At 39.9% G+C, this 114,669-nt stretch overlaps 1 protein-coding gene across 7 annotated transcripts; it reads left to right on the top strand.

Annotated features, from left to right (window-relative positions):
* The first annotated feature begins 1,069 nt into the window (after window positions 1–1,069).
* On the top strand, window positions 1,070–83,696 carry CEP120 (centrosomal protein 120). 7 transcript variants are annotated; one of them, XM_043547564.1, is made up of 20 exons: window positions 1,070–1,214; window positions 15,070–15,226; window positions 17,279–17,393; window positions 19,959–20,100; window positions 23,472–23,620; window positions 27,842–28,039; window positions 29,809–30,036; window positions 30,293–30,509; window positions 35,945–36,122; window positions 37,368–37,517; window positions 38,457–38,639; window positions 47,305–47,401; window positions 47,490–47,639; window positions 49,699–49,788; window positions 50,190–50,282; window positions 54,885–55,046; window positions 63,367–63,489; window positions 66,999–67,097; window positions 80,393–80,538; window positions 81,201–83,696. In XM_043547564.1, the coding sequence occupies exons 2-20, from the start codon at window positions 15,099–15,101 to the stop codon at window positions 81,436–81,438; spliced, it is 2,886 nt and encodes a 961-aa protein (XP_043403499.1). In that variant the 5' UTR covers window positions 1,070–1,214; window positions 15,070–15,098; the 3' UTR covers window positions 81,439–83,696. The 7 variants fall into 7 exon arrangements, 6 of the variants coding, with proteins under 6 accessions (XP_043403499.1, XP_043403498.1, XP_007060929.2 ...); XM_043547563.1 differs by lacking the exon at window positions 1,070–1,214 and adding an exon at window positions 1,545–1,604; XM_007060867.4 differs by lacking the exon at window positions 1,070–1,214 and adding an exon at window positions 11,171–11,663.
* Window positions 83,697–114,669: the final 30,973 nt, after the last annotated feature.

The following is a 114,669-nucleotide window of genomic DNA, read 5'->3' as shown; positions in this document are numbered from 1 at the left end:
CAGTCAAGACAGACTCTTATTTTCAGTTCTTTGCTCAAGAATAGTATTTATACCCTGTCACATACAAACTGTATATAAAGTACAGTTTAATATGTTATTGAAGTTCTCTATATTTTATGAAGAAATAGAACAAAACATCTGATTACTTCTTATAACTGTAAACAACCCATGGCTGATCAAAGGAACTAAAGTTGTCCTCCAATTTTTTTTATCAGCAGCTCTATTCATAAGCACCAGAGGACAGAGCAATTTACAATGATCTGTGTAAGGCTATTTAAGTTTAGGGGAGACCAATCTTACTAGGCAAAGTGATCTGTACAAATTAAAGGCACCTGAGGCAGGTTTAAATAAGAGCTAAGCAGACAATAGTCAGTTAATAGCTATGCAGTGGTGATTTACTAGGTCATTCTGAAACAAATAAAGTCAATCTTGGAGCTGAAAATAGTGGGGCACAATGTAAAATTAAAAGTATCAGCATTCAATGTAGATTTTTAAATGCTAATATCAATGGCTTGTATTCTGAATTAAACTGTGTATGCTTTCAAAGCAGAAAGGGATATAAGGCTAACTACAAAAAAACGAGATGTGAGTGGAGACAGACTAATTCAGCCCTGTTTAAAATCATAACAAAGTTACCTATTATTAAGTAAGATCATGAAGATTATTATCTTCTATCCTGTTTCAACTCCTCCATGCCATTCCTAATTGTAAATTAAAGTTGTCAACAGGGTATCCACGTAGCTAATTCACCATTTTTTGAGACATCAGCTATTGGCCACTGCAGGGGCACAACGCTGCAGCTGGTGGATCAATTATCTCATCTGCTATGACAAAAGCAATGTTCCTAATTTGTGCAAACTAGTAAGTGTGGTCTGTAAGGAAAGGGTAAGTTGACTATAGAATTAAATAGCATTAACAATTTTTGTTGCCAAGTTAAGGTTGCTTGTGCCCTTCCAGAACATCAAGTTCAACAAAACTCAAATTTCTGAAACAGAAAATACAAAGCTAAGGTAAATGCCCATGCAACCTTAACTCTGCACATGCCCACAAACCCCTAGAGCTGGCAATAGCCACTTGGAATTATCTTTATGCACTCCAGGTGCATTCAGTGTGTTATGTGTAGCTGTGTTGAATGGTGGAGAAACAAGTGTTTTGAAGCAGTTTTGAAAAGTTGTGTTTGTGATATGAGGAGATCTGGATAGGAGTCCTCCCAGGTATGTGATCAATGGAAAGAAGTTAATCAAAAGAAAGAAGTGTTTTCAAAATAAAGAGGTTCTAATCTGCATCATTTCAATACAGATTTAGGTAGGTTGTCAGTAGCAGGGCAATGGATTCTTCTTGCTACAGATATTCTCAGTAGTGAGGTTGTGTTGGGGATTTAATGATGGCTAAGGGAAAGTGTAGGTTTAGGTGGTATCCTGTGTGCAAGTGTGAAGTATTATATAAGGGTATGAAGTGGTTGTTAAATCTTATAAGTGTGGTAAGCTGTAGAAGGATTGTGCTCAGTGTTTAAGTGTGGGACAGATACAGGAAGCACCTGTCCGTTACAGTGAAAAGGCAGTGTGAGAGTATGGGTGTTATGGGGCATCACTCAAAGAGGACAGGTATATGGGTTTTAAAATTATATGGCTCTTTTACCTTAACTCTATTTCCTGGCTATCAGAAGTGTGTTTGCGCTGAACTTGCTATCGCTGTCTTCACCGACAACCTTAACTCTGCGTTAATAAAGAGCTTATTCAGGGATTTTTGCCATTTGATTTACTAGTGTTTTATGGGTTTGTTTTAAACAGAGAAATGTTTGTTGGTAGGAGTTAGTAGCCATTTAGACAGTTCATACCTAGGTTTGCAGTTGATATGCTACTGTGGCTAGGTAATAATGAAAAGACACAGCATTCACATGCTGCTTTTCATCAGCCACAGAGCAGTGAGGTGACTTGCCCAAGGTCACCCAGCAGGCCAGTGGCAGAGCTAGGAATAGTCCCACTCCAATGGTCTTTCTGTAGGTCATATGGTTGCTCCTCCCTCCCGCTCCCCTTGTACATTTTGTTATATTGGAATGGGGACAATGGTCGTGCTTTGAAGTGTTAGTAGCTGCATATTGCAAACAGGGCCGGTGAGAGAAATCTCATCCATGCTCTAGGTCCCCAAACCTTGACAGTTCTATTCCATGATGTGTAAGACTGGTGTGTATTATCTCCTCTACCCCTTTCCCCACTATTCCCTCAAATATGCAGCCCTCCTGCCAATTCTTTCAGTTCTCCTCTCTTCCTGTCCCATAAAGCCATTTGTTGGCACTGCAGCTTTAATAATTAAGAGGCAGCTCCTTGCTGTCTTTTGCCCTGTGCTGCTGTGTATACATATCACAGGCAGCAGTTTACAGGAGGGGCACACACTACCTTGGTTATGGTTATGTAGTCTGAGCTGGGCCCCTCACTCCCACTGCCCATCCCCAGCTGGGACTCCTGCTTCTGCTTCAGCCAGGTTCCCTAGCCATGCCCCAGGTCTACCCAGTCCGCTGCTCCTCAAAACTGGGCCCCTCCCACACACTCTCTGGTAGTTTCCCCCACCCCACCAGGGGCAATGTGTATCTTAAATATTTATTTTCTGGCTTTCCGATGTTTATATTTGTGTTACCTTCAGTCCACTCCCCACCCCCAATCCAAGCTCTCATAGAGGGATGGGGGCACAGACACCCCAAGAGGAGGAGGGGCCCCCAGAACAAATGGCAGGGAGAGGGGATCAGACTGCTGCAAAAGGGTAGGGCTCCCGCATATCCCAAAGCGCACACTACAGGGAAGAATAATTGACACCCCCCTCTCCAAAATCCCCAACTTCCTTTGCTACACTTCACATTTTCCAACACCTCCCATCCTCTTTCCTCCCACTCTCTCTAATCCCTGCTCCTTCCCCCTTACCTGAGCCTCCAACCCCTCTTCCCTTCCTACTACCCATTCCTATTAATCCTTTTCGCCATAAAACCCCCATCCCTTGCTCTGTGCCCAGAGTCCAAACCCAAACCCATCTCTCCATAATTCCACCTACTCTTGCACCCCCCAATCACACCATGCCTCCCAGCAAGCACTTGTATGTATAATTTATCTTCTTTTCAAAAATAGTTTCAGTGCCATCTGAATATTCTGCTGTACTCAGATTACATTTCTCACAAATAAATAAATACACCAAAAAAATAAAACCCACAACCTACAATCAACTAACCAAAAATCCTTGACAAAGGCAGATTTTCCCTAAAGTGTACAGTTCATTCTCAGATTTCTGCTCAGGGTTGGTTTCCAACTTTAAAGAATGTGTAAACTTAATGAAATGCTGTTTTTCTTCTTGGGGCTGTATCTCAGGAACCCATTGCTCAAATCACCCCCACACTCTATTGCTAAGCCTATTCTACGCTCCCGTGAGGCATAGGAAATTTCAAGACAATGTGTGCAAGCAAATGGATTTTAGTGCATGTGTAGAAGTCATCCTTTAAACAGGACGGACTTTCCAACCTCAGTTAGTTAGAGTTCCTGCTTGTCTATAATATTGTATGAAATTAGAAGGAGGAGGGGCTCTATGCATCGAGCAGTAGCATAGCAGGCTCAGAGAGGTGTGAGGTGGTCCATTCATCTTAATGAGATGTTCTCAGATGGAAGAGAATACCCCATGGCAACGCATATAACCTGAAACAGCAGCTCTGAGATACGTTAATGCTCTAGTCATGTCAGTGGGTGTTCCCATCCTCCCTACCCACTGCTGGAGAGGCTGTGATATGTATTAAGCATGCCAATTCTCAGCTCCTTACTCTAGTGTCATCAGTGTGTTCTTGGCGTATGCTCTGAGCATGCACCATCCTAAGCTCCCAATCCTAAAAGACACAGCTTCCCCTGATATTGACTCACATGTGGGAAGTGGGTGCACAGATGATCTCAGACCCCCTTGGAGGGACATAGCACCCAAGATCCCAGTTTGGAGAGGGGCTCAGACACCCCTAGAAAGACAAGCCCCCCTAGAACCTGGCTCACATGAGCAGGGCCTGGATGGGGGTCAGATCCCCACAGATGGGGAGAGGTCTGCTAGACTCTGGCGCGCGCACAGAAGGGGAGAATGTGGGGCTGACCAGCATCCCTGCCCCTATTCTCCCCCGGTCCCACTGCCACTTTCACCCATGTCTTTTTTTCCAGCGTCCATCTGCATACTCTTAGAGCCACCCAGGTCTTGTGATCTAGAGGTAGTTTTCCAAATAGTTACCCTTTCTCTACGCACATGTGCAGTGTAATCCATTAGGTGCATGATTAGGCATATGAGCCATAGGGTTTGTGCACACTTACAGCACTACAGCAGTGCAGATGTAAGTGTAGACAAGCCTTGCTGCAGCGCTTAGTGAAGAGGATACTTACGCCAACGGGAGGTGGTAGCGATGTTGATAGGAGAATCATTGCCGTCAACATAGCAATGTCTATACCAGGAGTTAGGCTGGTATAACTGCATCTGTATAACACACTTCTGAGTGACATAGTTATACCAACGTAAGTTTGTAATGTAGACCAGGGATCAGAGTTGCTTGGTGCACACCTAACCGGAGAAGCAAACTCTTTTTCAAATAGTGTTTTACTTTAATTTCCCCCAAAGTGCTGCTGGGTGCCATACACTGTGGTGGGGTAGCCCTGCAGCATCTGATGACCTGGCGCAATGATCTGAGCCCCGGTTTAGTCTCTATCTGTGAGCAAAAAACCATTGCTAGAATGTGTCAACTCTAAGAAAAGTTGTGTTTTGGAGGGGGGCTGTATCTTTGGAACCCCTGGGTCAAATGGCCCCAAATTTGGACCACCAACCATACCCCATGTCCAACTGAATCACACACAATTTCAATATAATCCAAGTAACAGTGCAATTTTTACAGCACTTTGAAGAGTCAAGCTACAAACAGAAAAGGCTTCTCAACCTTAACTATAGCAGAGATGAATGAACTTGGGGATGATAGAAGGACCATCGCCTCTATTATTAAAAAAATAAAAATAAAAATCCCAAACTCCCCACTCCACTGAACACACTTCTCTTCCTGAGGAGAGAATGAGAGAACAAATATGTGTCAGATGTTAGTCACATTGCTTAGTGCACTATGGGAAGGTGCTTAGATACTACAGTGATAGGCCTGGTACAAGAACCTAGATAGAAAAGAACAGAGGAACAGAATGAACTAAAATGTAATTATAGAAGGAACTGCAGTGTTCCTTTAGGGGTTAAGTTAGGTTACAGGAGTGCATAAGGGAAAAACATGATGCAACGACACCACTAGTGGAGAAGCAATTGAAAATGTTTATTGAAGTGAAGGAAGAAGAGATGGTGAATTAAGTAATGAACCTTGTAAAATGAGGGATAAATTAGGGCACAGGTGCAAAATTAGAATGTGAGAGATCAGTGAAAACAGAAATTGCAGGGGAATGTTAATGGTTAGAGAGAGCTACTGTAGCTGAACAATTTCTAGGATTGGAAGGAAAAACGAGTGAATTTGGACTAGTCTTTAACAATACCAGTCAGTCATAATTTCCATATTTATGCCATAATTAGTCTAGCAATAGAATGTATGAAGTGCATTAAGTAATCAACAGAAAATTAAATATAATTAATGTTTACTATTTATAATATATATTTTAAAGCATTTTTTCCCTTTGACTCCTTGATGAGTTAAGGTAGAAGTAAGACGTGGGGTAGTGGATGGGCTATTTACTACATGCAAATTTCACTATAAAATGATAGATGGATATTGAATCTCGTGTAATTCTAATCCCATTACTAAATGAGGGATTTTGTGTTTAATTTGTAGAGCATGTGCATTAACAAGAATTAAATCAATGAAGTGGAAAGATTTCAATGCCTAGGTGGTTATGTGGTGACTTCAGTAGTCACACACACAAACCAATGATTGTAATGGGGTAGAGGTTGACTACTTATTGAAGAAAACACTGTGGCTATTCTTAGTGATTGTAATGACCTACATTTGGTTCAGTCTGAATTATATCTCAGTTTATTTAGAATTTGAGGTTTTGTTTTCATTTTCACACACCTTTATTTATTTCACTCAGTCAACGAAAACAAATATGCTGCACTGAAACATTTTAAAATATGAATCATACTGTCATTTGCTTTACATTATGTTAATTTAGTCCCCTTTCAGCTCCCCTGTTCCTGTTAAAGTCTTAAGGCCATTAGATTGTTCCATCCTGGTAACCTTTCAGCCACAAAGATGAAAAATGTGCAGAAATTTAACCGTATGAATTTTCATTCCTAGAGTAAATGATTTCCTTTACCAAAACACTTGCTTGGGGTGTGGAGGGGAAACCATTATAAAGACTGGCCAAAGAAGAAAATCAGACCAGATCAATGTGGGTGAAGTGGGGTGGATATCACAATTCTCAGGTTACTGACTGGAAACTCCTGGTGTCTGGCCTCTGGTTAAACCCATAAGGGGGCACTCCAATGCACACAAACAGGACTCCCCTATACTAAATTAAGCTAAATAATCTGCCTTCATTTAAAGGCGGAGGAGGGCAAAGTCCTTCTTGGCATAGTCTCAGATTCACCACCATGGGGCCAGTCAAGCCTGTTCCACTGTCGGTAGATCAGTAGGCATGGGAATCAGTGAGTGGCCTTGTGGTGGGGAGGGCAGCTTCCCTGAAGCTCTCTGGGGGCTTCTCTGGGACTGGGAGCTGTAGAGCTACAGTCTACTGTCCCCCCAGAGCTGTCCAGATGTCTGGAACTTCCTGCTTTTAAACCCTTATTCCATCCTTGACATGATGGGAGGGGGAGGGAAGGCAGGAGGGAATCAGCCTTGTCCACAGTAGCTCTTTAACCCCTTTGTCACTGGTGGGGGTTTATACACTCTGTCACGATGGAAGAAAGTAAAAAGAGGTCAATGTAAGAATGAGAGAAAGCGAGAGGTTGTGAATATTAGAGAGAGAAGACCATGGAAGAATATGATTGGCAGGAACAAGGTTAGAAGTTGAAGGGGGAAACATGATGAAATACAGAAGTTGAACACTGTTGAGGAAGAGGAAAACCTAAATGTGTGTAAAAACAATGAGGCGTCCTTGTGGCACCTTAGAGACTAACACACTTATTGTTAGTCTCTAAGGTGCCACAAGGACTCCTTGTTGTTTTTTGCTGATACAGACTAACACGGCTACCACTCTGAAACCTAAATCTGTGTGATGCTTCCCAGAGTTGTGAAGCATCTTGCTACCACCTCCCTGCTTTGTCTGCATATGCCAGAGATCAGATTCCTAACTCCACCAGCCACAGGCAACATAAGTATTCTCCTCTCAGCATATGAAGGCTCTGCCATCCCTTTGCGGGTTACAATAGATACAGTCCACCCCTGAGTGCTCCAGGCATCCCCGTGGAGTGCCCAGCCACTGATCCACTGGACATTCACAGAATTCTCATACCCTGTGCTCCCAAAAGAGCAGTACACCCCAGCTTTTACTGTTACACCCTTGATCACTGCTCCACTTAAAGCACAGCACTTACATTTGTTTATAGCAAAAACAAGAATATGTTTATTGAACAAAGCTTAAACATACTAGTGATAGCAAGTAGAAATATTGGAAACCAACAGAAATACTGGAAACCAAAATAGAAATATTTGCTTACCCAAAGTTCTTCTTACAGCATTTTCCCACCAACATTGCTGAGACCCTCCTTTCATGTGCCCAAGCCCATTGGCTGCTTGTCTCCCCAGATGAAAGATGCCAGGGTGTGTCTCTGCCCCTCTACATGTACTAGACTAGTAGTCTATTCTTCACTTTTAAGCAGGGTTCCTCCCCCGCGCCTCATCTCTTCCTGTGAATTTCTTCTTGTGAAGTCTCCACAATATCTTCATTAGCAATTGACTAAGTATGCAAATAGACTTCCATTGTAAGACACAAAATACACAGTGGCCAGCCAGTGCCTCCTGTCTGCTGTAACCTGCATGTAAATACAGTACCAGATACATGGGGTCCCTGTACCCTCTGCCAGTTGACACAAGAAGTCCTTGGGTCACAATGGGACTAAATCTAATTACATTTTTGGGACAAACAACCTACTCACTTTGATTTCTAGAATAAATGCTATTGCAATCCTTATTTTTAATTCTGTATAGCCTTACAGATGGCTGGACCCAACTGTTTTGGGGTAATTGCCCTTGAGAAGGCATTCTTCCCCAGCAATTGCTCTAAGGGGAATCAGCTTTCAACTATAGCTAAGGTCCAGAGGAGAATGCTGTGAAGATATGCTGAATAAGCACATCTCCTAGGCACTGTGGCCATGTTCCCTCTGTAGCCATCAACTTTTCAATTGGCTGCCTCCAGGCTCTATCAAAGCTGCAGGCAAAGCATGTGCCCATAGCCTGGTTTCCAGTGGCTTCCAATGACAGAAAACTGAGAATGACTAAAGTGGTGGATGTGAAGGTGACTTAGTGTGATGTGGAATGTGGCTTATTCAGGAGAGAAAGGTATAACAAGAAGCAATGGCTGGAAGATAAAGCCAGACAAATTGAAATTAGGCACCATTTTTTAACAGTGATGGTGACTGGAAGCACTGGAACAAGCTACCAAGGGAAATTGTGTGTTCTCCATGTCTTGATTTCTTCAAATTAAGACTGGATGTCTTTCTGAAACATATGCTTTAGTCAAACCTGTTATTAGGTTCAGTGCTATAATGAAAGTCAGACTAGATGATCTAAGGGTCCCTTCTGGTCTTAAAATCTATTAAATCTAGCATACTTTGGATGCTGTAAAAATAATCTTCTTTAGGATTATCACTTATGTCTTGCTCTCCATTATTTATTCTGCATTTATGTTAGAGGTCCGTCATGCTTTTTTTTCTTATCAACCACAGCCATGCCGCATGCATGATACAACTATATGTGTATTCAGTGTTTGTTGTAGCTTTGTTGGTCCCAGGATATTAGAGAGACAAGGTGGGTGAGGTAAAGTATTTTATTGGACCAACTATATGTGTGCAGATAGCTGCTCTTCATTATCGTAGTGAAAAAATTCACTGAACCCACAACTTTGTTTCAGCTCTGACTTCAGTGGGGCACAATATAATACCTACTGCAGTTGCTTTTACATAGTCAATGTTTGTCAACTGTTTTCACAGATATCTTCTATTCTACGTTTAAAGGGAAAACTGTGATATTTCAGATACCACTGTGTGGCAACTGTTGGCTGGACAACACTTTTTTAATGGTGACTTGTCTATACGTACATTTTTAAAAAAAAGCTTTTGGCTATTTTTTCTTGACCTGCTGTGTTCAGATGGTATGGAGTGTATGTCAGAGATCTGCATACACAACTATTTTGCAGTCAATTTTCATTTTCTGCATTTTTGATCCAACTGTATAGTTACTTAAAATCAGGATTAAAAATGAACAAATTAACAAAAATGTCAAGCACATAAAAACTTGCAGCAAATTAAAGGCTGGATCCACTTGCTATTTAAGTTATTCGAAGAACTTCTATGGTCTTTGGACATATTTCTGCATTTTGGTATACAGATTGGGTCTCAGGAGTATCATCTATGCTATTTGGAGCAAAAGGGTGAAAAATAGTGAACTGAGGCTATTTAATTTTGAGACTCAAGATATTTCAGTTTTGTTCCTGGCAAAAACAATTTTTACACTATATTGTGGCTCACAGCTTGTGTAGCACTAGCATTATTTGCATGTTTTTTAAATAGTTGCTCATAGCACTTCAATGCCAAGTAAGTAAATACTAGGAATAAGTTACTAGATAAAGAACAAAAGTTTTTCACCTGTTCTGTTTATATTTTTCACAGTTATTACATCCATAATATTTTATTAACAAATATAAATAAAAGGATATACATGGAATTTTACAAATAGAAATGTAATTACTTTGAAATTTAAGTTACTTTTCTTAAGGAAGTCTTCAACAGTCTGGAGACTCTAAAACCACGTTTTGTTCCATCACAGTAAGAGCTTGTCTACATGTGGACATTTACCAGCATAACTATAGAGCAGTGGTTCCCAAACTTTAACAGCCCGCGAACCCCTTTCACTAAATTGTGAAATCTTGTGAACCTCCTCCTAAAAATGAATATTTCCAGGGAATTTAAGTTTAAATTTCCTCCACACTCCATGGGACTCCTGCTGCTGGACCCCGTTGACTTCTCCGGTCAACTGAGCTCCACTGAGCTTGGGCTGCAGGTCCTGCTGACTGCCAGGGCTTGGGCTGCCAGTCCCAACTGCCTGGCCCCGCTCTCCCTGGGGCTCGAGCTGCCAGCCCCACGTGGATCACTGGGGTTTGGGCGGCTGGCTCCCCCGCTGACAGGGCAGGGCTCGGGCTGCCAGCCCCAGCTGCCCAGGCCCACCCTCCCTGGGCCTCAGGCTGTCTGCCCTGCAACCAGTTCCCACCTGCTGCCTCCAATGCCCAGGGTCCTCTGGCCTCCATTAGTGAAATTTTTCTGGCGAATCCCCTGTAATGTTCTGCGAACCCCAGTTTGGGAACCACTGCTACAGGATATAAAGGTACCACTCTCATTATACTGGTATAGCACCATGCGTGGCCACTCTGAGGTTATGTCTACACTACTGGGACTATACCTATGTTGCCATAACTATGGCAGCATAAGCTGAGTGTACCCTGTAGAGACAGAAGGGGTTTTCCCATTGCTGTAGGAATTCCTTCTCCTGGAGCAGCAGCGGCTAGGCTGATAGAAACAGTTTTCTGTTGACCTTCTTGCTACAGTGGGAGTTAGGTCAATTTAGCTATGGCACTCAGCACTCCTGAGTGCAGTAGTTATGTCAACTTTAATTGCAATTGTAGATCGCACATTCTAACGTAGCAATCCCTTTCCCTGCTTCAGTTTACACCACCTTCAGTGCAACGTAACAGGCCCAGGATTGTGGTAGCTGGGTTAGATTTGTATGCAAATGAGGCTGCCGATAACACTACCTGCAAACCCCCTCTCTGGACATTTCCCTCGCACCCCAGCCCTGTGGCACCGCTGGGAGGATGGAGAACATAACAGCACGACCCCTTATTTCTCTTGCTTTTGCACGCCCCCATCTAGAGCGCTGGGGTGTCGTTCTCCCGCCTCAGCCACAGGTGGCGCTGCTCCACACACTCCACTTCCTCCCACCCCAAATGCCGCTGCGAACGCTGCGCTGCAGGTTGGCTGGCAGTGATCCCAGACCGGAAGCGGCGCTCTCTCCTCTTCCACCCTAGTCTCTCTGTTTCTTTGTCCGCCAGGCTGCCCGGTGCCGCTTGGTTGCTAGGCGGAAGTGGAGCGGCGTAGGCAGCGGTTTGGTTTAAAGAGCGTCCGTGGCGGCAAAGGGCGGCGGGTGGCGGCACCGCGAGCGGAGCTGGGCGCGGCAGATCCTGCTCTCCAGCGGTGGCGGCTTTCTGCTCTGTCCCCGCAGAGGTTGAGACGCTGCATATGGGGACCCCTCCCCCCCGCCAGGGCCCGAGACTCCACTCCCCGTAAACCCCTGTCAACCCGGACCGGGACACCGCTCGCCCCGCCTCAGGTTCCGTTCCCCCAGCAGGGCCAGGGACCCCCCAGGCTGCCAGCCTTAGCCCGGATCCCCAGTTTCCCATACAGCCCCAAAGCAGACATGGTCTCCAGATCCGACCAGCTTCTGATCGTTGTCTCCATCCTGGAAGGTAAAGTATTGAGCCCGCCACTGTCCTCTGAGCGCAGAGCTGGCTCTTGCTCCGTGCACGATGGTCTCCTGGCATTAACATCTTTGCACTTTTTCATTTCCCCTTTCTGGGTTTTTTTTTTTTTTGTGGACTATGTAAATTTTGCTAAAATACCATGATGATGGATTTAGTAATCCCTGTAAATAACATGCCAGGATGTAGGACAGAATTACCTTTAAGTAACGTCTGTGGGCTTGCCTTACAACTGATGTATTTTTTGTCTGATTTTTTTTCTCGTTATTGCCAGCAGGAGAGTACTTCGTAAGGAATATACAAGAAGAGTTTGAGAACTGAAGTTACATTACTCCTTAAAGGCACAGTCTCCATCTTAAAATCTGAATGAATGAGCAAACTTTGATTAGTTTTGTTGAAAGCTCTGTGGACCAAATTCAGCTCTGATTTAAGTGAGCGTTCAGTGAGCAGCTGACTGACATTATTGGCAAGATGTAGGGCCTATATATCTTAAGGAGTCCCCGAGCCACTACCTTCCACGGGGAAGGTGAAGCAGGGGCTGGGGTAACAACTGTGCAGTCTTTTAAGAACTTCTCCCCCTTCCCCTTTTTTTTTCTGCTTGCTTGTCCTGGATGTTGTATCTAATTCAGGGTATATGCAAATAACAGTACTCCTTCTAAGGTATTGGAGAGTAGAAGTATTCAACTTTTGCGTGTCTCATTTGTTTTATGGTGGTGCTCTCTCTTTCTCCAATCTTAAATGGCAGAAAATATTGAAAGAAAACATTCATTCATGTAATACCACGAGAATAGACGGTGTAAAAATCAATTCTAGGGTGTTAGATTAATCCCTGATTCTGGTTTACTTGAGGGAAAGTGAGTTTTTGGCTACGTATAAGTTAGAATTGAAACAGTAAAAGGGAAATAACATTTTCAATGTTGTAGCTACCCGTTTGTATGATTACTTTAACAGAAATTGGGTGAGGAGGAACTCATTTTCAATGTTGTTATAATATTTGATAGCAGTTTGTGTATGATCAGTTTAACGGTTCTGTTTGCACAATGCTTGCACATATAAATAAACAAGGAATGGAGAAGGGGACTTTTTAAAACAAAAGAAGGAGCGGGGAGAGAAACCCAAACAGGGTGACTGCAAAGTTTTTTGTATATTTTACAGATGTGACTCAGACAGATATAATTCCTGAAACGCTTGATATACTCGTGGCACTCAACTCTAGTCAGCTTTTTAAAAAGTTTGTATGCCCCTTTATTTGCCGTAGCCTAATGATCTATATCTTAATTTTTTTAACACAATCATAATCAAATAAGGTTTGATATCTGGACTGACCAAAGCCTATAGAAACACAATTTCTTAAAAATATAAAGACAAAAGCTATCAGCAGTTATACCCCTCTTATTGAAGGGGTTGTATTTTATCTTAACCATGTGAAAGAAGCTGCAAAGTTTAGGTGTTGTAATAAATTCCGTGCAGACCTTATTACAGGTTTGGGGCCTAGTACACCACCCTGTTGCACTCATGTTCCTTACAGTTGGATCCACACCTCATTTATCTACACAAAATGACTTTACTTGGGAGAGAGCTTTCTTCTGAAAATCGTCTGAGTTTGGACATAAGCTTTGTAATAGTAATTTACAGTTTTCTGTTAACTTTCAGAAATTTTGGTAGGTGGGGAAAGGATGGTTAAATAAATATCTTGGGATTTTTCATGCTTCAGTTATAGATTGTCCTAAATGAATGTTTCTGTGCTGTATCTGAAAATATCTGATTATTTCTGTATTTCCAGGCACTTCTATGTGTCTTTCTGTGTTTTCAGCATTAGATTCTCAATGAATGACTTTGGGAAGATTTTTCCAGAAATTGTTCTGAATGTTATTTCTAGAGTACCCAGCACTACAGATTATAATTTGAAAGAATTGATCTCAAATTTTGAGACATAACTACAGTAAAGACAAAATACATGTTGTTTTACATTCACAGTCATAAGGAGAAAAACTCTGTATTGTTTCTTTAAAATGAGAAATCTATTAGGCCAGAAGAATGTTGATTCAGACTGCTTTCTTATCTCTCTTGTCTCAGGAGTCATGCTATGTAGTAACTAATTAAAGGAGGCAAGAGAGGCATGCTGGTCTAAATTTTCAAAAAAGGATGATTGGTGGTACCCAATTTAAGACACCTTCAGGAAGCCTACTTTTCATAAAATGCTGAGCATCCACCTGTTTAAGAGTCCCAAGTAGTACTTTCAAAATAACTTGTCACATTTGAAAATGTAGGCTGTCTTTTATGAAGTGTTCAGAATTTTAGGATGTGTATAAATATTTGAGATATTAATAATGTTCCTTCTCCAGGTATATATTAAAATTTGGTTAGACTGATTACTCTTTATGGACCAATAGCTTTCAAAATTCAGCTTATACATACTTTTGGAGGTTCTTCTAGATTTTTACATTCCAAAAATACAACTCAAACATTTTTTAGAGGTAATGCTTCTGGGCTGAAAATTGGCATACCAAATTCAGATAGATGCTAGTCAAATCCCTAAATAAAGTATTGTGAAAATTTTTTGGGGGGTGGGGGGATTGCACAGTGTCTATCTGGCTGAGTGTTTTTAATACCGTGCTGTTATGAGCACCTAAATCACAAAATTAACAAACTGTCACAGGACTCCATCTTCATTTCCTCTACCCCTCATTGTTTTAAAAAAATAATAACCTCACACCAGGTTAGTGAAAAGCTTAATGACAGCTTGTAATGAACCACTTAAAAATCTGCACCAGCAATATACCTGCTGTGTATCTGACTGTCTGTCCAGCTTTGATTGCAAGCTCTTTATGGCAGGCAGTGAATTATTCTTGCTTATGACAGTACTAGGACACTGGTGTACAACAAATAATATAAAAATTTAACCCTGGCTCTTGAGATAAAGTTAGGAAACATTGCATATTATACCCATTTAAACAACCCAATGAACTTCCAGAACTAAAGGAAAAAAATCAAAATATCATACTAAGTGCCTGATCCCATACACATGGGAGAGTAAAGTTACTCATGTGAGTAGTTCCATTATATTCAATAAAACTACTCACTAGTAAAGTTACTGACATTCATGTTTGCAAGATTGGGACCTAATAGAAAATTATTTATCATGTATATTTACTCAGGACACTTTCCTACCTTTTCTGAGTTGAAGTCCACTCTCCACTTCTTTGAAATAACAGAAAGGAATGATACTTTTTTAAAATTAAGATGTGGAAAGTATATTAATACATTTTAGAACAACTTCAAGAAGAATGATAAGGAAATTTATTTGTACAGTTCCTGTTTTTTGACAAAAACACAAGTTCTTCTGTGTTTTTAGCAGAGCTGCCTGATAGTTGTGCCTTTGTATTTTTTCCAGGACGCCATTTTCCCAAACGTGCAAAGCATATGCTTGTGGTAGAAGCGAAGTTTGATGGTGAACAGCTAGCTACGGATCCTGTGGATCATTCAGACCAGCCAGAGTTTGCCACCGAATTGGCTTGGGAGCTTGATAGGAAAGCCCTTCACCAGCACAGGTTACATTATAAAATTGTCAATGTTGTCATTATTTATATCTTTACACCCAGTGAAAGCTGTGTGTTTGGCTTCTAAAAATTTTAGATGACAGTAGTACTGGGTCTCTTTTATGGCCTGCTGCCATCATAGATTTTCCCTTCTAGTGAGAGAACGGTATGGTAAATCTCAAATCAATGAAGGCTACACTCAGAAAGACCTCAAGACTTCAGGAATATGCTGCTCCAACAGTTTCACTTTTGTTTCTACTACCTGTCCCTCCCTTCTCACATTTATCTGCAGACTTCTTCTCCTTGTCCAGATCTATTCCACCCCCAAAAATCTTCTGTTCATTGAACTTTTTGAAACTTTGCACTTTTAGAGAGAGGTAAGGGATTGACTCTGTGTGCAAAATTGTGTACACAGGGACAATAGGGTTGAGGTCTGTTATTTCTCACCTCTATATATATATTTATTTATTTAAAAACATTTTTGCTATTAACAAGCATGTTATCTCTGGAGACACATATCCACAGTTTGAGGTCTGCAAAACTAAGCAACTCTGATGGTATCTTCTAGACTGAGCACTGAGTCCCATTGGGTGGGTAGATAGAAAGATTAGCCTAAATAATCTACACAGAAGCCCCTGAAACCCCATAAGATTGGGTCCCTAATCCATGAACTCTTGAAACTCATTTACAAAACTTTTCTTAAACATTACGTGAATATATTGTCTCATACCATAGAATTAGAATTTATAATCCCTATTCTATGATGAGATACATTATAACACAAAGATATCTTTAGTTAAACTGCTTTTTAAGGGAAAAGAATCTATCAAAAAATCTGGTTCATTTTACTTTATTTTTTAAAAATAATTGATTTTTATCCACCCTGGGTAGTGCAATATATACAATTGCTATATACAATTACAGTATATATTGAAAGTTTTCCACCATGGCATTGCTGCTACAGCACAAATGATAAATGGTAGTGTGAGTGACACTGAAGGAGTCTAAAACTCATGTATGAGTTTTATTTTTTAAAAAAATCTTACAGTAGAAGAGCATTATGCTACAATACCTACAGTGGACTCCAAATTATCCTGTATACAGTGGAATGTATTACTAGAAAACTTAATCCTACACCATATTAAATGCAAAAAAACCCCTATTACAGTTCTGAGTTATGGTTTCTGCAGCAACTATCACTTAGCCTAATTTAGCATATATAATATCGTATCTGGCGTCAACTTTATGCCTTAATATTAATGCTCAATGTAACAGACTCACCACACTTAGTTACTTTGCATTTTCAATAGTGGTACCACCATCATCAGAGAAATTTTTTCACACTTGCTACTGACAAGTGCATGACCATCCCTGCCCAAATATATTGATGCACAAACCACTAGGGGGCATTATCTGTGCAGCCATAGCCATCTTTATTTTGATGGTTGTATATGGGGGGAATAATTTCAAATGTTTTGAGGCCATTGTTTTTAATGATGTAGCTAAATTTACATTCTGAAGACATACTTGAAAATAGTTCAAAGGATGTAATCAAGTAGTGAACGCAACAGTCTGTTTTTATTTATACCTTTTTAATCACTGAATTAACACTGAAGTGAAATTCCGATTGAAATAAGTGGTGCTGCTTATTTTGTGTATCAGTTTAATACTATACGTCCAACTGTTAGCATAAGATTTAAAAAAACATGGTGATGAATGTTACATGTCTGAGAGTAGAATCTGAACCTGCCTCTCTTTCTGGTGAGGAACAGTTTCATGTAATACCACTATATCTTTTCCATGATTGCTTGGACTTTAGGAGGGTCTAGTGAACTAATTTTTTAAAAATGGGTTTATTTACCTCCTTATCATTTATAACAGTGTTAGATTGTAGAAGTTTAATAGTATATTCAGTTTGTACTGATGTAAACCAGTTAAAAAGTTGCTATATTTTCAGATTTATTTTTATACTGTCATCTTTCCGTGCTGTGACATTTTTCATCAGTTAAGTCTGATTACAGGGATTGTTGGTACAAATTGGATTTCATTGTGGTATTCTTCCAGGCTACAGCGTACACCTATCAAACTCCAGTGTTTTGCTTTGGATCCTGTATCTTCAACTAAGGAGAATATAGGCTATATTGTACTTGATTTAAGAGCTGCTCAAGAAAAGAAACAGGTATGTTATTTGTTATGAGGAGATGTTAATAACTGACAGTTTGATAGTACTTATATTTTCCATTTTTGTAGGTTCAGAAGTAGTTCTCAAAAGGAACTTGCAGAGCTCTCCAATCCTATTTGAAGGAATGTTGGCTCATCAGAACATGTAGTTCAAAACCTTTTCAAAAGAGATTTTAATAGCATGTGTGAAGTACAAATATTTTGTATACATTTTATTAACATGATGAAATGTAAAATGCATCTGACTTTTTAAGTTGGTCATTAGAGATTACTGTGATATGGCCAAGCATGTGTGAAGGTTCTTTTGCCTTCCTGAATTTTAAAGATTTTGAGAATTGCAATATTGACATTGATGTATTTTATATTTCATATGAAATAATTCTCTGTAAGCTGTCTTTAATAATCAGACTAATTTTGGGTTTTTATTTCTGTCTGTAATTGAGTAGTTCTTCTTTGCTGAAACAACCAAATTTGCATTCTTTATTTAAAAAAATAAAAATCCCTCAGATTATGGCAATGAAATAATACTACAGGGAGAAACTCTCAAAGAATGATTAAAATGAGTGAGAGACTGAGAGCTGAATCTGTTTAGTTTATCAAAAATGATGAGTGAGAGGTGACATGATTACAGTGTTAAAATACCTTCTCAGGGAGAAAATATTGGGTATTAAAGGACAAACGTGTAACAAGAACCAATGGCTAGCCAATAAGTTTTAACTAGACATAAGATACACAAAGTGGGTGAGATAATATCTTTTGTTGGCCCAATTTCTCTTGCTGAGAGAGACAGCTTCAGGGTTGCCTTGAAGAAGAGCTCTGTAAAAGCATGTCTCTCTCAGCAACAGAAGTTGATCCAACAAAAGATGTTATGTCACCCACCTGGTCTCTCTACTATCCTGGGACCAATACAATAACTCTGACAGAAATAAGTACATTTTTAACAGTGTAGAATTGGAACAGACTACCAAGGGAAGTAGCAGATTCTCCATCTCTTGATATCTTCAAATCAGTCCTGGATGCATTTTTGGAAATTATGCTTTAGCCAAATGTGTAAAATATAGTGCTCAATACAATGAAATTTTAATGTCCATGATATACAGGTGGTCAGGCTAGATGATCTAGTGGTCCTTACTGGCCTTAAACTCTATGTATAAACTACACCATGGCTGGTCATACAATAGCCTGGATTCCCTAGAGCCATTTTAGCAGGGTTGAAAAAACTCACTCTTCTCAAGATAGCTTGTGTTCCATACAATTTTTCCATGTGAGGGTCTGTTAGATGAGATCTTAGAAAAACAAGATTTTTCTCTATTCTGATTAAAGATTCTATGGTGGTTTTAGCCTGTTATCTTGTTGAGTATGCCCAGGCATTGGAAGGAATATGTGCAGTTTTTTCCTCTAGGAGTCTAGCCTAAAATATGGCCAGCTAATTAATATGTCTTCAAATATGTCAGTCTGTGTCTTGATCCAGTTTTTTAGTTATATTAAGCTAATTGGATTGGAAAAAACACACCACCTTTGTGTATCAAGACAGGACTTATGAGTCTCACAAAACACCTGTGAGTTAGGGTGCCATCTATTATACAAAGAGAGGTAATGATTTGCACAAGGTTATGCAGGTAACTAGGGAAAAACTAGGAATAGACTTCGGATATCTTGACTCCTTCTCCCTCTGCTGTAGTCATTAAGCCACAGTTGCCTACTTCAGAGGAGACCAAGAGAAAAATGTTAAAAAGGAAAAAATAAAGCAAAAGGCTGATGTATGGCAGTTTTTAGAGAGCTATTTTATTGGTGAATGGCAGGCACTTCTGAGTAAACCTTGCTCAAGAATGCTTGGGATGGGGCATGTACAAAAGTGGCAGTTCACCCCAGGCGCCCTGCTTGAGAGGGCTCCCAAACCAGTGGAATTTGAGCACATAGCATTGTGACCTGGCACACAGGGTCATAGTGCCACTTAGGTTTGGCCCGGCTACTCCTCTGTCATGATGGAAGGGTCGTTGGGGAAAATTTGAGTGAGCAGTGATCCCATGTGCCAGGTCACGACATATAGAGCAGGGAACCATGCCCAGCCTTGTGGGACAGGAGGCGCCTCTGCAGAGCGAGTGGGGCAAGCTAGCTCCCTGCCATCCTACCCCAGATCTCAGGTGGGGAGGGAGAGATTCAGTTTCAGATTTTGCCCCGGGGTCCCCTAAAACTGTGATCTTGCTGTAATTTGTGGTTTCGCTCCATCTTAGCCTTTGGAAGTGCATGGGAAGCAGCCTATCGGGGCATTGTTGTTAGACATCTTGACTGTTAGGCAGAAAGGTTTGGTCCACATCAATCTACCTAAGAAATTTGGTATAACAAAATTTCTCCTATTACGGTAGAATGTGACAGAGAATCAGTCTGATATTTTGAAAATAAGCACTGAAGCACATCTTACATCTTTTGGCAATTAGGCTGTAGCAGAGTTATTTCATCCTGTAACCACATTATATGCCTTTGCCATTCTCTTCTTCTTTTTGGAACATACTTTATCCATATATATATATATATATATATAATTTTTTTTTTAATTCTGCAGGCACCAAAATGGTATCCTTTGCTCAGCAACAAATATACTAAATTTAAATCTGAGATACAGATAAGTCTAGTGTTGGAAACTGATACAAAAGCACCAGTGGATGGCTTTAAAGCAAAAGAAGCACCTCCTAGAGAAGGGAAAGGTTAGTAGCATAATAAACACTTTAGTTACATTTTATTCAGAAAAGTTGTGTTTTTCTGTCTGAAGAGCATACAGTTGATTGCAAATGATTGTTTTGGGACACAAGTGCATTTTACTTTAATAGTATTTTTATACAAAATATTTACAACCTATTACAGTGCATATAGTACATATAAATGTAAGCATTGAGTGCAAGGGTTATTTTATAATGGCTATCCAATCATATCAGGATCCAATAAAGCGGGTGTGCTTGTTTGCTTATTGTAATAGGATGGGTGTGAGGTTTCTGTCTTTTAAAAACAAACAAGCTGCTTATTTCTTTGACAGAATGTAGTTTTGATAGTTTGTACTTAAGATCATAAAGTACTGAAATCAAGTAGTCCAGAAAAGAGGTAGTAGAAAACAGGGGTAAGAGCTGATCAGGGCACGCAGGAAAATAAAATACAGATACAGGGATGGATTTTTAAAGCAGAAGGTGCAAACTTTATTAATGTTTAGTTTGACGGGAGAGAGCTGTTCTCCTGCTCCAAAACCAGTGTGACACACAGACCCCTTGGCAAAGGATCCTCTTTCTTTGTAAATATCTCTTGCACCAGATCTGACAAACTCACTAGTTATCTATAGAGAGTAACATGTAATATATCTCCAAACGCTGATAACTTGTCAAGAGTCATAATCATTGTGAAATATATGCATGGGTAATGTTTAAGGAATAATATACTGAAAGTATGCTTGATGGACTTGGAGTAGAAATTGGTCACAAGAAGACAATGTCTTGGTGATGGCCCATATGGGCAAGGGGGAGTTGTCACTCTGCCTTGATTGGCCAATGATGCAGTAGAAGGGCTAGGTTGTTTAGCCCTGCATAATATGAAGGCTACCTCTACACTACACAGCTTTTAGCAACATGGCTGTATCGCCACAGCCATGCCACTAAAAGTTGCGCAGTGTAGCTGCTGTTTGTCGGCTCTCCTGCCGACAACAAAAGACTTCTGCCTCCAATGAGTGGTGTTCACGTTGTTGGCAGGCGAGTGCTCCTGCTGACAACGCTGTTCACGCTGGCACTTGTTGCAGCAAAAAGTTTGTCTTTTAGGGTGGTTTTTTTTTTTGTTTGGGTGTTTTTTTTTGTCGTTCAATTGCCAGTGTAGACATAGCCTAAAACTTTTGAATGGGAAACCAGGAGAGGCAACAAGAAACAATCAAAACCACTTAAAAGTAAAAAAGAAACTTTACAGCTCGGCAGGGTTTCGCCCTATCTGTGAATAGAAACCAAACACACTTTTCAGGATAATATAGTGTGGGGAAGGACACTGCATCCATTCATTGAGGAAACCCCTCATAAACATTTGGATCCTGGTTCTAGAGAAAACAGCCAGTTCTGCAACAGACTGAGTTTTGGTGGGAGGGGAGGAAAATCGACTTTCTTAGATAAGAAAGGTATCTATTGATAAGTGTAGATCCAGGTTCATGCTTCATCCTTCTTTCTTTTTTTTTTTTTTTTTAAATTGTAACCATTTTTTTTCACCACTTTTTTTTTTTTTTATTTCTAGTTCGGTCTTTATTGTTTGAAAACTACTTTTGTTTTATTATAATTGCTCACAAGCTCTGTGTGGTTTACAGGAGCAGTGGTTTAAGGTAAAACTGGGGTGCGTCTTTGGGTGCAGAGGGTCTGGAATATCTATGAGTAGCCAGGGGCTGGATATCACAGGGGAATGATTCAGGAATTGGGATACACCTATTGTTAATCTGAAAGGGGAAGCTAGGGCTGGCATAGCCCAGACCTGAGTGGCTGAAATGTGGTGTTAGGGAACTGACACCCCTGCCTTCAGAAGAGGGAGTCTCATATGGTAGCTGGGGAACAAGGTGACTGTCAGTCCTGGGTTCCCTGAGAACTGTCACAACAAGACAGTTCAATGCAGTGTTAAATGGCATCACGTTAAATAACCTATATTCAGGGTTGGCTCCCTTCAGCCTAACTCACTCCTCTAAATTCTTTCACCCTTCCCTGGAAGGAGGAATAAGGGCATATGTGAAAGGTTACCTAAGTTTGTGAAGACTCAAGGTCTTCCCTGTTTCCTGTAGGCTAATAGGCACCACCAGGTATCTCCTACGTCTCCTACTCAAGTTTGTCTCTGGGATATTGAGCTCTCACCCACAAATTGTGACAAATTATGGGCTTTACTTAAGATGAAAATTTCATCTTTTAATTCTTCACTCCTTATTAACTTAAAATCGGGCCTCCATGATGCTGTGAGGAAGATGGAAAAACTATCGGACATTCTGCTCTTATTTCCCCAAAGGAAAATTTTCCTTCCTGACCCCAAAAAACAGTGATCTGATCAGACTACAAATCTTGGAAACACCAGTCAAATTGGGAGGATGGGGCATTTACCTCAGCAGAATGGCTGCTGCTTGTCCTTTAGATCTTTAAATATAGAAAAGAGGTGGCACAATGAAAGAATCATTTCTCTTTTCCTTCAAAGCCAGTTGGTCAGGAAGGAGAGATGGAGAAACCCCGTTTTATTCCTCTTCCCCGCACCACCCTGTCCAGGCATGACCTCCACTTGTGTTCTGGGTGGAGGCACTGGGAAATAATAGAAGGGCCCGGTCCTTCTCTCTCTTCTCAAGACCACAGTAGGGTGAAGGGCTACAGATCTAAAGAGGAACTGTGGTGCAGGAGGAGAACCTGGAGTGGCTGGGGAAGGAGACTCCGACTAGGAGCCAGGAGGGAAGTGGGCACTGGATATCAATGAAGATGGAGAATATAGTGGGCGGGGGGGCAACTGGAGGCTGTGTATGTAGAGGGGTGAGACTAGGGTTTGCTTGGAGAAGAAGACTAGAATTCAAATGAGGAACTTGGAGTGGAGACAGACTAGCTAGGTGAGAGAATGGGAGTGGTCTGGAAGAGCCAGGAACAGGAAGGAGATGGGGAGGAGACAGGGACAATTTGGAGGAAATGGCAGAAGGAGTCATGCTTGGGGGTTGGGGTGGGGAATGGGCATGTGAATAGGTGTCTGCTAGAGCACACTCCCCTCCAGAGCCTAGGATTTCCAAGTCATCCGAGTCTCTCAATTGCTTTACCCACTGGTAAAATATTCTGGTCCACATAGAAGATGCCAGTCTGATACATGATTAGTTACGTTGTTAGCTCAAGCAGTTGGTGTCTGTGTGATGGATCTAAAGGTTCCAACTCTGCTGGTGGCCCAGGTGGATAGCAGTCTGATGCTCCATGATGTAATTTTGGGGAGGGGTGTTTTTCAGTTGTGTGGGGTTTTTTTGGTTTGGTTTGGTTTTTTTTAGAACAGATGAAATACACAAATCTGGAAATCTAGAAGAACATAACAATATAAATTCAATTCTCTTCTCTTAAAGTACCTGCTCTGCTTTCTGGGCTAGATCCTAAAAGTATTTTAGCAGTCCTGAATGAGGAAGAAGGCTATCATCAAATTGGACCACCAGAATATTGCAGAGAATACTTTGTTTTGTCTGTGACTATAGCATTTGCCACGCAGCTGGAACAGGTAATGATTATTCACCTTTAAGACCATTATGCCAATAAAACTTTATAGTATGTGAAAAAGTAATGGTTTTGCTATTGTTTTCCCATTTCTTGTATTTCCTGTATTTATCTTTTAAATCTTCTTCTGGTGAAAGAATAGTATTCATTTTGGGCTAGATTTAAAGTTTATTTTGAAAAATTATGCATTACTTTATACTTGGTAACAATAATTTTATTATGTGGACAGTGTAAGATTTAGGATGTCAAACCATTCATTTATTGTCTTCAAGCATTTGGGTTTGTTAGTGATGAGATAGGTACATTAAAAGTACGTTGTCGTCACTCAGCAACCTTAACTGATTTCTAAAATAGTGGGTTTTGGTTTTTTATTTGGAAATTGCCAAGTTGTTGGGTTTTTAAATTTTTTTTCTTTGTGTAATTAAATTTAGAATTACAAGCAATCAAATCAACCTAATCATGGAACTGTAGTTGCAAGTTTAAATGTGGAGAAATTCTCCCTTCTCCCTAATAAAATGTTACACACTTACTTAGCTGAAGCTTGAAAACTTTTGGTCCTTCATCTTCAAAAACGGAGATCTCTGCCATTTGAGCTGAAGGAAGCTCTGTTTTCTGTAGAAATACCCCTGAGTTCCTTCTAAGATGCAGCCAGCCCAGAAAGGATAACATGCTCTCTTTAACACAGTAAATGGGCTCAAAACTATCCAAACAATAACTTTAAATGCAACCTATTTCTTCAAATATAGACATAAATAAATTTAGAGAGATTTAACAAATGGAAAATGTGGAGGGTTCACAACAAGCTGCTTTTTGAATTACAAGGCACAAATAATTGCTAAACATAAGTAATACTTTCAAAGTCAGCATAGTTTTTTAAATCATCTGTAACTCACGTTATTTGAACTTTCTTCAAACCTTACAGAAATAGTCTTCTTTTCCTTAAGTAAATTTGGCAATTTTCCATGCCAAAATCATAGGGAAACAAAATTAGAGCTTTATAATGGAAACTGGTTGCAATCATAGGACCAGATTTTGCTACTTTTACATTGAGTACCTTATTTGAAGGTGGTATTGTTATGCTTTATAAGAAGCATACAGGATCTATTTCAGGGGAAAAGGCAACACACTGTTTATTGGAGATGCAACAATTAGCGTGCACACACGCACTCTGTCTCTCTGTCCCACCAGTCGATGTTATAGTTACCAGTCCGGAGCAACCAAGTGGCCAGCTAGGTTGATCGCTGGTAGGGAGGAGCCGGGTTGTGTTGGTCGCGACATGATGCTCCAGGGAAGTCTTGGCAGGATGAACCCAAAATTTCATGGCAAAGCACCCTGTTTATACAGTGATCTTCCTTCATTGGGACCAATGAGTTTTGCACAGTCACGCTGCAATCAATTGCCATTTGATGAGTGCTTGTTTTCTTAAATTGCTCTTTCTTTCTTCACTTCACTTCACTTCACTTCACTTCACTTCACTTCACTTCACTTCACTGGTCTCTTGGGGAGATACCCCATGCTGGTTTTGATCACAGCTATCTTGTCCCGATAAGTGCTTGCCTCATCTTTAGGGTCATCAATCTGCCCTCCTTTGACATCTCAATAGGGGCATGTTGCAATCTTCTGGCGCCTTTACATCTGTCCTCCCTAGAACATCTGGTCTGGTGATGGTCATCACACTTATCTTCTAATACACATGTTCCTCATTCACACACAAAGCAGGATTGATTTACAGAGAACATTTGAACAGGAACATCAAATTGCAATGCAGGAGAAAACAATCATTGCATTCTTTTACTTATTTCAAAATACTAATTTTAAACCTACAACAATAAACCTTCTAAAGGTCTATTACTGCCTTGAAATCCGCTTCAGACACAAGGTTCTGGCAGATGCATCTTTACCAATGGCACATGAGGCCATTCCTTTCTGCTTTCAGAAAGGGTGGCTGGCAGAATACAATCAAATCGTATCCTACATCAATACATTTAATACATGCTACATTATTATTCTTTATCTTTCATTCTAAATGATATGAAATACAACCATAAAATCCTAATACTACAGTATGATCTAGTCGCTGGGGCACTGAAATGGGAATCAGGAGACCTGGGTTCTATTTCCATCTCTACCATTGACTTGTGTGACTTTGGGCAAGTCATTACACATCTGTCTTTCTGACCTCCCTTGTTTGATTGTTTCCAAAGTGCTGAGAATCTTGACTCTCTTACTATGTGTTTGTACAGTTTCTATTGTGTTTGGGGCCTTGATTTAAGTTGGGTCCTCTAGGCACGAATGTGTAATACGAATTAGGACTGTCAAGTGATTAAAAAAATTAATCACGATTAATTGCTCTGTTAAACAATAATAGAATACCATTTATTTAAGTATTGATGTTTTCTACATTTTCAAATATACTAATTTCAGTTATAACACAGAATACAAAGTGTACAGTGTTCACTTTATATTTTCTATTACAAATATTTGCACTGTAAAAAACAAAAGAGCATTTCTCAATTCACCTAATATGCAAGTACTGTAGTGGATTCTCTTTATCATAAAAGTTGAACTTACAAATGTAGAAATTATGAGTGTAAAAAAAAAAACAAAAACCTGCATTCAAAACTCTAAAACAATGCAGAACTTTAGAGCCTACAAATCCACTCAGTCCTATTTCTTCAGCCAGTCACTCAGACAAACAAGTTTGTTTACAATTGCAGGAGATAATGCTGCCAGCTTCTTGTTCACAATGTCACCTCCAGTGAGAACAGGTGTTCGCACGGCACTACTGTAGCCAGCATCGCAAGATATTTACGTGCCAGATGTGCTAAAGATTTGTATGTTAATGCTTCAACCACCATTCTAGAGGACGTGCATCCATACTTACGACAGGTTCTGCTCGATAACAATCCAAAGCAGTGCAGACTGATGCATGTTCATTTTCATCATCTGAGTCAGATGCCACCAGCAGAAGGTTGATTTTTCTTTTTTGGTAGTTTCCACATCGGAGTGTTGCTCTTTTAAGACTTCTGAAAGCATGCTCCACACCTCATCCCTCTCAGACATTGGAAGGCACTTCAGATTCTTAACTCTTGGGTCGAGTGTTGTAGCGATCTTTAGAAATCTCACGTACCTTCTTTACGTTTTGTCAAATCTGTAGTGTTCTTAAAATGAACGTGTGCCGAATCATCATTCGAGACTACTATAACATGAAATATATGGGAGAATGTGGGTAAAATAGAGCTGGAGATACACAATTCTTCCCCCAAGGAGTTCAGTCACAAATTTTAATGAATGCATTTTTTTTTTTTTAATAAGCTTCATCCGCATGGAACCATGTCGTTTGGAATGGTGGCTGAAGCATGAAGGAGCATATAAATCTTTAGCGCATCTGGCATGTAAATACCTTGCAATGTCAGCTACAAAAGTTCCATGCAAACTCCTGTTCTCACTTTCTGGTGACCTTGTAAATAAGAAGAGGGCAGCATTATCTCTTGTAAATGTAAACAAACTTCTTTGTCTTAGCGATTGGCTGAACGAGAAGTAGGACTGAGTGGATTTATAGTTTTGCATTGTTTTATTTTTGAGTGCAGTTATGTAACAAAAAATCTACATTTGTAAGTTCCTCTATCACAATGAAGAGATTGCATTACAGTACGTGTGTGAGGTGAACTGAAATACTGTTTCTTTTGTTAATTGTTTTTACAATGCAAATATTTGTAAAAAATATAAAGTGAGCACTGTACACTTTGTATTCTGTATTGAAATAAATATATTTTAAAATGTAGAAAAATATCCAAAAATATTTAATAAATTTCAATTGATATTCTACTAACAGTGTGATTTTACATATGCAATTAATCACTATTAATTTTTTTGAGCTAATCGTGTGAGTTAACTGTGATTAATTGACAGCCCCAAAACAAATTAAAGCTACCCCACAAGTAGTCCCATTGAAGTCTTTCAGATTGCATCTGGAGTAAAGTACCACTTAGCATGAGGAAGAGTGGCAGAATCTGGCCATTAATATGGAAATACTGACTCTCCATGTATACATATATTTTAAAACATTTTTGCAGTCTGGGATTTAGGTTAGTTTGGTCTTCTGGAGTTTGAGACAGTTTTAGCTACAGTATTTATAACTCTAACCAGATGCTTGAAGGCAGCTGTAATTATTTGTGTTTAAAAAATATATATATATTAATTGATTTTTCTTCCCCACACTTAGTTAATTCCTAGTACAATGAAACTTCCAGAACGACAGCCTGAGTTTTTCTTTTATTATTCGTTACTGGGAAATGATGTAACAAATGAACCCTTCACTGATTTAATCAATCCAAACTTTGAGCCAGAGAGAGCATCCGTTCGAATACGCAGTACTGTTGAAGTCCTTCAAGTTTATTTTTCTGCACAGCCAAAAATACAGGTAAATAGTTTCTTCTCGCCTATGGTAACCTATATTAAGTATAATTCTGTTCAGATCTAAACTTGCCAGTCTAGAACTTAAATGAAGTAGACTTCGAAATCAATAATGTTATATAGATTGCTAATCTTTTGTCTTGTTATTTTTAAGCTTATTGCGTAATATTTAAAAACCCCTCTTAGAGCTTTATTCTGCTCCCGTCAAAGTCAATAGAAAAATTGGCAAATGGAAGTAGGAGTGGTCCTAAGTGAGACAATTGATTAGAGAGTCACATAGCAGACATAACACATTTTGTCCTTTTTAGTAGTCTGTTCTTTAAATGTGAAGCGTAGAGCTGATTTTATAGGTTTTTTTCCTGTTGTACATCTTCTCTACTGAACTATACAGTATTTTTTTTTAGTTTTATATTTTAAACCATTTTAATTGGTTTAAATAATATTACTCTGTACCTAAAATTATTTCGGATTGTTGCATTTCACAATTGAATAGTATTTGGTTTACAAAGAGTCTTTAAATTTATATTTCTGTAGATAAGACTGTGCTGAGCTGGCATATTAGAATTTAACCTTGATGACTTCCTGCCTTGGAAAAAAAAAAAAGCCAGACATACAAAATACTTCGTATCTTTTTTCTTTATCATTTTAAAAGAACTAATGCTTATTGTAAAAACTTTGAAATAAGCATAGTGGGCTGGATCCTCATCTGGTCTGTATTGGTGTCACTCCATTGGTATGAATGGAACAATTCATCTGCTTAAAGTTAAGCACATACTTGTGTGCTTTGCTGAATGGATGTCAGAGTGCTTTGCACCATTCAAGGCCTTCATCATTTGCTACAAAGGCATATTTATTGTTAAGGAAGATCAGATTTATTGATAGGGTTTAACAAAGACAAGAAAGAATAGCTGCTGTTTTTTCCAGGGAAACTTTTGTTTGGTGTATACATTAAAAAGGAGCTCATGTTGTGAGACTAGATATGCTTATATGCACTTCTTAGGACCAGACTTTACTCGGGTGTGCAAAGCAGCAAAGTCGTCTTGAAATCAACAAGAGTTGTGTGCACATATTTGAGCACAGAATAATAACCCTAAGCCAGGAATTAAAGAGCACTAGACTTCCCCTGGTAGTTCATAAAGTCTTTATTGTTAGGATGATACTTGAAGTATGTGGATGCATCCACGTACTTCAACATACCTTTTTGCCTTTGTATATGGCTATGTCTACACAACGCAGCTTTTAGTGACACAGCTGTGCTGCTACAGCCGTACTGCTAAAAGGCGCACACTGTAGCCACTGTTCGTTGGCTCTCCTGCCAACAAAAAACTTCCACCTCCATCTCCTGCCGACAAAGCGCTGTTCATGCTGGCACTTGTCATCGGCAAACCTTTTGTCTTTCGGGGGTGTGGGGTTTTATTTGTTTTGTTGTTTGTTTGGTTTTTTTTAACACCTCTGAATGACACAAGTTATATCTTTCACTTGCCAGTGTAGACATAGCGTATGGCACTGTGGTGTAGATAATTGTGTATCTTGGCTATCTACTACAGTGCCTGCTCTGAGAGAACCCTTGCCCAGGTTGATACAGAGATTTTAGGGTCTATTTACACCACTCCAGCCCTTTACTCAGCGTAAAGAGACTGGAGGGGGCTGGATCTCACTCTTAATCTTTTTTTTTCTTCACTCCTTTTTAGAAAGAGGTTCAGTTTCAGACATTGGCAGTGGGAGATATAAATACATATCTCAAAGTTATTTTCTGAGCACTTCTTTTTATAATAGATCCATCTTTGCTGTGGGGACCAGTCTCTTGGAAGCACTGAAATACCACTAACTGGATTGCTGAAGAAAGGAAATGTGGAGATTGATCAGCACCCTGTGGCAGTTGAAGGGGCATTCAGCCTTGTCCCACCAAATAGAGCCAAGCAAAAATTGCCACCATTGGCCTTAGATATGGCTCCTACTGTTGGGATATCAGTAACCCTACAAAAGGAAGGCATAAATACCCAGGTACAATCCACTCATTTAGATTGTGATTCAGCTACTGTTCTAAAAGATAAAAAATAAGTGACTTTGTTGAATCAGATTTTACATTTTAAATCATGAAAAGAAAAGCCTGAAAGAACAAGCTACAGTATATTTGTTACTCTTTTTACAGCTCCATCTCTGTTTTCCATGCCATAAGAGTAATCTTAAATTCTGTAAATATAGTACAGAGTTTTTCAGTGCGAACTATGATTAATAAGAAAATTTGTATTTTGTTCAGTCATTGATCCACTTAGACCTTCAGACTGAGCCAGAACACTCGCAGAAAAGAGTTTTGTCTCCCACACGGGATAAAACAAAGAGCCCAGAGCAAAGATCTCAGAGCGCCCCTTCTGCCCCACTTCAGAATGGCCATTCTCCTCCCACAAAAGATGAAGCAACAGAGAGCGAAGTAGAAAGTCTTCAATATGACAGGGGCACAAAACTAAACAAAAAAGGTAGGTGATTTATAATTATGAATATTGATCGGCATAAACCAACTATTCTTAAATGTTTTCATAGCACAACACACAGATTACCTCCTGGACTCATCCTCTCCCATTTGTGATTGTATAAAAATATTGCTAGAGCATGCCGGGGTGTAATCAGGAAGGCCAAGGCACGATTGGAGTTGCAGCTAGCAAGGGATGTGAAGGGTAACAAGAAGGGTTTCTACAGGTATGTTAGCAACGAGAAGAAGGTCAGGGGACGTGTGGGACCCTTACTGAATGAGGGAGGCAACATAGTGACAGATGATGTAGAAAAAGCGGAAGTACTCAATGCTTTTTTTTTTTTTTTTTTGCCTCGGCCTTCACAGACAAGGTCAGCTCCCAGACTTCTGCACTGGGCAACACAGTATGAGGAGGCGGTGAGCAGCCCTCAGTGGTGAAAGAACAGGTTAAGGACTGTTTAGAAAAGCTGGACATGCACAAGTCCATGGGTCCAGATCTAAAGCATCCAAGGGTGCTTAGGGAGTTGGCTGATGTGATTGCAGAGCCATTGGCCATTATCTTTGAAAATTTGTGGTGATCAGGGGAGGTCCCAGACAATTGGAAAAAGGCAAATATAGTGCCCATATTGAAGAAAGAGAACCCAGGGAACTGCAGACCAGTGAGCCTCACGTCAGTCCCTGAAAAAATCATGGAGCAGGTCCTCAAGGAATCAATGCTGGAGGAGAGGAAGGTGGATCAGGAACAGTCAACATGGATTCAACAAGGGCAAGTCATGCCTGACCAACCTGATTGCCTTCTATGATGAGATTACTGGCTCTGTGGATATGGGGGAAGTGGTGGATGTGACACATCTTGACTTTAGCAAAGCTTTTGATACGGTCTCCCACAGTATTCTTGCCAGCAAGTTAAAGAAGTATGGATTAGATGAATGGACTATAAGGTGGATAGAAAGCTGGCTAGATTGTCAGGCTCAATGGGTGGTGATCAATGGCTTGATGTCTAGTTGGCAGCCGGTATCAAGCGGAGTGCCCCAGGGGTTGGTCCTGGGGCAGGTTTTGTTCAACATCTTTATTAATGATCTGGATGATGGGATGAATTGCACTCTCAGCAAGTTCGCAGATGACACTAAGCTGGGTAGATGGGGGAGAGGTAGATATGCTGGAGGGTAGGGATAGGGTCCAGAGGGACCTAAACAAAGTAGAGGATTGGGCCAAAAGAAATCTGATGAGGTTCAACAAGGACAAGTGCAGAGTCCTTCACTTAGGAAGGAAGAATCCAATGCACTGCTACAGACTAGGGACCGAGTGGCTAAGCAGCAGTTCTGCAGAAAAGGACCTGGGGATTACAGTGGATGAGAAGCTGGATATGAGTCAACAGTGTGCCCTTGTTGCCAAGAAGGCCAACGGCATATTGGGCTGTATTAATAGGAGCATTGCTAGCAGATCAAGGGAAATGACTATTCCCCTCTATTCGGCACTGGTGAGGCCCCACCTGGAGTATTGTGTCCAGTTTTGGTCCCCCCACTACAAAAGGGATGTGGACAAATTGGAGAGAACCCAGTGGAGGGCAATGAAAATGATTAGTGGGCTGGGGCACATGACTTACAAGGAGAGGCTGAGGGAACTGGGGTTATTTAGTCTGCAGAAGAGAAGAGTGAGGGGGGATTTGATAGCAGCCTTCAACTAACTGAACGGGGGTTCCAAAGAGAATGGAGCTAGGCTTTTTCTCAGTGGTGGCAGATGACAGAACAAGAAGCAATGGTCTCAAGTTGCAGTGGGGGAGGTCTAGGTTGGATATTAAGAAACACTGTTTCACTAGGAGGGTGGTGAAGCACTGGAATGGGTTACCTAAGGAAGTGGTGGAATCTCCATCCTTAGAGGTTTTTAAGGCCTGGCTTGACAAACCCCTGGCTGGGATGATTTAGTTAGTGTTGGCTCTGCTTTGAGCAGGGAATTAGACTAGATGACCTTCTGAGGTCTCTTCCAACCCGAATATTCTATGATTCTATATCCTTGTGGCAAATAAGAATTGCTTATGTGGAAAAAAAATATTAGAGTAGTTAATGTATTGTAGCTGCCTTTTTAATGTGTGTTAGCAGCTGAAAATAAGTAGAAGAGCCAGCCCCAAGTAACCAGTGCACTGTAGACCACTAGTGGTCCATGGACAGCAGTTAGACCAGCAATGCCACAAATATCTAAAGACCTTTCTCTGAATTTGGGAATTGATGGATTAGAGATTTTAGATAAAAATCTTTTAAGATACTCTCTTGAATTTGTTTGAAGAGTAGGTGAAAAGGTCTGATGTGAAAAAATACATTAAATGGGGAAGGAGAGGAAGAGCGTAGGATATTTAACCCTGAAGTTCTATTAAGAGGGATTAGATTTAATTGATTTTTGCTAAATATTGACCATTATGGAAGCCCCAGTCTTGGTTCCTTGGCTAAGGTTGAGTTGAATTTTCCCATTTTCTACTGTGTGTGGAGGGAGTGGGAAGAAGAAGAAAAACCTATTGTCTTTTAAAAATCAGTTTTCTTGTCATCAGTAACTACAATCATTATTGTACACTAATCATAACTGTGTGGTTATTGCATCCAGTCACTGCAGGGTAGAATGAAGGTGGATTGGGTGCCTTAATTATGCATTTCTATACTTGAATATATCTAGATTTCTTTTGAGTTAATCTTAACTCTGAATTACCTGGGTTTGCAATGCTTGATTTTGAGGTAATTCAACATCCCTGCAATTTGTTTTACTCTTAAGTTACTGATGTGTACTCATCCTTAACTCTGGTTTTACATAGTTTTTATCAGGGAATCAACGAGAATGAATTGAGTTATTTTACTAGATAAAATAACCTAAACTACATCGGACAAAACAAATGAAGGGGGAAAAAAATACATTTTTTAATAGGTACGGTTCTTGATTTTTATTTTCTCACTCACTAACTCACATCACTTTTCCCCAGTCCCTGGTGCAAAATAATAAGACCTTATTGTAACAAAACAATATGGACATTTGCTTTTATACGTGTTCTAAAGCTGGTTGGAATTCTTTGAAATTTGGACAAAAATGGAAACACAATGTTCATGACTCTTTTTTTTTTTTTTGACCAGCTCAGTGAGTAATTACTTTCCCAATTGTAGGCCACTTGGTGTCTGAGAACACATCTATGACTATAAATGTACATTAATTTGTCTGTAGATTATCTGGACAATACCAAGTACCACAAACATAAAGCATTTTTGATATTGCCCAAACAGTCAGCGATAGCATAAAAACATAGACAAAGGAGTCCCAACAAGGGTGTGGGTGGGGTGATCCAACAGGGATATTTGTATTTAATAAAATAAAAATCAAAGAACAAAGCCCAGAAGAGATAGTGACACTGTCTGTTGACTATTATTAAAGAGTCCAAAGAGGCATATTAGTCAAGCAATATGATTGGCGAAACATCCCAAGACAGTGGAATCAACAAGGACTCAAGTTTATTTGCTAAATGGCTTCTTGTTGCTTGGCTTTCTGGGAATGGTCCTATACTATACTACAGGGGGGAAACTCTGGGTCTCGATTCTGCTCCCTTTATTCAGGCAATAGCCCTTTAATCGTTAATAGAGTTTCTCTAAGAAAAGTGAGCAGGATTGGGCCCTTAATGTGAAACATAAAAGGGGAAAAAATCATGAGCACAGGAGTCAATCTATAGTTATGAGGGAAACTGCAGGGTTGTATTTGCTGGCTGGTGTTTTTTTTGTTTTTTATAATAGACATTTTTGCGAGGGTGGAAGTAGTTTATTCCTAAGTCATTTCACAATTATCTTTCAGAGCTGATGGTTGAATCTTGCAAAGAAGTTAACAAACAAGAGTGAAGGGCTAACAGTTTTCAAATCTCAGAGCAGAGCAAAGTCACCTTTACAGTCAGAGCTGCAAAATTCATGTAATGCTCACTAATGTTCAGTCACAGAAAACTCTAATCAATGCAACTCTGTTTAAAAACTGAAAATAGACATATTTGTTTCCATATACCCCTGAAAATGTCAACTTTTTTGCTTAGATTCATTCTTTAAAATTGTAAGTTGCTACAGATTTGTAATGTGTGTCATGACCTCTGATTCCTGTCCGGTAATTTTGGCTACATAATGCAATTAATGAATCTTTTCAATAAAGGGTAAAATACTAGATTTTTTTTTTAACTGCCCTCAAACTGTTTTCAGTGGATCCCTCTATATATTGAATAGCATACTTTGAAAGCCATCATATTTAGCTTTCTCCTGTACCTTTTTTATATTGCTACTTTTAATGCTATAAAACACCAGCTAGCAGAAGATGGATGAGTTTTTCTTTATTTTACCTCTTTATTAGTATGAGACCCATCTTCAAAAATCTGACAGAAAATTGCACCAGATTTGAAAGACCAAAAGCAGAAGAACCAGTGTTTTAAGGATATGCTGTAGTAACAAATTAAAATTAGTTTCAATTATAAAAGATAACCCTGTCGCTATCTTAGATCATAAAATAGGTTGAGGAGTGAATAAACATATCTTTTGAGATTTGAAGAAGCCATGCCTTGGTAGTCTCATTCATCAAACCCACAACTTGACCTGCTGTCAGCTCCCTGGAGAAGCATTTGGAAAGGTAGCATGTAGATGGTAGGGCACTGGACTGGAACTCAGGAGGCCTGGCTGGCCAGCTGCTGGATCTTGGGCAAGACACACAATCTTTCTGTGCCTCAGTTTTCCCACCTGTAAAATTGAAATAAAACTTCTCTGAAGTGCTTTGAGATCTGAGGATGAAAAGTTCTATATAAGAGAGAGGCATTATTACTTAATCTAAGAACTTTCATTTCACACCCAGGACAAGCCTGGGAGTTTGCTTCTTTCCAAGTAAAGGATCTACCCAGACTATTTATCTGATACTTCATCCCTTCAAGGAAAGCTTTTACAATCTGTCCAACTGTTTTCCTTGGTAATTTGCATGTGGCTAACATGCTATTTTATTGTACATACTTACTAAACTCTTAATAGTGTTTCTTTACAAGTTTTGATGCTCCCTAAAATCTCAGCATCGAGTTCTAAAATTAGTGCCAAAAGACCCTCTTCTTTACCTGTTTTGTCAAATTGAATATACTTACCAGTGCTATAAGTAATGAATGCCCATTTTAAAGTGGATGGTAAAGTAGCCTCCCGTTTGATATACTTTCTCATACACAGTGTAAAGCTATGATCATATGGGATTTTATCTTTCCAAATGGTTTTCTCTACTTGAAAAGTAGTAACTTAAAAATTGGAATGCCATTTCTCGCATCTAATGTAATTTAGATTGTAGAGTGTTTCAGAGTGGCAACCTGTCTATTCCCATTTAAAGTGCCAGGCATGTCATTGTATCGTGTATAAATAATGTTATTTTGGACAAAATGGAGGATAAAACACCTTGTATTTGTATTTTCAGCCTTGAATGCTCTAGCACCTGTTTCTCAGTCCCACCCCGGAGCTGCGTCCAATGCTTCTGAGTCTGCTTCGGGGCAAAAAATTGCAGTTCCAGCAGCATCGCATCATTTTTGCTTTTCAATAGATTTACAAAGTATTCACAATCTAGAGGTTGGGTTTCCAGTCAATTGCATTTTAAGGTATGAATATTTTAGCTGATGACCTTACCGTAAGAAAGGGTATTGGGTTTTGTTTTGTTTTTTGTTTTTGTCCCTCTTCCACCCCCATTTTAAAAAACTACACACGGTTTGGAATATTGGTAGCACAGGCAATCTGATGCCTTCTCAAGTAGCAGCCTTTCAGTGGTGGGCAAAACACTTTGAAGAGTTAGGGTTGCTCATAACAAATGAAAGTTGAGAGAGTTCTAGTAGTGTATAAAACATAGTATGTACTTATATTGGATTTTCCTATTGTGCCTATCACTTGAAAATTTCAGACCATGTGATATAGACTGTCACTCAACCCTAAGAAAAGAAAGGAAGATTGTTTGTTTCTTAGGTTCAAGTCATTTTTAGGCTCGAGTGGGATCTTCTGGATTGTAAGGGAACACACCTTCCCACCTAATTTCTAAATGGAAGAAGAGGTAGAGAAAATGCACTCCAGTACAGCAGATCTCAAATTGTCGTCATGCATCACATGTGAGCATTTCTTTTAGTAGTTAAGACAAAGAATATTTTTTTCCTATTTAGTATATTCCAAAATAATTGTGCTGACGACAGAGATGATTTTTCTTCAAAGACCCAAAGAGCAAACAAATATTCTAACTAACAAGTTGATATGCATTATCAGTTACATTTTCAGTGAAGGTCTAAACTAACTTTTTAAACAGCAGTATTTACATTTATCAGCAGCAGGAGCTTAAGCAGCTTTTTCAAATACAGATCTGGAATGGAGTAGAAATCTAAATTTCTTATTGGCTTGTGGGGTTTTTTTGTTTGTTTAAGGGCTTATTGTTTTCAGGGTTTAAATGTAATTGTTTGTAGCTAACATCCAATTTAAATACTTGTTGATATCTGCAATCTAAGTCAGATATGAAAATTCCTTTTCCCCCACACCCTTATAGAAACTAGATGCTATAGAAGGCTAAAATGTTAAATATAACTTTCATAGTCCTGAAGATTAGCAATAACTATAAAGGGCACTTGTGTTCAAATGACAATAAACTTTGGCTCTGACTCTGCTGTTAACATAAATGGGAGCTGCTGAACATCAAGGGCCAAATTCTGATGTTGGATATGCTTGTACAACTGACATTTGCACATGCATATTCCAAAAGTAGAATTTGGTCCTAACCTTCTCGCGTCATCAACTGATGATGATTTTCCAGACTTTCTTGCCTACAAGAATATGACGAGTTCAATTTGCCTTTTCTATTTTCTCATTAGGTACTCATATCCATTTTTTGGTAGTGCAGCACCTATTATGACAAACCCTCCTGTAGAAGTGAGAAAAAACATGGAAGTTTTTCTACCCCAGTCCTATTGTGCATTTGATTTTGCAACTATGCCTCATCAGCTTCAGGACACCTTCTTCAGGTAGCACTTGTATTTTTATCTTATTACACGAAGCATTATTTAACTGTTTTTTTAATATAGAAAATATTTGTAAATCCTAAGCTTTTTAATTTAGTGTCTTAGAATAATTTGTGTAAAAGAGAAATCCAGCAGTTAGTAACCAAGAATACCTAAGATATTTTTCTGGCCCTTTGAGGCTGTATAGTCTAGCATATAAAGATCAGATTGTTCAAACTTTACTCATATTTGTGAACATTTACTTAAACAGGAAATGTGGTGATATCAATTGGAGCATCTGTTTGGGTAAATTCTTATCAAAGTAAAGGCTACATGATGTAGCCTGGAAAAAAAACAGTTTTGCTTTCGCAGAATCATAGTAAGTTTTCTAGGTGTGTAACCTACGCTAGCTGGACTTGGAGTCTGGCAATCAAACTAGCCATAACCTGTGAAACATAGTTGCTGTAAGGAAAAAAAAAAAAAGAAATTGTTTGTAGTGGAATGTTTCCCCACTACATTGCTCCCTTTTTGTAGGCATGTGAATAGAGTGGAGAATAGCTTTCACACATACTCCCACCATAAAGCCTAAAACAAAGTGGCATTTTGGAAAGAAGGGTAGAGGAGAGAGGTTTTGTAGATGCAGTAAATAAATCATGATTGGTATTTTCAGAAATGGAAAAGACCTATAAGATCATCCAATCCATCACCATGTCAGTGCAGGATTGTTCTCTGTATAGAAACTGGAACAGGGTAGCGATCTAGCCAAAGTGACGGAATGAAGGAGAAGATGCAGAGTTGTGAGTCAGCCTTTTTCCTGTGGGAATGAAAGGTATCAAGGGTATATTTATGCTGTAGTAAGAATGAGCTAGATTGGTTTGGGAAGTTATTTCTTGCTTTTCCATGTAGGTGAATGTTATCTTTTTGTCTGGCCTACTGATACTAAAATACTCTTCTGTATTTCAGGTTACCACTGCTGGTTGAATTGTGGCACAAAGATAAAATGACTAAAGACATACTTCTGGGAGTTGCCAGGCTGCAGCTTTCAAATGTTTTGGGCTTGGAAAAAACCCGATTCTTGGGTACTAATGGTGAACAGTGTTGGCGTCAGACCTGTAGTGAAACAGTTGGTGTTATGGCAGCACAAGGGTAAAACCTTTTTAAAAAAAAAATATATATATATATTTATATATAGTTTGCATTACAGCATGTCTTACTTTTTTAATTTTATTTGTTTAATATTTTCTTCTGATAAAAGAATTCCTTCCTCCCTCTATTTACCCCTTATCCTACTTTGAAAACCTTTTACTCTTAACTTACATTTAAATCATTAGGTCAGATGCTTGAAAGGGATAGAACTTTACATTCATTGAATTTTATGAATAACTGTAATACATACTGTCATGGTATTTGGGTTTGATTTTTTTCCCATGTTTTAACAACTTTACAGAATTTCTATATAGGAAAAATGTACCTACTATAACTTGATATTCAAAGTGCTGTAGAAACTTAAAGTATTGCTGAAATTTCTGGTAAAATTTGAAAATAGGTAAGAAATGTATGACTGTCCAAAGAAATATTCAGTTGAGCTGCTCTTTGAAGGGATTCTATCATCCTTGTAGGTCAGATTGGGCCCCCAACTTACATTTTTGTAAAACCAAGCCCTAGTCTACACTACAAGTTTAGGTCGAATTTAGCAGCATTAGATCGATTTAACCCTGCACCCTTCCACACAACGAAGCCATTTTTGTCTACTTAATGGGCTCTTAAAATCCACATCTGTACTCTTCCCTGATGAGGGGATTAGCACTGAAATCTACATTGCCAGGTCAAATTTGGGTTAGCGTGAACGCAATTCGACGGTATTGGCCTCCGGGAGCTATCCGAGAGTGCTCCATTGTGACCACTGTGGACAGCACTCTCAACTTGGCTGCACTGCCCAGGTAGACAGGAAAAGCCCTGCAAACTTTTGAATTTCATTTCCTGTTTGGCCAGTGTGGCAAGCTGATCTGCACAAGTGACCGTGCAGACATCATCAGCAGAGGTGACCATGGAGTCCCAGAATTGCAAAAGAGCTCCAGCATGGACCGAACAGGAGCTCCTGGATCTGATCGCTGTATGGGGAGACAAATCTGTGCTATCAGAACTCCATTCCAAAAGATGAAATGCCAAAATATTTGAAAAAATCTCCAAGGGTATGAAGGACAGAGGCTATCACAGGGACCCGCAGCAGTGCCCCGTGAAACTTAAGGAGCTTTGGCATGCCTACCAAAAAACCCAAGAGGCAAACGCCCGCTCGGGGTCAGAGCCCCAGACATGCCGCTTCTGTGATGAGCTGCCTGCAATTCTAGGGGGTGCCCCTACCACTGCCCCACCCCTGTATGTGGACTCCTGCAAGGGGGAAGTCTCACGCCAACAGGGATGAGGATTTTGGGGATGAGGAAGATGATAGCGCACACCAGGCAAGTGGAGAAACCGTTCTCCCCAACAGCCAGGAACTGTTTATCACCCTGGATCCAATACCCTCCCAAGCCGGGCTCCTGAAGGCGGAGAAGGCAGCTCTGGTGAGTGTACCTTTGTAAATATAATAACCGTTTAAAAGCAAGCGTGTTTAATGATTACTTTGCCCTGAAGACTTGGGATGCATTCGCGGCCAGTACAGCTACTGGAAAAATCTGTTAGCATGTCTGGGGATGGGGCGGAAGTTCTCCAGGGACATCTCAATGAAGCTGTCCTGGAGGTACTCCCAAAGCTTTTGCAAAAGGTTTCTGGGGAGGGCAGCCTTATTGCGTCCTCAATGGTAGGACACTTTTTACCACGGCAGGCCAGTAGCTTGTAGTCTGGAATCATTGCATAAGAAAGCATGGCAGCATGTGGTCCAGGTGTTTGCTGGCATTCAAGCAACATCCATTCTTTATCTCTCTGTGTTATCCTCGGGAGAGTGATATCACTCATGGTGAACTGGTTGAAATAGGGGAATTTTATTCAAGGGACATCAGAGGTGGCTGTTCCTGCTGGGCTGTTTGCCTGTGGCTGAAAAGAAATTATCCCCACTGTTAGCCATGCGGTGGGGGGAGGGGTGAAGCGATCATCCCAGAGAATTGATTGAGTGTGTGTGTGTCTGTGTGTGTGTGTGTGTGGGAGGGGGGTTAGTTGGGTTTGTGCTGCATGTTAACCCAAAAACATCAGCCCCTCCTTTTAAATGGCCAATGTGTCTTTTTCAGTTTTACTCTCCCTTTTTTTCCTCCCACAGCTGCAAATGTTTCAACGCTGTGTCTAGCATCTCCATCCCAGAGGCTAGTGCAGATAAGAAGGCGAAAAAACACACTAGCGATGAAATGTTCTCTGAGCTCATGCAGTCCACCCAAACTGACAGAGCCCAGCAGAATGTGTGGAGGCAGACAATGGCAGAGTCCAGGAAAGCACAAAACGAACACGAGGACAGATGGCTGGAGCAACAGGAGAGGTGGTGGCAGCATGATGAAAGGAGGCAGGATGCAATGCTGAGGCTACTGGAGGATCAAACTGATATGCTCCAGCGTATGGTGGAGCTGCAGGAAAGGCACAGACTGCCACTGCAGCCCCTGTGTAATCAACCGCCCTCCTCCCCAAGTTCCATAGTCTCCTCACCCAGATGCCCAAGAATGCGGGCGGCGGGAGAGTCTCCGGGCACCCAACCACTCCACCCTAGAGGACTGCCCAAGCAACAGAAGGCTGGCATTCAATAAGTTTTGAAGTGCAGTGTGGCCTTGTCCTTCCCTCCTCCACCACCCCTCCCGGGCTACCTTGGCAGTTATCCCCCTATTTGTGTGATGAATTAATGAAGAATGCATGAATTTGAAACAACAATGACTTAATTGCCTCTGCAAGTGGTGATCAAAGCAGGGGAGGGCGGTTGGCTTATAGGGAAGTAGAGTGAACCAAGGGAGCGGGTTTTCATCAAGGAGAAAGAAACAGAACTGTCACACCATAGCTTGGTCAGCCATGAAACTGGTTTTCAAAGCTTCTCTGATGTGCAGCATGCCCTGCTGTGCTCTTGTAACCGCCCTGGTGTCTGGCTGCACGTAATCTGCTGCCAGGCGATTTGCCTCAACTTCCCACCCTGCCATAAACGTCTCCCCTTACTCTCACAGATATTGTGGAGCACACAGCAAGCAGTAATAACAATGGGAATATTGGTTTCGCTGAGGTCTAACCGGGTCAGTAAACTGCGCCAGCTTTTAAATGTCCAAATGCACATTCTACCACCATTCTGCACTTACTCAGCCTATAGTTGAACAGCTCGTGACTACTGTCCAGGCTGCCTGTGTATGGCTTCATGAGCCATGGCATTAAGGGTAGGTTGGTTCCCCAAGGATAACTATAGGCATTTCAACATCCCCAACAGTTATTTTCTGGTCTGGAAAGTAAGTCCATTGCTGCAGCTGTTCATACAGACCAGAGTTCCTGAAGATGCAAACATCATGTACCTTTCCCAGCCATCCCACGTTGATGTTGGTGAAAAGTCCCTTGTGATCCACCAGTGCTTGCAGCACCGTTGAAAAGCACCCTTTTGCTTTATGTACTGGCTGCCTTGGTGGTCCGGTCCCAAGATAGGGATATGGGTTCCATCTATGGCCCCACCACAGTTAGGGAATCCCATTGCAGCAAAGCCATCCACTATGACCTGCACATTTTCCAGAATCACTACCCATGATAGCAGCAGCTCAGTGATTGCATTGGCTACTTGGATCACGGGAACCCCCACAGTAGATTTGCCCACTCCAAATTGATTCCCAGCTGACCGGTAGCTGTCTGGCGTTGCAAGCTTCCAGAGGGCTATCGCCACTCGCTTGTGAACTGTGAGGGCTGCTCTCATCTTGGTGGTATTGCGCTTCAGGGCAGGGGAAAGCAAGTCAAAGTTCCATGAAAGTGCCTTTACGCATGCGAAAGTTTCGCAGCCACTGGGAATCATCCCAGACCCGCAACACTATGCGGTCACACCAGTCTGTGCTTGTTTCATGGGCCCAGAATCTGCATTCCATGGCACGAGCCAGCCCCATTGCCACCAGGATGTCCAAATTGCTGGGGCCCGTGCTTTGAGAGAAGTCTGTGTCCATTATCTTCATCACTCTCGTCACCGCACTGCCATCGCCGCCGCCTCCTGCTTTTGCAGGTTCTGATTCTGCACATACTGCATGATAATGTGCGAGGTGTTTACAATGCTCATAACTGCCATGGTGATCTGAGCAGGCTCCATCCTTGCCGTGATATGGCATCTGCAGGAGTGCAGAGTGGCAGCATAAGCAGTCATTCAGTGACAGTGGTTTGCAGACCTACTGCACCGTCTGCTGCCAGGACCCAGCAGTTGAGTGGGCTGCATGCTTGCCGTGTTCTGGGGAGACGAGAGCAGCCGAGCAGTGTTGCAGCGGAAGCGGCCCTGCGAGACCAGCAGGAGAGCAGAGTGGCAGTGGAAGCAGTGGCTGACGACCTGCGAGGTGGATTCATGAGAGTAGGAGAGCAGAGTTGAAGCGGGAGCCCATGAGAGACAACATGGAGAAATTCGCTATTGAGACAAGAGCAGGAGAGTAGAGTGGCAGCAGAAGCGGTGGTTCAATGACAACAGTTAACAGTCCTACTGCACTGTCTGCTGAAAGCAGTGTGGCGCCCACATGAAAAAAAGGCGCAAAACGATTTTCTGCTGTTGTTTTCACAGAGGGAGGGGCGACTGACGACATGTACCCAAAATCACCTGCAACAGTGTTTTTTGCCCCAGCAGGCACTGGGAGCTTAACCCAGAATTCCAATGGGCAGCGGAGACTGCGGGAACTGTGGGATAACTACCCACAGTGCAACGCTCCAAAAGTAGACGCTAGCCTTGGTACTGTGGATGCACTCCTCCGACTTAATGCGCTTAGTGGGAACCCACACAATCGACTGTATAAAATTGCTTTCTAAAAATCGACTTCTATAAATTCAACCTAATTTCGTAGTGTAGATATACCCCAAGATTTCACAAAACTGATTGGAAAGCCAATATAAATATTTCTTGTAATTTGTATATAAATAAACATTCCCTTCTGGTGCTGTACAAATGATAGTACTAGAGTATGAGAAACTGAAACTTAAATTGACTGACTGTCATTTTCCAAGTTAAGAAATGCAAAGATAATCAGAACAAATAGTGAAAAGTAAATTTAGATTTATCTTTTTTTAATAAATCTGAAGTGGTGTTAGTAACATGTAAGGACATTTTTGAAAATAAAAATATTTTAGGACAGTGTCCCTATTAATATCTGTAGACTATAAATATATTGAGAATCATGGACAGTTTCTCAGTATTGCATTAAGTCAAATTTTTCTTTTGCCTGGGAAACAGGCAGTTGGACAACAGTAACTTCAGGCACCATTAAGAGAGTGACAGAGCTGAAAATTCCCACTAATTATTTGTTTGGACAAGTTATGTTTTAAAAATGTTGTGGCTTTTACCTCCTGGAAATAACGTAGCCTATAGCTGGATGTAGTTTTTTCAGATCCAGCTGTAAACACAGCTGCATCCTCCTTCCATGCAAGTTATTAGGTCTGGGTCTGTTCTTAGCTGACAAAACATAGGGTGTAATTGTTTGTTGGCTTTTTTCTCTTTCCCTACTTTTGTTTGTTTGTTTGTTTTTAAATTAGGATAAATACATCTTGGATTGCTCTTTTCGTTTTGGAACATATTATTCTTTTAAAACTTCCCAGCTTGAGGCTGCCCAAAATGAATGTCACTTCCTCAGTATGAAACTTCAGAGTTAGTATGATCAAAGCTTACAAACCTTTATATGTTTGTAATCTTGGGTGACTACAGAGAAGGAGTAGTAAAGTAAAACCCATTCATTAAGGCCTTCATTCAGGAAAGCGCTTAAGCCTATGCTTAACTTTAAATATGTGCTTAAATCCCATTGACTTCAATGCAAGTTAGCTATATGCTTGAGTGCTTTCCTGAATCAGAGTGCACGAGGTTTCATTTAGGTGTCCTAAATCAGTATTGTGATCTATAAGAAACTCAGCAGGAGTTTGTTGGACAGTGTCCTTTAGAGGACTTTCTAATAGTACAATAACTTATTAGAAATTCTCACATTTAGGGGCCTCAACCTTTACACATTATATAAAGTCCCAGTGAAATCAACGGGAGTTAATGCCATTAACTTCAATAAGGCAAGGATTTCACCCCTAGTTTGTAAATGTAAACGTATGTGTAGCTTTTTGCAGGATCATGGTCTAAATTATGACTTCCTTTATAGAATCAAATGGACTTTTCCACAAGAGTGAAAATTTCTGTTCAAAATGAAACACATGGCAGTATTGTACAAAACTTAATCACTAATAGATGACACTTTCAAAAATGCAATTAGCATGTATTTTTACTGTGCAGTGAATTTTAGATACACTCTCGTTTGACATAAAGTATTCATTATAGTACTACATGTTAATTTGATCATGTTCAAAGAGACAATTTACCTTAACATCTCATCTTTTTATGTAAACTACTTACATTTAATATAACCTAGCAAAATAAAAATATTTTTGAATTTGTTTTCAGAAAATCAGAAGTTTAGACAGTTCTGAGAAATTAATTTAATATATGCTTACTTATTCCACTCTCAAATGTAGTTAACTTTTTCCCTTGGAAAATAGAATATAACATAGGTGTAGTTGGAGTTTTATATTTTTGGGGGCAGCTCCAGGTAAGGTCAGTGGGGCCACATGCGGGGTAAGGGGGAGTTCTGCACCTGCCCAAGGCTTGCAGTTTGCCAGAGGTGGGATGGGAGAGGGGCAACATGCCCCCTGCTCTCCCCAAACTACGCCTATGGAATATAGCTGTTTAAAACCTTTTAAAAATACTTCAGTATCCCTTTTTAAACAATGCTGAATAAAGAAGAACTTGGATCAGAACATTTGATCCATTTGTACATGGTGGGGGAGCAGAGAGATTCTGTGAGGATGCAGGGTCAGGAAAATTCTTCTAACCTTCCCTTGCAAGTTACTCCATGACCACTACTACATATTCAGGCCTTCAGCAGACTCTATAACTTTTATATGCCACCTTTCCCTGCAGGATTCAAATGGCAAATCAGCATTGTTGGCCACAAACACACACTGTACTAAAACAGCCCTCGATGTTAATGGTTGTTGCCTTCATGTCCACGGTGTCTGTGTGCATGCTTTTCTTATCTAAACATCCTCTTCTCATGTTAAAAAAACACTGGTTCCACTGCCTTCCACACCCAGAGGGATGGAGCAGGCAAAATTTTCTCCTTGGTTAGTGGGCATCATTTATTCTCTGTGTACTCACAAATTGTAAAAAGGGCCTCTTTTTATTTCTAGAATAGTAAATCTCTTATTGAAGACACTTTGTTATTGTACTGAAACTGATATGCATTGTCATGAGACTCCCTAGATGGGGTTTAGATTTTCTTTATAGGATGGGGGAAGAAATAATTCCCCATTCTAAAGTGAGCATTAGGAACCTGCAGACTTCTCACTTGTGAATACATTCTGTATAAAACATATTTGAGACTGGGGCTTTGGAAGGAATAGTTCTCACTATCTCAGAGGAGGTAGCTGCTCTGATGAAACAAGAGGACGGTTAGTGAGAAAATGGTTAAGTTAAAATGTCAAGAGTTGAAAGTGGAAAAGATAATCAATACACCTGCCCATTGAATTTAACTAAAAGAATAGTATTCAGGCATGTTGCTAAGTCAGAGGTGGGCAAACTACGGCCCGCAGACCACATTTGGACTGCGGGACCCTCCTGCCTGGCCCCTGAGCTCCTGGCCTGGGAGGATAGCCTTCGGCCCCTCCCCTGCTGTTCCACCTTCCCCGCAGCCTCCGCTCACTACGCTGCCAGCGCAATGCTCTGGGCAGCAGCGTAGTGAGGCACAGCGTAGTGAGGCACAGCTGCCTGTCCTGGTGCTCTGAGTGGCGTGGCTGTAACGCCCCCAGCCGGGTGGGGGGGTGGATAGGGGTTGGGGTGTCAGAGATCCCGGGGAGGCAGTCAGGAAGGGGGGGGGTTGGATGGGGTGACAGGGGGAAGTCAGGGGTGGGGTCCCCGGGGGCCATCAGGGGACAGGAAGCGGGGGAGGGTGGATGGATGGGGCAGGGGTTCCCAGGGGGCCGTCAGGGGACAATGAGGTTGGATGGGCAGGGGTTCCCAGGGGACCATCAAGGGGCAAGAAGCAGGGGGGTCGGATAGGGGGCGGGGGCCGGCCACGCCTGGCTGTTTAGGGAGGCACAGCCTCCCCTAACCAGCCCTCCATACAATTTCAGAAACCCGATGTGGCCCTCAGGCCAAAAAGTTTGCTCACCCCTGTGCTAAGTAGTATACCAGTTATGTTAACTTTTTATAATTGATTTTTAAAAAGTTAGGCATACAATTGAATATAGGGTTCATGGAGTAAATTCAGTTGCAGATTACTTCGATCAAGTATATTTTTCAGATTGGAGATTTAAGATTGTAGCCCCAGTTGAAGGATTAAGTCTTTTGTAGTGTTATGTGTAATAAGTTTTCTTTTTTTCCGTGATTTTTTTCTAAGGAGCAACAAACAGTCTTAACTGTTCTTGAAACAGTGATAGATTGTGTACTTATTACTGTAAGTTCTGTAAATTAATAGTGTTTTAGCACTCCCATGCAGCATGCTATGCTTTGGAAGAGATTCAAACAGACTACACTGTAAACTTGTTCAACCTTTTAGCCTTGCTGTTCTACACCACTTTGCTGTAAATGAACTACAGTAAGTTTTTTTGGCAACTTCCAACAAAAATTAAAAAATAATCATTCTTATGTAATTTTTAGGGCAAACAATAGGATAGCAGAACTTTCTTACACTGTGACTCTGGAAGATTATGGGCTTGTGAAAATGCATGAAGTTCTGGTATCGGATTCTTCTCAGGTAAATTATACATTAACCTAATCCTTTTTCTTTAAAGTTTCAATTAAAGTTAATGAGATAAGTAAAATTGCATTATTTTCATAATCAGTGTTTAGGTGCTGGGCAGCAGCAGATCCCTCCACCTCAGCCTCATCATGTCCCAGAAACGGAGCCAGAGCCACGAGAAACTCTTGAATACAAAGCAGCACTTGAGTTAGAAATGTGGAAGGAAATGCAAGAGGACATTTTTGAGAACCAGGTTCCTTTACCTATATTTTTATAACAAAATTCAGACTGCATCTCTGCTTTAGTGACATTTAACAAAATGGGGAAAAATCATTAAACACATACTTTTTTTTATTTTACTTTACTCGTAGTTTAAAAAAAAACCCAAACAATTCAGTTGGCTGATACAGGATCATGTGACAGAGCTTTTCTTACTGGTCAGTAGTAGGTTACTTCTTGATCACCTAGCAATAGACTGAAGTAGGTTTTTATGACCCTATGAGCTAAAACAGCATTTCACAAACTGTGGGTCACGACCCCCCCGCCCCCAAAGAGTACCAGGGGGTTTGTGGGATGTTGGGGGAGGGAGAAGGAAGGTATTGGGGAGAGGGGGCTGATGTATGTTTCCACCCTCCAATGTTTTCTTCTGCTACAATATCTATGGAGGCGAGAGTGGGCCCTGGCTATGTTTCCTCTCCCATGCACATAGAATCATAGGACTGGAAGGGACCTCGAGAGATCATCTGGTGCAGTCCCCTGCATTCATGGCAGACTAAGTATTCTCTAGACCATCCCTGACAGGCGTTTGTTTAACCTGCTCTTAAAAATCTTCAGTGATGGAGATTCCACAACCTCCCTAGGCAATTTATTCCAGGTTTGTTTGGGTTTTTTTTTTTTTTGGCCATAATGTTACTCTGTTGACTCATTTTAGCTTGTGGTCCACTATGACCCCCAGATCCCTTTCCACAGCATTTCTTCCTAGGCAGTCATTCCCCATTTTGCATGTGTGCAACTGACTGTTCATTCCTAAGTGGAGTACTTTGCATTTGTCCTTACTGAATTTCATCATATTTACTTCAGACCATTTCTCAACATGGGTGGGGGGAGTGGCTGATATGGTGCATAAGATTGGGCTCTCTACCTGGGTTGGGTAGGTAGCACCTGGTGGAGGCACCTGGCCCAGGGACGATTCAGAGCATGTGACCAGCCACTGGGGGCAGGAAGGACAGGGCACAGGCAGCTCGGCAGGGGACACTGGTGCCAGCCACTGAGGAGGTAGGTGCACTTGGTGCTAGCTGCGGAGGGGCGGAGGAAAGGGCATTGGGCACCCAGCACCCACTCTGACTGCTGAGTCTCAGTAGCTCTGCTTGCTCCTCCTCCTATCACTTTGGTGGTCTAAACATGATTTTTTGTGCTTCTAATTTTCAAACTGCCTACCTTGTAGATTCCTGGGGGCCATGTTAATAGAGGTGATCCCCGAGGAGGTCATTGGAGGAAAAAGTTTGGGAACCACTGACCTCAAATATATCCCTGAGAATATTTCTAAAAGATATACTAAAATGTATAGATTCTTGAGTTTTTAAACTTTATGAAATACTGTAAGCCCTCGAGTTGAAAAGATGACCACTGTTAGGTATTATCGTCTAACTTTCTCCCGCTATTCAACCTGCGTATTTTTTATTCTCTGTTAAAATCTACTGCTTAGGATTTCTTGTCCATTGCTGTCCTTCAGTTCATGAAGTCATTATATTTATATCATAGGCATTGTTTCAAGAATAGTGATAATCGTTCTTATAAATGATCACATGTTGCTTTTAAAAGAATTAAAAAAAAAAAGGGACCCTGCATTTAAGTAGGAATTTTTTTATCCTACTAAATATATAAAGATAATTATTGCATATCATACTGTGTGTATGTTGTACTGCTAAATGCTATTAAAGTACAAAGATATTTCAATATCACTATATGTGTTACACTATTAAAGCAGATGCAGAGTGGCTCAATGTATTAAATAGTTTTAAAAAGTATTGTTCATGGCATCCTTCTATTAAAAGCCCTGCATGTTCAGTATCCTGCTCTCTCTACAGGTCAGATTTCCCTAGGAGTTCTGCTTGTGTAAAACCAGAATATTTTAACTAAAATCTGCTATGTAGATCTGAGAACAGAATTTTGTTCTCATTCTTCAGGAAGACTCTCCTAAATAATTACTTCACAGCTGGCTAGCTGTGCATTTTAATTTTTTCTGTAGCCTTTATGTTATTGACTTTCAAAGATGAAGTGTATTTTTGTTTGTGGTTTTTTGTTTTTGTTAGCTAAAAAAGAAGGAGTTGGCTCACATGCAGGCACTTGCAGAGGAGTGGAAAAAAAGGGATAAAGAAAGAGAAGCATTAGTAAAGAAAAAGGTAAGGAAAGTGACCCGTACAAATTCTTTTACAATATGATAACTTCAAACAAGACCATAGCTGGGGATGTGCGGCAGACAAAATCCTTCTTTCAAACTACATCTAGAACAAAGGCCACTGTGCTACCAATCATGGTACTGAGGTAGTGTATTAGAGAAAAAGGATCTCTGCCATGCCATGTAATTTCTGTATTAGCTAGCTTTAATATTTGGAGATTTGACTTGCCTTGTATATAGTATAGAAGTTCATCTCTAATTTCTGATCCTAATACATGCATGTTTTAAGTTTCATTATTGTTCTGTTATATAAATATTGGAGTATATATATCTGGAGCTCTGGGCTTCTCTAAAATTGGGATTTTATTACAAGAAAAAAATCAAGAAATCAGTGCTTGTTTTTAGGTCGCGGAATATACAAATTTGGAAGAACAACTTCAGAAAACCTTGACAGATTTAGAGAAGCGTGAACGACAGCTTGTCAATGCGGAATCAGAGGTAAAAAATACTTATCAATATGTCAAAGAGAATGTTTAAATCCTGCATGTATATGTACTTTTTCTTGAGCTTTCCTATGGCCCCCATTCTGGACTCTCTTAGCAGTATGGGTGGTTATGGGGACTTATCACCCCCAACATGAATATCATTCCATTTCATCAGCTTCTTTTGAAGTTTGTGGACAGAGATAATAGTGCAGTTTTATTTCTGGTATCTGTTTGGCAACACTCTGCTTTCACCTAATTCACCTGTTCATTTGCGGTGATGGGAAATCTGAATTGTGTGACATCCGCAACAGTAGTATGTGTGCAGAGAAGATATCTGGCTAGGCTGTAGATGACACTGGAAATATTCTTGGGGAAAGATTGAGGTCATAGTTAATGTTTTGCATTACAGTGCAAGTCAAATGAATTTGGTGAGTGTATTACATACCTGCATCGGTTAGAAATGGATATCACTTTTCTGTGGGGGGCCACACTCTCATTGACTGTGTGATTTGATGCATGGGTGAAAAGGTACAGAAAAAAGTTTCTCTATTGATTTGCAATTTTCTTGCTTTTTAGGTTTTGTGAGTGGGCGGGTTATGCCCTAGATGTGCCTAAACTGACTTTAACAAAGTCTCTGTTTGCTGTTTTCCTGGGTGGCCTTTTTTTGTTTGTTTAAGGACAACAGTTGGGAAGGAGGGTGTGTGTGGAATATGGATGTGGGATAGACTTGACAAAAGGCAGAAAGAGACAGGTATTAAGTGTCTTTTGTGCAGTGGCTGTAGTAGTGGTCTAAAGTGGGGAGGAGTTCTTCAAGACCTCACATCCACAAATAGCTCCCCTTGTCAGCCTCCCCTTATAAGGACTGCATTTTTGTATGCATCATCATCATTACCCAGGAGTGGCACCACCCCAAAGTGTTACCATCCCATCCTAGTACAAGTGGTTCTGAGTTGGGGACGAGGGCATTAATCTGCACGCAAGGGCAGTCTGCCTTCCCCCAGCTCTAATTCTTGCCCCTTTTACAGAGACTCCTGCTTCTGCCTCAGAGCTCCTTTTGTTGTCTGAGCAGCCTCATCAGAGCCACCAGATGTGTGTGCCTGCTGGCAAGTGAGCAGAAGGTTGCTGGGTGGAGAAGTTGCTTAGAGAGGAACCCTACTCCCCTATTCTAACAGCTTCAGAAAGAGACTCCCCCGCCTCCTCCCTGTTCCCACTCTAACATACAAGAGTGCTAAGCAGGGACTGGATGGGCTGAATTGTCCAAATTCTGGCAACCAGTTAAAATGTGCGTGCTGTATATTTTCTAGGGTGGCAGCCCCAAGAACAAGGGAGAAAGAGGAGCAGCAGCACCTAACAATGCTGCTGGATCCAGGTGGATCTTCTGCATCAGGGGAGGAGAAAGCTAATTGTGGATATGGGGTGGGGAAGGCTTCCCTATTGCCCCCTTTCTGGACATTTTCTTAGCAGTGTAGGTGGATATGGGGATTTATCACCCCCAATATGAATATCATTCCATTTCATCAACTTCTTTTGAGGTTTGTGGACAGAGATAAGAGGGCTCCAAGCAGGAGCTATCCTGGCTCTGTCCACGCCCTGCCCTGCGTTGAGATTCCCTGCATACCCAAGATGTAACTTGCTGTGTAAATAGTCATATATCTGACAAATTTCCTTCTGCTTTCATTCAAATACCCAGTGGCTACAGTTTGGCCATGGTCATTTCAGTCTTGAGGAAAGTATTTTTATTAATTTTGAATTACAAATATTTTTAGCTCAGGCCATTATCTTCTGATCCCACTGCGGATTACCAAAAGAAATTACCCCATCTGCTCAAGAAACTCCCTGAAAAAGCACAGGAACAGATCTGTGCAGACACATGCCTAGAACCCTGACCAGGGGTATTCTGTTTGCTACCCAAAATCCATAAACCTGGAAATCCTGCACGCCCCATCATCTCAGACATTGGCACCCTAACAGCAGGATTGTCTGGCTATGTGGACACTCTCCTCAGGCCCTACGCTACCAGCACTCCCAGCTATCTTTGAGACACCACTGACTTCCTGAGGAAACTACAATCTTTTGGTGATCTTCCAGAAAACACCATCCTGGCCACTATGGATGTAGAAGCCCTCTACACCAACGTTTCACACAAAGATGGACTACAAGCTATCAGGAACAGTATCCCCGATAATGTCATGGCAAACGTGGTGGCTGACCTTTGTGACTTTGTCCTCACCCATAACTATTTCACATTTGGGGACAATGTATACCTCCAAACCAGCGGCACTGCTATGGGTACCTGCATGGCCCCACAGTATGCCAAAATTTTTATGGATGACTTAGAACAACGCTGCCTTAGCTCTCGTCCCCTAACACTCCTACTCTACTTGCGCTACATTGATGACATCTTCATCATCTGGACCCATGGAAAAGAAGCTCTTGTGGAATTCCAGCATGATTTCAACAATTTCCATCCCACCATCAACCTCAATCTAGACCAATCCACACAAGCGGTCCATTTCCTGGACACTACTGTGCTAATAAGCGATGGTCACATAAACACCACCTTATACCGGAAACCTTCTGACCGCTATACTTACCTACATGCCTCCAGCTTCCATCCAGGACACACCACACGATCCATTGTCTACACCCAAGCTCTAAGATACAACCGCATTTGTGCCAGTCCTTCAGATAGAGACCAAGATCTCTATCAAGCATTCTTAAAACCTCAATACCCACCTGCTGAAGTGAAGAAACAGATTGACAGAGCTAGAAGAATACCCAGAAGTCCCCTACTACAGGACAGGCCCAACAAAGAAAATAACAGAACACCACTAGCTGTCCCCTTCAGCCCCCAACTAAAACGAGCGCATCAAAGATTTACAACCTATCCTGAAAAATGATCCCTCACTCTCACAGGTCTTGGGAGACAGACCAGTCCTTGCTTACAGACAGCCCCCCAACCTGAAGCAAATACTCTCCAGCAACCACACACCACACAACAAAAACACTAACCCAGGAGCCTATCCTTGCAACAAAGCCGGTTGCCAACTCTGTCCACATATTTATTCAAGTGACACCATCATAGGACCTAATCACATTAGCCACGCCATCAGGGGCTCGTTCACCTGCACATTTACCAATGTTGTATATGCCATTATGTGCCAGCAGTGCCCCTCTGCCATGTACATTGGCCAAACCGGACAGTCTCTACACAAAAGAATAAATGGACACAAATCTGACATCAGGAATCAGAACATTCAAAAACCGGTAGAAGAACATTTCAACCTCTCTGGTCACTCAGTACAAGATTTAAGGGTGGCAATTTAAGGGTGACAGAAAAGCTTCAAAAACAGACTCCAACGAGAAACTGCTGAGCTTGAATTAATATGCAAACTAGATACAATTAACTTGGGTTTGAAGAGACTGGGAGTGGCTGGGTCATTACACATATTGAATCTATTTCCCTATGTTAAGTATCCTCGCACCTTCTTGTCAACTGTCTAAACGGGCCATCTTGATTATCACTACAAAAGTTTTTTTCTCCTACTGATAATAGCTCATCTTAATTAGTTAGCCTCTTACAGTTTGTATGGCAACTTCCACCTTCTCTCTCTCTCTCTCTCTTTGTGTGTGTGTGTGTGTGTGTGTACAATCTTCTTACTATATGTTCCATTCTATGCATCCGATGAAGTGAGCTGTAGCCCCCGAAAGCTTGTGCTCTAATAAATGTGTTAGTGTCTAAGGTGCCACAAGTACTCCTGTTCTTTTTGCGGATACAGACTAACACGGCTGCTACTCTGAAACCTATGAAGCTGTTGTGTTCAACAGTATCTATGCAACATGGTTTTTTAAAAAAAGTCTTTAGCACGTACATAATTTCAGAAAGAGGTTTTTTGAGAGAGTTTTATTCAGCCTGTAGCAACTTGGGGGGAGGGATAGCTAAGTGGTTTGAGCATTGGCCTGCTAAACCCAGGGTTGGGAGTTCAGTTCTTGAGGGGGCCATTTAGGGATCTAGGGCAAAAATTGGGGATTAGTCCTGCTTTGAGCAGGGGGTTGGACTAGATGACCTCCTGAGGTCGCTTCCATCTCTGATACTGCTCTTCATACCTTTTTGGAAAATTCAAGTATCCAAGAAAGATCATATTCCATATTTAGTTCTGGATGTGAAGATTGAGACCTGTTGAACTAAACATCTCGATTCCACCTTAAATCTCATCTCACTGTTATTGCTCCACCATAATAGGCTAGATGGGATAAACTCTGTTCTTCAGCTTATGATGGATTGAGGAAGTGCATTATCTGTGGACTATGCTTGGACAGTAAGATGTTGATATCTCTGGTCCATAACAGGCAGGTGAATTAGAAAAGAGTTAGATCTGTGGCCAGTATGTAGTAATGTGAAGGTCATTATTTAAAGTGGTGGATGACTGTAGTCCATATTGGAAATATAGAAATCAAGGAAGTGAAAGTAATACTTCATAGATATGAGCCATAAAGAGTGGATCCAAATGTAATGAGAATTTATTAAAACTAGTACTAACGGTTGTAATGAAGACTTCCAACTAAAGATCATAAACCTATCTATTACTGCATTCAAAGATGTTTTAATTTTAAGCTCCAAAGAGTAAAGAGGGAGTTGCAAGCACAGCACGAACGAAACTTTCAAGAACTGCAGGATTCTGTGCGGCGAGTCAAAGAAGAATGTGCACATCAAGTTGAACTGGAGAGGTCAAAGATCAAACAGCTGGAAGAGGACAAGGTCCGCCTGCAACAGCATGTAAGTAAAGAAATTAAATTGCCTTCCTTCCTGCTGTGTTGAGTGGAAATAAATATACAAATAACATTAAAAAGTTGTGTATTTAGACACAAGCACGTTCTGGCAACTTGGAAGTCAACACTTTGGTCCCAATCATTCAATGAGCTTGACGCAAGCATAGAGGTCCACCTGTAAGAAACTTATTGCAGGAGCAGGGCCTTTGTTTTATCATTTAGGTGTTTTAGCATTATGTGCTTTTTGAGGCTGAAAACCAAATTGAAATTATGAAGGTGTATTGTATTTGGGAGTGATGCTGCTGAAGTGTAGTGTATATTTCCAAAATTTTGCTGAAGCAATTAGAATTTATTAATGACATCTCTAACTATCTTGACTGTTCACTTCATTTTACAGCCCAATTGTAAAGCAATGCTACTTCAGTGTTAAATATTTGAAAATGGAAAATAAAATTTTGAGAATACATTATTCTTTTCCCTCAGCATAATTATCTTTCTATCATGTGAATAGGGTAGCAAACTTGTTGACTGTTCCAAAGGATGTTGGTAACAGAAAAATAAAGCATGTTTTCTTTTTAATTTTAGTAGCATTATTCCTAACAGTTCATGTTTAGCCATTTTACAGCTCTCTCTTAATTATTGTCACTGGAAATACACTGCAGAATATTGCTTAAATATTTTTCAGTGTGTTTAGCTCATTTGAATGTTGTTGTTTTTCTTTAGTGTTTTTCATTTCTTAACATTAGAGTTTATGCATTGGTAATCCCACAGTAGCACTAACTAATGAAGAGATCTCTCTGTATCTTGCTAGAGGAATCCTTTGTATAAGAAACAGCTGTATTTTTTACAATTTTGTCCTTTTCAGTATGTCTTTAATTTTCATTTAGCATTATCTTGGTTTTAAGATTTTTTTCATATGAAATTAATGTGAAAAGTAGTATCCACTGTATCAAGCTTTAATGTAAATTTTCCATTGTGGTGTTGAAGAGATGTTGACAACCTAGAAATAGCCCAGCTGTTGAGTCAAAAATCATTGACTTTTGATTACAGGTATGACATCTGTTGTATTCATATTTGATCATTTAAAAATTGAGTCCACATTCAAAACTCATTCTGTTGCATTCAGCCAGCATTTTAAATTGTGGATATATCTCACGAGCATACATTTCAATTTTCCCATAAATCATATTAATTATTTTTATTTAGACTCTTTAAACTATTTTTGCAATATTCAGAGCATGAAATACTTTTGTACAGTTATGGGACCTGGTCATGCCACACCTCTGTTCATATCCTAAGTTAATATATTAGTTCACAATCAGAGGCCAAATCAAGCCATAGTTTGGGACACTGAGGGCCATATTCAGACATGATATGAGCAAGTTCAACTCCACTGATACCATATCTGAATCTGTCCGTTAGTATACAAAGCTAAGATCCGATGATCCTTAAATTTAGCCCTAAAATTCATTAATATTAGTAAATATGAGTGTCACAGGGTCTGCACAGGTTTCCTCCTTCTCTCCCCTGTGCTTAGGCTGGCAAAATAACGCTGCCTTCAGATGTTTCACCCTTGTGCTTTTATTTGCAGTGCCACAGTGTAGTCCCCTTTATCCCCCAACAGTTATCCCCTTTCTAATCCATTCCAGGGTCTCCTGGCCCGTGAGGCTCCCTTCCTGTGGTGAGGAGGCAGAGCTGTAGCCTCCTGTCCCCTCCCAGGCTAGCCTCCCAACTGAGTTTTGTTCAGGACTTTTATAGCCCTCCCAGTCTTCAGCCTAGCCGTTGCTGCTTAGCTCAGCCTATTGCAGTGAGCCAGCACTCATCAGGGCCCGCAGCTGGGCTCCCTGCTGACTGCTTTGAGCCACTGCGCCTGGCCCCTCTGCCAGAAAGCAGGGCTTAGCCAGCATTTTAGCAGGGCATTCAAAGGGTTTTACCCCTGCCCTGCCACAGTGATGAACCAGAAGACACAATAATTAGTAAAATATTAGTTGCCACTCTGAATGTCCCATGTATTTTGTCCTCAGCAGAGTAGCATAGTGCTGACCACCTGCCATTGTCCTTATACCACATACGTCATACCGATCAGTCCCCCTGAAATTCACAGTGGACAAGCTTATTGCATCCTGCTGGCACTCACGCACGTTTACACCAACTGGATTCCTCTTCCACCCCACTTGCTGGATCTTGAAATTCTGGTTTTGTTACAGCAGTGTGTCCCCAAATTTGCTCAACCTAGTGCATTGCTTTCAAGTTGTGCTGGTGCAAATTTGCCTGGATACATTGATTGCTTGAAGACCAAGTGCTGTCTTGCCCTAGTGACGCTGCCAGTGGCCTGGTGTTGGTATAAAGAAATAATTCATGCTACTCCGTTTCCTTCAGATAAGTATCAGTGATTTTAGTAATTTAAAGAATGACACCCCAAGAAATGTTTCGCTACATTCAGGGTAGACCTTCCGTGCTTCCCAGATATTTTTATGGCTCTTCTAATAAATGTAACCTAAAGCATGAAAAACTAAGAAAGCTTTTGCCTTTTCTTTGCCTAATGTTGCAGCGAATAGGAGATGAGAGGTCTGGCCCATAGTGTCTTTGTTTAGTGCTAGCTAACTGAATCTGGACAGCTGTAACCCCATGCAGGATCTTCATATCCACTAGGGTGGGCTGCTTCATTTTTCTGACCTATTAAAAGGCCTTTCTTTGTGTCTTCATACATTTGCCCATTTAAAATACTTGTTCAAATTCTTGATTTTTCATGCTTGAAGAATTCTTTCAAAATACCATTTTAAATGACTGTCATGCAGTGTATTGTGGATGAAGGTGAGCCCAATCATTTTCAAGAATGGATATTTGGGTTGTCGTCTTTGAACTGTTCTATTTGAAACCTACTGAATAACGGAATCCTGTTTGACACCTAAGTATATTGTTTTGTAACACGTGGCAGAGTCTCGTTGACTGTTTGCACAGCATAGGCATCTATTCTGAGTTTGGTTACAAGAGATGTCCACAGTTCTCCTGGAAGTGGTTCTCAGGTCTTCAAAAACAAGCAAGGAATTAGACATTTGGTGCAAATGTTTTTAGCATTACAGGCATTTCCTCACAACCGAGCCAGTTAGTTGCCTTGTGGATGGTCAACGTATATATGCCATATTTACAAAGGAATTAGTAGGAATAAAGAGAGAGATGGTATGTTAGCTGTCTTACTTTTATGATGATGGGCGATCACTCGTTACTGAGTATGATGATCTTCCATGGGAATTATGGGTCCTCAGATGGATAATAAGGCCAATCCTTGAACCATAAGTTCTATTGCAGTGAGGGTAGATGTTTTCAGACTCAGCAGGAGGCTGTTGACCATGACTAGAAGCCAGTCTCTCCTTCCTTCTGTGCCCCTTGTCCTTTTCAGCTTGTCAGCAAGCAAGTTCAAAATGCAGGGGACCATCATGTAGGACTTAACTCCATTTTAAGCGATCCTGGGCAAGTGTCAATATTACACTTTAGGTTGTTCCGTTGTCCACCCACATTACGGTACCCTTCTTTCAGCTGAGAGAACAGGACCTGTTTTGGGAGGCAATGGTCTGGCATTCAGACAACGTGACCAGTCCAGTGGAATTGCTGATGGATGATCATTGCCTTGATAGTGGGTCTTTGCCTCTTCCAGGACACTAATATTGATGCACCTGTCTTCCCATTTTATCTTCAGATTCTTATGAAGGCAGCGTTGATGGTGCCTCTCAAGGACTTTCAAGTGGTGTCTATAGGTTGTCCAAGTTTCGGACCCATACAAGTGTTGGGAGAATAATGGTTTGATAAACAAGCAGCTTGGTGTCTGTTTGAATGTCATGATCTTCAAAAACCCTGTGCTGTAAACGAGAAAAAGCTACACTGGCACAGCTCAGGCGATGTTGAATTTCTGCATCAATATCTGCCTTGGATGAAAGATGACTTCCAAGGTAGAGGAAATGATCAACATTCTCCAGTGCCACTCCATCGATTTTGATAGATGGGGCATCTAGTATCTCATTTGGAGAGGGCTGATAGAGCACGTTAGTCGTCTTGATATTAAAAGTGAGATCAAGACATGTGTAAGCATCGCCAAAACACATTCAAGATAGTTTGAAGATCTTAGAGTGGGCAAAGATTGTGTTGTCCTCAGCATACTGAAGTTCACCAATAGATGATGTGGAGATCTTACTCTTGGCTTTCAGCCTGCTAAGCCTGAACAGCTTTCCATCCATTCTGTAAATTTCAATGCCAGCTGTAAACTTCCCAGCAACTAGGTAAAGAATGACGGCGATCAAAACCGCAAACATGGTTGGAATGATGATACAGCCCTGTTTTACTCCTCTTTGTACTTTGAAAGGTTCACTCTGGGAGCCAGTACTGCTCCGGTCACTTTCATGTTATCATAAATACATCAATGTCCTAAAATTGCTTCATCAGGACATCCAATCTTAGAGAGTCCAATCCAGAGGGCATGGCGATTCACTGAATCAAAGGCTTTAGTTAAATCAATAAAAGCCACGTACAGTGGTTGGTTTTGCTCCCAACACTTTTCTTGCAGCTGCCGTGCTGTGAAGATCATATCTACAGTTCCATGACATGGTCAGAAACCACTCTGTGACTCCGGTAAAATTTCTTCTGACGGAGCAGAAGGCGAGTTGCAAGGATCCGTGCCAGAACTTTGCCTGCAATGGCTAGGAGGGAGATACCACGATAATTTCCACAATCCGCTTTATCCCCTTTTTGAAGAGGGTAACAATCAGGGCATCCCTCATTTCACTGGGTATCTCCAGATTTTAAGGATAAGCAGGTAAAGCTGCTGAATTAGCTCTGGTCCACCGTCTTCAAAGATTTCAGCAGGGATCCCATCTAGACCTGCTGCCTTGTTGTTGTTCATCTGCTTGGTGGCATTGTGTACCTCATATAAATTAGGAGGGTCTCAGAGCTCATCCCTCTATGGTCGTTGAGGGATTTGCTCAAGGATTTCATCTCAAACCGTAGAATTATGGTTAAGGTGATCTTCAAAATGTTCTTTCCAGCAAAAATTGATGGCTTTGTTGTCCTTTAGAAGTGTGGTTCCATCCTTAGAGCAAAGAGGATTCATACCATGACAAATAGGCCCATAAACAGTCTTGGTGGCACTAAAAGAAACCGCATGTATTGTGGATATGTGAGAGATGTTGGAGTTCTTGCGCTTTCTTAGTCCACCATTTGTTCTTGAGTTCTCTGGTTTTAAGTTGGAAATCTTCCCTCGTGTTGGCATGGGCTTCTCTCTTTATATTACAGTTTGTCATTCTGATAAGCATGAAAAGCCATTCTCTTCTCATTAATGAGTTGCTCAATTTCAGCATCATTCTCAACCAGTTCTGATGATTTCTGGTTTGGTAGCCTATGGTTTCCTCACAGGCATTGATGATTACTGCTTTCAACTGGCTCCAGTGTTCCTCAATTTCTTCTGGAAACTCTGATGGGAGCTTTTCTTCTAAGACTGCTTGGAAGTGGTCACGCTTAATAGGGTCTTTCAAATCTTGAATCTTCAGCTTGTACCTGACCTGCTTCTTTTGCAGCCTCCATTTGGGAGCGATCTTAATTTTCATTGTGGATCGAATAAGGCAATGATCAGTCCAACAGTCATCAGCACTTGTCATTTCTCTTGTGAGAACTACTTCACTATGGTCTTGGGCACAAACTATAACGTAGTCAAGGAGATGCCAGTGCTTTGACCATGGGTGCCTCCAAGATGTTTTGAACTTTTCCTTTTGACCGAAGAGAGTATTCGTAATAATTTCATGTTCAGCACACTTGGTCAGGAGCAGAATTCCATTTGAATTGCTTTTGCCAACTCCTTCTTTCCCGATTATTCCCTTCCACAGATCTGAGTCTCATCCCACACGTGCACTGAAGTCCCCCAGAAGGATGATCTTGTCTTCTGTAGGGGTCTCCGATAAAATGGTTGCCAACTGAGAATAAAAATCTTCCTTTACATTCTTATCTGCATCCATTGTTGGTATGTCTCAATTGGAGTGTCAGAAACCATTCATTGATGCCAATTGGTACCTCAGAGACTTAATAGTAGAACAGACAGAGGATAATTGCACAGTGGAGGTGAAACTGTTCTGTAATGTTACAACGGGGGGCGAAGGGGGGAAGGATAGCTTAGTGGTTTGAGCATTGGCCTGCTAAAGCCAGGGTTGTGAGTTCAATCCTTGAGGGGGCCATTTAGGGATCGGGGGCAAAAATTGGAGATTGGTCCTGCTTTGAGCAGGGGATTGGACTAGATGACCTCCTGAGGTCCCTTCCAACGCTGGTATTCTATGATTCTGATTCTATGAACGGCTGTGAATGTGGATGTTGGCTGCAGCAAATAGAGGATCTCCAATCATCATGGTGCCCGTGCCATTGGTTTCAAGTACTCTATGTGTCAAGGATAGTGTGGTGACTGTGCACCAGTCTTCCCCCTTTAAAAGAAGTTCCACACAGGCATTTTCCGGTTTTGGGGAAAAACAACATTGCATAAGTCAAAAGTCCGGTGGCGATCGGCGAGTGGTAACGGGAACAGGACAGTGAAATCCAGAAGTTCCTAGTTACAGACCGACACACAGGCGGTGGGTGTGATACAGTCGTCTTGCTCGAGGATTGAAGCGGGTCGAGCATCTCAGCAGCTGCACCCACGTCTGAGCAGTCAGATCCACTCTGCTCACCCCACGTGGGGAGGGGGTTAAAAAAGATACCCTAAAAATAGTCTTGCCTCTGTTTTTCCTGGCGGGATAGCCACATCCAGCAGGATAACCACCTCAGTGGTCGAAAATGTAAGAAACTCTTCAACTTTGGAACTTGGAACATACGTACCCTGATGGACAACACAAACAGCAACTGACCAGAGTGACGTACAGCCGTTTTTGCTCGTGAATTGAGTTGGTTTAACATCGACTCAATTCATTAGCTGCTTTTCTGAAACTAGAAGAGCTAATGAAGGACAGGTGAGGGAGGGGAAAGGAGGATACACCTATTTCTGAAAGGGAAAATCTATAGATGAACTCCGATTGCATGACGTGGGCTTTGCTATAAAGAACTTTTACAGTACAAGTATGATGAATTGTTATCAAATGACGTAAATGAAAATGACTGGAAGCTAGCTGTCTCCTCGTAGGTTTTTTTTGTTTTTTGTTTTTGTTTTTTTGGAAGCACTACTGACTTCTGATAATATTTCTATACAAAACAATAGACAAAATTTTAAATGTTGGATACCAAAATGTGTTGAGCAAGTGGACCCACATAAATAGATGTTTTAATGCAACAATTTCATGCTTTTAACCAAAATGAATAATTTCCCCAATATTTGGTCCTAAACTGCTAAGCTAAAAAGAGAACCCATGGAGAGAGTTATATTTACATGTTAAAAGTGAATCAAAATCTGACCGTTAGAAATGCTTCATTTCCATTAATGAAGTGAACTGTGTTATTGAAGTAATCTAATTGAATAATTTTCTTAGTTAACTGACTAACTAACTTATATCATTACTTTATGTACTCCTATTCCCAGTAGGTAATTGAAACTCTTTTGCCAGGCATTTTTTTTAACATTGCCACTCCGGTATATTGAAAGTGCTAGTTACTTAAAGATATGACTTGCATAGTTCTTTTGATGGCGTGATATGGTCATACGTTGCTTAAAACAGCATCTTTGAAATTATCCATTTTTATCTAAACAGCAAAAATCCTGTCTTCCTGCAACTCTGCAAGTATACTGTGAGAGCAAAGGTGCCTAACATTTCAGTCATTTGTCACTGAAGTCTTGCTGCTTCAGCCTTTTAAATCATTATTTGGCTAACCAAAATATTATTTATTTCCTCTTCCAGACATTCCTGGACAAGCTATACTGGTGAGGTTGAGTCAATAGTAAAAACTTCATATAGACAATACCAATATAGTTAACTTAAAAAAAAAAAAAAAAGCCGCTATGAGTACAAACTTGATAAAACTGCACTGTTGGTTGTAATTCCATAGAATTACAAAGTCTCACTGGAAAAATTTGGTGAACAGCTATATTACATGTTAGTCTTTATATCAGAGGGAAATAGAACTTTCTTTCCTGTGTAACCAAAACTTTCCTTAAACATTATTTCTGTTATGCTCTCTGTATATCCCATAATCAAGAATTCATTATTTATGAATTCAGTGTCTGTTTTATATCAGTTACTTGACTGAAATAAAATGTTAGGTCCAGAGGCTAATTTAAGTTCTGACACTCATTCCATCCCCTGTGAATGTGTCTTATTGTTAAATTAATGTATTCTAATGGATTTTATATCTGGGTGTTTTTAATGTAGTTTTATGAAGCAGAAAACAAGTATAAGATTTTGGAAAAGGAGTTCCAGCAGTACAAGGAACAGCAATGCAGCAAACCAGAAATCCGGTTACAATCAGAAATAAATCTGCTCACTTTAGAAAAGGTACCTTTAGACTTTACTGATCTTCCATAACTGTGTTTTCATTATTGATGAAGATGAAAGAATAATCTGCTTCCAAGATGAAGTGGGTTAATCTCCATTTTTTTCGTCTCTTCCAACAATTTCTTCAGCCACTAAATATTTAGAACCTATTTGTAGGTGAAAATGATCTTGTGGAATAGTTTTACATAACTTTTTTGGACAGTTTTTGACTATTAGAAGTCAACATTTGACAACAATTAACACATTTATATCCACTTCTAAGTACAGGGGAAACTAGAAACCTATATACCACTTGGAAAATGCTTATGTTTTAATGGCTACCACTGTAGTTAGAATTGGGGGACTCTGAAGAGCAAAACATGGGGAGAAAAAGAATTGAGGGTTTTGAATTTCCTAGCTTTTGTTAAGGTAAGTTTAAGATGGACATTCCACTATTACTTTCTAAAGAATGCTCCAGAAAGAAGTCCCTTTGTTTGTTTACAGAACAGAAACTACATTTGTATTAGCAATGAAAACTACCCCATTCAACTCCTTCAGTGAGTTTCAACACTAGATAGAATGGCACCAGAACTAGGAGTGAGAGGGTAGTTTAGTCTGTGTTTGTTTGGTTCTTTGCATTCTTGCTTGACTACCAGTGAGAGTGTTCATTTCCCATCTGGACACTTGTTTACAGAGATTTTAACTGAAGCCATCAACTTATTTTACATGGGTCACTGAACAGTGGTCATATAGTGACTACTTTATTTTACTACTGACTTGAGCTGGTTTCTAAGAAGCAGTGACCATATCGTTGCTAATCCACTGAACCATCCAGCCCCAGATATTCTGTTATCAACACATGGCAGAGGGGCATGTACATTGGCCAAACCGGACAGTCTCTACGCAAAAGAATAAATGGACACAAATCTGACATCAGGAATCAGAACATTCAAAAACCGGTAGGAGAACATTTCAACCTCTCTGGCCACTCAGTAAAAGATTTAAGGGTGGCAATTTTGCAATAGAAAAGCTTAAAAACAGGCTCCAACAAGAAACTGCTGAGCTTGAATTAATATGCAAACTAGATACCATTAACTTGGGTTTGAATAGAAACTGGGAGTGGCTGGGTCATTACACATATTGAATCTATTTCCCTATGTTAAGTATCCACACACCTTCTTGTCAACTGTCTAAGGGCCATCTTGATTATCACTGCAAAAGTTTTTCTTCTGCTGATAAGAGCTCATCTTAATTAATTAGCCTCTTACAGTTTGTATGGAAACTTCCACCTTCTCTGTTTGTGTATATAGATATATCTTGCTATATGTTCCATTCTATATCTTGCTATATGTTCCATTCTATGCATCTGATGAAGTGGGCTGTAGCCCACAAAAGTTTGTGCTCTAATAAATGTGTTAGTCTCTAAGGTGCCACAAGTACTCCTGTTGCGGATACAGACTAACACGGCTGCTACTCTGAAACTTTAATACTTCTGTATATCATGATAAACTTCTGTGATAATGTAGATGATTCATAATTCTAAAGCAGTGGCATTTCACATTTACCTTTCATTTTCTTTGTTTGAGTTGTATTCCATCCCTAGAATAGGAATAGTCAGGAAAAAGATTGAACTATTTTATATTTGAACCATGTCTTATCACAGATTGTAGAGAGCACTCCTTCCTGGCCACCCACTAGGACTTCTCTGAGGAGAATCCAGACCTCTACTGCTATGGATCCCTGGGGTGTTTCAAGCTCCTGGAGCCTGAACACAGTCCAGCACTGCCCCAATCTTGAGGTTCTTATGCACATTCTCAAGGTTCAGACCTTCTGTCTGAGTGTTGGAATCTGCTGTCCAAGCGCCAAGCCCCTTTGCATTCAGCACTGGCCCCAGACTTCCTAGTACTTAAACACAACCCCTCCCAGGACTCCACCCCAACAGATGTGAAGCTTCTGGCTTACAGTTTAACTCTGTCAGGGCATGCAGTAGTTGTGAAGCTGTCAACACACGCACCCATTGCCTCATCTTACGTCTTTATGCTCTTTTTACTTAGCAGATAAAGCACAGGAGAGTACAGCTCAGACAAAACAATAAAAAAATTTTAAACACAGTGTCCCTCACTAGCACACTATTTTCTTGGGAGTCTTTGGGGGATCCATCTGTGTTCTGTCAGGCAAGCAGACTGGCAAGGGCCTCCTACCCTGCCCCCGCCCCTCCCCCCCCCCTTGCCTATGCTGACCCAGCACCAGCCTTCCTCATCTTAATCTGGTGCAAAAAGGCTTTCTCTCCAGTTTCACCAGGAGAGTCCCTTTATGGGTTGCTGATGGTGTTTATCTGCTTCTTTTAATTCTCCAGGCAACTTTCCATTTCTCTCAAACACCACCCACATCCCCCTTTTCAGACAAGAGGAGGACATATCTCTCTCAGCTAGAGCTAACCCATTGTTCCAAGATGTTTTATGTTGAATAGATGATTGGGTGCACATTACACAACTTTGCTAACCCATGGTGGAATCACATACGTAGGCTTTCCATGACCCAATAATTATGATACAATTTTACGAAATCATCCACAATTCAGAAATGATAAACTCAGCCATTCTGTTTGTATCACAGCTTGTCAGATAAGATGAGAATTGAAGAATTTATATTGAAACATGGACAGATTTTCCATTATCGCTTAATAAAACTCCAAACTCTGTATTGGCCACAATAATTAACTTGATTCTTAATTTGAGACATTGAGACAGTGCATTCCTGAAAATTAGCCAAGTTGGCTTTAATGCAGGTAAAACAGATTGCTTAGTGCATGTAAAAATAAATATTTTTGATATATGACCACCGGTGCCTAGTTGCCTTCATATATTTTAAATATAGCCTGAAAAAGTATAGCCTATAATTGTAATTCCCTCTTACCATGTTTTACCATTCTAATGTAATCTTCAAATGTTTGTTTAGTTGGTTTTATATCTTTATCAGTGGTAAGTTAAGCAACAAAATATCTTGCAACGTTCTAGAGCAAATTAGCCTGTATATAGAGGATAACCATGAAACCTAGGCCATCTTTGAAGATTTTCTCCCTCTGCCCCAATCAAAGGTCCAAATTCTGCCCTCTGAGAGACATATTTGCTTTAGAGCTGGCTACACCTCTAAAGGCAGGACTTGGCCCTAAGAGTTTAGCGTGCCCCTTAAACTGGAATGCTAACAATTAGAGCTGCTTATAGAAAAACTAATGCGTTTTTCACCGCTTTGAGGCTCTTTAAAAAAGTTTACATTAGCTGTCTTGGGGCTAAGACTAATCTAGTTCCTTTTTGTATAGACTGCTAGACAATAAAAATAAGGCTATATTTTAAACAAGAAAATGTTCATGTGCCATAATATTTACATTAAATTACATAACAGCTTTAGATGATGTTGTATGTTATACTGCATAAGCACTTTTCTTAAACGGACACTGTGTATATATAATGTTTCAATGATTGTTACCACCAGTATAGTATTTCAGCAGATATGATTTTAATCACCATCAGGTTGAACTTGAAAGAAAGTTGGAATCAGCTACCAAATCAAAGTTGCACTACAAGCAACAGTGGGCCAGGGCTTTGAAAGAACTTGCAAGACTAAAACAGGTATGTAAATAGGATAGAGCACATGCACAATAAGGATGTAATAGTCTTTTTCTTTGTGTTCCTATGATCAAGTCTGTTAATATTATGGGCTAGTCATGCCTTCTATTGTTGCTATTGATTTCTATTATAACTGCCAGTATACATTTAAAATGGTCAAAACTTTCCTAAACAGTCAGCTTTGGACTGGAATTTTTTGCAACTGGGCTTTGTCTGATAGTGACTTTTGGCAAAATCTCTATTTTTTAGTTTGGAAAAATGGAAAAATATCTGTTTCCCAAAGTTAAAAAAAATTCTGACTACACTTATTTTTAAAATAACAAGGTTAAAGAACAACTGGCTAAAGCTTGAAACTTAAACTTGGACATAATTCTCATTGTAGACCAGGGCCTTTCCTTGGCTTGGAACTGGGGTGATTTAAAAAAAGGTCACTTCTGGGGATGCTCAGTAAGCATCTGCTAGAAAAAGTCAAAATAAGTTACAGTGGTTTATCTTGGCCATGGTGCACATCCTGTTGTTTTATATTTTACGCCAGAAACTTCAATATTTAACATTTAACCATATTCAACACTGAACCAGAAAAACAAGAATGAAAAATGCTGTGCATGAACAATGCCGGTGAGTTAAAGTCGCTGTTAGAATCTAAACTGGCATTTCTTCTCTTTTACACCCTAACTTTAATTGTGCAACCTTAACGTTGCATTCAGGACTACTTGAAGAAAATCTAGTATGTCCTATGCAAAGTCATTCAATAGTGAGAAATAGGGAGAAACAGAGCATTCATTCTGAACCTGCGCCATCACCACTAGCTGCAAAATCAAAAGAATTACTCAGAAAACTTCTCTGCTGCCCAACCTCTTATGGAATTTGCCCCAAATTCCTTTACAATGTCAAATGGAAGGGTAGAGGTATAAATCATGTGTCCAGAAGTACCATGTCATTGGGAAGTAGACTTTTGTAATCGTGGATGGAGATTTCCTGCTAAACAGGAAGTGGCTACCTACAACGTACCTTAGCTAGAATTCTGTTTCAGTTGAATATCTTATTTTCCAGGTGTCTCAGGTTATGATGGCATAGCACTATCAGTATAAAGTTTGTACAGCATATCCTGTAGCACTGGAACATGAGCAATAAACACATTTGCATTTTAATCTGTTCCTTGTGGGGCTGAGACGCCCGGGTGTCTGAGGATCCACTGTAGATTCATGTTTGGCAGTATTAACTGAGTTAAACCTGTTGCATTAGTCTCTGGTTTTAGTGTCTTAATTTTCTGTGTTTTCCAAGAGAAAAGTGACTGAGGGTAAAAATTGCTTGTATGTTTAAATACTTTTTAAAAAACTTTAATCTTACAAAGTCTACATCCTGACTGTGATTTCTTGAGGAAAGGGTACGGGTAAGTGCCCATCTTTGCTGCTGTTGGTTAAGAGACAAGTTTGTTTTTGTTTGTGTTTTGTTTTTTGCAAAACTGACTTAACAGGCATCAGTATGTCAGTTTACACTATGATAGCTATATGGTCATAAAGTATACTTAGGCCTACATTTTTAAAGGTATCTAGGAATCTAAATTTCATTTGCAAAAGGGATTTAGGCACTTCAGAGCCAAAAATGCCACTGTCAACAGTATTTTGGCTGCTAAATGACTAAATCGCTTTTGCAGAATGAAATTAATGCTCCTAAATCAGTTAGGTATTTCAGTGCAGTGTACTGCAACACCTATATACCTTTAAAAATCTGGGCCTTAGCTTTTAAAAAATGATAGAATTTGTAGAATATTGCGGAATACAGCAAACTTATAGAGATCTGGAAATCACAGGTTACACAATTTTTTCCTGTCTCTGAATTTTCCCATCTGTGATGCCAATAAAGGATTTTTGGTTGGTTGTTTTTGTGGATTTTTCTGTGTGTATGTCAGTGAGGCATTTAAAATCTCTCTGAGGCCAGCATGTAGCAGCAGTTCCTTCATCCTCAGTGTAGCGAGGCAATGACTCACCAGTGTGGAGCCTCCTGCTGGTCATCTCGGGAATTAGCTCTTTCCAGCCTTTGGAGCGCCCTCTGTAGGCCGGTGTCTTGCCTGCCGCTGGACCTGTGACCCTCCTGGACCCCGGTGCCCATTTTCCTCAGGGTTCTGCCCCCAGCAGTAACCCACTTACTCTGGGTCTCCCGTCCCATGGGAACCCCCAGCCCTCTAAACCCACCTTGCCTCAGTGGCTATGGCCAATCATCATCTAGACCCCGCTCACTGGGAAAGACTGCAGTGTAATAGCCACTCATCATTGGCAAGGGGTTAGGACCAGCTGCCTCTGCCTATTCCCAGGCTGCGCCTCTGCAGCCCTCGTACTTTTGATAGGCCTTCAGCCTGGGGAGTTATCAGGCTGGAGCTCCCCAGCTCCTCTTGCCTTTCTCCAGCACTACTCTACCTCAGGTACCCTTCTCTCCCAGGCAGCCAGGTCCTTCTCTCTCCAGAGCTACAGAGAGACTCTTGGCTTACAGCCCTTTTATAAGGGCCAGCTGGGTCCTGACTGAGCTGGCCACACCTGTGGTCAGCTACTCCCTCAGCTGCTTTCACTCCTTTTTCCAGCCATAGCCCTCTTCAGGGCTGCTTTCAGTTGGCTCCCCAGGGCAGCCGTCTCCCAGGGCTGTTTTAACCCCTTCACAGCCAGAGTAGGGTGACCACCCCACAACACTCAGTAATGTATATACATGCCAGTATATTATTTTTTCCTTTACCTACTGCCTTCTATAAATATGGTATGGTTTGTGCTTGCAATTATTTAAGATTCCGTAAGCACTTCCGTTCGGTACGGTCAAACACACTAGAGAAAGCAAGAATTTTACCAATCCCTAGATCGAAACAAAGCCTAACACATTTAAAGATTGAGGGTTCAGACAAGGGTATTCATGTTTTCATACTCCATCTTCACCCCTGTTTCCCATCCTTTTTTTGCTCTATGGAAGGGCTACTTTTCAAGGAGAGGCGCTTCTAATTCACTCCAGCATTCGGGTAAGTGAGCACCTCAGCTCCCTGAATCCAAATCTGATTCAGCAGGACCCAATAACTCTTTGGATTATGTTCCTCTGCTTTTCCATTTCAAGGTTTTAAAGTGTGTGCTCCAGGTTGCAGCATAAAAACTGCCTTCACTGTATTTCTGTAAGATTTGCAGTGGAATGAAAGGAGCTCTAACCCAGTTATGAGGAAAAGCAAGAATGCAGGGCTAATTCACTCTTTCCTGCAAGACTAAAGATCTCTCTGGTGCATTTCTGGTGCATAAAGGGGTAACTTAGCAGGATCTAGCGGAGACATTACTGAAGAATAGGCCAACCAGTTGCTCTTAGAAAATTACATCTGTGGATTGAAAAGGAAAGTCTATGGGACTGGGGAGGAGGAGCGAGCTATCTGGATATGTGCTCAAAAGGAGACCCTGTTTCTGGATAAGCAGGATGCTGCTGCTTCTCTACCTCTCCTTTCTTTCCCCCATGAAGAAAAAACACAATCTAATGGATAATTGAAGCTTCAGGGAAAATCACATGGTCTTGTTGGGAGGAGAGGAGAAGTTTGTGTGCTAATCAAGGAGAGATATGGAGCCTAAGGCAGGGTCATCATCAAAATCTTTGGATAAGCAGTGCCGAAATATGAACTCAATGAATTTGAGAGCCCAAATTCTCAATGCTCTTTATTTATAACTTACAGATAAATCAAATAAATTAGCACCAGGTATATTTGATGATCACTAGAAAATCAAAGGTTCAGTTTTATGTGCTATCCTCAGATTGTTCCTTTTCATCTAATTATTGTAGGTGTCAGAAATTGGCCCATAATATTTCTGAAATACTTATGCACAAAAGGGTGATCGTTCGCCTCTCTAATCTTTTCACACCAGAAACTGGATTTTCCCAAAGGAAGCACCAAAATGTCCTGCCTTTTTGTTTGTTTGTTTTCCCTTAAAGGCTTTTTAGATTCCTGTTAGATGCATTTCACCTTAAGTTCCCTGGTTCAAGTCATGCCAGATGGGTAGTGACAAAAACCATCACTAGCTGATAAGTTTGGTAACTTTAAAGTAATAGTTCCAGTCCAGGACCAACAGAAACCCTTGTTAGACATCTGAACCATTTAAATGAGGGGACAGCAAGACCAAATTATACTCCCCTAAAACTTTATCCCTGAAAGTAGTCCACTTAAAATTAGATGGAGGCTTTTTTGTGGGAAATAATATGGTAAGGCTTATGCTACTATTGTTAATGCTGTACTTAGTCAATCTGGCACTTTAAATTCAGTTAAAAATTAAAAAAGCAAAACTGATCAGGAACCCATGTACTGTGTCTGAATATAAATTTGGAAATTTAGTTGCTTCAGGAATTCCACATCAGCTTTAGTTCAGATGATTTCTGCAATTGCAATAGTTCATCCAATTTCTTGTTTAAATTGGATTAGTACCATATTAATTTTGTGTTGCCTTGGGTGAATAGCCACAGGGTTGTAATCTGTGCCAGTAATTTGTCACACCAAAGCCCTCTGGAGGACTATACAAAACATTTGTGTAGTGAGGATTAGACGTTGAAAGCCATATCTTAGATTGTTAATAAATGTTAATGACAAAACCCAGCTGGTAAGTCTTGGAAATGAGATCTAATGCTTTGTGCCCATTGCCAAAGAACTGTTTAAACAGAGCTTTCCATTACTCAAAGGTGACCTAGTACAGTCGATTATGCTTCTTTATTTCATAAATTAACTAGCTGAGTATTTAGCAAAATGTTCTGATTTTCTGATTTTAAAAGTCAATGTTTCCTTAATTATAGCATTTTCTTTTTCTTTTTTCACATAGTCATGTTAGAACACTGCTGTGATGGCTTTATATTCTGTAGAAAATGAAGTTTGTGAATCGTAACTTTGAAAATTTTGTGTGAACATTAAAAGGAAGAAATTGTTAATTTCTCTCTATCTGGAATTTTTGGATAATAAAACATAATACCAGTTATAACTAGAGAAAGACCTGAAGCACACCCTGACGTTTGTGACATAGGTTCATCTCTAAGTGTGAAAACTACAAAATTATACATTTTAATGGATTTGATCATGGTGTGTAAAGTTTATAAAAAATAAGTCTGAAAATCCACAGACTCTATCACAAGGACACCCAGATCTTTCTCCCTCATGCCCATTTCCTTTTTTCCTTGAAGGTATGTACTTGTAACTTTTTATTTGTACTGTTTAACAAAATGTTTTACTCTCAAATAAGACCAAAAATTCAAAAATGTGCACATTTGCATTTTTTTCTCTATAACTCAAAGTTTTAAAATCTTGGCCTTTAAAATTTACCAACTAAGACCCAGATCCTGCAAAGATCTAGGCATGTGTAATTTTACTCATGGAAGTAGAGCCATTAAGGTCAGTGGAACTATTCATGTGCTGAGTTACACGCATGCTTAAGACTTTGCAGGCTCGAGATGTAAAATTTAACAAATGTTTGAGTGATGCAAGAAATCACTTTTTAAAAATAATGCAACATATTACCATTGCAGCTGCAACTAACAACAGTGTTATGTCAGTTTTGAAGGCTGATAATCTCCCTTTTCTGATCTGGAAAATTAACAAAAACAATGTTTATGTTAGAATTATGTACATTTTGTGATAAGAGGTTTTATTGTACGATGTAAGTCTCTTACCATATTTGTACTCTATGGATTTGTTCAAAGCAGAACTGATGGATTTGTTTAAAACAACACAGACCTTATTGGCTGACATCGACTCTATCTTGTCCAGCCTCCTGCTTATCCGCTCAGAGTAATTAATTTGATTAATTTATAAGTAGTTTAGCCAAAGATGGGAAGTAAATCTTTGTTTTAAAAAAAAAAAAAAAAAACAGTTGGAGGTCCAAGTCTTGGTTAAAAACTGTGTCTTGAAACCATCCAGGCTCTCCTACTGACTTGTCAGCTCTGGGTTATTTTCAGAAAACTTTACTTGAGTTCCTTAGCTTCAATCGTAATTTTTTTTCCCACAGACTTGCATGGTATGTGTGAGTGGGAGAGTGAATAGTGGCTGCTATTTAGCCATTGTTTAGTCTAGTGTATGTATGTTTACATCTCCCCTTTGGATTTATAGGCAGCTATGGCAAAATAAAGATTGTACTCTTTTGATTGAAGAGCCTCTTAACTAGAGCACCTGGCGGCATGAAGGGAGTCTTTTACAATCTGATTATTTTTCTTTATTACTGATTATTTAATTAATGTTTAAATTACTGTAGTACCAAAGGCCCAAAATCATTATTTAGAGCCCCATTGTGAAAGGTACTGTGCAAATATTAAGAAGATATCATTCCTGCCCCAAAGAGCTTGCAATCTCAAGACACACAAAGAAATGAAGGATGCCGGGGGAAGAATATACTAGGCATAAATAATCACAGACAGTTGGCACACCTCTTGTTAACTATACATATTTGGGGGGGTGGGAGGTTTCTTGGTGGTGATATGGGGTCATTGGTGGGGTAAGGAGGAATACCAAGAGTGCAGAGTTTAACCTGAGAATAGGAACATGAAAAAGGAATAAATAAATATTGAGGGAGAGGAAGGAAAAATGAAGGGAAGGACAGAGAACAGCATGAAAGGCAGGGAGAGTGAGACTGTCAATGTGAAGAGAGTGACAGAACGGTGCTGGACCAGATAACCAGTGAACATAAAAAAGTAGTTTGCTGACATCATGGGCATCTGGGTTTTTTGAGGTTACCGTATCACACTGTTGCACTGGGGACTGTTGATATTTGGTGGCCTGGCATACCTGACCAGGAGTACCTTCAGTTCAGAGGCACTATCAGCCTTTGTCTCCTACCACACTACTGCTCCTCTGGCTTTTCTGCAGTTCCTGCAGCAGCTGTAGCTCTCTGCTCTGAGGAGCAGATATTCATCTGAGGAAATATGTTTCAGGAATGTTTCACATTTTTTCCAACCATTTAGTGAAACCAGTTAGACTGCTCCAGTGCTCAGTAACAATCTTCAGATTTTAAACTTCAAAATTTGATTATGTAATATAAAAATTACCCATCCAGGCAAAGTATCTGTCTAAAGCATACATCTTGCCACATGAGGAGAGCAACAGCTCAGTAAGCAATGAGTGCAGTTTCAGACCTGAAAATACTCTTCCGTTTGTCCTTAGGTTAGGAGTATTACAAATGAAATGCTCAGATCAAATACATTTTTTAAATGTATTTACCATGCTTTTTCAATTAAGATAAATTGGTAGAGAACATAGGTGCTGGAACTATGGGTGCTGGGGGTGCTTCCGTACCCCCTGGCTTCAGATTTCCATTATATACAGAGTTTACAGTGGCTTTCAGCACCCCCACTATATAAATTGTTCAGCAGCCCTGGTAGAGGATATTTAATATTTGGATTAATCTTTGCAGTAGTGTGTTACCTCAAAGTATCAGTGGCAGTATACATTTTTGCAGCGGCAGTTCAAGTGTCATGATTTCAGCAATGTAAAATTGAGACCTTTTTTCCTATTTCATATTAGTATGTAGAAGATTTATACTGAAAATATTTAACATTATAGAAACTGCAAAAATTTAACTTTGATATTGTTTTGTCAATTAAGTGTGAATAGTACATAATATAGATACTGTAAATGAAGGTGAGAATGCTGAATCATTTAAATATCTTCCGGTTTCAGAAGATGTTTTTCACTAAACTCCATTAAAATTGAGCCTACACAATAGACTACTTTTCGCACCAATGATTAGGGAGCTTGTTGCATAATGTGGTATTGGAAAGTGTGATTTGGAAGAAGTGGTTTTGATATCTGAAAGAGCCTTTGATAAAGGGCAGCAATTTTCATTACCAAATATGGATAAAGAATCTTTCCTTCACCCTCCCCCCCCCAAAATCTGAGTTTTACAAAGGATCCATTCTTTTTGTGACCTCTGATCTGATCTAATACTAAGTCTTAGCTTTGAATTGCATCATACATAGTATGATTTTCACATACTGTATACTAATTTTCCTATCCATATCAAACAAATAATCTATGTTCTTTGACATCTTTTTCCTTTATTGAAGGATTATATGGGGAGCTACTTTGTTTGTTCAGAATGTTACATAAATCACGTTTGTTTATGAATGTTTTTTGGGGGGGAGGGATAGCTCAGGGGTTTGAGCACTGGCCTGATAAACCCAGGGTTGTGAGTTCAATCCTTGAGGGGGCCATTTAGGGATCTGGGGCAAAAATAAGGGACGGTACTTGGTCCTGCTGTGAAGGCAGGGGACTGGACTCAATGACCTTTCAAGGTCCCTTCCAGTTCTATGAGATAGGTATATCTCCATATAATAATGTTCAGCATACAGATTATGACAGACTGTAAAGGATTAAAAATAGCTATGTTGGGTAAATAATATTATGTAGTTTAGAATGTGGGTTTGCATTTTAAACTACATAATTATATTATGCACCATAAATTGTCATTGTAGTCTATGGGATCACTTCCCATATACTTTTATGTATATTTTTAGGGGAAGATTGGTCTTAGATATTTGTGATAAAGTAGTATTGAAAAAGGAGAAAAGGACAATGCTAAATATGTAAGTACATCTTCCAGTCACATATCTAGTCAGGTAATTCACATTATTGTTTTGTTTGACCCTCTTAAGGTATAAAGGTGCTTATTTTTTATGGTTTTTATGATAAGTATCTAATATAAACCCACAAAAGTAATGAAATACAGAATGACTTTGCAGTAAATATACCAGACTTGGTCTTCTACTGTGCGGAACGATTGTATTGCAATAAGTTTAGTTAAGATTTGCTTATCTGATTAGATCAGAAATGTGTTACACAGAAATTATACTGTACCCAATTTACTAATCTTGACATTGCTGCGAAGTACTGTCCACAGCTGTCATTGGAGAAAAGATTCTTGGAGACCAATTCTCAGTTTATATGGACAGGAGGCACTTCAGCACACTCAAACTAAACTCTCTCCAGAGCCACATTGTAGCAGCTCACTCTCTCAGTTCTCTGCCCAATCAGAGAAAATTGCTTTGTACAATCACCACATGTGTATCAGCCCTGCTTCCACTTCCAGTGAAGCTTTGCTTCAGCCTGCTTGCAAGGCTGGAAGGCCTGATGCAACCTGTTCTGCCAGTATGAAATGACCAATGCAGGACAAAGATAGTGTCATGTAGGCCTTATTTCTCCACAAGGTCTCCCTCACAGTGGCCTCCACAGACCCCATTTGTGACTGCTGTTCTGTTTGTCCCTCATTTGTGGCCCTTATAAACTGGCAGTAATGATTTTCTGTATCAAGAAACTTCTAGACATGGGGGCTGCTAGCGCATTCCAGCATAAAAGAGGACCTCCAGACTTTATTTTGACTAAAAAAGAATCTAGAGGTTTCTAGCCTGTCCCTAGTTTGTCTCCACCCAGCCAAAGATGTCTCTGGTTCATCAACATCAAAAATGTGTACTTTCACTTTCTAGGTCACTTGAGTTTTCTTTGTTTGCTGTCAAAATGATACTGCTAGCATGTTGTCTTGCCTTTTATCCTGTCTTTGTCCCCAAGACACTGAAACTCCTGGTCATTGTATTCGCCAGCCTTAAATGGTAAGGTATCAGTGTATTGCATTATTTAGATAATCTCTGTATAATGTTTCTTCTTTTCAGGGTGCTTCCTAGGGCCCCAACATGATTCTTTCAATTCTCTAAAACCGTAGCTTTATGCCCGAACCTCAGCAAAAGCTCATACTTGCCTTTTGAGGAGCCTGGACCACCTAAATGCCAGATCTTGTTCTCTCCTCAAGCAGGTGATTCTCCTCGGTGACACATTCCACAAACTGAAGGACACAATCAGAATACTTCTGTTCACTCCATTCACAGCCATCTGATGCTTTCTTCACCGTCCGTGCCTCATGATATTCTGTGGTAATACAGATAATATTGTGCATGGACAGGCTTCACTCCTAACCCTTTCAGACCTTTTTGCTCTTGTAAGGGGACTACCAAGAAGAGACCTTAACTCTATATACCACCTTTCCAGCTTGTTTGTTTACTGAGATGGTGGACTTTTCCCAATAATCTACTTCAAGTGAAGTCTCCCCCAGAATCATGCACAATCTGAATCTTGAGAGAAACAAGTTTGAGGAGCTGGAGTACCCACCTGAGTTCCTTTTATGTGACAGGAGCAGCAGTAAAGAAGGAGGTTAGTTGAAGCATCAGATAGCTGGACCTGAGGACCATAGGATATTTCTTATAGAAATTTACTCCTTCCCCAGAATCCATAACAATCCTTTGGAACAGAACAACGGGGCAACTTGTATTGCGATACAGGTTGAAAGAGAAGAGAGGCCCTTAGAGCTCTTTTCTTCTTCAGAGATGTTCAGAATTCTGATCTGGGCTGAAAGAACATCATAATGTCATCCTCCTGTATACAAGAAACTTTCAACATCTGGGCTAGTTCTCAAGCCAAAGGAATAGGATTTAAACCAACAGGTTCTCTCCAGGATCTTGGCCTTCGAGGAGACCCCAAAGGTAGACACAGCTGTACCCTACAGTCTCAAAAATAGTCCTGTTGTTCCCAGACACTGAGTAAAGATAGTTTGGCAGCTCAAATCTTCTCACTGCCATGGTCAAGTGAGGTTCTTCTATACCTCTTTTATCATTGTTAAGGTAGTGTCAACAGGAAAATCAGGTGGTTGGGCATTCCTGTTTCAAGGAGTTGTCTATCAAACCTCTTCAGATTTCCTGTTGTTGAGGGTCTTCTGAAAGACTACCTGGTCAGCTATTTGAACTCCTCTAGACTCTAGAGACTGAGAGGCTGAAACTTCTGGATTTATTCTATTCAGATGGTGGATAATCTCCTGAAATCCAATCAAAACTGTACAACCAAGGTTTAACGCTGTCTTTGTATGCAGCCTTATTTCCTCCTTTGAGTATTAATCTTAACACTGCCTTAATTGGAGACTGATTTTATTTTCTCTTTATCTCTCCTTTTCACAAAAGCTAAGCTGCTTGCAGGTTCAAGTGGGAGCACCAGGAGTTTGAGGATATATGGAGAAACACTGGATCCTCCTCTCTGTATTTCTAAACTTCTGTGCAATCAAGATGATCAGACTGGCCTTTTGCCTTCTTACGTAGATGCAAATTTAATCTGGTCTTGCTGACTTTGTACCAGTCTCCATTTGAGGCCATGATGATATGCTCATTGTTTGTTCTTACCACTGAAGTAACTTTTTCTTATGCATTTACCTCTTCCTGCAGATTAAATGAGTTTGGAGCGTTAACCATTAAGGAGAACCTTTCCTACAGTTCTTCTGGACAAAAGTAGGATTTTGAACAACTCTGGAAGTTTTGTCCCAACTGAACTGAGCCTTTCACATTAATTAGGACGTTACTCTTCCTCCTTTTTGCCTATTCTGTCCTACTGAAGTTTGCCTTTATTATGTGGATGTTGAGACTTATAAGTACTGTACCCTTCTACAGATCGTGTGCTCTGTTTCATAGTGTGATATTTTAAAAAAGGCCATAGGCTGATGTCTTTGCCCCATTGAATTTAATAAATGCCCCATTGACTTCAGTAGGGGCAGGATTTTTCACCGTGTCCAAAGCCCATATAGCAAAATAGACTTACTGTCCTTTGCTCCAGTCTGCAAGTCAATAGGGAAACTACTTCTGCTTTAGTAAGCACACATTCATCTAGCCTGTAAGTCAGCGGCTGGCTCATGGGAAGAAAGCCATAGCCCTTTCATGAGGAAATTTGCGGTAGCTGCTTCCTTCATTTACTAATCATTACAAAATCTGTTCTTTCCTTGTTGGACACTCTCTTCAGTGGCTGGCTCCTACAGGTTCCTGTCCTTTCCTAATTCTTTTCTTTTCTGTTTGCTAGTGGTGCCAGGACTGGTGAATTACATATACGGCACAAATAGATTTTATTAATGAAGTCAGACAGTGGAGAGTAAAACGGATGCAAAAAAACGTAAAATGTTAAAGTTGCAAAGTCAAGCAAGCACAAGTTAAGATATTCCAGAATTAAGGGGGACCATGCAGTATGACATGTAGTATTTAATGACCTGATCATATGCTGTTTTTTCCTACAGGACCCCTGCCTCTTTCAGTGCACGGGATGGACTGTGTGCAGTGAATGAAGCAGGGTTATGTAGAGCATTAGTCAGAAGACAACAGGAAAAGAAAGGATAGTCCTTGTTAAGGCAATTGAATATCACCAAGAAGAACTGGGTTTTGTCCCTGGTTCTGCTATAAAATGTAATCTTTGATGCTCGGCAAGTCACTATGTTTTACATTATGGGAATTTGAAAAATGCATTTAGGAATTGAACCAAGTTTTTAAAAACTGTGTATAGGTTTAATTTTTGTTCTGTTTTGGACGCTCTGGGCTTTTATTCAGAGTTTGAAAATTGAATAAATGTAAGAAGAAATCTAGATCTATTTTTAGATTTTCACGCCCGACTTTCTAAGCGCTTGTCTGCATGCACCTTTAATTTGCGGCAAACTGGCATATGAATCTATCCCAAACTAGCCTCCAGCACCTTAACTGTCCAGTTCATTCATGTGGTTTGATCTACCCACTTTGAAATGGAAGTAGATTAAAGCACACTATCTGTTTGTGCATCAACAGGGTCCATAATGACAGTGTATGACGGGCTATTGTGGGGTAGATTCACATCCCAGCTTGCAGCGAACTAAACGTTCGTGTAGACATGCCCTAAGACTGGACACCAGTTTAGAAAGTAGATCTTTTCACACTATAAAATTACCTCTGCCAAACAAAACTTTGTGGTGCTATGAATAGCAGGGCTAGTAGGGAGAGAGAGTCGCATACAGCTACTTAGAGTTTTCAAATTTTACTTCTCACTGTATTGAATTTTTGTGCTTATAATTATCTTTCTAGGTATTTATATAGCCCCTGTCATTGTAGTTACTTGAGCAGTATTCAAGACTGTAGTCTGTGTTTTTCAGTTTAAGCAAAAACTTCAGACCCATGCACATCAGCTCTAAAATATACCCCTTGGATATTCTACTATTTGAGCTAGTACTTTTGGCCTCCGATTTGGTTGCAGTCTGTTCCAGACAAATGGTTAGTGTGATCTTCACTGAGGCAGTCTTTTGCCTCAATCTTATTTCATTTGTGGCTGACATCAGAATTAATCTCATATATACACTAAATATTTTGTATTGACTCATTGTGCTACTTAGTTACTGTTTCTATATTATTACTTGTGGATTCTGAAACACTGTAAGCTTTGTTACAATTAGCACTTTTAATCAGTAATATTTAATGTCAAATTATTTTTTTCCCCTTAGCGTGAGCAAGAGAATGCTATGGCCCGCCTTAAAAAGCAGCAACAAGAGCTGGAGCACATGAGACTGCGCTATTTGGCGGCAGAAGAGAAAGAAGTGGGGAAAACAGAGCGAAAAGAGCTGGAGGATATCAGAAATGAACTGAACAGGTATTATAGCATTTGTAGGATTTTTCCCTCTGCCTCAAAATAGGGAAGGTTCAGTTGAATCAAATTTTAATTGGTTGTCAATCCAGTAAAAGAACACAGTTTAGTGTCCCTGAGGTAAAAAATCGCTCATTTATAAAATGTAACAGTCTTGTATTATAGAAAATCTATGCCAAAGGCCACTATCACCAGTTTTTGTCATGATTGTGCTTATACTGCAGCAAGTCTTTTTTACTCTCAACTCTAAGCAGAACTGCTTCATAAAAAGCTACACTAATGGTGATTCTTTCAACTCTCCTCTTGGCCCACATCTTTATATTTTAAGTATATCTAATGTTATCCTCCATTATTATTATGCTTCCAGTCATTTTGAAACCTGAGCTTGGTCACTTATGTGGGTTTTTAAACTGCATTATCAATGCAAAAACCTTGATGAAATTATGGTAATATGTACACAAGTGATCTAAGGTATTCTTAGATTCAAAAGGCTTCCTTTAAATTTAATCAAGCCAAGGGTTAGTTTGTGTTACTTAAAAAAAAAAAAAAATTCCTTGATTTCTGCTACTTCAGTAAGAAATTTCAGTAAAAATCCATTTAGAACGTATTTAACAAGACAGAATTTCCATGTGTCCTCTACTTGTATGATGTGCTTTTTTTACTGTCAGGCTAAAGCAACAAGAAGACAAAAAACAATCACAAGATTCCAGAGATATTTCAGTTGAGCAAGCGGGTAGTGTTCATACTAGACAATTAAATGAAAGCTTGGATGATTATCTCACTCGCCTGATAGAAGAGAGAGATACATTGTTGAGAACAGGTGTGTATAACCATGAAGACCATATAGTAAGTGAATTGGATCGCCAAATCAGAGAGGCGCTTGCAAAAAGAAGCAGCAATAAATAGTATATTTGGAAAATATTTTTGTAAATTTAAGTCAGATATCTTACGTTTTAGCATAATAGGATGTTTAATTTTACAAACTAAAGCTCTGATCCTGAAGAGGCATAGGCACATGATATATTTTACACACTTAGTAGACCTTTTGAAGTCAATGTAAGTGTTCACAGGACGTGAAGTTAGGCAGGTGTGTATGTTTATGCAGGATCAGAGCATTAGGTGTTGTTTTTTTTGACAATTTTTTATGTTCAAATATATTTATATGTAAATATACTTACATATTTTTTGTATTTTCTGTTTAAATATCTTCTACCTCTCCCCATTACCCTGGCTGGATTTATTTATAATAGCATTTTTAAAAATATCTGTTCTAAGCTTCTCTTCAGTGTTTTTCATAACTTGTTTTATGGATTTCTTTCAAAATAGGTTTTTCAATAAAATTGTATGAGTAAAATGCGACTGCAGTAATTCCCAGTGATATGAGTTTTGTAAATTCTTAGGCAAAACAAGTGCTGCACTTCTACAAATGTCATATCCTGTTACATTTGCAAATATGTTTAGTTTTTTAATTTTTAAACTATTTCTGTGACCACAGTTAAAATAATTTAATCATCAATTCTGTAGCTGACTATTCTTTTAGCAAAACACCTTTTTTAAACGTGTAACAGTTGCAGATGACACACTTTTGAAGATAAAACCGGAGGAATATTTTACCAAACTGAAACTGCACAAATTAAGTAACTCCACATCTGATCTTGTAACCATTCTTAGCATGGAAATCTCTTTGCTATCAATGGGAGTTTTGCATGCAAAGGGACTACAGGTATTAGTTGCTCATGAGGAGGTTAAGGTCCTAATTCAGAAAAACACTTAGGCATGTGCTTAAGTCCATCCTTATTCAGGAAAACACTGGTTCAATGGAATGTAAGCACATGCTTAAATGTAAGTATGTGCTTAATGCCAATACAATTACAATCAGTGCTTTTGTAAACAGAGATGCTTTCCTGAATGAAAGTCTAATAGCAGTGGTTACAAAGTTTTTTTTCAACCATCTGTGGCTTTCAGTTTTAAATTTTTGTGTGAAATTGAGATATAAAGAAGCTAAAAAAATGAAATGTTATATTTGTTAATTGCCATAAGAGAAGAGCACGAAGAATAAGGTGGTGGTTTTTTTGTTTTTGTGATTGCCAGAGTTGAGTAAGGGCCATTCTGCATTATAAGCCCTTTACTCTGTTTCAGCAGTTAAAATTCGTAGTATGGGCAGGGCTGAAAGTTTAGACTTAATCTCTTTTCCCATCAATGAAAGCTGGGGTTTTGATATATCACCTATTAGCACAAATGTTAGTGACTGATGCAAATCTCATAGTACTGAAAACAAACCCCAACAATTCAGTTTCACTTCAAACATGAATGAAGACAATTAATGCAGAAAACTTTATTTTTTTTATTTAAAATAATCACTGGACTTTTACGGTGCCCGGGCCATATAAGTGCCATATTCTTCTTTTGGAGCTTTACTTTCATGGAATACAGATTTTGTATTGGTTCTGCGTTTACTTCTGATATATTGTTGATAAAGAGGACAGTATTTCTTTATTCTACCACAGGTCAGTAATTTATTTAATGGACGGTTTGTTTAGGTCACTTTTTTGGAAGAAAACAAACTTTTTAAAACACTTACTTTGTGGGGGAAAAAGTGAACATAACGTTTTTTTCATGAGGAATGGTCATTTATCAATAAATACATTTCATAACAAAAACAAGTAATACCTAGTAAACTTGTCAGTTTAAAAAAATGTTTATTGTAATATGTTAATGGGTTTAAAGATGGTAGTTTAAAAGAAAAAAAACAGCAAAAAAAACCTCCACTGGCAATGGGAATAATGAACGCTTAGGTAACCATTATAAATCCATGGAGAATTATAGATATTTAACTATGGCTACATATTCTGTGTCACTGATATATGATTATATGCAAATATAGTCAAATGTGGGATGTTTTATTATCTAGAATGGAAGACCCATTCAGAGTTCTTTGAGTCATCTTTCTCAAAGTTTATTCCTTTGCTAGGATTATAATTTTTTCAAACACTAGAGGGGGCCTTAGACTAAAAAAAGGCAACTATCTTAAAATACTGAAGTGTGGTTTACTTTGGCTTTAAGTGAATGTAAAGATTCTCATCTTTAAAATTATAATATTTTAAATTTTGTGATTTTCATGTTTTTGTTATTTAACAAATAAAATCTGAATTTAAACAACTTCACATTTTGCAGAGGGCTGAGTGATTTTTATTTTCAAATTGTATATTTGGGGAAAACATTTTACTTCAATTTATTGTTACAAAAAAAATCTATTAGTGTGTGAGGTGCTTTGCATGTAATTGTATATTCAATCCATGAAAATGCTGGCAAGTTTAATTTGAAAACTCCTTTGTTTCTAATTCATTGGCTACTTTTACAACAAAAATAAAGGTGGCGGTGGTGCAAGATTTTTTTTTAACCATTCATTACCGTGAACATTTTTCATTTTAATCAACTAAAACATTTTTAGTAATACACAAGATAAAGACGCTTCATTTTTTTAAACCTGTTTCTAGGCATGCTACCTAGATGTTCATGTCCATTTACATTTAAAAACAGCATTGCAAGAATGGGAAACATATATTCTGTGACCCTCTAGGTAAAAGCTTTTCTGTATATTTTTGTTCGTACCTATTGACAATAGATTGTATTTGTATTTTGATCATGATTGAAAAGGATGTGGATGGAATTTTAGGCTCTCTACTTATATGCAGAGTAGGTTTAATTTTTTTCAAACATAACTTGCCCAAAGGCTTTTCTAACTAAAATAGCTGTTTATATTATATCTGGTACAAATACATTTTTCTAGAGATTTGTTATGTATTTGTGTGTGTGCACGTTGTGTTCCAGAGCTACTTTTAAATGCATTGAATTAACTCAAGATCTGGTTTTGTTCCAGCACACTAGTAATCCAGTGAGACCAAATCTCACTTTAATTCACCCCTAAAATGTTTCAGTGAGGCAGGAAAAAGAGCAACCTCCCCCCCCCCCCCATACACACACAAACACAAGATACTTGGGTTTATTTGAGTTTATCCAATAACTGAAACAGTCAGGTTCCTAAGAAATTCATATGCACCAGCTCCAGCAAACACTTACTTATGCACATGGTTAAAATCCTGATCCTATCGGAGTCAGTGGCAAAAATCCTGTTAATTTCAATAGCTCAGGATTTCACCAGTGAAGTAAATGGGATTCATATCTGCAAGTGTTTACAGTGTTAGGTCCTTAGATTGAAATAGCTTTAAGTGGTTCCCAACATTCTTCATGTTGCAACCCCGTTTGAGCTGACCTCTGTTAACGTGACCCTCAGGGGTCTGAGAGGTTCAAGGGTTGAAAATTTAAAAGCATGAAAAAACATTTCTATACCATCCAGTTCCTCCAAAAAATGGCAATAGTACGATCCCAATTTTATAATAATTTATAAATAGGGCTGGCACCTCTGAGGGGCAGAAAAACTGGCCACTGGCCATGGAGCATGCCCCCCTCACCCTCCTAACCTCCTCTCAGGCATCTACCTGTCCCATTACCCCTCCCCTCCCTCAGGGGAGGGGGAGCCCTTCTGACACGATCTGGACACAAAAGCCCCTGCCTCCTCCCCATGAGCCCCTACATCCATGTCTGAGCCCCTTGAGGGAGTCCCCACTTTTGTTCCCTAGCAAGCCTCTGGCTCTCAGCACCAAGAGAAGCAGGAGCTTCAGCTGCCATGTCGGCAGATTGAGGGCCCAGGTGCCACTCTGAAGGTGTTCCCAGCGCTTGTGTGACGTGCTGATTGCTGCGCTGCACGCATACGTGTGTGGGTGCCAGCTTACAGTTGGTTGTAATGTGCCACAGTTGGGTTTTATCTTTTTCTCACTTAGCAAATGCTTTCTTGCATTTGTAATTCTCCCCCACCCACTTTTTTCCCCCCAACATGTCTCAACTCCCTAGGTACTCTTTCACAACCCTCTACTCCCATCCCAGGGTCTTGACCCATAGTTTCGGGGAAAGCTACAAAGAGTCATAGATCTCCAGAGAGTTGTTTGTTGTGTTCTTGTTTTTTAGTCTGTTGTAGATTAATTAAATTTGCCTTAATCTACGGGATAACCGGCCCAGACCCTGCAACTGACTCTGCATGGGCAGACTCCTGCATGGAATCAGTTGCGGGACCTGGGCCCATTTTTGTCCAAATCCAGTTCTTTAACTGGAGATGGGTCATTGGTACCTCCAAAAATAAGGGCATCTGCAAACGCATTACTTATATGTGATAGCCATTTTCTCATCTCTCTTAGGCACATTAATTATTGAATATTTATATGTCAGCAATGCTGACTTGCTTGGCACGACACAACTTCACTAATAGAAGTGTTACCTGAAATAACTATATAGCGCTATTGGTTAAAGATAGAAGGGTAGACCTGTAACGTTTTTATACCTTCACAACTGACAGTGGAACTTTGATAAAGGTTTTGAGACTTGTACAAACAAATTGAACACGTTTCTTTGTTAATTACTAGAATGCTTATCTGAAAAATCTTGGCTTTAAAAAAGTTCATAACTGCAGTGCAATGGAATTCAATAGATAAAGAAATTTGCCAGATGAATTATATAAAAGAAAACAGCAGTGTTGTGCTTTGGAACTAGATTTTTAAAATAGAGTTGCATAGTTTATTTTCCTGTATATTGCTTTTTGTGTGGAGTTACGGCAATTGTACTTCATTTCAATAATTGTTTAAGTTGTTTGACAATTTGTAATCCACTTTCAAGATCTGCACCTTTTCTACAATGGTAATTTTATGTCTGACACCAAAGTTTCATGTATTCCACCCTTACCCTTCTTCACTGGAATTAAGATGCCTCTCCTTTCCATCCACTGAGATACCCCAAACCCATGACGCAGTGATCAAGGATGGAAGTTCTCTATCACATCTGTTAAGTGCTACTGAATTATGTCTGTACTAGTTAATACATATTTACTCAATTATTTATTTTGCTACTACTGTGCTTAAATGATCATGACCTGTGTCAAATCTCAAAGAGGAAGCACTAGCTCTGCTATTGTTAAAGACAGAACGGCAGAAAGGCGGCTGTATACTTAGATCTCATTTCATTTGCTTCTCCGGGGGGTTGTATTAGTAGTGTTTTCATTAGAAATGTTTTTACAGATGTTGGCTCTCCAGATATGAAGTCTCAGTGGTAGAGAAGCAGTCAGGAGTTTGGCATCCAGGATAGAAAGAAAGGGGTGGGGGGAAGTCAGTTCTGAAAGACTAATTTTATGGAAAAATAATTTACTGACTTTCCGAGTATAAATGTACAGTAACCCCATGGAGGCTTTAAGATAGAGGAATTGAATTCTAGCAAGTACAGAAATTGTTTTCTATTCTTAATTTAAAATCCTCCCACATCTGACATTCTTCATCCTAGCAGACTAAATTAGTGCCCATTAATAATGCTCTTGGAAAAGTTGCACCTACTAATTTGTAGGCCAGTTTTGTGGGGGGGGGGGGGTTTGTTTGTTTGTTTTTCAAGTAAAATACTTGCAGTTTGACAGCATTTTGAGACTCTTGTGTGTTATGGAGAAAAGTTTTGCCTCACAATTGTACACGCAATATACCAGTGTAGTAGTACAGAGGTATGCTGAATGTTTGATCAGATGGTTTTAGTGCATGTGTGGGTATATTGACGAAGGCACATTTGCACTGACAAAATAATTCATGATAAACATTCAGAACATATATGGAGACTTTAAGATAGGTTCATGTTTTAGGATTCTAGAAGAACAAGATCTGATAAGTCAAATGATCACACTGGGGTGCTCCATCCTGTTTCTAACCAGTCTGGAGTTTGGTTTTACTGTAAGAGGAAACTGTTAAAATTATTTTCACAGAAGTGTCATCACTAAAAGTCATATGTTTAAGAATGTCTTTTATTGAATAAAACGCTAAATAAAGTACATCAAGTCATAATGACACTGCAGCTGAGCAAAGCATTTAGTTGGTAAATAGTTTAACATGTATTTTATACCAAGCTGCTGATTTGATGCTAGGTGGTACAGATGGCTGATGCACTAGTATTTTAATTCAGGACATAATTCAAGTTGTGCTGTAGGTCACCAATGGGAAAATGAGCTTGTTGGTCACACCTTAAATTCTAGTGGAAGTTTACTCAACACAGAGAACCTTTTAATGTGTTCAATGCAATTGGCTGTGTTTTGTGAAAGAAAAGCCCAGGACTTGAGCAGACCACGTGTTACAGATCAGGACTGAGGTGTATTGACAGGGCTGTGACTGGAAACAGGCATCATATTTATTTATATTACAGTAATACCTAGAGGCCCCTATCAAAGAGCAGTGTCCCATTGTGTTAGGCACTGTATACACATAAGAAAACAGTTCTCACCCCCAAAGAGCTTAAAGTTTATACAGCTTATTAGCTTTATTTTTTATGTACAGTGATTTAAATTAATGCTTTTAATCCCTTATTTTTATGAGCAGTCACACACCTGTGAGTGTAGAGAGCTGGGTTTGGGCTACTTCTCTGAGAACCTTTTAAACTTTGTGTGGAGAAAAGGGTTAACATACCTTGACATAAACATGAACTTTGTTTTTAATCAGGTTTGTGTAACTTCTATAATGTATTTACTTAGCTAACATACTTTTTTTTTTCTTATTTATTGTTTTCCGAAGCATGGCTGATTATGATATTGCTTGAAACATCTATTTTTTTTATTTCATCTCTCTCTGGAGATGTTTATGGGATAACCATAATCCAAACATTTCTGCTGAAGAAATGGTGAGTCAGTAACCCAGAATAATCTGAAGCAAATTCACAGGATGTCAGCAAGAGCACAGGATGGCTTACCACACACACCATAATCTATCTGTACCAAAGTTGTGCTTCCCTACAAGTGAGGGGAAGCTACCACTTAGGAAAGCTTGCATGTATGTCACTGTATACATCCAGTCTCTAAAGGGGGGAGTTTTTACCCATCCTTCTTTCCTGAATGACTGCTTTGTTTCATACCAGTTCCACCACCATTTTTCCATCTGCTTTTGACCCACTTGTAGATTTCATTGTACCTCCTTATCATGAAAAGTCATCTTGCATCATGTGAGTCCTGAGACTATATCCAAATACATACACTTGTCCTCCTGCTCTGTGAATGCCATTGAATAACATTGTGACCCTTGGGCGGGAAACGCACACACAGTCCCTTGAGGACAAGTGAAATTTTATGGCTCCAGGATTGTATCTTCCTACTGCATACAAAAGAAATCATTGGTCCCCCATCATATTTCTAAAATTATCTAAAGTTAGTCAAATTTGGAGAGTGTTTAGAGTCTCCCCCAACCACAATATTAAGCCCACGTTGTAGGGCTAAAAGTGTGTGTGTATATGCAATGTAGAGTGGATAAAAAGGAATCTGATTATCTGACTAAAGTAGCAAACCATGTGCTGAGGTGGGTAGGGTGGTACAGATAGGAATGGAAGCTGCACGCTTCTCCCCTTAGAAGCCTGCAGAAGCTCCTTTTCAGGTTTAAGGGGTAGGAGATGAGAGATTGGGGACAGGGCTGGTGAGCAGCTGCTCTTGGTGGTATGCTCCTTTCTAAATCCAAAGGATCGTAGTAATGGTGATTAGCTCACAGTCACAGCTTTTGTCCCCTCAGAGAGGAGGTGAAGTCAGAATAGCTCAGAAATGAAACGATCCTTCTTACTCAGCAGATCAGAATTATACTTGTATTGAGAGTCACATCTGCTGATTTTAGAAATAAGTAGCTTGTTACCATTTATTCCTGTTTAGCTGTTCTGAACCAACATAACTAGTAGAGTGAGCTGGGTTATATTCTGGACTAGGCATCATCAGCAAAAATGAAACTCTTTAAGTGCAGGGCCACCACTGGTTCTCATTTGAAGTCAATGAGGTTGCACTTGTGTAACTGATGGGAGAATTTGGAGTGCAGAATCTTTTTTTTTTTTTCCCCACCCCTCCCCCAGTTAGTGATACATGTGCCAGAATGAATACATCTCTATTTTTAGATGCCAGATTGAGGTTGTACGGAGTGGTAGCTTTAAAATAGCATTGTGGGGTTCCATACACACTGTTTCAAATGACTCCAGATCAGATTTGCTCAATTATCTAATAAAGGGGAAGTTTTTAGAGTCCCTTTTTAGATTAGAACCAGCCTTCAAATTATTTAAATCAATGCTAAAATATTCCATTAGCCGTGGAGTCTCTGGTTTACCATGCCAAGGATTTAGTGAGTCTAAAGAATTACATCTTCAACTGCTACCTCTATTGCCAAGGAGCTTTAGTGGTTGTTCATGCTGTCTGAAAGTCTAGTCAAGACAATGATTTCAGGCATCTAAACTTAAAGTTTCAGCATCTGGTTCAGATACAGTTCTACACAAAAATAAAAGGGTTCTAAACCTTTAAAAAGAGTAAAGATTCTTGTAAGGTTGATCTTTTTAAAAATTTATTTAATTTTCACAGGTTACCAGAGGTATGGGTGAAGCATAACAGAATACAGACCGATAGGGTTAGTAGGAGAAATCAACAAAAGGGACATCCATACAACAATCACAATGTGGAATGACCATTTTAATTGCTTCAGTTAACAAAGCTGACCTCTCCTAATACTCCTAATATTACAGTGGTACGTACGATGTGAGGTAATGTTTCCTAAGATTACTTACTAAGGGAATGTAGTGGATAGCGCACAGGACTGGATCTGCTGAGTGACCTTGAGCAAGTCATTTCATCTTCTTGTGTCTGAGTTTCCCCATATGTAAAATGGAACTAATGACTGACCTCCTTTTGTAAAGCACTTGGAGGCCTGCAGATGAAAAGCAATACATCAGAGCTGAGTTTTTATTATCTCATTATTAATACACAAAAATGAATGAAGGAGGGAGCGATTAGCCCCTACTGGAACTCTCTTTCTCGAGCAAGTCAATAGAAGTTGCCTAGGTTACAGTTCCTTTTGATACAGAAAATCTACTAACTATTACTTCCTAGCTTGGTTAGCAATTTAATTAAGTGTAAAGAGCCTCTTAAAGAGAGGATTTTAATCCTTTCACATGATTTTTTTTTTTCATTTTTAATTTCTAAAATTGAATGTGGTTTTTCCAGTACCATAACGTCTCAGGAGAACCTTGGGCAGGCTGCTCTTTTCCTAGAGAAAAAGAAATGGATGTGTAGCACAGCGCCCAGTCTGCTATAGTCTTCTGAGTCGAGTTGTGGCTCTGCCACTGATTTACTGTGTGGCCTCTAGGCAGTTCCTCTCTGCCTTTGTTTCCCAATCTGTAAAATGCGGATGATGCATCCCAACAAGGGTGTTGAGGATCAACTAGTTAATGTTTGTATGGTGCTTTGAAAACATTTAAGGCATGGTATTGTTTATTATCATATCCTTTATGTTGAGTGAATACGTAATTGAGAGGGTTTTAGCGAATTCTTTTATAGGAAAATCATTTCCTGACTTATTAGTATTGGAGTACTAATAAAAGTGAATCCTTATTATCCTAAGAAACATGACAGATAATGTTCAAAGTGAAACTTAAAGGGGCTGCAGGGAAGCATTAATACAATAACCCTCAGCCCGTGTGAAGCCAAATGTCTCCCTCACAAAGCCACACATATACCTCACCAGTGAATTTAATTCCAATGATAAAGCTATAAATTCTCTAAACTGGCCTGGAGTGTAGCATAAACACTCTGAGGGGATACTGGACCACAGAGAGAGAGCGAGAGGCAGAGAAAGCGGTTGCTTAGCTCTGGCTGATTGTCTATTGCAGAGAATGCTCACTATCAGCTGCTGAATCACAAAACCTAAAAATCTCCCTATATATCAACTAGTTACCAGCATTCTTGTGATGGTGAAAAATATCTGATCTCTGAGGGGGAGGTAGTAGGGGGATGGGGGAGAGAGAGATACACTTTGTGTAGGCCAGGACTAAGGGCTGCTGCAGAGTCCCTGTGGCAGTCAGCTCTTTGTTTTGCCACTTACTCCTTGGCTAGTGCTGTAGAGCTTAGATTAGAGTGAAGAGTCTATTCATTCTAAACTGGTGATAAAAAACTGATAGATCGCACTCCACAAGGGAGCTTTTTTTTCCCTTTTCTTTTTGGAGTGTACACACTGGGAGAGAGGCAGGTTCCTCTTACAAACAGAAATTGATGTTAGTAAAATTGTTACTAATGAAAGGTGTGAATGAACACATGGTGGGTAAATGCAAATAGAAGCTGCATGTTTTAAGTGTTTACCTCAAAATTAGACTAGATCAGAGTATCTGTTGCCAAAATAATAATAATCTGAAAAGTGTTTTCCCAAAAAATTCTTCGAGTGTTTAATTTTTTAACTTGCATGTATAGATGCAAAATAGTGATTGGGAAATAATTTGGCAGTCTTTTATTTCCCACCAGTCATCAAATAAATTATTCACAAAATTCCAGTTCTAATGGAAATATTCTGCTAAAAATGGAAATAATGTACCTTAGCCATAACAAACACATCTAGAATTAAAAAATAAATGGCTGTCCATATCTTCATTTTGCTGCTGCTTATTTTACCACTCAAGTTTCAGATAAAAACACATTTCATGCTGTAAGGAATGCAATCTATTACAGAGAATGAACAACATAGTAACTTGTGTACCACAAAATAACAAGCTTTTGTGAGTACAGGCAGGTCTGCTGTTTATATTGCTGGATTCAAACTTTTAGTTAGATAATTTTTGGCAGTGAAAGCACCAGACTGTTACTTATATACTAGTTAATACTGACTTACTTTTTTTTATTATTATTAAAAAGAAAACCTCCATTAGTGGTCCCTGAAGTCTTAGCTTAACTGATTTCTTTTCTATTATAATAAGGGATGTCTATTTTAATCAAAGGTTTAACTAGAGATTTATTCCATTTTCATTAGCAATAGAAGTTGCTGCAGCCCTTTGCAAATGTTTCCTTTTCGGAGAAGAGGAACAAGATCCACATATGAAGGGATGGAAGTATGGAATAAGCGTAGAACAACACTATACAAGATTTCTTTCAAAATGAGCTCCTGAATGGTAGAATGTAGAGTTGATAGGCATTATAGTTAGACATCTTCAAGATAGAAAATATTGCTATGTATTTTTTTCCTCCTTTTTATGGGGCAGCATCACAGAGGTGGGGGCACCAAGATCAAATATTGTAGTAATTTTCTTATAAAAATGGATATTATTCCCATTGGCGATTAAAAGTATCGTTGCGGAGGGGGTTAAAGGCAATATCAAGAATGAGGCTTTCATGAGCTGGAATTCCTTGCTAATACTAACTTTTGTTCTTGTTTCCGTCACCTTTTTTAACACAAGTTTTTGGAGGTTTCTTAATGGAAGATTTAAAATCCTACATTTACATGCATTCTCATAATACATGTTTTTAAAATATCACAATCTAAACTGCTTTTTCTAGTTCCATTTTTGTTATCATAGTATCTGTTTTAATGGCTATTAAGCTACAACGTCCGTACCTTATCTTTGTCAGTTAATGTATCTAATTCCACCATTCCCGGAGGGAATAAACCTGAAACTAAAGCCTGCAATATATTAAAGAATCAAGAACGCTTATGCAGAACAAACAGAGGATTTAGCTTGGATAAACAGCAGAGAGCTCAGTGTCTTTTATGTCCAGAGCTCAGAACTGGAAGAAGAAAATGACTATAAATCATCCCAGTGCAACAACATAGCATAAATGTTGTATGTTTATTTAAAACTTTATGCAATCATTTATCTGGGCTGTAGCTCAGTCTCAAAAAGTGCTCTGCTGTAATGAGGCTCTGAGGCTAGCAGTGAACAAGAGAAAAAAGATATATGGTCTTCAGCCAGAATTTGCTTATGGGAAAAATGAAAAGCACTTAAGCAGGCCTGGAGTATCTATAGCCGGTAGATCAAGCAGGAGAATAGTGCAATAATAACAAAAACTTTGATAAATTTTTTCCTGTTTCTCTTCAAAATATCACATTTCTTGTAATGGGACAGCTAAGAGAAATCAAGTTATACCTTAATTTTCACACTTGAATAAGAGCTGATTTTGTTGTCATTGTCTGAAGTATGATGTTTCTCCATAAAAATTAAGATTTAAAAGAAAAACACAGGGCAGGACTTCATGATAACATGCATTCCAGGGGGGGAAACTCATTCAATTGTGCTGCTGTTTACTCTCATCTGTAACAATACTTACAAACTATAGAGATTATCATGAAAATGTCACCAGTAATTGTTAACTTTTAAAAATGTGTTATTCATGGGAGATTAGGAAGCCGGCAATTATGTATTTACACTTGAGACTAAAAATATGACCTACTACAATAAATGTAATGTAGCTTTTATCGCAAACTAACAAATGAAGCTTTCATCTGTTCCCAGGACCAGATTCTGTGACTGCTACTCACACTGAGAAGCACTTTACTGCGTGGGTAGTCCCAACAGAACACAGTGGGCCTGCTTGAGGAATAAGGTACCGTTCAATATGACATGGCAGAAACTGGCCCACGATGGTCCAGATCCCGCAAGTGTCTGAGAGAGACCTTCACTCCTATGTTGTCCAGGAAGGGTTCTTAGTACATTGCAGCACTAGGCCTTGTATGCTGTTCAGAAGCTCCGTGTTTGGGTGGTGGGGTAGTGATGGTGGTATTAAAAGAGGGCTGCAATGTTGACTTTTTTTTTTTTTTTTTTTAATTTGATCTATTGGTTTCAAACTTTCAGCTCTATGTTGCCAGAGTAGTTCAAGGGTTCTTTTTCCATGCGTGTGGGCATCCACTCACATGTAATGTTTCCCCCATTTTATTTTATCCTGGCAGTAAAATGAAATTGATGGGAGTCCTGTTATATAGAAATGTAGGACTTTTCTATGTCCTTGAAATTAAGTGTTTGGCAGTGGCACATGAACCCCGTCCTACTATCACACCTAGCCCATTGTGCAATGCTGTATGTATGTGGACTCTCTGAAGCCATGGCAAGTCTCCTAGTCTCTTCAGTGACAACTGGTTTAGACCCTGTGGTAGTTAATTCTTTTATGACCTGCACAGCTGATCAACTGAAGACTTAAAGCATAAGGTACTTTATATAAGCAGAATCATTATTGTTACTTGCAGACCTGCAGATGTTATCAATGATCATAAAGTTAGTCTATTCTTTTAAAATCCAACCACAGTAATTGTCTCTTGATTTCAGTTTTGCTTTACTGCCACAAAACAGGTGGGGTTAGGGAAGTATTGTAAACCCATGTTCAAAAACACAACAGGTAAATCGTATTTTCCCCTGTATTACCATTTTGACAATGTCCCTTTAAAACAGAAGTATTAGTGCTATAAACTACATGAATGCATAAATAGTTCTGTCTATGCAACTACATATATTTTCAAGCAAATATATTTACTATGTCAATAATTAAAATATATATCCATTATTCAATATTTCCAGAGCTATTATGAACTAGCATGTGCATACATATTTACTTTAGATAATTTAAAATGTAGATTATTTCCTTGGCAGACTAAAATTACTTTCTAGCAACTGTTTATTCATTTAAATTTTATTATTTACCCCCAGTAACATACAAACATTTAAAAAAAAAATCCTATGCCTCCATCCACAGAACTCCCAGTGTATATAACAAAATCTCTTACACAACAATGGGTGTTGGTACAATCTTTAAAATGTTTGTCCAAGCTGTTAAAACAGGGCATGCAGTAAACTAGATGATAGAACTCATTTTATTTTTGTAATTGAAACCATTCTGATGTTGGCTTTTTTTTTGTTTGTATTTACATCTTTAAAATGGAGAAATACTCCCACATTGCTGGTATTGGTATATACCTTGTTAGACCGCAGAATACAGTAACTGTAATGTACTGGGATATGGCATGGTCTGTGGAAACACTGATACGGTCCCTTAACTAACACAATGACAGTTGTGTGACCAGCACGGCTTTAATCATTTCCCAGTAGGGACTAGAGGCAAGAACCACAGTTTAAAATAGGAATGGGGAACATATAAAGTCTTAGAGGTGGCATCTGCTGGTGGAGACAAGGTTAGTGTAGGCACACGGTTATCAGAGCACTTACAATAGTGTCTGGGAGGCTTCAATGAATGCTAAAACATGGCCAGTAACAGTAGGATTCAAAGCTGTGTGAGACTTATTCCAGCCAGTTTTGAACAGAACAAAATTTAAGGTTTGGGTTTTTTTTTTTTATTTCCGGCTATGTTATTACACTGGAGCAACTCTCTTCTTCTTCTTCTTCTTTTTTTTTTTGCATAAACTATTTTTCTTTTTGTTATATGATGGGCAATTTCTGTCTGTCCTGTCCTGTTCCATGGTATGAATCTTTCGGGAAAAGAGATTCAGATTCTTGAAAATTGTTCAACTTGTCTGTTCAGTGTCCTTGTTCAAAGTAGGCAAATTGTGGCTGAAACCTTTTTCTCGCAGTAGAACACCACAAACGCTGGGCCAGATACTAGAACAGGATCCACATAACTGAACTCCTGCGCCCCCAAGTTGCCATAATGACTGTTACTGATACTGTTAGCATTTTTTGCCTGAATAAAATTTCAAATTTAAGTTTTTATCTTTCAAAACAAAAAAACCCAAGCACTTTATTTTAGTAAAGTTTGCACCAAAGAATAACATCAGTTCTTTGCATCCTTCTCTGTAAGTACCACACATTCTTTCCTCAGGGTCCCCATACCATCACAACAGAACTACAGGGTTACAGTAATCTTTACAAGTCGGTGCAAAATATGTAGATATGATTTTTTAAAAAACACAATTAACTAGGTTCATTTTAAATTTCACACATGCCAAAAAAAAAAAAAAAGAGAGAGAGAGAGAGAGGCTGGTCTTGTTGAAAACAGACTCCATCCAGAGAAAAGGTGGTTCCACCTACTGGTGACTGTAAAGAGAAGTGCTCACCTCAACTGAATGTGGTGGGTCTTTGACTGGCATTAAAAAGTGGATGAGGCTCGTTTAAAGGTCCCTATTGCATTTGGGGTATGAGGGAGGGGAAAGGAGCGTGGGTTTATCTGAGCAGAATAAAGGAGGGGAACAGGAAGTGACTGGATCAGAGGGGGCATTGACCCACCATGTGCACTGCAGTCAGAGGAGGGGAGAGAATGAGGTGTTTATACCCCCTGAAGTCCAGAAGGAGCTCTCTCTCATCAGTCATTTTTGGCTGATGTTAGGGAAAGAACTGTAAAGTACGTGAAAACTGGCTGTGGAGGAGGCATCCCACGTAATTGCTGGTGCCTCCTTGTCAAGGCGTCCAGTGCAGGTACTTGTTTATCAGGGAGCCTGTAGCAGGATCTGAAAGTGGATCTGGGGGAGGCATCCTCTAAGGAAACTGGAAAAAAGGAATTGGGACTTCTGCCATTCGCTACAGCGGGGAAACCCCCAATCCCCATTAACACTCATACAACACAGGGAGGATAGCGGAGTCACAGCCAACTCATGGCTGGGACCAGGTTGGGAATGGGGAGGGCTGATGGCAGCCTTCCGAAATGGGTGGAAATGATGAAGGAAAGAACAATGACCTGCACTGTACAATTCATTGCCAGGTATTCCCAGATATGTTAAGTGAATAAAGTTGCTGCTTAATTAAACCACATCCACTGCACCTTGCCTGTCTTCCTGTGTAGCCAGGGCGAAAGAACTGAAGTGACTGGGACCGCTTCTCCCTCATATAACTTCAGTAACTGAACATTCAGCACTACTAGGCAGTGTTGAAGTGGTCTCCAATAGGCACAACTTTGCTAGAAGGTTCTGGAACTCAATGGCTGCTTTTCCCAACAGCATGAATATGCAGTGGCAACAGCAGCAGAGAGTAGTAAGTAACCTCTCTTTTTGTATCTCAGCTTGAAGTTACTGTGCTAAAAGTTATCCCCCATACACATGTAATCACCACTGCCATGCTGCCTATAATTACATACTAGTGAGGTTTCCCACATTGCGTCCAGTGCAGTATAAACGAAAAGCACACTCTAACTCATTTTAATCGCTTCAGAAGTTACTTATAATATACAACTAAATGTTTAGTTATGCACAGGACAGCTTGTCACAGACAGCTTTGTTGCTAATGTATACAAATGTTGGTATGGCTTTGGCCTGCTCCCTCCCTCCACACGCACACATGGTCACACACACACTCACACCACAGCCTAAATAAGCTGATTTATTTGTTCCAGTTATTTGATAAGTGCATCATACCTCAAACCCTAAGAAACCACTTTAGGAGGATTATACGTTTTATGATGTGAAAAGATTACCCTGAGTGTGCTGAGCAAAGTTTATATTCAACTTGGTGGGAGTGGAGTTATTTCCAAAGGTTGGGGGGGGGGATGACACACAAAAGAGGGATTTTCTTTTGTTGTTGGGTTTTCATGAAGTGACTGGCCCCATCCTCATCAAGCCTCTAAAATTACTTAATTCAAGAAAGATTTTTTTCTCCCTCACAGATGTCAGAATTTCCCTCTTTTCTTTATAAAAACTAATAAGTGCAGCAGTAAAACAGCCCTAGCTTTTTGTGTGTCCTACAAGAAATAATCTGTGCATGTGTACTGTGTTGAGTGACAACATAGGCTACGTACACATATGCTGTGGTGAAGGATGTAACGCATGCAAACATGCTGCAGGTGGGGGTACATATATGGTTTTGATATGTCTGGATCAATGTGGGAATCCAGTTTTTTTTGTTTGTTTTTTAATATATCATGAACATAATTCCTTTTTTAGAGTGAAGGCTTAATAACTTTGGTCTGGACCAGGTATACAGTGGGCAGGCAATATACAATACCACATATTTGTGCCAAAGCACCTCAAACTTGCAGTCCTGCCCTAGGATATTGAGCAAATATTAGCTGTGGTGCTGAATCATGTGATATTTGTGTAAACATGCAGTGTCCATCTACACTAGGAAATGGGTGCCTCCATTTTTCTGTGCCAAACTTTAGATACTTTACAGAGGGCTGATTTCTAGCATTTCCTGAATATCAGGCCCCTCTTATGTGTCTAAATTGAGGCACCCCAAATCACCAAATACTTCTGAAAACTTAAGCCAAATTTGTACCGATTTTCAAGCACGAGTGCAATTGCATTGGTGCTATCGATAGTGCAAGTTCTAGTGTAGACCAAACACAAGCATTTTTATCACAATGTCATCTAACCTTGCTCAAAAACATCTGTTCCTGGTTTATGCCAATGGAAAGCTGTAAAAAAAACTGAGCTTAAGATCTGATTTTTCTGGCTACCTAAACTGTCCTGTCCTAAACTACTGTTCATTGTTGCTGGATGCTCCATTTGCCGCCTTTCACTCCAGAGGAGTGGTAGATGACAAAATCCATGAATTGTTTGTATGTTGGGCTTTTACTTTTAAAATGCTCTGTGATTGAAAGTGTTACATAAATGTAAGAGATTTGATTGTTTATTATTATTTTGGGTACTGTTTTCAGGTTTATTAAGAGGTGTAGAGGTATTTGTTGAATCAAAATCCCTCCTGTTTACATTTACCTCCCCAAATGGTGTGAAACAGAACTCTATTCCAGTGAACATTTTATTTATTTTTAAACAGGCAAAGGTCTAACACAGCCAGGGCTACAGGAATATAGCCAGGGTACTGGCTTTATATTAATATAGCAATATGTAAATAATGAAAGAAAGACATGAACACAAAAGACAAAGCATTCTTGTAGTATTCCATAGGCCAGTTTTTTAGCCCATTGAAGTCAATGGAAGTCTTTCCACTGACTGGAAGGGTTTTGGATCAGGTCCTAAGCTAGTGTTTCAGACTGAGCACACAGAGGATTTATTTTCCTCTGAAGTGCACCAGGACCTGTCTGACTTCACCCCAATCATAACAGCTGCACTTTTGGAAAGCTCACTGTGTTGGAGACTACTCCATTCCTCTACCTCCCCCTAGTCCCCCCCCTTCCCCAAACACACACATACACTTCTAACCCTGTTTAAGTCCATTAATGAATGCACTAATGTCTGGCTATATGTACTCTGTAATACCACTGTTACTGGAATGGCATTTATGTTATACTCTGTCTCCTGTATCTTTCATAAGGGAGTTTTTATGTGTCAGGAGAAAATACTGGATAACACTCTTTATTAGCCTCATGATACTATAACCCATCAATACTTGTCTGGGCCTGATGAGGTCATGATATGATTGTTAATCAGAGTGAAAGAAGGGGGTAGGGGAGAGAGAAATACCTTTAGAAAAAATCAATTAAAAACTGGTTGTTGCAGGTAAATACACACAATGTTTTCAAAGCAAAACAGAGGACAGCAGATTGGCCTGTTTAAGCTCAAGCATAATATCAGTTGTCTTTTGCTCAAGGAGAAAATAGATGTACTTGCAGAGTATAGTCCAGTAGTTCTTTTTCCACTTCTCACTACCTCAGTCATCTTTAAGACCCACCCCCTATTCAGGAAAGCAGTTATGTGCATACTTAGCTTTAAGCATGTGTAGTGTTAGTGGGGGATGTCCCATTAATTCTTCAGCAGGTTAAAAGGTTTAGGCTTCAGTAGGCTGTCTGGCACTTGGTGTTTATTATTCACTTGAAATTTTGCTCTGATCTTTCAGGGTCCCCCTTTGGCAAGAAACAGTTTGGCAAAAAAGAGCAAACTGTTGTGACTGCTTTGTATTCCTTTTAATAAAACTTGCACATCTCAAAGCCAGAGAGAGAGAGAGATCACTCTTATTGCTAGGTTCACGTACAGTATACTAACAAGAAGGCCAGTGGTCTGCTTTAGCAGTACCAAAATTTTCCTGGAGTGAGCCTCCTTTGAATGACATTGAATGATCGCTGATATTCTGGGGCCATTTAACATTTCTAGTATGCTTAATTTTGGGTTTCAAGAGTATGCTACTATTGTTTAGACTTATATAGTACTTTCAATCTTCGTTATATTTTCACCACACCCCTCTGAGGTAGTAAGTATTTTATCATGAAGAAGTAGAAGTAAATAAGCTAAATGACTTGTTAAAGGCTACAAAAGGAATCAGTCAGTACTAAGACTGGAACACTGGTATTCTAGAATGGTAGAAAGTGAGGGCTGGAAAGTAACTTGAAAGGCCATCTAGTCCAGCCCCCTGCACTGAGGTATGACCAAGCTCCCAATCCTGGCTCCCAGTCTTCTGCTAGGACTGCTAGAACATGCTTTCTGTTATATTTCAGAGAAGTGGTGAGAAGAGGTAAATACTTTTTGTATCTATTTCTGAATGAAAACCACATCAGATGGGAGGACTACATTGCTCAAAAAAATTGGACATGAAATATAATATTCAGTGTCTTTCACACCAGTCCAGGTCTTTAACTCAGTCAAGATTGGTAGTGGTGAGTCCTATGCCAGGTGTTCAGTGGCTTATATGTAATGAGTTGATTCTTTAAATCTAGCTCCAAGTAGACATATATCCATATCACAAAACCTCCTCTCTGTTTGGCTGTTAGTCTGACAATTGCAACACAGTGGCCTGGGACTGAATATACATGGAAGCTAACTTCTCACCCTCTAGAGATTGTTCCTTTAATGCCTGTTAAGTCAACTGGCAGGGATGCGCGTGTACTGCCTCTTACTATACTCACCCTATTCTGAGAATTAATAGATGACTTCAGTTTTCATGGCTAACCATCTGGCACCTTTCACCAGCACTAAATTAAATTTTAAAACAGGAAAAATTAGAAATCGTATGACATTACAGTTAGCTCTGCTAAGTCCCCTGATTTTAATCCTCATGAGAAATTGTTGCCTAGGACCTCAAATTATGGGAAATGCATATGTGTTTTAAAAAGTGGTGAGTAGGAATAGCAGAATGAAAAATAGAGAAGAAAAGCAAGTCATAGGTAATAACTCTTGCTGTTAATTCCTTCCTGCCAATCTGTAGTGGGTGTGTTCAAGATGTTCAAGAGTAATTTAGAATTCAAAATTCCTGAGGCCAGATCTTCAGATGATGTCAATAGGCAGAGCTCCACTGACTTCAGCTAGGGAAGCTCTGACAATTTACACCAGCTGAGTATCTGCCTCTGTTTTCATAATTTTTCTGAATAACTGCATAAATAAGCAGGATATCCTGCAGTTATGCAGACTCTTTTGTGTTCTTGTAGGATTTTGAATATATGTTTCAATAGGCAGACCCAAACTTTTCCGAGATGATTAGGTTTCCTGCTCTTCAACTCCTATCACTAGAAGGCAAACCCCATTCCAGTGGTGCTCCTAGCACTGCAGCTATGGGGAGCCTGGGTTGTGGTGAGACCCTAGTAGCATGTGATATTTATTGCTCATATCCTGTGCTACATAGCTTGGAGTATGAGCAGCTTCATGCTGGCAGAGAGCTTCTGATTGAAGCATGTCACAGGACATACCCCCTTCAATCTAACACATGCCATTCATTTAACTCCCTCCATAAACACACATTGTCCCCTCCCGCTGAAACAGGCTATGGCTAAGCAGTTTGGGGTAGGACATCCATTTAGGGTTGCCAATCCTTCCAGTTTTGCTTGGAGTCTCTCAAAATCATGTTCTACCCCTCGGAGGCTACTGAAGTCAAACCGGGAGATTTTAGCCTGCTAAAAGTCAGGCGGAGCAGCGGGGCTAAGGCAGGCTTCCTGCCTGCCCTGGCCCCGCGCTGCTCCCGGAAGCGGCTGGCACATCCCTGAGGCCCCAGGAAAGGAGGGGGTCTCCGCGCACTGTCCCTACCCCAAGCACCGACTCCTCAGCTCCCATTGGCCAGAAACTGCGGCCAATGGGAGGTGTGGGGGCAGTGCCTGCAGGCAGGGACTGTGCACAGAGGAGCTGCAAGGATGTGCCAGACACTTCTGGGAATGGTACGGGGCCAGGGCAGGCAAGGAGCCTTTCTTAGTCCCACTATGCTGCTGCCCGAGGTAAGCACCACCCAGCAGGAGCCCGCACCCCTGACCCCCTCCTGCACCCTAATCCCCTGTCCCAGTCCTGAGCCCCTTCCCACACCCAAGCTCCCTCACATAGCCCCCACCCGCTGCCCCAGGCTCATCCCAGAGCCCCCTCCCACACTCCAAACCCCTTGGCCCTCAGTCCAGAGCCCGCACCCTCTCCCACAACCCAACTCCCTGCCCCAACCCGGTGAAAGTGAGTGAGGGTGGGGAAGAGTGAGCAATGGAGGGAGGGGTGATGGAGTGAGTGGGGCAGGGCCTTGGGGTGGCGTGGGGCAAAGGTTTTTGCGTTTGTATGATTAGACAGTTGGCAACCCTACATCCATTGTATCTTGAGTATTCCAACTGAAGGGCCTTAACTGAATGACTTTACAGGAGACCCAACAATTATTTGAATGATCCCTGTTAGAAAGCTTATTTTCTCTGCAGCAAGATCCTGGATATGACCTATGAATCTCTGTCACAAGAATTTGGGACTCTTACTATATCCATGCCTCAGAAGGGTGCTTTGCTACTTACAAGATCTGTTGTGTGTCCCATCCCCCACCTTTGGCATTCCATATATGTTCTAGTTATAGCACAAAACTCAGGGTCATGTTGAAGGGGAGGATTAGGTAACACAGAGCATACACCCCCTGTTTAAAATAGCACATGAGTTTAATGACTAGAAGTAGATAACAAAAACAGAAAATGAGAGAGGGAAGTGATTCCAGCTCTGACTAGATGGACAAAATATCTGCAATGATTGCAGAACAGAAACTATTATGAGCCACACAAGGCTAGTGTAGTTGCCTCTCTTCATGAATGAGGTTTTCAGTAGAGGGAATTCTATCTAAACCAGTGTTTAACCAAGAACGTTATGAGATCATCTGGTTTATCTACTGCGCGTCTTTTTTATTCTCCTCTGAAGCAAACAGGAACCATACATTCAGCAGTAGCAGCCCATTTTCAGAACTTTCCTAAAACAGAGGCACTGCCAAAACCAGTATCTCCCCTCTGTGAGTCCTGGTGTAAACTGCCCGGGGCAAGGGCACAACAAGGCTGTTTAAGAGCATAAATCTACTGCCTGTTGATTTGCACAGGTCCTGTGGGGCCCTGTGAAATCTGTTTAAATGAATATCAGTTGCAGAACAAAGCTGAGAAATTGAATAAAAACCCTGCTCAGAGTGAAATTCACTGCTCATTCTACTATAGGAGCAAGTTTACTTCTGTTTACATTTCACTGCAGGACCTGTGCTGTACCAGCTCATGCTAAGGCTGATGCTGAGGCAAAAAGAAAAAAAAAACATTTTAAAACAATACATTCATGGATTCATAGAGTTTAAAACCAGAAGAGACCATTGGATCATCTAGAGTATGACTTCCTGTATATCTCAAGCCATTAAATTTCACCAGGTTACCCTGTATTGAGCCCAATAACTTATTTGACTAAAGCATATCTTCCAGAAAGGCAGCCGGGCTTCTTGTTCGAGTGTGTGTGTAAATTCAGATTTACCACTCTTACCTCAGAATCAGTGGAGTGGAAGAGCTCTGCTTGGCTCCTTAGACAAATTCATGTTCTGAGCAAGCCAACAAAAAGGATGAAATAATTTTAACACATTTTGTAACCATGGTTATTGTATAATTCAGCTCTATGGACCTTCTATTGCAGCGGTGGGCAACCTGTGGCCCATCAGAGTAATCTGATTGCGAGCTGCGAGACGTTTTGCTGATGTTGACTATCCACAGGCAAGGCTCCCTGCATCTCCCAGTCGCTGTGGTTCACCATTCCCAGCCACTGGGAGCTGCGGGAATCGGCGGGCCACAGGGATGTAGATGTGCTTTGCCTGCAGATGGTCGACGTCAGCAAAATGTCTCGCAGCCCACGATCAGATTACTCTGATGGGCCACAAGTTGCCCACCACTGTTCTATTGACTTCATTGGAACTTCATCTGTTTTCCCCAGTGGAGGATCTGGCCTTGTTTGGATTCCTTTTCCAGATTCATAGCAAAGAAACGAAAATAATTGTTTTAAAAGTTAAATTGCTGAGTTGGCTAAGCATGATGAGCCAATCCCAGCTACCAGAACTACAACCAGAGCTAATGTCCTAATGTTTATTTGTCTGGCCTCAGTCTTAAATTCTACTGTCTGATTTGCAGAAGTAGTCAGTTTTCCTGGGCATCCTCTGAAAATCTGCACGATTGAGGCCAACAGGGAGATAATAGAGGCACTACTTATAACCATAAGATGATGATGATAGTGGTTTACAAGAAAAAAAATACTATGTCAAAGGTTCTATGTGATTCTTATAATCCTTTTCACTAAAAACAGGAAGAAAAATAGTTACTTTTAAACTGTTCCTTTTTTCCCATGTTCATGAGTTCCTCTGGACATATGTAATTCTGATTCCTCTAGAAATGCACTGAAAGATCTGGAAAATGAAGTTCCTTTTCTATACGACTTTCTTTACTGGTCTCACATCACAAACATTTAATGCGCATGATGGGACAGTAAAGAATTCATGTGAGTGAAGCTAAGATGACATCAAACTAATATATTCACAATACACAATACTTGTACAGGAATAGGAATATATAAAATAAATTAGGTGAATATGCTTCTTTTGGACTGAGTCGTTACAAGTGAGCATTTAGAGGGAATCAGTGTCAATGACTCCTTTAACACACAGGAGAGACGTAGAGCTTGGGCTGCTTAGGCAAGTTCAACAGCTTTTTAAAACCATCTGCAAGCATTTTGTTTGAAATTAACATGACTGTTGGATTCAGCATTAACTTTAATTTGATTTTCTTTGAGAATTTTATATACAAGTCCTTTTCATAATTTAGTTTAGTCATTGCTGGACATGACATGATTTCTTCCCACAAGCAAGTCTCCCTAGGTTCCTGGCACTGAGGTTTCAGTTGCTACCATGAGTTGACATGAAAGCAATAACTGATTAACCTTTTCTTTTGGCCTCATCTCAGACCAAAAATGTTGTCCTACTGAAGCCCTCAGCTTGCTCCATCTAAACAAAATGCCCCCAGGTTGCTTAATGTACTGACCCCAAATTCAGTAAATAGAACTTCAAGTGGGTACAGTATCCTAATGATCAGAGAACCAGCCACTGCCATGATCTGAGACTTGCTTAAGTCAGATAAAAATGAAAATGGATAAGAAATTATATTTTAAAAAAAATCCATGTGTATTTAACTGTTCTGCTTGTTGCTGTTCTGGACATTCCCTATCTCCCCCTCCCTCAGTTTAACTATGTAACAACACATTAGTTTACAACTAATTTAGGAAACTATGTGACACCAGGAACTCATAATTTTTGTACTGCTGGGAATTTGCTGGGGCATTATATGGCTCTAAGATGGTTCCCACCATCGGTTAGATGTGGGTGTATTGCTAGAAAACACGTCAAGGCAGCTTCAAGATGTCTGCCACTCTTCACATAGATTTTTCCAATTTTTCTATCTCTTCAAGATCTCTTGGGAAAGGCTACAGTACCTTAGAAGCACTATGGGGATGTTAAGGGGGAGATGAGATTATTCGATCTGGTAAGTAGAAACATGACATTTCAACCACTATCCTCATCCCAAGTATCTAGGGAGGTCACTGCACAGGCTTCCTAAGTCAATCATCCTCATCAATCAGACAGGCACAACTTTGTTTTGCAGTCATTTGCACCAGAATGTGTTTGCATGTCTCATTAATTTGTCAGCTTCCATTTGGGAAGCATTCTTGTGTAATCAACGAAAGTCAGCAGGTAAACCTAAATATTTTCACAGGCTATACCTAATGCGATCCTCTAGTCAGCTGCTGACAGTATATATCACTGAAGACAAGAATGCATCATAAAAATGGATACTAGAGAAAATTTGTGTGTGCACATAAACGTACACATCCTCTCTCTCTGTAGATAGATGGGTACACAGGCACAATTTAAGCAATGCCTAAGAGAATCTAAAAAAATGATTTTATTTCATAAAGACTAACCCTAAATTCTACATATGACTAAAAAGAGGTATATTATTTAAATACAATAAAAACCATAAAGAGCTGTATTTCTAAGTTGTCAAAAGTCACATTGTAACTTGTCAGCTGTAAAGATTTCTAAGAAGCCTGTTTTTTGAGTAATGGCATTTGAAGAAATGCACTTATCTGAAGAGAGTGTGTTATAGATTTCTGTAAATCAAACATTAGCCAAAACCAGTTCCCCTATATCCATTCCAACTTCACCACTTTGATGCATATAAACACACACGCTGAGCTAAACCCTGTTGTTTAAATCAATACTACTACGATTGACACTGTGTAAATAACTCAGACAGACAGATGAATAGACACCCACCTGAGTAAGGACAGCAGAATTTCCCCACCTGTATACACTAAAATTCACAGTATCATACCCACAATAACAGTGGTGCACACACAAATACTATATTAGTGGATAACAAGCACTTAAAACTAATTTTATCCATTTTTTCCAAGCACTGGTATAACTGGCTCATGAGAATAGAATTCTCCTTGGTGAAAGTCCCCTAAATTTTCCATTATTATTATGATGTGGTGATATAAAGCTCATTCACTGAAGCATAAGAGCTTACATTCACCATCTCCTATTTTTTCCTGTCCCCAGGGAAAAGAAGGTGTCTTGTTAATGAGAGCAGTACCCAGGAGCAGCTACAATTAAAAGGCTGTTGATGTTCCTGTTATAATTCCCATTTGTGAAGGGTTGTGGGTTGTTGTGGGTTTTTGTTTGTTTTTTTTAATTCACCCATTTCTTATTACTTTGGGCTGAAATGAAGCACTGGCATTCTTGTCTGGCCTGGAAATTCACTTTTTGTAAAGTTTCATAAAAGAATTAAGCTGCTTCTAGTTCACGATGGTGAGTGCTTAAAAACGTGCATTTGTGGTAATTCCCTAAGTATAAGGAATACCACTAACATCAGTAAGTGGCAATTTAAGGGTCCCCACTGAAGGCACTAAAATGAAGTCCAAATCAAAACCCTTGATCTGAACTTTGTGGAAGTTTGGAGCCAAATCCCTATAATGGGCTATATCCTTACCCTAGATTCAAACGTATGAAACTTTGAGAAAGTTCAGCTCCAGATCTGGATATTGATGCTTAGTCTGATTTCTAATGAGTGTCTGTTTGGTCTTTACATACTGGTTGTGGTTAATGAATTTATATCTAGATCCATAAAGACTCTCAGAACTGTTTCTTGGTTCTTTTCAAATGCTATTACCCACAGGAAACTGTATTATAAAAGCTGAACACTATATTCATTTTCTAGGATATATTTAAATGTCAAGGTTTTTTGGAAGGGAAAAATCATTTTAATGTGATCGTTTGTTGGGCCTTAGGGTAAAATTACATCTCACAGCTCCTTTGTTCCCATGCTATGGTAAAAAAGAGATTGATGTCTGAAATTTCAACTGTATTTGTATTACAAATTTGTTTGACTCCCTTGAGAATAATTGTCTCATATCATTTCAAGGCTGGTAATTCCTATGGAATGACCTCTGTGTTATAATTACAGCAAGAATACTGGCATGTAACTAGGTAAACTGAAAGTTAATGTTCTTGGTTTCTGTCTTTGTTGTTTTTATTAAATTGCTCCCCTTTAAAAGAAATACCTAGAGATATGGAGTTTTACTCTAGAGGCCTTTTTCTAGATAATACAATGTCTTTCTCTACAAAACATTTATGAGTATTAAGGATTATCTGCAGTTTGCAAGGTGTTTTTCAAGTCATCTTGTATTTCTGGAACATATTAGCTCAAACGAACCCTTTACAAGAGTTTAAAGATTTTCATTTTAGTGTTATCTGTTTTCTACCACTGAATTGCTCTTCAGAATATTCTGCTTCAAATAGTTTGTAGTTTTCTGAGAACAGGTTCAGCAGTGGTTTACGTGCATACCTTTCATTATCAGGATGTAAAACTGAATTACTAATAATCTGCTCAATAGGAGGGAAAATCCATGGGAAGCTGGTAAGAGATCTGGGCGTCACAGTGGACAGAACGTTAGACATGCAAAATTAGATGCGAGTTTGCTGCATGTTGTGGCAGAAAAAAAGGTAATGCAATTTTGGATGGTATATGGTTGGGATCTGTGCCCTTTATGCTGGTCTTCCTGGACCACTAGATTGATAGATAGATAGATAGCACTAGACAGTGCTCCGTAGACCTTAGTCTGAGAACCTGTGTATGGATGAGTATGGATTCATCTACATGGAAATTTTTGTATGTATTTTCCCCCATGCCCTTATTGCTGTGCAAGAAACTGAAATGGGTAATTCCATTAATAACTCTGCTAGGATTTTCATATTCAAATTCTTTCTGCCTCATTGAGGTGATAATAAATTCCTCAAAATATTATCACTCAGAGTGTATGTAGTTCTGTTTGTTCTAGGATCTATTCTCCTCTTGATTACAAGGCAAATTACCTGTGGTAACCCGTGTTAATGCTAGTGGGAGTTTTTGCACATAAGTGCTGAGTGCATCAAGTTATTCTGATACGATTCTTCTGTTCAAACAAATCCAGTAACATGTTCCAAAGAGGCTTACTTCTCTTAATAGTAGTTCTCATGTAAATTCTTGAGCTAGTATTTAAAACTGAAATGCAGCTTGGGGTATCAGGGTTATTTGCTTCATGTAAAAAGCATGAGATGCCATTTTCCTAGGCAGAAACTGTTGTAACTTAGATACCTTGCTGTAGAATTGCTAGTAAACACTGAAGGCCTGATTCTCTCCTACATCAAGCCTTTAATTGCAACAACGTTTTGATATAAATACATATAATAAACAATATTCCAGCTAATTTTCCCCTGTACTTCCTTGAACAATGTTCACTGGAAAAACTTGGAATTGACATCTCTAAAATTGTTGTTGTTTAATTGTGCACACTATGAACATCTCATTATCACGGGCAGCAATAGCAACTAGATCTTTCCAAGTTTTAGTAGCAGATCTCTTACCTCTGTTTTTAGGTGATTGTGGGGGGAGAAAAATCATCTCCACTTCCCCAATTTGTGACTTAGTTATAGTGATAGACAATTATAGATTACTCATGTAAATTAGGCTGTGCATATTTTTCATTATCTTATGACCTAAAGAATTCAAATTTGTCATACATGACTACCAAAAAAGTTTCCTAAAGTCATTTCAGTTAAATGACTTGATAGCTTTGTAAAGCGAGCCTGCACAGAGGCTGTCTAGTGCCAGAATTAGAGGAAAATGAGAAACTTTGTTGAAGAGTAATGAGAATGCTTTAGCCATTGCCTTTGACGGATATGGTGGAAAAATAGTTAAAGTGCTTGCTGTGTTAATATCAGCTGACATAACAATTGCTTCCAGAGAACCAGACTTCTGAATTCTCACACAAAACACTAGGGAGCTTGAACAAGGCAAAAGAATTTAAGGTTTGGAGGGGAAAAAAAGGAAATAAAAACATTTTATGTGTTTGGCTACTCCAAACTCATTTTTTCCCAATTGAAATGGAGATGATATTGGGAGGCTAGGAAGTGACCCAAGCCAAGTTTGAAAGAGCATTAGTATTGCTCCTTTACCTGAGGCTCTTACCTTATCAACTCACACGCTGAAGAATCTCTAATCAGCACCTTTCTTCCAGCATCAAAATGAAAACTGGTTTATAGGGTGAGAAGTAATAAAAAGCCCTCTTGAAAACTTTGCAATTCTTGACTAGTATAGCCTGTTCCTTGAATTGCTCTCCCAATGGGCTAGATCGTAACTGGCCTTTATGCAGGAACACAGTATGGGAAGGGCTACAACAAAGCGCTTCCCCCTGCTCCATGCACTGTGCATGTAGAGGGCCAGGCAGAAATGTAGCCTGTGCATGGAGGGGAGTGCAGGGACTGCTCCTTGAATATTCTCCCAAGGCTACAGGTTACCCCAAACAAGGCAAATATCAGGCAGGGCCATGACTCTGACCCTCCTCTGCACAGGTTCACAGAGCAAGACAGTACAAGCTCCATCCCATAAGAGGGTGTCCCATAAGACAGTGATCCCTCCCCTTGACAAGGAGCTCTGGGATGTGGCATATTGTCTCCCTGAAACAGAATGACTGCTTGTGCCCCAAATGGGGTTGATGGTTCTCTGGTACTCCTAACACAAGGCTTAAAAGGCTCCAGTGAAGTCCTTTGTTGCTAAAAACTAAGACTTGCTAGATGCTAGATGTAACTGGAATCTCTATTACACTGTTTGTAAACTTACTTCAATAAAGTTTTTTTTAATGAATTGTATGGTTCAAGATGCTACAGAGCAGCTTTATTTGATCTCGACCAGTCTATGTTTTGGCTGGCAGGCTCTATCCAAGGTCCTCTGCCATAGTTCTCATGTAGCACATACTCATTAAAACACCTCTGTTTAAAGATGTATGTCTACTATAACAAGCTTTACAAAGTACAAAACTTACCAGTGCTGTTTCCCTCAGCTTAATATAGCCTAAAGGCTGCTCTACATTACACTGACTGCCCACAGCCCTATGGGGTAGCTGTGGATCACTGAGGTGTAGGGAATTATCTTACACATAACCTTTAATAGTCTGACCCAAAATCTGTTAAAGTCAATGAGAAGAGGGCCTTCGATCAGGAGCTAAGCCAAGTTTAAGGCCATTCTGCACCCCAAACACAAATGGAAGCCTTCAGGATTTGCCATCTCCTACATGGTACCCTTCTTCTTTACCCCACTTATTTTAGTGCTTGAAGTTGTGCAGGTGCTTAAGTACCTTGCAGAATCATAGCCTTAACAGCCAAACTTGGGAGCTCTGAATTGAGTAAGAGTGGGGACAGATAAGCCCTAATTGTGTCTAGTTTAGTTTACTTTGATCAATTAAACTGCTATCCATTTCTAACATGGCTGTTTCAATGGCTATCACACCTTTAAAGGGCTGGGTTTTTTTTCTAAGTTGTCTGTCCCTTCTGGCCCCACACCCCCCCCCCCCCCCGACCTGAAATATTTTGCTAGGACAAAGAAGTATACCAGATCCAGAACCATTTTCCTTTTGCTTCTTGTTATTCAGTAACAATTCTTTTTAAACATCCTGATCCCATGTATTCTTCTTTGGGCGGTTGCATGTGTCCATTCCACTTCAGGTGTGTGCATGCCCAGTGCACCACAGTTCTTGATATTTTCCCTTAGTGGTACACCAGGGCAGCACTTGTGCCATCAGCCACTTCACGTTGCTGCACAATAGTATAAAGGGTGGAGCTGCCCCTAACCCCCCTCACTTCCTTCTCACCACCCGTGATTGGCAGTCAAACTGCATCGAGTTGCTACTGCAAGTTTCTCCCTTTGCAGGGAAATTATCTTCCTTTCTGTAAATAGTTAAGATAGTGATATTCATTAGTATTAGATTAGTGTAGGTCATCTTTGTTATTTTTCTTGGAGTGTGGGTTCCCTCTTATTCGTGCCCCGTACGAGGGTATGCATCAGTCTCTGTATTTTAAGCCTTGTGACAGATGTAAAAAAATCTATGGCAGTGAATGACCATCATTCCATCTGCCTGAAGTGTCTTGTGAAGGTCACATCTGAGATCACTGCCAGATTTACAGTGACTTCAAACCCCAGACAAAAGGAACAGAGATGCAACTGTGCCACACCTTCGTGGAGGCTGTCCTGCATCTGCCTTCTGAACCTTCTTTGGCATTGGTAAGGAGTGAACTTTGGCACCAATCCCCTTCTCCAATGCTGACAAAGAAGCACAAAAGATCAGACCCCTGACTGAAGGAGCCAAGATTTGGCCCTGCTAGGGGATATAGTCCCAATTTCCGTCCACCAGTAAACAATCAAGAGGACAGGATAGACCATCTTCTGGAAAGAGATGTTCCCCAGTACTAGCCTCTTCTTGTCTGGTGTTATCAATTATGGTACCAGTGCCCAGGCTGTTAACACCAACCCCCACTAAGGTGCCAACTCCTTCGGTGGAATAACAGCACCAGGAAAGTCTCTCAGTACAAATGAAATTGGAGGCCCATGCAATAGCATGATACCTACTCTTCCTCTTGGTACTAGACTCTCTGATGGTCCAGGAAACAAGCCAGGCAGTACTATTGGATCATCAGGCCCTGGCTACGGACTCACCTCAGAGTTGTGATTAAGCTCTCAGGACCATGGGGGCCTAGATCTTCGAATGTCCAGTGCTCTCTTGACTGGTGCAGTCCAGAGGTACACCCAGCATGCTGTCCCTGGGGCCGATATTTCTGGAAAGACACCTCTGGACTTCGGTATCATCTGGCACAGCACCACTGTGGTCAGGTGACTCAGGGTCCTCCTCAGAGTCTGAAGTAGTGTTGTAATAACTGGACCTACAAATTTACTCTAATTGTAAGCTCAACTATAAAAAGCATGTAAAAGTATGGAATCCCCACTGTTTCCTGGGACTCTGGACGTTTGTCATCGAGATCCGGAGAGGTGTCTAGATCAGACTGTGCCAGAAGGAGGGGTCCAGATGACATCGCCACCCCTACTAGCTCCAGATGAATCCCAAAACCACCTGAGATGAAAACAGGATTGGACTTTAATGGCAGCAGCAGCTCCAGCCCATCTCAACTAACTTCTTCTCTTTTCCTCAAAGGATAGTTTATTAACATCTTTGATACCATCTAGGAGACTCTCCAACAAGGTTTTTTTTTCCTTCTAAAACTCCGGCTGAAGGGAAAGGGAAAAAATGTTTTTGTTAAAATGAAAAGCTTTCTTAACACATTACATTTCAAAGGCTTTAACTGTTTTCCCATCTTTTCTGTACCTTTAATAAAAGATTAAAAGGATTTTTAGTGGTGTGTTTGCCATGTCTGAGATCTCTGTATACCAAACCCCAAGCCTTGTTTAACACTGTTTAGTGTTGGACAGTGCCTGGGCTATGTTAACATCTTTGGGCCCCTATATTCCTACATTCCTCTATATTAATACAACATTTTTGGCACATATGGGACCTAAAGGATTAATACATACCCAAAAGGTGATGACTTAGAAAAAATGGTTTTCAAAGTTAGTTTAAAACAATAGTTTGTTTTAAAATTCTTATGTTTTAAGCTTGTTTAAAATAAGCACACAAAGCAATCCATTAATGTTTTTGCTTTTTTAAAAAAGAGAGGGTTAATTTTAAGGTTATTATTTTTGTAAAATATGTTAACAAATGTTTTGTTTCAATTTTTTAATTTTTTATTTTAAGGTTTGTATTTTCTTTGATTAGTAATAATTTTAAAGGTTTAACTAAGCTATTTAAAAAAAAAAGTATAACCAAAGTGTTTTAAATTGTCGAAGGCGAAGTTGCTAAAGCAGATTTTTACTAAAATAACATATTGGGTAGCCCTCCTTGTTAACCAATGCCAGCTGAATTCAGGAATGCTGCTGCACTGACTAAAAATTAAATTTCAAACCACCAAAACCAAAGGCTCTTGCAAGCAACATCAAACTTTTGGGTGACTTTTCTAATTGTTTTTGTTTTTAAAATTTTTCTTGTTTGTGCAATTTTTTTGTTTTTTTTCCAGTGTTTTCCCCCTTTTTGTTGGGTGTTTCAAACAGTTCATGAAACTGGTTCCAAAAGAACATCATTTTGTTGCATCTTTTTAAAGGAGTCAACACACTTGGGTAAAAATGCCATCAAGGCTGAAGTTCTTCACCCAGTGAACAAGCTTAACCACTAATGCATAAAATGTTCATCATTTGTGCAAATATACAGCATAAACTATGTTAGTAGCAAAATGGGGAAGGGAGTTTTTCGCCATCTTTACTCATTCTGGGCAAGCAGCCAAAGAGGTAATAAGAGCTAGTTTGTTTCTTAACATCTTACAAACAAGCAACAGCAACAGTTTCAAGTTTTGTTTTAGCTACAAATAAAGTAAGTTGTAAGTTCTTACCTTTGTTAATATTTGGAGGGTTTAATTGTAATTTTTGTAACATCTACTCAAGTAATATGTAATATATCGCCCAATTTTGGTACTGTATACACAAATTGCAAACCTTAAAATATAACCAGATATCTTTCCTTTTCCTTCTTCTAAACGCTTAAACTAAAATAAGGTTTCTGTTTGTAATTGTGGGTTTTTAAACAGATGTCCAGTCCTAGGTGGAATTGGCTCATACAACATAATCCCTCTTTTTTTTTTAATAACTGGGCCTACAAATTTACACTAATTGTAAGCTCAGCTGTGAAAAGTATGTAAAAATTGATAAAATGTCAAAATACCCTATAATAACAAATGTGAATAGGAAAATGTACAAAAAGG

This window comes from Chelonia mydas, chromosome 5 (assembly GCF_015237465.2).
Source record: "Chelonia mydas isolate rCheMyd1 chromosome 5, rCheMyd1.pri.v2, whole genome shotgun sequence".
Lineage (NCBI taxonomy): Eukaryota > Metazoa > Chordata > Testudines > Cheloniidae > Chelonia > Chelonia mydas.
The sequence above is the reverse complement of the archived record's forward strand: the minus strand, read 5'-3'. Positions and strand labels throughout refer to the sequence as shown.

Excerpts from the sequence above, each read along its gene's own strand:
- CEP120 (XM_007060867.4), top strand. The coding sequence starts at position 11,615 with ATGGTCTCCAGATCCGACCAGCTTCTGATCGTTGTCTCCATCCTGGAA. Across the intron at positions 38,640-47,304 it reads GGTGTTATGGCAGCACAAGG|GGCAAACAATAGGATAGCAG; the intron begins GTAAAACCTTTT and ends TGTAATTTTTAG. Across the intron at positions 55,047-63,366 it reads AGGTCCGCCTGCAACAGCAT|TTTTATGAAGCAGAAAACAA; the intron begins GTAAGTAAAGAA and ends TTTTTAATGTAG.